The sequence below is a fragment of the Oncorhynchus gorbuscha genome, linkage group LG07 (genome assembly GCF_021184085.1).
Source record: "Oncorhynchus gorbuscha isolate QuinsamMale2020 ecotype Even-year linkage group LG07, OgorEven_v1.0, whole genome shotgun sequence".
Taxonomy (NCBI): Eukaryota; Metazoa; Chordata; class Actinopteri; order Salmoniformes; family Salmonidae; genus Oncorhynchus; species Oncorhynchus gorbuscha.
The window spans coordinates 32,923,762-33,067,940 of NC_060179.1; the positions used below are offsets into that span (position 1 = coordinate 32,923,762).

The following is a 144,179-nucleotide window of genomic DNA, read 5'->3' on the forward strand; positions in this document are numbered from 1 at the left end:
TTGACATAAATAGAAATCCCGATGACAAAGACAGCTCAGCCTTCTAAACTTCTGGAACACGTTTTTTTTATTAAATCTTCTCAAAAAATCTTCACAAGATATCTTAGAAGAATATCAAATTAGACCAGAAATCATAGCCGGATGCTTTTGCAAACAATCATAAATTTAAGCATGTGGTATTTTCGTTGACTAGGCCTAAGGATTGACAGCAGAAAACATTCATCATGAATTAAAGAAAAATGTGTTTGATCTCCGTTGTATCTATTGTAATTAGGTCGTAGCCTATAGAATGGAATTTGATGGTCAAACATTTTGGGAATTGGTTATAGGCCCACCTATACACAATAGGCCAAATCACCACCATGCTCTTTGTTTTTCTTGTGATTAGATACGAGACTTTAATAGTGGGTCTAAACTTCTAGAAATTTAGCTGCAGACAAACATTTAAATGGACGACACTGACTAAGTTTTTCTCCCAATTCTTCTGCATCTTAAACTCAAGCAACACCAAATAAAATATGTAGATGGTTGCAATAAACAACGGACTGGCGTCCAATTTGCTGTATCTGATCAAGGCCTTGATTGCGTTCGCGGGATGCAGCAGTGGTTCTTCAGTGCTGCGGTAAACTCGATTAGGACCTCTATGGCGAAATCCGAAGGGATCCCTAAAGAGCAATCCCAATTCAAAGGAGACTTATCTACGCCAGGGCGATCAAGTGGATTTAAGACTTATTAAACCTACAAATGATCTCCACCCAAAACCTTCAAGTGGCCATTCGCTAGGCAAGACCTCGACGGTGACACGGTCAGATTAGCTTGAAGAAACATTTATCCTGAAACAAAGCATGGGGATTGGACACCATTAAATCGTAATTACATAGGGTGGAGAATCGAAACTAGATTTTTGGGGGGAGCTTCAACACGCTATAACCTCGGGTCCCATCACATACACTCAAACTTTGATGAACTTTAAGTTAAAGGTCCAATGCATACGTTTTTATTTCAATATCAAATCATTTCTGGCTAACAATAAAGTACCTGTGATTGTTTTAAATTAATAATGGTTTTAAAACGAGCTTCTTATAGCAAAGTGGCAATTTCTCAAGCAAGAATGTTGCTAGGACTGTCTGTGAGTGGTCTGAGTGGGGAGAATAAAACCGAAAACTAGCTGTTATTGGTAGAGAGGCAGGCCAAAACTCCATCCAACCAAATCAGGCTGACATTTCAGGCAGTCTTTTCAAACAGCTCTAACACTAACAGCTCTAACACTACTAACAGAATTTTCACAATTTCACAGTATTTTTCCAACCTCATAGTGTGGAAATATAAAACACAGGAATATCACGTTTTTTACTCCACTGGGTCTTTAGGAATAGGGAACAATAAAGACAGGGAAGGTTTTGGGCGAGGTTTGATGATGTGTGGATTTGATCTGTACATTGACTGTGATATGACTGGTCTGTTCGTGAGTGACCCAGGATGACAAAAAGCAGCTCTAACCGAGACAAAACCACAGAAATTATACAACATCGTCAAAATGGGGGAGATGTATTTCACGTTTTGAAAGGGCACAGGCAGGAAGCTGGCGGATTTGGGCCGACCCCTGGAGACAGAGCTGATATCTTAGCGACCCCATTCGACTGGAGGGGCGGTGGCCGGGGAGGGAGGGGGGGGGGGTGCGAATAAGGCACATCTGCAACCGTCTCAGAGCCCTATGATCTGTGAGCTGGCACAGACTGTGCACGGTGTCCATTCACAAATCCTTCCCTTCGCGTCACCTTTTGCAGTGGGGGTTCTCAATCCATGGCAGTGAGTTCTTATGACGTCTCAGAAAAGCCAAAAGAAAAACACAGGACAAATAGGGTTAGGGACTCGAGGACGGTTTGCAGTAGGCCTGTACGCATACGCACACGGCCTAGGCTAACCAATGTCTATTTCAAAGGTATCAGTGGGGAAAACGCTTGCACGCGTATATGCACAATTGGTAGGCATATACCTCATATGAAATTTATCAACACTGAATTTGAATCAAATCAAAGATATTGATCATTTGGAATCATTGATCATTTGGAATCAAAAAGGTTTACGAAAAATCTATCGAACGAACAAAGGGGGCTTATGGTGCAGGGATGAGTACCCTGCCCTGAATTTAGTCAGTGTCACTTGCCGGCTACCACCCGGTCACTCATCCCTGCACCTTAGAGGATGCTGCCCTATGTACATAGACATGGAACACTGGTCACGTTAATAATGGAACACTGGTCACTTTACATATGTATATGTGATGGGATGCATAAACATTATGGACAGTATGTGGATAGTATGTTAACATTCTTAAAGTGACCAGTGTTCCATTATTAAACACCGAACTCCGACATTGCTCGTCCAAATATGTCTATATTCTTTAATTCCATTACTTGACTTGTAGATGTGTGTGTATTGTTAGGTATTACTGCACTGTTGGAGCTAGGAACATATGCATTTCGCTACACCCGCAATAACATTAGCTAAACATGTGTATGCGACCAATACAATTTCATTTATATAGAGGGGTGTGCCATAATTGTATGTGACGTAATTGTATGTCACAGCATCTTCCAAAGTGGACAGTCTTGAACAGTCTTGGACTGAAGTAAACTAACTGTTACTTCCCTGTTCATGTATAGGCTAGTCTACATTAAACATTTGCATAACATTTATTAGTCATTTAGCAGGCACACTGCAGGTTTGTATATCGACTGGTTTCGAGGAACATTTGACAGGTTTGGGTTGTATACATGCATGGCCTTAAGGAGGATCAATATTTCCACCTCCCCTGAAGGTGCACATCATTTATAAACGAAAACATACATTTTACATAACCATAACTGAGTTATTGGTTAAAAACATTAATAGAAGCAGCATTTCTGTCCAATTTTACCTGAATTGGTTAGGATACGAAATGTGAACGTTCATAATAAACTACGGATTGCATTTTATTTATCGTGTTAATAACCTCTTTAATCAGACTCAATTGATTTTTAACGTGGCTATACTTACAATCATAGGGGAAAGTGGCGTAGAATTATCAGGTTACCATACGCATGAGGACCTATACCCATAAACTACATAACTGATATTACCATCGTTCTTTGCCAACTATCGTAAGAGGTGTTTTGAAGAGTAAATCCCTAGGAATTCGTTGAAAATGTAGGCCTACTGGCTTTGGGTAAGTATCTGATTTCCTTCGTCGCGCCAGGGTCCAGGGAAAAGTAGACCTATAGGGTTGCTGTCAGGGCTGTCATGTTTTTTTCTTGGGGATTAGACTGGTGCAGAAGTGCGAATACCCAATACATGTTTAGTAAATCATATAAGGGTATAACGACCGTTGAGGCATTGACCACCAGCTGAATGATACACAATGTGCACAACAACAACAACAACAACACATGATAAACAGAATGATGTCACATTCAGGCAGAATAAAAAGGTCAATGTAGCACAACCCTTTACGCATCTCACTACGTTTTAAAGGGGGCGTTATTGCCTAACTGACGCAATGGTAAAGCATACATCTAATATAGGCATACCATAGGCTACGAGAGATGAGTTACCATATCCATCGTAAAACTAAATGATATGCACAATGCATAAATGCATAACGAGGGCATATTGCAGTCAGAGATATCGGTAAAGACTGTCCTCAGAAGGTTGTGAATAAATGCAAGTTTATTATCTTGTATTAATAGGCCTATAATGTATCTAAATGTATAATTTATTCACGCATTTAACACAGCAATAAGAGAATATAGGCTATGGATCCACACCAAATTAGTCAAATTCGTTACAAGAATAAACTATAGGCTACAATTGCAAGAAAAACAGGCCTACAGCGAAAACAGATTATGGGTCACGAAAAGCTGTTGGAAATTATACAACAATAAGGCATCAAATGTATGTGTATTTGTTCCTTTTAAATTCATCCAAATTTGAGTTCATTTAACCTAACCTTTAGGTAACAAAACCAAATAATAGGATATCGAGACAACGCGGTCTTCTTAAAACATGAAAGTGTGCAGCATAGCCTAGATGGTGCACGCACAGTGGAAGAAAACGTAAGGTATGTTGGCCTCTATGTTAATATTTCAAGAAAAGTCTCTTAACCGGGTGCATGTGACACCACAATAGAAGACGCCTACCAATTAATGGATATACTATGCCATATTGTCCAATATAAATCAATAAAAAACAACGTAGCCCTTCAATAGCATATTGACACGTATATGCCATTGCGGTCTATAGGAGCCGGCAAAACTAGAACTCGATTTCCTCAATCTTCTGCAACAAGTAATCCAACATAGAGGCCCATTGAAGCATCCTGTTCATTATTGGCTGTGGTTTGATCTGTATGACTCTTGACTCGAAATCGTGTGATTTCCTCCACGCCAGCCCTTTTTTGCTGTGTCTGGCAGCGAGAGACTCGGGGGGGGGAGGGGGGGGCATGCCTCGGTGGTAACGGGTCTGTCTGGCCGCCATTGTTTCCTGCTCATTTATTTGTGCTCTGGATAATCTGGACATCCCTCACAAGTGAGAAACAATCACAGCTTGAGAATGGCCTATCTAATTACATCCTTTACTCAGAACTTTCACTGTCAGCAGGAGATATAAGACGGTCACTGCATGGTGCATGATGGTTGTGCATGGTGCAGGGAGCGCCGCCGCTTTCAACCCTGTGGCACTGCTGGAAAATGAATGACGTATGGAGATCGCTCTATGGTGGAAATGTAGGAATTTATTAACCACTTTCAAAACCACCAGAGTTAGGCTATTGGTCAAAATGACATAAAAGTAATGTAGCCTATCATTAATATAGCGGGCTCGGGTGATTTGGCCGTTTTGCACGAGCCAATAGGCCTACACAATGTGGAAGAAAACGTTTGTATGCCTGTTCTTTAAGTTTATTCTCTGTTGAGCTGACAAACATTCATTTTAAACGTACACAACGTGAAAACAAATAGTAATGCAATAGGTCACACACGAAATAGGGCACAGTCCGCCATATGACTTGGAAAAGCTATTTACCGCAGGACAATACCTAAAAAGATGCAGCCTAATTATAGGGTCTTAGTACACCACAGAGGAACTGTCATTCTAAAAACGCACTATTGCAGAGAATAGTCTATGAATGTTCGGATGCACCATTGATAATGACCTACACAAAGTTGATATAGGCAATGCACCCTTTACGTTTTGGGGAGACTGAGTTGAAATTATAGACCAACTTTGTCCTCTTAATTTTGTAATGCCAAACTTTTAACATTTCTATGGCACCTATAGACCTACAAAGAATTCGAAATTAGACACTTCACGATTACCTTGATAATAATTTACATCGTATATTGCCCACTGGCCCAGGAGAGGTTGAAAAAACAATTCCATAATTCACAGTTTTTTTTAAATCCTAAATTTGACAAATGCTATGTCCTCCTTCACTCGCGCGCTCCAGTCCTTCAGTGATGCCCTTTTACGCAGTGCGTAGCCTACATTACATTTCAGATCAAATAGCAATTTAACTTTGGCGACTATTGCAAGGCACGCCCTGAATCCTGATTTAAGAGAAAATAGTAAAGGAGTTGGTCAGTAAAGTTACTCCCAATTTTTGTCTTTGGCGCGACTCTATGTCATGTGCACCGTGAATACAACAGTTTGTTTGCATCACTGATTTATTTTAAAGGGCTATGGACCCATTTTTGCATTCGAACCTCTCGTTTCTAGACATCAGACTATCGAGCGCAACTAACCAAGGACTCAACACTATCTGCACTTTAAATAATTATGGAGGGAACACGAGGAGATGAGAATGAGTTGGAGATTGCATGACTGGCTATGATTGCATGACTAGCTATGAGATTGCATGAATTGTCAATTTACTATGGCGCTTTAGAAACTGGGACGGTCAATGCCCTGTCATTGACACGATGCATGCAAGACGAGTCAGCAATAGCCCCATTAAATATCACTCCTCAAAATTAAGAGCTCTATAAAGTAAAAAAGGTACACAACGTCCCAAATAGAATACGCGCGAGTTAAAAAATAACTTCAAAACCCCAAACATAGTACCCCACTAGTTCGAATTTGCTTCGATGCGAGCTATAAACTACAGACTCCGGTATCCCCCACCCAATTCTGGTTGCAGAGACTATTCTTAGTAGCCTAGTTGGATATGAAACAGCTTCGACAACTACTAGGCTATTCATCTGTCTGAAACAAAATAGTTGTATAATGCAGACTCCGGTATTCCCCGCACAAATCTGGTTGCAGAGACTATTCTTAGTAGCCTAGTTGGTTAGGACACAGCTTCGACAACTACTAGGCTATTCATCTGTCTGAAACAACATAGTTGTATAATGTAGACTCCGGTATTCCCCGCCCAATTCTGGTTGCAGAGACTATTCTTAGTAGCCTAGTTGGTTAGGACACAGCTTCGACAACTACTAGGCTATTCATCTGTCTGAAACAACATAGTTGTATAATGTAGACTCCGGTACCACCCACCCAATTCTGGTTGCAGAGACTATTCTTAGTAGCCTAGTTGGTTAGGACACAGCTTCGACAACTACTAGGCTATTCATCTGTCTGAAACAAAATAGTTGCATAATGCAAACTTCACACCGCAGGCTATTAACCGACTCTCCATATTTTACCCAATCTTACAATAACATTTCGAATGAGTCTATTTCAATATCATTCTTCAAATGGCGCTTGACCGTTTCCAGATTCTGCATGCATTACGCATGCAATACGCGTGAATTGAAAACAGTAACCTTCAACTACAACACAAAGTCACCAATATAATAGTCAAATCAAACATAAGAGATATTTAGGGTAGGTATTTCGTTTTATTTCAGAACGCTTTTCCTTTAAAAAGGCGAGGCTGAACGTTTGTCGATTCGCTCACTAGTCACTGTCATGTGGTAAAATATCTCCCAGTCTATTGGTCCAAGGCACGTGTCTAGGATAACTGCTGCAACGTCACTTAGGGGCTCGTATTGAAAATAAGAGCAAAACTCAAGAGTGAATGTGTTTCAGGATCAGTTAGAAGCCTCTTTATTTACCCTTAGTTTAGTCATTGAAGCACTTTTATTGGATAGACTGAACACGGATAGTACCAAGTTGGATGGCCAAATGACAAATGGTGTCTATCCAGTGCAACAATATAGGATAGCCAAGTTTGGGAATATATGACCAAAACGATGTTTTTGTCTGTGGGCACTATCGCAAAGGGTTGCATGGTGTCCTGCACACTCAACAAGATTTGAGTTTATTTTTTAAACCTTTATTCAAACATTTAAAAAGCTACGCGTGACATAGAAGTGGATTGCGCTCATTTCGGTGCGGGAGAGCAATAAAGGGGTTAAAGAAAGAACATTGGAAAGTGTATCAGTATGGAAGAAAATGATCATAGCAACAGAGATGAGGAACGTCAAGTGTCGGCGGATGAGTCAAACAGAGCGATACTTCCCCTATTACAAGCACCGGGAAACATTCAGCAGATCCCGCATCGAGTCACCAATTTCTTCATCGATAATATCTTACGGCCGGACTTTGGGCGGAAAAAAGAAGGCAACACAGAGCAAGAAGAAAATAGTCACGTTACCAGAGAGAACCATAGCCCGGCTGTTCCAAGAACGGAGCAAGTGGGGAGTACTGTGCCAACGGAAGGAACTTCCACTCCTCATCCAGGCGGCGTGGCCAATAAGGCTGAAATAGTGACCGAAGAGCCCCTGAAACCCCGCGGAGAGAATGGAGATCAGTGCCTAAGCTCGGACTCGGATAGTTCTCAAGCCAGCTCAAATGTACCATCCAAACAGCCTATGCTCTGGCCAGCTTGGGTGTACTGCACCAGATACTCAGACAGACCATCATCAGGTAGGCTACGATTCTTTTCCCTCGTCTTTGTATCCTGAAATGCCCCAACCCGTTGTAACACTGACCTCAAACGCCTCGACCGAGTTCTATAAGGAAAGGAGGGCAAACAGTGTTCGCCTCTTTTACGACATGAAAATGCAAAATATTCTAAATATGTCCGTGCAAACATAAAAATAACAATAAAAACATTACATACGATATCATTATCCACGAAAGCTATATAGGGAACAATTTCAAAACGAATTAAGGCGCTAAAAATAGCATCTTGCACTGGTTTAAAGCTGAAATGTTTAATGTATTGGAAGTCAACACATTAATGTAGCCTAAGTGTGCGGGATAAATAGCCTAGTAACATTAATGGATGAATGAATCGAATTGTAAATAAATATATTTTTTAAAATAGGCTATCAGCCAACAACATTGTTGAAGTCATTTTGAAATAGCCTCCCACGAATTGTATTTTATTTAAGTGTTTAGATTATAACCCATAATAAGAATATTCTAGTTTTGGGCTAGATCATAGCCAATTAACTACTAGGTTACTACTACTAGTTTATAGGTTACTATAAACATCTGCGCGCATATAACCAAAGCAATTAATAGTCCTCCATATAATTCTTGAATGTCCAAAAAAACATGTTTAACGACTTAATAGCATACTTTTCCTCGATAATTCTGTCGTGCAAATCCATTGTTTTTGTTTATGCATGAGTTTTCGCAATGGAGCTGCCTTGGTCTCTAAATATTTAGCCTATTTAGCACAGAAAACATGAACGTTTCCATCACTATTCTATATAGTACTTATTCCAAAAATCGTATTGTACATAATGTTCTCATGCATTACGTAACGTTCGTTGCATGGAGTGCACTAATTATTCGATGGCATCCCCATTGGCTGCCTTATCTTAAAACGTTTTACGTCGTTTTATCATCTCCAGCGAGCTCCAAATGTATTAAATAGTGTTTATTTGATTGTCGACCAGGCCTACTTACCCAAACAGATGTCACCACTTTTTCATCAAATCGTTTGGGCTGACGATCTTGTAGGCCTAGGACTCAAAACAATTAAGCCCAAATAAAACCATCAACGCTGAGGTCAATGTTTATTTTTATTAAACAAATATTCAAATACAACCAATCATGCTTACCCACCAAAAGTGTAAACTTGGAATAGTATTTTGCAACAGCCAAAGACCGAATTCAGAAACCTGCAACGATGTATTCCACTAGACAACATCAACAAGCCTATAGGCTATTGCCTCTACTGTATATGAAAGTAGAAAGGCGGTCTTAGAAATCAATTATTTACGAAAAATATATTTTATATTATTCAGTATTTCAATTTCAGACGGGCATTCCAGTTGTGTTCCTATATTTCAGGCCTTCTCAGCAATTCCTCCAATGACCATAACAAACTCCGACATACCCCACCAGTAGCCTATTAGCTCTCTATATCTCTTCCAATGCATGGTTGTAGTCTAAGTAGCCTATAGAAGTGCGGAACTACGGTTTCATTTCTAACTATTTTGACAATTATTGTGTAATATGGATTAGTGTGCGTTGAAATGACCAAATGACACTCAAATTCATATTTTGCATTACGTAGCAAATGGTTTATTTATTGGCCTACCTACAGTGCAATAATTAATACATAAGTAGGGCCTAAATTAACGAATTCATTACTACAGTCGTAGTAACTGGGACACTTACAGCCTAGGCTACACTAAGCTTTCACATTTCATATTATGATTGGTTTTGGCTAATAATATATATATTTTTAAACACAGGACCGAGATCTCGAAAACCAAAGAAGAAAACCGCCAGCAAAGAGGACAAGCGACCAAGGACGGCCTTCACAGCTGAACAGCTTCAAAGACTAAAAACCGAGTTTCAAACGAACCGGTATTTGACCGAACAGAGGCGACAGGCCTTGGCCCAAGAACTCGGTCTTAACGAATCTCAAATCAAAATCTGGTTCCAGAACAAAAGGGCAAAAATCAAGAAGGCCACGGGCGCAAAAAACACCCTAGCTCTGCACCTGATGGCACAGGGACTGTACAATCATGCTACGACGTCAAAAGATGACAAATCAGACAGCGATTGATTTCGAGATACAGATAACAATGCAATAATTTCACAGAATAAAGGGCCAGTGTATAGAATATACCAGCATAAATTGATCAATATATATAGATATTTCTGCAATATCATGTCTATGAAAATATGTTGTAAAAAAATGTATGTTTTCAATCTCTTGTAACGTGTGTTGTTTTTCTTCCAGGAAAAGTACAAATGCTTATTATACGCTTCATTTTATATTGCTATTCATTTTCGATTTTTACATTATAGCGCTTTAAACTGGCACTTGACGTTGAGATCTGTCAGTGAAGTGAAAAACAACCTGCTTAAGTCCAAAGAATATTTTCTGCTGCATCCAGGCAACTGTGAATCTTAATAAATTTGCTGACAAGATATTTTATTTCCATGGTTGTTATGGTTTTATTGGGGTTGAGTTTCGTGTAAAAAGGACATAGTTTTTGAGTGTCAGTGCTGTGCAGACTTAATTGAAAAGTAGATGGATTTTGATACTATTTTTTCGATAATTCGTATTATCACAGAAGTGATTGGTTAGCAATGTTTTGGTTAGCAGACAGAACACCTAAATTGCTAATACGTAGGATAGCCTAAAAGCAAGTTCATTTCCATAAACAATTAGCGTGTTCTGTGTTATATCAATGCACCCGAGGCCTCTATACATAGTTTTTGAAGAGCAATATAAATCATATTTTGTAGCAAAATGTTTTGAATTATTATAATGCTGCCTATAACGCGAGAGACAACTCTGTAGCATAATGACAATGATGACAAAACGTTTCGTGCACTCTTGGCTGAAAGTATTATAGGTCTATTTTATCAAAAGTAGACACAAGGTATCGGAGCATATAGTCTATATACATCCCATGGAACTCATTCTCTATATACATTTTTATTTCATATACATATCCATGAATATCATTAAACAGGCGAAATCGTTAGTGACTGTATAACAATTGTTGAAAATCTCTTGTATTGTTGTTGAAAGGACTTCATATGTGTATTTATATAGATTATATTGAGAGAAGAAAAAATCTATCAAATGACCGGTGTTGCTTTAGAGTAGACTTCTGAGGTTTTTACACGGCTTCTTTATCTTGCAATAACTTTTTTTCGTGAATGAAATTGGTTTATGGGGCCTTTGCATGAAAGCTGCAATTTGTTATACTTGGGCAAATAACTGTGTTTATAAACTTTTTTTTTGTCGACGAGAGTATGATCGAGCTAAGTTTTAGACTGTATCCATACCAAATTGTGGACTTTTGCCTTTTAATTGTTTTGTTGTGTATCTGGGAAAAGTGTGTGTGAATTAAAATCCACCAAACTGAACACACTTTGCCTTAAAGTTCAAGTGAGAACTGTTTATGAAACAGAACTGTGCCGAATCAGAGAAGCAGTAGCCTATCACTTCAAAATGCAGACTATTGATTCAAGATTATTGCCTTTATGAAAAACTGCTGGTATGACATACAGAATATATTCATCAGCGAATATCTATCTATAGGCCTAGGCTAATATGTTTAAATGAAATTACAACACGGAGTTGTATTATTATACAATGTTATTTTTAATTATTTTATGTTCAAAGTATTCTTTGGTATAATGTACATCATTTGTATCATGTATGTATTCATTATGTAATTAACTTCCTCCTGAAAAACTGGAAAAGAAAAGTAAATAAACCTCGAAGATAATACACTTAAAACCTCTCTGGCATCATCTTTTTTTCTATAATCCAGAGTCCAGGATAATTTAACCATGGAAACAGAATGAATTCATTCTATTTATATGAACGCCTGTGAGACATTGCCATCTCTATGCAAACACAGAAAAATCGGAAAGAAAATGTTGACCCTCCACTGACAAATGGTTAGTGCTATCCGGGATCCTTGTGATGGCCCTACCCTAAACCCTAACCCTAACCCTAGCCACTATCCTTACATCAAACATTGCCCATAACCTGAACCTATTCCTCACCCGAACCTTAACCCTTACCTAACTGTTCTACATTTCAACTTCAATGGGGTGAGGTCAGAGTTGTTCCAAGGAGTCCATTTGGATGGCGTCATTGTTTCGGCAACACCACTGGGAAAATCACCAATATCATTTGTAGTAACCTTTCGACCAAAAAGGTCAATGACAAAATGCACCAAAAAGCTCAAATCTAGAATATTTACATGATTTGGATTTTGCCACCATTTGTTGCAACTATTACTACCCCGGAGAGGTTAGGTCCAGCCCAGAAGGGTGCATTAGTTTAAGCGGCGAGCTGTTATTAGACCTAGTACTCCCCTTCCCCAGACCATTGACATTACAGTTCTTATCAATAAGACTACTAGATAAATAAAAAGGAATAATAACACCCGACATTTTTTTCATTTACAATGGCCAACAATAAAATATCATCATCACAACAAAGCTGGTATAAGGTTGGCTTAAGTTCCAAGTAGGCCTTATAACCGTGATGTTTGCTCATGAAAAATCGTAAAGTGAATTTCCATCCAATAGCTTTACGTTCCCAGGTTTGTGTTGTCATCACACAGGTCAGGTTAGTCCATAAAAAGGTGACAAACATACAACTTTAAAAACACAGACATCACATTTGAGTATGTCTTCATTTTTATTATGAGAAGGACAATCACAACATTACACAAAATGGCAAATAATATTTTTCTCATCGCTTTGACAAAACATTTTTTCACAAAATAAAGATGGATCAAATGTATTGGATATAATTTGAGAAATGTTTCTATGTTTCCATATTCTTCTTCATACTACTCCCAGCCTACGACTGGTTCAACTCGTTCAATCATCACAATAACCAAAACCGCCATTGGACTACTCCTCCATTTGGACTGTTGACGGATACCTGATTAAGACAATAGATATACTGTGGATATATTTTTTTAAATATAAAAAAAACATGTTGTACATACTTACAGAGCTTCTATGACTTACCCAAATAACATATAGCCAGTCTGCAACACGTAATACTAAACAGGCTTGCTTTATACCGTTTTGATTTTTCCCCCGTAAACGATACATGGCAATTGTATGTTTCCATATCTAACAAACTATGTAGAATGTTTATCTGAAGGATTACATTCAGGCATATAATCAGCAAACTGTGATAGGTCATTGTTAACGACAAAAAAATTCAAAGAAACAATCATATGTTAAATTCAAAGAAACAATAATATGTTATTTACATTGAGGGCTCTCATAATCTGCGTGTGTAGATATATACCTCCGCTCTACAGATCCGTCAACAACTGAAAATGTTGGCAAAACTTTCAAAACAAAATGCACCAGGCAGTGGTACAAGTGGTGGACGGTGACCATTTCCAGGCATTTAAACCTTTTTCCCCTCTTTCATTTGTTACAATGATTTATCTGCATTTCCATACTTGTGGCACTAGTTTTTGAACAAAACGCCTAGAGCAGTCAGTGACTGGCATGATGGAAGAAAGGCCAGTGTCTCGCTTGCAGACTGGTCAGTCCTCACTGCTTCTGAAAGGAGTCTGTGGTTCTGTGGCCAGGCGGGAAAGGAAAGGAGAATGAAGAAGAGAGTGAGACAGAAAGAGGAGGGAGAAAGAAAGAGAGACCAATGAAGGTCAAATCCTCTGTCATGGCTGCAGGTGGCTCATTCCCACCCCACAGTAACCCATTCTCAATAGACAGTACTTTCTCCTTCAAACTCTGTTCTCCCTCCCCCATTTCTTTCTCCTTCTCCTCCCTCCCTCCCTCCCTCCCTCCCTCCCTCCCTCCCTCCCTCCCTCCCTCCCTCCGTTATTTCCCTCCCTCCCTCGATTCTTCTCCTCCCTCCCTCCCTCCGTTATTTCCCACCCTCCGTTATTTCCCTCCCTCCCTCTCGTCCACACACACCCACACACTTCTGCAGCTTTTCGATGGGAACCTCCGTCAATTTCCAAAGTTTCAAACCCAACATCAAAACCCCATCACACTTCAAAAAACAAAATATCTGCTAAGCCCCAAAACCATTGCTTGTCGTGTGAAGGTTAAATGTAAGCATAGAAAATGTTTTAGTAACCATAACTTTACTGTGTTTGAGAGCTACCTATCCAAATAAAACATTGGTTCCCATTGAGATGAATGGTTAGCTAACTGAGGGAGCACATTACCTTAAGAAACAACTGTATGAACATGCATGTGTGCATTAAAATGCGTACTTCAAAAATAACTATTTTAAAGGAGAGTAAAAGTTCTCCACCAACAGGTAGTTAGGTGACAGAGAGAGAGAGGCCAAGAAAGAGGAAGCGGGAGATAACAGAAAAGTATTACTGTCCCTTGCCTACCTAGGATCCCATCCTGCTATGCCCTCACCCTCCCCTACTGTGTCATTTTACCATCGTTTCTAAACGCTTCCTATAGCTCAAGTGGAATCTGCTTCGAGGTGCCCAGGCTTTGTAGCGGAAACATAATTAAAGTGGTGAAAGATGTAAAAGGTGGAGAATGGGGATGACATCGGGCCAATTTCACACTTGGCACTCGAATGGCCAGGCCCAAGCCAGGACCCTTGCCATGCAACACAGATCAAAGCCCAGTGTCACTGCACCACAGCAAAAAAAAAAAGGCAAAAGGGCACCTAACTATGCTAATCCCCAGGACAAATATATTTTAATCTGGTTAGAATACAAGTTAATGCTAGAGCTCAGTGACTGGACATTGTGGAGAGAACCCGAGTGGACAGATGCCCCTTGTACCTTTCCAAATGAGGTACTTTTGTCTGGCACTGCTTGACCATAGTCAGGTCCAACTTTCCTTGGGTAACCACCTCAATGCATTATCAAGCTACACATACACACACACTGCACAGAGCTGAGGACCGTTTACAAACAGCAACTCCAGCAGTTGTGTCATTGACCCTGTCTGAATCCCCAACAGGGCGCACCTAACATGCAAAGGAAATTAGTATTTTGTGGTCCAGTTTGTCCCCTTTCACATTGAGCCCTTCTCTCTCTCAATAGCACCTTGGTAACCCTTGATCTCTTATGTATGGGACTCAGGGCACTGGGGCCTGTAGAAGTTGACTGGGCAGACAATGAGAAGCGGACGCCTTCTAAGAAGTCGCACAGAAGGCAACTCTCATTTCACACACTGTGTTTGAGTGACCCCTTGGCAAAAGAGACACGGGATTGTTTTCATCGGAATGCTAGAAGTTTTTAGGGAACTTTCCATTTGGCTGTTTTTCTCATGTAGGATATCGAATGACCCTTCCTGGTGTAGGCCACCCTACCCATTCTCTCACTTAGGAAGCATTTTCATCCAAAAAGTTCTTTTTTTTTTTAATAAAAAAAGAGAAGAAAGATATACCATGGAATTTAAGAATCTAGAAACTTGTTAAAACCACTTCCTGGATTAAACTAACCAATGAAATAAGGTTGCTTATTGATTGATTGATTGATGCATACCAGACAGAATTCATTTAAATTGCTGAACGATTCGATTCATTTGCAAAAGTAAAAAACATGCTACGATATTGTTGAGGGACTGGCAGTAGGGCTCAGAGCCACGAACGGCGCGTGTCCAAAAAAGCGCTGGCGAATAGACCCCTCGAGAATTCCCCAAGGAAGTCATGCCTAAACAGAACGGGATACATCAGGCTTGGTGTTCTTGCTACCCGGACTAAGAAATCACAAACTGAGTCCAAAAAACAACGCCCAGATAAAATATTAAGTCGTTCAATGGATGTACTCAAGGTTCTGCAGTGAAATACAAAAGGAACGGTCGCCCCCCAACCACTGTCGCCAAACAGTCAAAAATGAACGTCAATAAAGCATTCGCTCCAATTCCCCCACAATTCTTTAATTTTCATGCCCAAACAACTTTTTCCTCCAATGCTGAAAGTACATTCTGAGTCCACATTTGACATAACAACCCAGATAAAATATTTCTGTTCAATGTTTATAAATGCTGCAGTGAAATACAATAGCAGTGCAGGTGGTTTTTGATTTATTTCATGCCATGGTTTCTGGTTCCTATTCACATTTCACTTACAGATTATGAAAGGAGGAGTATGGACAGACGAGTATGAAAGGATGTTCATTGCACTGTATGATTTTTCATTACACCTCAGTCAGTTCTACACCTAGTCTACAATTTGGAGTTGACCAATAAACTTTTTTTTTAGCACAGACTCTTGGCACCCCGCATGTCATGGGCTTCGTTTGGACAGGCAGTCCAATTCAGATCTTTTATTTTTTATTAATTGGTCTTTTGACAAATAAGATCAGCTCTGAAAAAGATCTGATGTGATTGGCCAAAAGACCAAATAGTGGGAAAAAGATCAGAATTGGGCTGCCTGTGTAAACGCGGCCATGATGTAGTTTTCATCACAGAAGCAATCTGAGACCCCCTGATGAACTAAATGCTGAACTCGGCAATACTAGAACAGTGGTTCCCAAACTTTGTTGCTGTGATTTTTAGACATTCAATCTTTTTTAAGACCCAACAAACAACGTTCCCGAGTAGAAATTGTCCACAGTATGCAGTTGGGTTTGACCCACCATTTTGGGAGCCCTGACAAACATGCCGCAGATCATGAACATAGGAAATGGAGTCAGCACATAATTTGTTCCATACTGAACTGTCATGATCAATCTTTCATGGTGCCAAACCGTGAGATACACAGCGAGAGAAGGTAGGTTTCTCATAGTCAATATTCCGTACCATATTCAAATCCTTCATTTTAACACCGAACATTGTAATTTTTCTTCTTTATTTATAACCCCAAAACAGATGTATTCTCTTTTGCGTCCCTCAGTGGGTGCAATGTTTGGTGTGGAGTTCTTTTTAAATGCCACTTTAAACGTGTACATGATACGGCAACAAAACAATAAAGTCAGTAATTATAAGTAAGTAGATCTCCAATTTACAATTGTGATGAGGCAAACATCTGGGGAAGGGTATACAACAACTTCTAGAGTGTTGAAAGTTTCCAAGAGCACAGTCGCCTCAGTCATTGGGAAATGGAAAAAAAATATAGAACTACCCAGACTCTGCCTAGAGCTGTCCGTCCGACTAAATTGAGGAAGTAGCACCTTGGTCAGAGAGGTGACCAAGAACCCAATGAAATCTCTGACAGAACTACAGAGTTCCTTGGCTGAGATGGGAGAACCTGCCAGAATGACAACAATCTCTACAATACTTCACCAATCTGGGTTTTATGGGAGAGTGGCCAGACGGAAGCCACTCCTGAGAAAAAGGCACATGACAGCACACCTGGAGTTTGCAAATAGGCACGTGAGACTCTGAATGCATAAGGCAAAAATATTTTGTGTTCTCATGAGACAAAAATGTATACAAAGCACTATGTCTGGAGAAAAACAAAAACACAGCTCATATCACCCATCTAACACCATCCCTACCTTGAAGCATGGTGGTGGCAGCATCATGCTATTGGGATGCTTTTCAGTGGCAGGGTGTGGGAGACTGGTAACAATAGAGGGCACAATGAATTGAGCCAAATACAGGCAATTCCTTGATGAGAACCTGCTTCAGAGTGCAAACGACCTTAGATCAGGACAATGACCCCAAGCATACAGCCAAAGCAATGTTGGAATAGCTTCGGAACAAGAATGTGAAAGTCCTCGAGTGGCCCAGCCAAAGCTTAGACTTGAATCTCATTGAAATTCTGTGGAAAGGCTTGAAGATTGCTGTTCACCGCCGCTCCCCATCTAACTTAACAGAGCTTGAGAAAATCTGCATGGAAGAATGGGAGAAAATCCCCAAACCCAGTTGTGCATACCCAAGACGACACAAAGCTGTAATCGCTGCCAAAGGTCCTTCTACAAAGTATTAACTCAGATAAATGAGCTATTTCTGTATTTCAATGTCAATAAATTTTCAAACAATTGGCATTATGGGGGTATTGTGTGCAGATGGGTGAGAATGTTTTATTTATTGAAGCCATTTTGAATTTCTGAAGGCTCTGTATGTGTCTGTGTTGCTGCGAGAAACAAAGGTAGCCAGACAGGCAGGGCCAAGGGCACATCCTACTCACCTCAGGCCCCCTATGCTGTGTGGGGACCAGGCTGTCACTCACTCTCTATGGTTACGCATCATGGCCAACAGAGACACAGTGAGAGAGCCACCGCTACAGTACATCACACCAACAACATCAGTGCAGAAACCCATCCTCAGCATGACATCTTCTTCGTGGTGCAGAGCACAGCCATCCTCCTCGCACGCTGTGAGGGGGGGGGGGGGCGGACAAAGAAACAAATACATTGTGAACCAATGAGAATGTCATATTTACCAGGGGTGCCTAAAAATAGAACTTTGATTTATATGATCCAACCTAATTTGAACACTATTGCATGATCCAACCTATTTTTTCCTATCTATTGCGTGTAGATTGGATGGCAGTGCGCTGTATACTCCATCACACAATTAATTTCCCAGGCAAAATTCAGGTTTGTCAATATATTGTAAAGAACGATCCCAGAATTAGGCTACATCTAAAGTTGCTGGTGCACATGAGCAACAAAATAACATACATGTCATGCGTATAGTGACTTAGAAGCAAACAGATAAAGAGTATCGCAAATGGTGTTTGTTATTGTATTCCGTAAAACAGTCATTAGGCATCAATACCGTATAATCACCACAATGAACCGAAAGTCAAATATATTCACCCATTTGAAGGTTTACCATATTTCAGACCACTCAATGCCCTCCCTACACCGCAAAAACCCATTCTACTTCTGAGATACAGCACAATTCTGGAATTCAAATGACGCAGTGTTCTACGGTGACGCGAAGGATCATCGCAGACATGATACTGCAGAAAAATGGCGCGGGCCGGGCCATGTTATGTAAGCGGAAAAAGATATGATCATATAACCAAATCTCTGTTTGCACACATCGATTTGGTAGATAACACATAAATCATCAGGAAGACATTTCAATGCTAAACAGAGGAGCTGGTGAAATTGTGCATAAAACATCTTCCCCTCCATCTCTAGTGCTGATAACAAAAACATATCCAATGGAAGAAGATAAGCCTCACCACATGATGTACCGGTTACTGTATCTCAGTGAGCAAAACGTCTAAGACATCCTTTTAACTACACAACTGGTTAAAAAGACGTCATTTCAACCAGTGTCGTCACAGGGATGACTATCCCTAGTTGCTTCCTAGACAAACGCAAAAAAACAGCCGCCTTAAATGTCATTTTTCACAAATAACACTACTCGCTAATCCAGATCAATGTACTCCTGTGCGGTCTGCCACACATTACCATGGCGAGGCGACATCAATTCTATCATTGAGCCTCTGAACGGCCTGCACTGTCAACCATTTCTTGTGGTTACAGTCATTGAGAAAATGGTGGCGGGCTAGGCTACCCATCATCTGTATCAGTAGTATCTTCTACCTGAGCTGTCCTATGCAAACGATTCATTCCCTAAGCACTCACTCACACAATAACTCTCGCCTTCGTACACTACTGTGCTTTAACACAGTTTAAAAGCACCTTAAGACGTATAGAGCGCCCCTAAGCTCGGTTATGGTGAACGGGAAGGGTTATGGTTCAGTGGAGTGTGCCACAGCAGCCACATAGCAGTGGTGGGCGCATCACTCTCTAGTCTCGCTCACTCCATTTTACTGCTAGTCCTGAGTGGCAGGCGAGAGGGCGGGGTGGCAATGGCGGCCATGATGGAAGAATCACTACACCCACCGTTCCACAGGAACAACCACTGCTTCCTGCAGCTGGCTGTATTGCCGGTGAATAGGCGCCAGTCATCACAGACTATGAGAAAATAGTGGTACTATGTGGTAATAACGCTACATGAGTGGGTTCTCCTTAAAAGATGTGCATTGTGAATATGCATGTGTTGCAGAAGATTTTATTTGACGCAAGGCGCAGCAAAAGTCAGCAAACTACGTAGACACGTTTTGTGACCATTTATTAACAGTGACATTACATATTAAATCGAGAAACCATAGTGTAATAACTGAATTATTTTGACAATATTTGATCAATTCTGTTCTCATATAGTCAAGTGGGTGGCTTAGCTGAGTCAAAACTGGCAACAGACCAAATGGATATCTCATGAAATGATACAGCAATTCGTGTCCCTCAACACAAAAACAGTAGTACTGTTTTTTAGTCAACTTGTAAGAAATCAATGCAATGCCTTTGAGTCTAATAAGATTTTTTTTCCCAAAACATTTTTTTTTTAAACATTTACCTTCTTATTGCACTGTATTTGTACATAAAGTTAAGGGGGGAAAAAAATCACAAATTACTGAAATGTAATAATAGAATACAAATACGTTGGGTTACTTTACACATAACCAAAGTAATACATTTATTTATGTATACACACATACACACATATATATATATATATATTTAAAAAAGATAACTTACTGAAAACTTTTTGAAATTAGATGTCAGAGGAAGTCCAACTGTAAAATACTGAACATCCTGAAAAAAAGCTCCCATGTAGATCATCTGCATGTCTTGGTCCCCAAGTGAGCAGGTATAGTCGGCTAACAAACCTATTAAATGTAAATGTTTGTTTGCTTCTCAGAACAGTTAGCTCCACATGTTCACGGAAAACTAAATAAATACAAATCAAAAGAAACTTCAGAAAAACTTTTGCATTCATGCTAGTGATCCTTTCCAGAAGATTGTATATTATGTGGGTCACATCCACGCCCCCGCTCTTTTTCCCAACCCCTCAACCCCTCCAAATAAAAAACATCCTTTTGGATGACCAGAGTGACTCTTAACCAACTGCATTTAAGGTCAGAGTTCATCATTTCCCCTTGGCAACACCACAACAACCTGCGACACTGTCTAGACAGGTCATGGTGGCCACCACCCCAGGCCAACCCCCCCTGGCTCTTTCCGGAAGGAGGCGTCAGCAGCAGCCAAGTACAGGGTAAAGAAGGCAGGTCGGATCGTCGCCATCCTCCCTCCACTGATCAAAGCTGACGCTACTCCGTGCCAGGGCCCTGGTCAAAGGGGGCAGGGCCGGGAGATGAACTCTGTGTTTCTCTAATCTGGACGTGTCCAGACCAAATTGTCTCCTTTCACAGCCCAGAATGGACCCTTCCGGTGCTACTGATTACATTAGGGAGGAGAGGCTCTTTTCACAGGGGCCGTCTGCACAAAAGGGGAGCTTCTGTGCCCCTCCGCCATCTGGTCTCCAAAATAAAAGAAAGGGTCCCAGGAAGAGAATAAGCCCAGCGAGCCACGCCTCCATTTAATTAAAATGGATGCTATTTGAATAGATGGGATGGCTGGACAGATAAGCAAACATACAGTAAAGCCTCACACATTCAGCCCAGAGATTGGGACCCAATCTGCATTTGCAAATAAAGCCAGTGTGTACAGCTCTGTCAGATGGGCTCTAACCATTTTGGAGGATTTATGTAAATATGGATTTTTGCTGCAGAACAGCAGAAAACAACCAAAATCTAAATTCGGCTGTCGAGCACCACTCTCAAGCCATCTGTTAATAACCACACATTTGAATTCCTAATTAATCAAACATTTGAGAATGTCTTTGAATTGACAAATACATTGCTGTAGTGTAGAATGGAATGGGTTAATTATTTTGATGGCAAAATTATACCTGGTTGATCTGAAGGTGATAGTTACCAAAGCTTGTCCTTTCTCAACAATGACAGGCCGATGTCTCTTCTTGGCCAATATTAGGGATTTGAATGGTGTCTCTCTGGACATGGTACAGTGTGAGAACAAGAGGATCCAACCGGCCAGCTGTCCTCAAAGAGAGGAGGCCCCTTAACACTTTATCCATTGTATCCCCATTGGAGGAATGGACGGCCAACTTCGAAAAGTCACTGGACAGAAACGGGTCTCTATGTGTCGTTTCAGAAGCTGAAAATCCTTGCAGATTGCAATTATCTCCAGAGAACTCAAAATCAAGTCTTTGTGGAACATTTTAGAGGACATTGCAATTACATAACTCTCATTATCAGGCATCATAATAAGATTAGGAGAGCCCGGGGTTGGAGGTCTCATGGGTTGGTTGACACAGTGCTAATTACTCCCAATCTAAATGGCACTGTGTAAGAACTCATCCACCTGGTCAATTCATGTCATTGAATTCATGTCATGACAAAACATAGAGGTGAGGGGAATGTATATTTTTCATAGGTGAAAGTAAAAAAATGAATTATTGGTGTTTTCTTTGCAAATCTTTGAATTATGGGAGTATCCATGAACAATGTTGTTGAAAGGAGAAAATGGAGAGCTATATTTCAAACCTATTTCGGAGTTCGGATCGTCACCCTCGGCTCGTCGCCCTCATTAAGATGCTCATTACCATGTGGTAACTAGCATCTTTAATGAGCACATGGAATGTAGGGTTGATTGTCACTATCAACATTGCCCCTGCCAGTACACAATACACCCCAAGCTCTTTTGCTCTTGTGCCATTTTATTTATTATTCATTAGGATCCCCATTAAATACTTACTGTACCTGGCAGACACCTTGATCACGAATGAGGTTTACCTAGGGTGAGTCTCAGCCATTGTACTCCGGCCATGCTGACCCCTGCGAATTCCCCAAATGTGGGAATCTCGACAGTAATTTGTGGTAGTGGGGGACTGCGTCCACGCTCTCCCATGATTGTATTTCTAGGTATTACTGCACTGTTGGAGCCAGAAACAACCATTTCGCAGCACCTGCGATTACATCTGAAAATGTGTGTCCTCGAACAATACACTTTGATTTGATTTGGATTTGAGCTGCTGCCAAGCTACTCTTCCATTTATGAACATTTGAACATCTTGGCCATGTTCTGTTATAATCTCCACCCGGCACAGCCAAAAGAGGACTGACCACCCCACATAGGAGGGGTCAGGAGACAACCAGGCTGTCTCAGCCTCCAGTATTTATGCTGCAGTAGTTTATGTGTCGGGGGCTAGGGTCAGTTTGTTATATCCGGAGAACTTCTCCTGTCCTATCCGGTGTCCTGTGTGAATTTAAGTATGCTCTCTCTAATTCTCTCTTTCTTTCTTTCTCTCTCTCTCTCTCTTGGAGAACCTGAGCCCTAGGACCATGCCTCAGGACTACCTGACATGATGACTCCTTGCTGTCCCCAGTCCACCTGGCCGTGCTGCTGCTCCTGTTTCAACTGTTCTGCCTGTGATTATTATTATTTGACCATGCTGGTCATTTATGAACATTTGAACATCTTGGCCATGTTCTGTTATAATCTCCACCCGGCACAGCCAGAAGAGGACTGGCCACCCCACATAGCCTGGTTCCTCTTTAGGTTTCTTCCTAGGTTTTGGCCTTTCTAGGGAGTTTTTCCTAGCCACCGTGCTTCTACACCTGCATTGCTTGCTGTTTGGGGTTTTAGGCTGGGTTTCTGTACAGCACTTTGAGATATCAGCTGATGTACGAAGGGCTATATAAATACATTTGATTTGATTCCTGGGGTCCAAACAGAAATAAAACAATTACATCACAACAACAGCCTACATCATAAATAAAACAATTACATCACAACACAACAACAGCCTACATCATAAATAAAACAATTATACAATATATTATTACAAATTTACAATATAAAATGTACACTATTACAATGTGTATATGTGTCTCTCTTCACAGTCCGTGTTGTGCCGTGAGGTGCTGTTTTATCCGTTACTTTAATCTGATTTCACTGCTCGCTTGAGATATCTGATGTGGAAGAGAGTTCCATGTAGTCACGGCTCTATAGTACTGTGTGTTTCTTAGCCTCTGTTCTGGACCTGGGGTGCTGTGAAGAGACCCCTGGTGGCTTGTCTTCTGGGGTACGTATGGGTGTTTGAGCCGTATGTTAGCTGTTGGAACAGACAGATCGGTGCTTTCAACACATCAATACCTCTCACAAAGACAAGTAGTGGTGCAGTCAATCTCTCCTCTACTTTGAGCCAGGAGAGATTGAAATGCACGGTAATGATATCAGCCCTTCATGTACAGTTAAGAGCCAGCCGTGCTGGTCTCCTCTGGGCCAACTGTAATTGTCTATCGGTGTGTCCTTCTTCGTGGCACTTGACCATATAACTGGGTAGTAGTCCAGGTGGGATAAAACTGGGGGCCTGTAGAACTTGTTTGGTTGATTGTAATGTAAAAGAGATCCCTTTGTTGCCTTTCTCTCTCTCAAAAATGTCATAAGGTGAATGCACCAATTTGTAAGTCGCTCTGGATAAGAGCGTCTGCTAAATGACTTAAATGTAAATGTAAAAACATTTATTTTGTCACACACCGACAGACGTGCACACAAAAAGTTACTCAAAATGTCAGATGTTATTCGAAAGACATAAAATGCTGCATTTTGCGAGGAATATTGTTCGATCAAAGAAAGTTGGCTATTTCTAAGACTTTGTTTGCTATATCGCTTCACTTCATGTTACAAAATAAATAAGCTACTCACGATCATAGCGACAACCAACTCCATACTGTGTGACAACCAACCCGACGATGGGGCAGGTGTGTGTTTGATGGCTTATAACTCCATGTTGGAATAAGATATGTGAATAAAATGGGGCCCCATTTCAACCCAAGACATTGGCCTTTCTCCTAATATTGAAAACGGTGATATACTGGTGCTGTCAATAAAAAGTACAGATGCGAGCAGAAAGTGTGACGACCAACCATTCTCCCCTACACTCTGGATAAGAGCGTCTGCTAAATGACCAAAATGTAAATGTCATACCGGAGCAATATTCCGAAGATTTCTTTACATTGTTCAATAATAATCCTCCAGGCACCAGTGAAACATTCTTAAGGGTGAACGTTTGCTGAACAATAAGACTTTGAATCCATGATCGTCAGTTCATCCTGGACTGTAATCACTTTTAACGACTTGTTCCTCCGCAAATGACACTTTAAGGCTAAATGGCATTGTGATATTGCTGTTGTGATTTCATCTCGATTGTGTGTGTGTGTGTGTGTGTGTGTGTGTGTGTGTGTGTGTGTGTGTGTGTGTGTGTGTGTGTGTGTGTGTGTGTGTGTGTGTGTGTGTGTCTGGGGGTTAAGGGTAAGGTCTACAGATGGATGTCTGAGACTGACTCAGTTCACTTCGACAGTTTTGGGATGACATGGGTGAGCGTGGCACGAAGAGGGTAGGTGTCTGCAGTCAAGTGGAGTATATGAGCACAGTCCCCGTTGTCATTAGCGTTTCTTCCATAAGAATCTTTTCCGTGCAACAAATGACGTTATCGGGTCTTATGGTTCCCCATTACTTCTGGTAACAAACGAATTGAAAACAACTTCCAATCCTACAGAGACCAGCCAATGGCGTTCGAGGGAGGGACTCGAGTCACTGTGTGAAATGAACAAGAACAGACACGACACCTGGCATTTCCCAGCCAAAATGTGTCGTTGTACACTGCTGAGCACACTGCTGGAACAGCCTGCTTAATTGTGCTAGTTGAAGAGACTGGTGGAAATGGAAGTCTAACCTACTCCACTTTGTTTACTCCAGCATTCTAAAAAAAACCTGGAGCTTTATTGACGAAACGCTTCTGAAAACTGTTTTTCTTCTCGCTATGCACAATTCCTGCTAAAAGTAACCAACAAAAACAGAGACAAAAGCTTTCCAGTAGAAATAAAATGCTTAACGCCATTGCAGCCTGGTGCGATGCGAGCTGCCGATGCATAACGGCTATCCAAAAGACATAGCCTGTGGTTTCCTTGGCACCACTATTTGCCCACAGTCCTGAAGTTAATGAAAGTAAGCAAAGTCTTTAACAATGAGCGCCACGGAAAAACATGCAAAACGCTTAAAAGGGGGGAGAGTAAAGCTACTAGATGGCAAACCAGAGGATCAAATGTGATGTTTTATGAAAATGGGTCAAATACAGGGAAAAAAGACAAACCCCACATTTGACTCATAAACTTGAGCATTCTACTGATATGTGGTTCCTTATTAATAAATTGGACTTCAGACTTGACATGATCATAAACCCATCTTTAATTATGCCCGAGTCACACAAATATACTGCTCGGTCACAAATGCCATGAAACACTGCATTTTCACCACTAGACATTTGCATACAGCAACTGAGAGTTGACACAAAATATAATTCTGCTCGGAAGATCCCTTTAATATTGATCAACCTTGAATTTTTCATGAAAATTATGTTCACTTGGTGCTCGAATTTGAGCTTCTGTTTGCTTGATAAATAAGGGCTTATGTAACGGCCCCACAGGTGACCAATTGTACAGAGAATGAGATAATATTTTACTCCTGCTTCTTCCATTTTCAAGTGATTCCTCCAAGTCCAGCCAACTCATTAAAACTTTTTTGAAGTGAGTAATTAGCCAACAGTTTACAGCCGTGCAACCATCCATAAGATGGTGTTGAAGATGAAAGAGGTCAAGTCAAAACAAACTTTACCATTGAGATCAATGAGGGATCCTAGAGGTCATGGCAGTAAGCCCTGCTAAGAGCATCAGATGACACAAACTGAACACTGAGCACTTTGTAAGTGTCTATTAAAAAAAACTGCCACACAAACATGAAAAATATCAATTTCACATTTGGTTTAGCGCTTTACCACCTTCGTGTCACCGACACTCTGAGAGTTGGCCTGTGGAAGACAAAACACAGCTCCTGGATAAGGATTGTGTTATTGCCTATCAATTAGCATCAAAAGGGGATTAGCCCACATGGCTGATGGGGTGAGGTGGTGCAGGGGCCCGCGCACAGTCACTGAATACCAGGGGTTAAACCTCTCACTTCATTAGGCCTGACCTTTCCACACCATTGTGTGACAGGAGAAAGGACATGGTGCAGTCTGCATTTCCCTTGCTCATTTTGACTTCTGTGGAGTTAAATGTTTAAAACAAGCCAAAGGCATGCTAGCTCGCGCTCAGTGAGATATGAAATCCACCCTAAAGGTCTCCTGACTGATGTGGGTTTCCACGGTTTGCAGCAGGTGGGCATTTACCCTCCGACCCCCACCCTCCCTGTACAATAAAGAATTTCCTCCACCTTTGAGCGAGGTGAGATTGACTAATTAGTCATGGTGAGTCGTAGTCTAGTTATGAGGAACCGGCGGGGTAGACTGGTTCTAACTCTGCTCTGCCTGGCCGTCAATTTACGAAAGGTCACAGTGCTTTAGGAGAGAGAGCAGCTATTCCAGCTGAAGCTAATGAGAGACCCTAATTAAGAAAATATATGAACACACCTGCAGGACAAAAAGTGCCACGCATACGAGGAAGCGCGTAGGAAGGAATACTCCAGGATGGCCGCTAATTTAACTATGCGGGTGATAGGCTATGTACTGTATTTTATTTCCTTTGAGATTTGTTTTATGTAATCTCCAAAAAACTCAGCAGACTCATGGTCAGCCAAAAAGTACAAGTAGTACAACCAAATTTGTATAGAGAGAGAGAGAGAAACAGTCAATTTCATTAATCTGCAAAACCGACACCTAGAGAATAGGAATACAACTCTCTCATCTCCCTGTTTTATTAAAACCTTCCCATTTGTAGTATAAACAAAACAATAATGACGGAATAGCATGAAAGCAACCCATGCCCATCTGTACCATTGGCCAATTTATCCCAAGAACACTAAAGTGGGGGGGTTACCATGGCAGCGACATGGCATAAATGCATTGTACTGTATCTTACTACGAAAGTGATGCACTTCGTGGTAAGACAACAAACGTGTTTGACATAAGACGCCACCCGAGGACAAAAGTTTCCAGCCAAAAGGTCTCTCTATTTCAATCTGGACAAGGCTAGGGGTCGCAGTCACCCACCCCATACCGCTTTTTCTTTACTCTTATGGAGAGTTTTATAGATGAGTACACCCCATTTAAAAGGCAGTGGCTGAAGGATTTGCAGTCAAATGAAAACAGGGGAAATTGCTGGAGCTGTCAGTGTTACACAGCTGAGTGGGAAGGACATGCTGTGTGTGCACATCCTAAAACCAGCAGCTGCATCTAGAACAGTGGAACATGGGAAAGCACTTAGCATTCACACGGAGCAGCGCAGTCAACATCTGAAACAAACCATTCACTTATTTGCCATTCAAACGAAATAGCGCGTTCGCGACTGCACTTTTAAGCTGATGTTCACTCCATGTTTCCCATTGGCAGATATTATTTGTCCCGCTCATCTTTTTCTGTCTAAAGAGACCCTCCCACCCAATTAAAAAGCCGACCCTTCAAATAGAGACCAGTCAAAAGAGGATCTTGGATGACTTCCAAGGCATTCGTGCTATTTCGGATAAATGCACAGCGTCATCATTGTCTTAACCTTGTCCTTTGACTTTTGAGCGATACGTCCATCCTATTGCAGATGACCTCCCAGTAACCAAAGATCTGCCTGTCCCAGACATATAGAGGGGTCATGCAGACAACTTGATCAATTCTCTCATTTATTAGTGAGGCGAAAGCGGATCCTCATCAGGTAGGCTTTAATGTCTGGGAAGTTCGCCCAGGATCCTGGTAGACGCGTACCAGACTTGAACGCACGAGTAACGTGAAATGTGTACTATACTGTACAAACATGACACAGTATTATTTGTTATTATTACAACGTCTCCTTAAATGATGTTACATTTTCGCGAAGGCTCCGGCCTTGCAATATCAGAAGAAACATTGTGTGAGAAATTGTCCTAAATATCAAGACCTTAAAAGTGGGATAGTTCACTCAAATTACAAAAATACATACATTGGTTTCCTTACCATGTAAGCAGTCTATGGACAAGACCACTATACATGCTTTGGTTTTGTTTACTTGACCAATGCTTACTCTTTAGCAATTTTGACAATATCCCTGATGTGCGTATTTTGGGCATTTAATGTCATCTTAAAGCTAGAATCTTTATTTGAAATAATGTTTTGGTTGGGCCAGGAAAAATGTAACCACTCCAATTCATAGACAGAGCTGTGGATGCACGGCTTGACCATTCATGATAGGGCCATTATAGTTTTAACCATGTTTTGAGGCTAAACACAGTTTGTTTACATTTACTTTGTTTACAAACAGAGTATATTTGGGGTTCTGATGGAGTACGACATTTGAACTAAGTTCATGAGGCATTTACAAGTTCTATTCTTTAAGAATCAATGGGTATAAGTCCAGAAATGGATGAAGCAACTATGGATTCTAGCTTTAAAGTAACTGTATTAATAAAGCTATGCAGTCCATTTGAGTGACTTTGTGATGATTTGGACATAAAACGCAGAAAATACTAATACAAGGTCAGAGGTCATGTGTCTTTTCTAAATTCATACCCATAGCCCTATAAATGGATAGCCCTTTAGTCAACGGTAAAAAGGAAGTTAGTTTACTTATACATACTGGATTACATTTTACATGTATAGTCATTTAGCAGATGCTCTTATCCAGTGCATACATTTTCATACCGGTCCCCTGTGGGAATTGAACCGACAACCCTGGCGTTGTGAGCGCCATGCTCTACCAAGTGAGCTACAAGGGAGCAGAGCATAGACTAATTGGTAGATTGTTACATTATGTTACAAAATACATTTCCTTATATCGAAACACACACTTTCAACTATCGCAGCTGCCTAGAAATGAATAAGCACATATTTTTTAACACAGGCAACCCTGTCGTAACTTACTTCAAACCTCTGAGTATTCATACTAATAAACACAGTTTAACACCAAATAAAGTTATAATATTCCTCGGCAGAATTTGCGTTGTTGTACTGTTTGTACAGTACAACATGTTACTAAAGCTCAGTCATGCAGTGCCTTGTTTCAAACTTTAGGACCTCTTTACATTTTTGGTTGTTGAGGAAATACTTCAGCCACAACCCCCAATATCAAATTATCTCTAATGCCTGTTATATCAGCCCTTGTTTTCCAAACCCAAATGTGCCCCAGAAATCTCACTGCACAAAACTCAGTGCACAAAACACAACTGTATTGGGCATTGCCTTGTCTCACCCCAAAGGTCAAGAAGTTTGAACGAACAGTGAAAAATCAAGGACTATAGTGCAGACAACCTGACATTAAGCCGAAGCTTGATTCTACTACACCACCACCAACCCTCAATGCCCACCCCCACCACCACCGCCCTCCACATCCTGACACGCACACAATCCAACAGTCCTCTTTCTACTGTCGTGGCGAGGGAGTAGCATGCCAGCTTAACGTGTCACTGGCAGCCATTCTTGTGTTAGGTGGTATAGAAACACAGGTTGACCTTCGTAAAACTTTTTTTTTTACAGGAAAACCAAGGCCACCATTCAGGGCGTGAAAGTCAGAGGTACCAGAAACCTACACCCCACAATTAGAAAATAGTTTGTAGCTACAGTTTTTACTATATGGGTACGGGAACATGTTAAGTTTACATTATGAAATACTTTCAACCAGACTATTCAATTGACAGAGAGAGAAATTTAAATGTAAGGAGATTTACAGTTTAAGGATTCTCTTTGGTATACCACTTTCTCTCACTTTTTGTTTTTTACTTTTAAAAGACCTGATCATGATTTGCTTGTTCAAAAGCATGTTGCCAAATAATATATAGAAAGGTAATTACAAGTAATTCAAAGAGAATGCGGGCAACTATAAAACTGCAAACTCAAAGTCTTATAGCTTTAAAGGTTTAAAGGGATTGAGTTAATTTGTTAATTCATTCCTCACGCAACATCCAGTCAGTTATAGTGCAACGATTGATTGAAACATTAAAGTTACCCTTATTGCAAAAGTACACTCATAATATCCGTTTGAGTTTTGCAGTAATGATGAGTCGCAGTAAATATTTCACTGTGTGACAACAAATCACTGCCAAAAGATACAATATTAAAGTACAAAAATTGATGGGTAACCTTTGTTTGAAAAGCAGTCAAATACGATGGGAAATTGCAACAAAAAAAAGAAGATATTGAATTATATGCCAAGTAACGTATCAAATAATAATTATATTGTATTTTACAATAATCTAATCAGTTAATATTATATATTGTGGTCTGTATATGTATATGTGTACATCTAATTTGATTGCAATTTTTCAAGTTCACAATAAATAATAATTTGGTTTGAAAATCTACTAAACACATTTTTTCTTAATATGTGTATTATAGAAACAGCATCTGATAATATTTGATACTAAAGATAACACGATTTGGTACGTTCTTTTTAATTAGGGAATATATAGGTCTGCATGTGTCCTCACTATCTGTATTTATTGGGGTTAAATGCTTATTTTAAGACATTGCAAAACAACGGGATAACCTGTTGTAAATAACCTGAAAACTGAAGAAAAAAAAAAATATATATATATATATATAGTGAAATCTTTTAATTTAATAGTTTTACATTTTAAATATGTTTCACTTAATTTGATGTTGGATCGCGATCAAATGTAAAATCATATCATTTAACTGTGGAGAACAGTCAACCACAAAACGAACAAATTCATATGATAACATTTGATGCAGATTTTGACAAGAAACTTTTGGGGATAGCCAATTTAAAAAAGTGAATGGTTACCCGTCTCAATGCAATCATCTAAAATCGAACGACCTTGTACCGGGGGGGGGGGGACACTAAATAAAGATAAAAACATAAATCCATGTTCAGGGACCTCTCAAATTAGTTTCCTCACTGACGATTTAACATTGTTCTGTTGCATATCATTTTTGTTTTTTTGTAGAAATTGTCCTGGTTCCTAATCATACGCCCTGCATTTTCAATTCGCCTGATCCAGTAGCTACATTACAGCGCAAACTCTTTCCCCTTCGGCTGCACCGTAAAATGGAGGATGCTGGCCTTGAATTTTCGTCAGCTAAGACCAGCAAAGAGCACAGCTGTGCAAATAGTCGTGATCTTGTGCAGCCATGGGGGAAGAGGCAAGTGGGCCCATATTCTGGCAGACTGCGAGGAGACCCTTTCAAATATAGCAAAGGCTTTGATTCAAAAAATATGCCACACCAATATCAAAGGAAACGCCCTGTTCCCAGAGTGCAGCGTCATTACGTAGTCAGGATAGGAAAAACAACCAGCCGTTTAGAAAGCAGCATTGGCTGGTGTCGCTGTTGTGCAGCGCACTGATAAAAGACTAAACAACCGAATTTAACCTACCGTAATATATTGTATGAGCACAGAGATCCCCCAAAAAGTGTTAAAATAAAATAGAAAAATGGCTTTAAGATTAACCACATTCTCTCTGGGCATTTCCATGATGCTAGAATGTAAATTGTGACTTCTGCCACTAGAGCGAGGAAAGCAAAAGGGAACCGATAACAGTAGTAAAACGATTCTGAGATATAAGTCAGTATTTTTTCCCAGCTAAAAGCCTCTGGTGAAAAGTTATCTGATTTCAGATCCACATTTTGTAATTATCTTGTGAAGATATCAACAATCTGAGTTTATTAGAAGTGGTTGCTGAAAACGAATGGACTGCAGAGCTGAATGCAAAGTGCCATTTCACAGCAACAGATCTGACGATGAAAGCTGCTACTCATTTTCTGTTAATATTAGCCTGTGCAGCAGAGTCATGCTCCCCCAAGGCAATAACAATTGCTCTCTTTACCCAACACCTTATAGCATTCCTAGCGTTACTATTTTCTCCTTGTAACATGCCCAAATGTGCTTTAGCGAACAGGTCAACAATATTCTTACCATCAGCCATGGAACAGTGTCCTCACCAAAGACATGGGGTTTATGTACAGGGTTCAAGATGTCATAAGGGCCTTCTGTAAACAAAGACAACAAACATCTTAATATGCTGCTAACGTGAAAAACAAAAAAATAACCCATGCTTGACATAGGATTAAAGACATGAAATTAAGGACAGGGTCCATTTTAAGTGTAACTAAAATGTTCCTAATCATTATAATTGCATAACAACCCATTGTACCCGTCTGCTTTCAGTAGTGTTAGTGAAAAATGTACTTTAAATTGTTTTTATTAAAAATGTATTTCAAATATATGTTGATTAGCATAGCAGGTTTCCCACAGGAAGCCAATTTTGTTACAATGTCATCGTGCACAAATTGTGTGGTTTTTGAATTTAAACCAGGTCCATTGGACCGTCATGAACATGCTTACAGACAAACCATCACCATGAGCATGGCTTGCAATGTTTTTCTCCCTCTCTAATTGCAATTGGAATATTGTACATGTCAACCATTTCAGGTCAGGTTGGGGACAAACCCAACCTAGGGTTTGAAAACATAATCTTAAACCACTCAAAAACCATTAAAGTAACTGTCCTGTGAAAATCTCACTTTTAAAAGTTCATATTCTGTTAACTCATACCCAAATAACGTTATTGACTCATCCTATACTTGTATGTGGACAAAGCATACATTGGAGGAGGAAAGAAACACTTCAAAAACCCCACCTCAAACTTGTATCTCAAACAGACAGTTTTAAAAATGCTAGTTATTTCCTCACAGAAGATAGTGAAATGAAATGGGCAATCAGCAGTCTACTCGCATTAATATATTTTATGACCGTATACGCCCACACTATTCTGTCGTTGGGGCACGCCCACGCGATTCAAACATGGAAAACCTGCTTTTCAATAGCCATTTTTTGGAAGGAAAACTTTTTCACACATATTGTAGGTCATATTTCATAGAAATCTGGAAACTCGAGACAGCTACTTTAAGACTCAGTGAGGGTGAGGTTGGACAGCAGATGCACAAATCAAGTATAAACAGGTGATCATTAAGTGATCTGTCCAGGCCGGTCACTGATAAGACTCACAGAATAAACATCACAAAGCCAGCGATAACTTTTACAGTCAGACTGCACCCTGATGGGTGTTTAACAGCACCCAAAGAGGCCTTGCGTCTATTACGATCTCTCTTTAGAGGTCTACTGTACATCATTAACTTGTCATTACAACTCCTTCTGATAATGTGTGGTTTTGTACACTTTTTACTTTATTAAAATGTAGGCTAAGAGATATTGTGTCCATTAACCACATTTGTTACATCAGAATCAGCATCAAAGACATCACTTGCATAAGTTATTATGTCAAACCATAAGGCCATGAGTCACTATGTGCCATGAGCAAAATGCTGATGGCTGTACCTGTAAGATCTCAATGTTCCAGGCTGCCCTGCTCATTTTCTGAACTCTGTCACTCCCCTCTACTGTGACAACGAGGGGCGTAAGACTGAATACTATGGATGTTTTTGCTGAAATATAAACAAAACCAGACAGTGGGATAGTCCATATCATGCGTGCATATGATCAACAGGGTTGATGTGGGAAAAAGAGACTAACAGTGCCCAGAGTTTTTAAATTGTTATCAAAGAAACAAAAAGGGGGTTTTGGTGCAATGAATGCTCACTTTACATTCAGCAGTAACAAATAAATCTATGCTTTCAGTGATCTATCACAGATATCCGCACTGTGTTCTAGTATTCTGTCCAAGGTTTGTCTCATTACATTCATCAAATAGCCAAAGAATCAATAAGCGATAGAAAATAACAATGCTTTGAGATTTCAGCAGCCGCCATCTTGTCCTGTCAAACCAGAGGCGTGTGGGAGGGTAGCTTCCAAGTCATGTGACTACTGTTTGTTTAGACAGCTACAATGACGAAGCAAAGGTGTCGATTTCACAAACAAAGTAGAATCTCTGACAGAGGCAACAAAAACAAATGAGGATATTCCCGCTGAAGAGCACTTTATCTAAAATGTCAAATTCGTAGAAGCTTATTGTGCATGCAATGGAAAAATCTATGAAATATGTAAATGTTTCAGGCTACACAATTTCATTTTTTAAACACAGTCCATTCGAATGGCTTCTTCAATAAAAACTTAACAGTAATTCTAGTGTCCTATACCAAATTCAGTGAATGGCAAGAGATGACAGGAAACCACCTTAGACAGGTACAGAGGACTACAGCTAATACACATAGGCTAATAAACATACTGGCTGACACAAATCACGTTTTGGTTCATCTTCAGGGCTATTTTGCCTTACCTGAAGTAACAATTTGTGGGCTATAGGCTATTACATTGATTGTGTAATAAAGAAAACTGCTACCTGTTACTCGTGTTTTGACACAGTTCCAGCATCCAATTTTCATGACTAAGAGCTCTTTTGGCAATTGGTAGCTTAGAATGTACTTTTTGGGTTATGAGCCATCTCATGTGCTAACCTTGCCTTACCTTAACAGGTAGACGCCAATTTTACATCACCTCAGTAATTTACTTATCATTTACTTGTAATTTACTTTTTCAACCAGAACCAACCTTTCAAATAACTGCTCCATTGAAACGCTCCATTAGGCTTAAACTTCGGGCAAATAGGCTTTTTGTCAGGACGGAAGAAGATGATACCTGTGGGTTAAGAGCACACTAGAAAACTATTTTTTTCACATGCCAACAATGGCGTGGTATTTACCACACGCGCAGTGTGGCTACACTACACCAGTTCAATTTTCTCATGTAGCCTACAATGTTGCTGTAAAAAAAAAATCGTAATCCATCAACAAATTACAAATATTTGGGAGTAACATGTATCCAGCGTTCAAGTGCTTGTCGGAACTTTGACATGTTCGACTTGCTAAATGGTTGTAGTCATACACGTGCCACGTTTAACCAGTTAGCATGTCGGACATTTCCGACTTTCCTAGTTCCAACTACCACATGAACTCGGCATAACACACGGTCACTCGTGTAATGTTTTAAAAAGGGCCATCATCCTCTGGCTCTTAAAATGCTGAACAAGTAAGCGGCACTCTCTTGTGAGGTGCTCAAATGGTTAATAGGTATTCACGTGAGCAAAGATGCGTCACCTGCGCATCTTCACAAAGTAGGCAACAGGGCGAAGAATGAGGGATGCATATTTCCTCAAAAGCAACAATGCTTTTGTCTGTTTGGCAGTGCATAATTCACATCACATAAGGAATGTGTTATATACAGCAATGAAGTCAATTTAACAGCATGTGATGTCTGTTGATTATGTTTTTGTATAAAAACACATTTCCTCTTCTATATCATAACATATTAATTTTAACAGCAATGAACGATATCATTTATTTAGTAAGCTATAAAAAAGTAAGCTATCACGCTCTACAGACGGTTGGTTGTCTTACCTGTAAATAATGAATTGTCTGATGATAAACATTGAAAAAAACTTTCAAAGCGTCAGCCTAAATATTGATTTATATTGCAAGGTAATTCAATCGGTAGCGTTGTTGAGTGATTGTAAATTCCCATATTGAATTCATTATTTCTTATCAATTTAGATGGAGACTTAAAACTCCATCTCCAATTTGTTCAGTTTCAGACAGACTCCAGACAGTCTCAAAACAGTTACGTGCCTGTCTGTGTTGCGCGTGCACGACCCGCGCAAAAAAAAAGCAACACTTCAGACTGACAGCCAAAGAGCCAATGGCATTGTGAATCTGAACCTGGCATCCAATGACAAAGGCCGTAATGATAACCCTCGTGCTCGCATGCTGGGGTTGAAATGAATCATTCCGCTGGGCTACGTTAAACTGTGTCAAGCTTGAACTTGAAAATAGAATTGGGAGAACTCTCAAAACACTTGACTAGCCCATCTATTGTGAAATAAAGTGCATTGTGGATATGTTAGTGTAGCGCACCTATTCTGGATGAATCCTCAACTGAATTAATGTACCATTTAAGTAATTATTTGAATGTATGTAATGCACATTTTACATGCAATAACTGAGCAAAATGCCAGCAGACAGACAGTTATCAATTCTGTAACATCCTTTCACAGAGGCTACAGTTTATCATGAAATGTAACATTTTTTATTCTTGACAATCCCAATAGAGTGCGTCCCAGGACATCTTGACCCTATATGGTAATTGACCATGAAGAAAAATTGGTGGAACTTGCTTTAACTCGTAACACATATTCTTGGGGTAGTGGAAGAAGTTTAAAATGTTGTATTTAAGCCAAGCAGTTAAATATAGCCAAACTTAAATTTAGTAAAATAATTGGTCTTGTTACTTTGATTGTGTAGTTTATCAACATTATTACTTTGGATTGTGGGACAGATATATCACATATTTCATCTCAAATAACTATACTCAGACTAGCCTAGTACACTTTTATACACTCTCCTACTAGAATACCGCAGTATGTGCCAACTGTAATAATAGAGTACAAATGACAAGGAGGCATGGTTGAAGTTTAAAATAAATTAAACTACTTTATTTTATCCCAAGTGTTTATCCCTTACTTCAACCATACATCCATTTCTTAATTAAATAATAAAGCTGTTAAAATAAAGTTATTACTGGATAGATACATAGGATAGATAAATAAATAGATAGATAAAGAGAATAACATGTTTTTGCTGAAAAACCAACACGTGAAAATCGAACTCCCGTGTGGAATTCCTTTTTCAGGTGTGAAAAACTGTTGAAATTTTGCATCCCCACGCTGTCACATTTATTTCAGCATGAGATAATGTTTTCACATGTGCTCAAATGTGTCATTGAACGGTATCACAGAGATCTTGCATTCCCGTGTCACCACATTTATTTCACAATGAGATGATGTTTTCACCTGCGTACTTTCATGCTATCACGTGTTACTTTTACATGTTGCCACACATGTATCACATTCTCTTCACATAAGATCACATGTGATCACATTTCGGCCCGTCATTGGACACTGTGCTATCTAACCTCCAAACGAGCTTCAATGCCATACAGCACTCCTTCCGTGGCCTCCAACTGCTCTTAAACGCGAGTAAAACCAAATGCATGCTTTTCAACCGATCGCTGCCTGCACCCGCATGCCCGACTAGCATCACCACCCTGGATGGTTCCGACCTTGAATATGTGGACATCTATAAGTACCTAGGTGTCTGGCTAGACTGCAAACTCTCCTTCCAGACCCACATCAAACATTACATTTACATTACATTTAAGTCATTTAGCAGACGCTCTTATCCAGAGCGACTTACAAATTGGTCTCCAATCGAAAATCAAATCAAGAGTCAAAGCCTCCTTCACTCACGCTGCCAAGCTTACCCTAGTAAAACTGACTATCCTACCGATCCTCGACTTCGGCGATGTCATCTACAAAATGGCTTCCAACACTCTACTCAGCAAACTGGATGCAGTCTATCACAGTGCCATCCGTTTTGTCACTAAAGCACCTTATACCACCCACCACTGCGACTTGTATGCTCTAGTCGGCTGGCCCTCACTACATATTCGTCGCCAGACCCACTGGCTCCAGGTCATCTACAAGTCCATGCTAGGTAAAGCTCCGCCTTATCTCAGTTCACTGGTCACGATGGCAACACCCATCCGTAGCACGCGCTCCAGCAGGTGTATCTCACTGATCATCCCTAAAGCCAACACATCATTTGGCCGCCTTTCGTTCCAGTACTCTGCTGCCTGTGACTGGAACGAATTGCAAAAATCGCTGAAGTTGGAGACTTTTATCTCCCTCACCAACTTCAAACATCAGCTATCCGAGCAGCTAACCGATCGCTGCAGCTGTACATAGTCTATAGGAAAATAGCCCACCCATTTTCACCTACCTCATTCCCATACTGTTTTTTATACTGTTTTTATTTATTTATTTTTCTGCTCTTTTGCACACCAATATCTCTACCTGTACATGACCATCTGATCATTTATCACTCCAGTGTTAATCTGCAAAACTGTATTATTCGCCTACCTCCTCATGCCTTTTGCACACATTGTATATAGACTGCCCATTTTTTTCTACTGTGTTATTGACTTGTTAATTATTTATTCCATGTGTAACTCTGTGTTGTCTGTTCACACTGCTATGCTTTATCTTGGCCAGGTCGCATTTGCAAATGAGAACTTGTTCTCAACTAGCCTACCTGGTTAAATAAAGGTGAAATAAAAAATAAATAAAATAAATAAAATGTGATCACATGTGAAGTTGGTGTGTTTTTTCTGTAAGGTAAACCACAATGTTTATTTATTAAGTATAAATGCTTAGGTTTGCTTGTTTGAAACAGGTTCATAGCAAAAGACAAAAGACTTCTTAGGTCTCTGTTACTTCCACTGGATGGCTCACTCGCTTCCTACAATACTATGGTGTTTTCACAGACTTTAGAAGCTGTTACCGAGTTCACAATTGACCAAAAACAATGACAAGGGAGGTCAGATTCATTGTGCTTGGACCCCCCCATCTGATACTCCAATCACATGAAACAAACTGAAAACAAAATAGATTATTGCAGTGCCATTATTGCAGTGCCATAACTTTAAGGGGTGCCAGAGACAGAAGGGGGTGACAGAGAAGGAGAGGAAGCTAGACATCCCACTTCATTTTTACTTGAACAATAAAAATGAATTAAGCAGACCAGATCCAGCTGCTATTACATTGGTGCCTATGGGAGAGCCACCCTGTCAGGCAGACCAGCACTTACACCCCCCCACCCCCAATCCCCTCCCAATGGTAAATGACCTGAGTAAGACATCTTCATTTAGCTACCATCTTTTGGGTGCTTTTATACATTTTTACATGTTCACCACTACTCATGGTTCCCTGGGAAACAAGGAGCAAAACTAAGGTTTATATCCTGTCACACGTAGGCCTACATTACAAGTTGATTGTCATTTTCAGGGGATCAGAGTAGACATAGTATAGGCTGGATGATATATCCTTTGAATTTTAAAGGTCTTACGTGTGTGTTATTTCACACTCCGAAGTGTTTCTGATAATATCACAACATGCACAAGTAGAATGCTCTGTTATATAGATCATTTCATGTACAGTACCAGTCAAATGTTTGGACACACCTACTCATTGAAGGGTTTTTCTTTATTTTTAGTATTTCTTACATTGTAGAATAATAGTGAAGATGTCAAAACTATGAAATAACACATGGAATTATGTAGTAACCAAGAAAGTGTTAAACAAATCAAAATATATTTTATATTTGAGATTCTTCATAGAGACTCTTTGCCTTGATGACAGCTTTGCACACTCTTGGCATTCTCTCAACTAGCTTCAGGAGGTAGTCACCTGGAATGCATTTCAATTAACAGGTGTGCCTTGTTGAAAGTTAATTTGTGGAATTTCTTTCCTTCTTAATGGGTTTGAGCCAATCAATTGTGTTGTGACAAGGTAGGGGTAGTATACAGAAGATAGCCATATTTGGTAAAAGACCAAGTCCATATTATGGCAAGAACAGCTCAAATAAGCAAAGAGAAATTTTTATTATATTTATTATATATTAGAAATGACAGTACATCATTCATTTAATGAAAGTCAGTCAATACGGAACATTTCAAGAACTTTGAATGTTTCTTCAAGTGCGGTCGCAAAAACCATCAGGCGCTATGATGAAACTGGCTCTGATGAGGACCGCCACAGGAAAGGAAGACCCAGAGTCACGTCTGCCTTTGAATCTCAAATATAAAATATATTTGGATTTGTTTACACTTTTTTGGTTACGACATGATTCTATATGTATTATTTCATAGTTTTGATGTCTTAACTATTATTCTACAAAGTAGAAAATAGTCCAAATAAAGAAAAACCCTTGAATGAATAGGTGTGTCCAAACTTTTGACTGGTACTCTACATGTTTCGTTGCAATGCTATAGGGCTTTCTCGGGATAGTTTGCATTGTTGTAATACTGATTCATTATTTGCACATACAAATGGCTTAAACACAAAAACAAAGAAGACGAGGTTGAGGCTTTGTCAAGTGAATCTACACAAGGCAAATTGACAGACTTGTTGTGGGAAGAACTTTTCTCCGTTAACTGAAAATGATAAATTATTGTCGCCTTTGGCTTTGCACCCTCGCATTGTTATGGAAAACCGCTGGATTTGGAAAAGGGCACAGAATCATTCAGGGCGCCGTAATAGAATGTGACAGCTCCCTTCGGCACTTGCTATTGGAAATAACCCAAAATTCTTGGGAAAGACAATCAGGATCGAGGGATGAGTGTATACAACCTCTCAGCATTTAGTTAGGGGAGTAAAACATCACGCAGCATCTTAAAAGCAGCTGTGTTCAGTTGTTAATATTTCTTAAGATGGTATCTCCATTATGAATATTAATATGCACAGCAATAACGTTGATCATGATTAAAGTACTTATTAGTTATGATGACATGGTTGTTTTGTGTGTAAAATGTATGTTGTGCAAGATAATTGTCTTATTTTCTTAAACATATCTCATCTATAATCTTTTCAATTCATGTTTTTACAGTTGTGCCTTTACCATAATTGGTTACATGTTAGTACTGATAGCTAATGTTGTTCTGTGTTCATTGTACACTGGACATTGGACACACATTTTGAGTATCCTTGACAAGCCCCAAGGGTTTAATTATTCACTGCTTGAGGATTTCCTTTTGTACTTGCATGCATAAAGGCTTGTCTTTATTTACAGACACTATTGGTGAGATATAGTTTTAAAAAATGTGTGTCAGAAGGTAAGCCTACCTGCCAAACACCAAAATAAATGGCATGCCATGCTAAGGGAGGCCATTGACAGTCATGGAGAAATAGGGAAAAGGCTGTATGCTTTATCAATACACCACTCCACACGAAAGCAGGAAAACATTCACCAGCTCAACATCTTATCCTCCCAATCCCCACAGTCCATTATAATTCACAGACTGTCTTTCACCAGGAAAGTCCCTTTACGCCTTCTCAAATTAAAAATCTCACGGCTGATCCCCTCCATCGCTCTGGCTTTCAGATATTGACCTTGTGGTGCTACAAAATGGCCTCTTCCTCACTGCGGGACCCCATAATAAGCCAATACAATGAGGCTTCACTTCACTGCTCACCTCTCTTTGGTGTCTCTAGGGGTCTTTGTTGACGTTTGTCAGCCCTAGAGGAATTTGGGGGTTAGACTTTAGCAGTAGCTGGGTCATTCCACGAAAATAGTGACTTTTACATCTCTTTGATATTTTAAGTAGAAATTGTGCACCAACATTTTAAAAGCATGATATATTAAATGAAGTGCCCTTCAATAAAGACCACGTGTATAATTCAATAAATATGCTTTTCATATTTATTCATGTTTTTTATTTGAAAAACATTTTGCTAAAGTGCCAAAATGTATTATTTTGACATGTCCCTCTGTGCACCCTCTGTCAATTCAAGGAACATTTTAACCAACTTAACCCAGATTTTCTGTAAGTTTTCACCATCATTGTAAAGCCCTAGTAATTTTGTTAAGGTCAACCCTGTTAGGTGAACTGAACTCTTGATTGAAAATGGTGAAATGATTCCTTTTTAAATATATTTTTCAAAAGAAACATTGAACATTAATAGTCAAATCACAGTCTAATAAAGGCAAGTGATCTGATTTGATTCATTTTGGCAATTTTCTGGTGCTTGTGGTGGAATAGCGAGTGGGACAAGCATAACATGTCAACCTTCTTACCCATAGATAGACGGGCTAGAAATGTTTAACAGTGAAACAAATTGTGAAGCTTGCATTCAATTGCCACTCCCTGTTGCACACAACAAACGTCCATTCCCCCTGTCACAAGGGGATTTATGGCTGATTTAAGAGGAAATCGTGGACCCTGTTGCGGTCAACCTTGAAAAGTCAACCCTGTTGCATTATTTGGCACTTAATAGGCACTTACTATAGTCATGTTTTTACTTAACCTCTTGAGATGGGAAAACTTGTTTTTTATTAAGATGAACATGTGCTCTTTATGACTAACTAGGTGAAATACCCCCCAAAATGGACCAAGTTACACTTCTCAAAAGGCACTAAATTGGTGAAACGACCCAGCTACAAAGTCTGGCTGAAGAGTCAGACAGACAACTACTTGGATTCCTTCTTCAGAGCTTAATAGACCCCAGAATTTAGAATGGAAACCTTTGTAACGTTAACTGAACAAGGCTTTGGTCCAAAATGTTTTTTTTTTAAATCTAAGGATGGACTTGAATCACTACAATAAGATTAACTCCATTTCTGGAATTGCATAATGACTAGACCTCAATGTAAATTGCATGTGTTTAGAGACATCAAGTAAAATACTATCTATTTACATTGGTCATGTTTACACCAGTCAGTTACTGTACTAAATTATTTGGATCTGAGAGTGATTGATAGCCTCAAGTTATTCCCAAGGGACTGAGTCCTTTGTTTCAAGGATACTTCATGTTTTATTCACAATTCCACTCCAGCATCATTGTGACAAAACCCATTATCCTCAAATAATTTCTGTGACATTTCCCCTCTCTTAATTCCTATAGCTGCCAGTGAGACTGATAAACATGGTCTGTTTCCTATCCAAATCACAATCCCAGAGGAAGTCTCTATGCAGTCAGACCACAAATTAAATTGATGCGATGATTCAACGCAGCACAACACTAAGCTTGATACAGAAAATAAGACAAGAGCGATGGTGCTACTACATGATTTTGACGAGAAAGCATATTAATCCGTCACAATAATGCAACCAAGCAATAGTGACACCTTATAGCATTGAAAAATACATATTCAATATGTATGTTGGAAAACTGAAAGGTGCCATATCTTTGCTAGAAAAACAATATTTTTGAAGAATGGGTAATTGGGTTAGTAAAGTAAGTTGGGGAAAACAGCCCCCCATAGTAACTGTCCCTCCCCCCTTCTGAGGTAAATTGATCTAATATTTTATAACTTAGAAAAAGTTATAGACTTAATATAATTAAGTTAGATCTATAAACATTGTATATACAATTGAAGTCAGAAGTTTACATACACCTTAGCCAAATACATTTAAACTCAGTCCTTCACAATTCCTGACATTTAATCCTAGTAAAAATTCCCTGTCTTAGGTCAGTTAGAATCACCATCTTTATTTTAAGAATGTGAAATTTCAGAATAATAGTACAGAGAATGATTTATTTCAGCTTGTATTTCTTTCATCACATTCCCAGTGGGTCATGAACTCAATTAGTATTTGGGAGCATTGCCTTTCAATTGTTAAACTTGGGTCAAACATTTCAGGTAGCCTTCCACAAACTTCCCACAATAAGTTGGGTGAATTTTGTCCCATTCCTCCTGACATAGCTGGTGTAACCGCACATGCTCGCACATGCTTTTTCAGTTCTGCCCACACATTTCATATAGGGTTGAGGTCAGGGTTTTGTGATGGCCATTCCAATACCTTAACTTTGTTGTCCTTAAGTTATTTTGCCACAATTTTGGAAGTATGCTTGGGGTCATTGTCCATTTGGAAGACCCATATGCGACCAAGCTTTAACTTCCTGACTGATGTCTTGCGATGTTGCATCAATATATCCACATAATTGTCCTTCCTCATGATGCCATCAATTTTGTGAAGCTCACCAATCCATCCTGCAGCAAAGCACCCCACAACATGATGCTGCCACCCCCGTGCTTCACAGTTGGGATGGTGTTCTTCGACTTGCAAGCCTCCCCCTGTTTCCTCCTAACATAACAATGGTCATTATGGCCAAACAGTTCTATTTTGTTTCATCAGACCAGAGGACATTTCTCCAAAATGTACAATCTTTGTCCCCATGTGCAGTTGCAAACCATAGTCTGACTTTTTTATGGCAGTTTTGGAGCAATGGCTTCTTCCTTGCTGAGCTGCCTTTCAGGTTATGTCGACATAGGACTCGTTTTACTGTGGATATAGATAATTTTGTACCTGTTTCCTCCAGCATCTTCACAGGGCCCTTTGCTCTTGTTCTGGGAGTGATTTGCACTTTTTGCAGCAAAGTACGTTCATCTCTAGGTGGCAGAACGCATCTCCTTCCTGAGCGGTATGACGGCTGCATGATCCCATGGTGTTTATACTTGCATACTATTGTTTGTACAGATGAACATGGTACCTTCAGGCGTTTGGAGGTCTACAATGTTTTTTCTGAGGTCTTGGATTTCTTTTGATTCTCCCATGATGTCAAGCAAAGAGGCACTGAGTTTGAAGGTAGGCCTTGAAATACATCCACACCTCCAATTGACTCAGAGGATGTCAATTAGCCTATCAGAAGCTTCTAAAACCATGACATAATTTTCTGGAATTTTCCAAGCTGTTTAAAGGCACAGTCAACTTAGTGTATGTAAACTTCCGACCCACTGGAATTGTGATACAGTGAATTATACATTAAATAATCTGTCTGTAAACAGTTGTTGGAAAAATACTTGTGTCATGCATAAAGTAGATGTCCTAACCGACTTGCCATAACTATAGTTTGTTAACAAGAAATTTGTGGAGTGGTTTAAAAACGAGTTTTAATGACTCCAACCTAAGTGTAAACTTCCGATTTCAACTGTATATACCATTAGGGGAGCCTGAAGATATATAATACAGTTGTTTAGAGATAACAATTGTTATAAAGCAGTAACATTTAAGGTGGGTGTGTTGGGGAAAATTGCCCCCCATTGGGAAACTTGTCCCCCCAGCAATCCAATGCAAATCAATGAATCCCAAATTAGCATTTTCCAAATCATGTCCAAATCCTCTACTTAATTGAGTTATACAGTGTTTTTTTTTTTGTTGCTACTTTAGGATGATTTGGACATGATTTGGTGCGGAAATTAGAAGAGGGACTTTACAACAAAATCTCATCATAGTGAGAATATTAATAGTGAGATGTGCTATGACATTTTGTTAGAAAGTTTAAAAAGTGTAAACTGTAGCCACTAATTTCAATTCATAGTTTGTTTGCCTAAGCATTACCATCATCCACATACCATTTTTTTCCCAAACTTTTATTTTTTGTGTCAGTAATTGGTCATTGTTGTTAGGGGGGTTAGTTACCACACGTTACCCAAATTACTGATATTGTATAGCTAGTGTATTGTAGGCTATATTTCATGTTTCAGTATCTCCTACTCTAGTTAAGAAAATATGTATACTTTTACAGTTTCATTCATTATGTATTAATGTAATTAGATATCGTGCATACTTATTGGGTCTCATGAACTGCATAGGTTAACCAAACGATCTAGGATCAGTTTATCCTACACACAAATATTAAATGGATATTTAGTAGGCAAAATAAACTTTATTCGGATCAGGGTTTAGGAAGGACATGATTCTATCCCAGAATGCATCAGAACATATTCACTCTGTAATGGTTATGTTCAGATTTTCTGCCGATTATGGTAAACAACGTTAGCTTGATTTAAACACGAAGGAGTAAACATTTCAATGTATTCTTCAATTAAATAGAATTTCGCCTACACTGAGGAAACCGGCTTGCGTGATGGCGGACAGCCCCGGAGGTATGGTTACTACAGTTATTTTGGTAGAGTTTTGGCTTTCTAGCTAACACGTTTGGTTTGCTAGCCAGACGAGATGGGCCTAAAATGTAGCTAGCTACGATAATTAATCCATAAACACTATAGGCATCATGATACAAGTTCATTCGGTGTTGTATTTAGTTCCAAAGTTTAACTGTGCATGTTACCGTGTTATCTAGTGTGCTGATAATTTTAGCCAACAACCGAGTGGGAAAGGCCACAGTTAGCTACCGTTAGCCAATTCTACGTTAGTTAGCTAACGTTAGATTGTTGCTACATTTTCATTGCTTTGAACTATCTAAAACAGCCTAAATATCATTAAAAGCACTAAACAATTGTTGCTTAGTTTTCACATCTGGTTTCCCACCATCATCATCATTTGCCAGTTAGAAAGCAAATATGTGCAATGTTTATGGCCCTCAAGGACTGGGGTTGTAGACCCTGCCATCAAACAAGTTAACAGAGCCTTGTATTTTTGTTTTCAGATGATGACTTTGAAGATTTTGACAAGCCAGGTGCAGAGAGATCACGCAGGAGGAGAGGCGAAGATGATTTAGACAGGTATCTCAGCTGCTTGTTGTAACATACTGTAGCTCTCAAACTCTAGGCGGCATTCTGCCTCCTCCTTACGGTTCTCAGCCATTCACTTCGCCCATGACTGTCTCATGGGAACTACGATCCCGACACTGTGTTTTAACGTTTAGAAACATCAAATCAAAATTTATTTGTCACATGCTCTGAATACAACAGGTGAAATGCTTACTTTACAAGCCCTTAACCAACAATGCAGTTAAAGAAAGAGTTAAGAAAATATTTACCAAATAATCTAAAGAAACACAAAATAACAAGGCTATATACCGGTACCGAGCCAATATGCGGGGGTGCAGTTTAGTCGAGGTAATTTGTACATGTAGGTAGGGGTAAAGTGACTATGCATAGATAATAAACAGTGAGTAGCAGCAATGTAAAAACAGATGGGGGGGGTCAATGTAAATAGTCCCGGGTGGCCATTTAATTAGTTGCAAAGCAGTCTTATGGCTTGGGAGAAGAAGCTGTCAAGGAGCCTTTTGGCTTGGCGCTCCGGTACCGCCTGCTGTGTGGTAGCAGAGAGAACAGTCTTAAGACTTGGGTGACTGGAGTCTTGCACAATTTTTGGGGCTTTCCTCTGACACCGCCTAGTATATAGGTCCTGGATGGCAGGAAGCTTGGCCCCAGTGATGTACTGGGCCGTAGGCACTACCCTCTGTAGCGTTTTAAGGTCAGTTGCTGAGCAGTTGCCATACCAGGAAATGATGCAACCGATCAGGATGCTCTCGATGGTGCAGTTGTAGAACTTATGGATGATCAGGGGATCCATGCCAAATCTTTTCCATCTCCTGAGGGAGACTGAAAAGCCCTGTTGTTCATGACTGTCTTGATGTGTCTGGACCATGATAGTTCATCGGTGATGTGGACACCAAGGAACTTGAAACTCTCGACCCCCCTCCACTACAGCCCCGTTAATGTCAATGGGATCCTGCTCGGCCCCCCTTTTTCTGTAGTCCACGATCAGCTCCTTTGTCTTGTTCATATTGAGGGACAGGTTGTTGTCCTGGCATCACACTGACCTCCCTATAGGCTGTCTCTTCGTTGTTGGTAATCAGGCCTAACACTGTTGTCAGCAAACTTAATGATGGTGTTTGAGTCGTGTTTGGCCATGCAGTTGTGGGTGAAAAGGGTGTACAGGAGGGGACTAAGCACGCACCCCAGAGGGGCCCCAGTGTTGCGGATCAGTGTTGCAGACGTGTTGTTGCCTACCCTTACCACCTGGTGGTGGCCTGTCTGGAAGTCCAGGATCCAGTTGCGGAGGGAGGTGTTTAGTTCCATGTTCCTTAGCTTAGTGATGAGCTTTGTGGGCACCTATGGTGTTGAGCTGTAATCAATGAGCAGCATTCTCACGTAGGTTTTCCTTTTGTCCAGGTGGGAAAGGGCAGTGTGGAGTGCGATTGAGATTGCGTCATCTGTTGGGGTGGTATGTAATTTGGAGTGGGTCTAGCTTATCTGCGATGATGCCATTGTGAGCCTTGACTAGCCTTTCAAAGCACTTCATGGCTACCAATGTGGGTGCTACGGGGCGGTAATCATTTAGGCAGGTTACCTGAAACCCCACCTCTTTAAGGAATACCTAGGATAGGATAAGTATTCCCTCTCCCCCCCCCCCTTTAAGATTTAGATGCACTATTGTAAAGTGACTGTTCCACTGGATGTCATAAGGTGAATGCACCAATTTGTAAGTCGCTCTGGATAAGAGCGTCTGCTAAATGACTTAAATGTAAATGTAAATGTACCTTTGCTTCCTTGTGCACAGACTATGGTAGTCTGCTTGAAACATGTAGGTGTTATAAACTCGGCCATGGAGTCGTTGAAAATGGCAGTGAAGACACTTGCCAGTTGGTCCACGCATGCTTTGACTACACGTCCTGGTAAACTAAAGCAGGAAGAATCATCTGGCCCTGCTACTTTGTGAATGTTGACCTGTTTGAAGGTCTCGCTCACATCGGCTGCAGAGAGTGTTGTTATACAGCCGTCCGGAACAGCTGGTGCTCTCATGCATGTTTCAGTGTTGCTTGCCTCGAAGCAAGCATAAAGGCATTTAGCTCATCTGGTAGGCTCGCGTCACTGGGCAGCTCGCGACTGGGTTTACCTTTGTAGTCTGTAATAGTTTTCAAGCACTGCCACATCTGACGATCGTCAGAGCCGGTGTAGTAGGATTCAATCTTATTGACGCTTTGCCTGTTTGATGGTTCGTCTGAGGGCATGGCTGGATTTCTCATAGGCGTCCTGATTAGTGTCCCACTCCTTGAAAGTGGCTGCTCTAGCTTTTAACTCGATGCGGATGTTGCCTCTAATCCATGGCTTCTGGTTCGGATATGTACACATGGTCACTGTGGGGACGACGTTGTCAATGCACTTATTGATGAAGCCGATTATTGTGGTGGTATACTCCTCAATGCCATTGGATGAATCCTGGAACCTATTCAATTCTGTGCTAGAGATAGTGCAGCATCCGCGTCACAGGACTCTATCTGACCACTTTCGTATTGAGCGAGTCACTGGCACTTCCTGTTTTAGTTTTTGCTTGTAAGCAGGAATCAGGAGGATATAATTATTGTCAGATTTTCCAAATGGAGGGTAAGGGAGAGCTTTGTATCTGCATCTGTGTGTGGAGTAAAGGTGGTCTAGAGTTTTTCTTTTCTCCCTCTGGTTGCACATATGACAGGTTTGTGGTGGTAAATAGACGGCTAGGAATAATATAGATTTGAACTCTCTTGGTAGATAGTGTGGTCTACAGCTTACATAAGATACTCTACCTCAGACGAGCATTACCTTGAGACTTTAATATTAGACATCACGCACCCGCTGTTATTGACAAATACACAATCTTACAAGACGTAGCTTCTCTGTCCTGCCGATGGTTGGAAAATCCCGCCAGCTCTGTTATCCGTGTTGTCGTTCAGCCACGACTCTGTGAAATTGGTAGGATCGTCTTGATCGTTTATCATCCATTTTGTTTTCCAATGATTGCATGTTGGCCAATATAACGGATGGTAGTGGGGGTTTACTCACTCGCCTACAAATTCTTAGAAATCTCACAAATCTTAGAATTCTCACAAATCACAGAGATTTGTGCCTGTTCCCGAGGAAAGCAGTATTTCCTTCGCTTTGGACTCGTTAAATAAAAAATCTTTGTCCAGTTCGAGGTGAGTAATTACTGTTCTGATGTCCAGAAGTTATTTTCGGTCATACAAGATGGTAGCAGCAACGATATGTACAAAACAAGTTAATAGCACACTTGGTTAGTAGCCCGTAAAACGGCAGCCATCCATTCCTGCGACATTCTCAACGACTAATAATCATTGCTTGCGTTACTGCCCTTTATCTTTCATCAGCGAGAAATAATACTTAAATAAAATGAAATATACACTTACTGTAGCAGTTTTGCACAGATGCATACAGCTATGGGTGCCTCCATCTGACGAAAATACACTTCTACATTTCCCGAGTTACTCTTACCCACAGGTGTTCGGAACATGCTAGATAGCTAATTAGCACAGGTGGTCGCCTCCTGTCTTCCTTCTGTTTTCCGTAAACAAGCTTTGTAAGATGGAGATATGGCCGTGTGGGAACACTAACCTACATAAGGGACGCCGATGGCATTTCCCGTATGATTGATGAGGATCTCCATATTCCAAATATACGGTCCCTTACTAGACGTCCGCAAATGTTTTTAAAATAGGCCGACGGCCTCAGGCCATGCCCCTAGATAGCTAATTAGCACAGGTGGTCGCCTCCTGTCTTCCTTCTGTTTTCCGTAAACAAGCTTTGTAAGATGGAGATATGGCCGTGTGGGAACACTAACCCTATAAAAGTGTGTCAATTTAACTTTAAAAAAAAAAAAGATTTCCAACAGATATGAAAGATAAGGTCCTTATGCTTCCAATACCGAACATCAAGTGATGGGTGTTAATATTCAGAACTAGCGTCGGGGCTCTAGACAACACTTCCCCATGCAGAAGTCGACTTCCTCCAATGACTCTATGTTTAATGGAACTGAGAGTCATGATCAAGGGCTTGGTGTAACATGACCGTTTTTAAACCTTTTTGCAAGATTGCATGCTATTTCACTTTACTGCACTCAGTTTTGGGCTTGTCCTCTGACATTAGGCTATACTAGTACAGTAGTACTCCAACTGTGAAGCCCATAACTCAATAACTCATGCACAAAATATAGGCCTAAAATAGATTTTAGGCAGAGACTTTGTCACAACGTGTGTTCATGAATGGAGCTTGGCGATTATATACAAAATGGATACGGTTGTAATTTAGACTAAACAATATTCACAACACTAAGAAACAATATGACTATAATGAGCTTATGATCTGAATATGATGTAGGTTTTTATGAGAGAACCTGGTAAGAGAGTATTTGAGGTGGTACATTTTGAAGTGCTTTCTCCTGTTTGGGACCAACTGAACATGACCCAGGAAAGATACAGTGACTGCAGCCTATGAGAACAACATTTCTACTATACGGGCCTTGCAGAGTCAGGCCTAGTGTAAATATTGTAGAACATAGGCATCTGCTTATCGTAAACATGCCGTGTAAGAATGTAGCCTATTGCCCGGCCTTGCTCATGAGAATGATAATTTAAGCTTCATTAAATAATCTTGTCTAGACTAGCTGTAGACATCCGTGGAGAGTAGAATAATACCTAGCTTTGTAAACCGAGTCAGCGTAGCTCCTTTTATCTGGCTAACTTGGTTGATCTCTTCTCTTAAAGTGATCTTGAGAGTGATTTGCTGGAGGAGGATTGGCTGACCGCCAAAAAGGTAAGACAAAGAACTCTCCCTGGCTTCTGTTTGTGATTCATAGATGCCTCTGCCATGCTAACCTATTATGCATGCCGTTATTAATGTAGCCTACCAGCTGTAGGATTGGTGATATAGCCTAGATCCCATAGACTTCACAGTGACGTGGGATTTTGCAGTAGTCTTTTGAAAGGGGGCTCCAACACAGGGGTGTTTATTGATGTGAACCAGGAGGAAGTACAGTGGGCAAAATAAAGTACCTTAACCTGCCCAGATTGCCTTCACCACTTGGGAATAAAGCATACTTTTGGACTGGAGGAGGCCCCCCCCATGTTTATTTAAACTCACAATTTTATTGATTCAAATATTTACTTAATCTGTTAGATTAGCAATCCGATTTGAACATGCGTAGGCCTACACATTCAATCATAATGTAACTTTTGGTTGATATTCGGGGAGTTGTGTTATAGTCGACCTTGCCATTTTAAAGCCTGGGCTTGCAGGGAATAAACAACATGAGCTAAAACATACTGATCCGTTTCTGGCTTGTTTTTCTTGTTCTTTTAGGATCCCTCAGAAGCGTCAGATGAGGAATTGAACGATGACCTTCTACAAAGCGATGAAGAAGATCTAAACATGTAAGTAAATTGTATCCACGTTGTCTGATCATGCTATTTGCGTTTCCATACTTAGTCTTTAGACACTTGATGTGCCAATTTTTGAGCGACAGTGTCCTTTGTTTATAATTATGTTTTTTTGCCTTTCAGTGGCCAGGGCGTTAGCCTCAATGCTACTCTATGCGAATTTGACCAGCAGGTGAACCCCATAGACTACCCAGAAAAAGGAGATATAGAGGGGGGCTACCAACAAGAGGGGGGAGAGTACATGGGCGAGTACAGCCTGCCCAATGACATGGAGATACCAGACGGCCAAATGGAAAACTCAGGAGAACAGGCTGGGGGCGACGGAGTGTTAGACATTCAAATCAATGAGCCTCTAGACGATGAATTTCAAGTGAGTCCTTGTCTCCCCTCTTTCTATTTTACTCCATTGCATCTTGAAACGATACCTTAAATTTATTTCCCTGTCTCAGGTTTTAGGGGGCACGTATCAAATATATTCAGGGGACGCTAAAGGGGATGTGCGTTGGATAGGGGTTAAAGGTGTGGGGGGGGATTCATTATCACTCTCCGCCAGTTGATTTCTCCTTTTGTTGACAAAGTTGGTGTTGACATCTTGTTTGGCAGTAGGTAGGTAATGCTCTGGAGTCTGTCGGCTGTGACGCCTGGTGCCATTGAGCCCTGTATATTTGTCTGGCTTAGGCCACTTTGTGCGAGGAAGACGCGCTGCCAATCGGCCGAGGTTAACGCGGGGGTGCTTTTATATCGGGAGCTCGACTCTGATAAAGTCGCACGTTGATGGAAAGATTGACCTTCCTAAGGACAACATACAGTCCTGAAGTGTGATGAAATGATTGATGCGATTTCCTCTAGTTATTTCCCAAGCCCCAAAGACGAGTGAAGAGGGGAAAAGATAAGACTCGTCTGTTATAGTCCTATTTCCTAAGGTGTGATGCCTGACAAAAGAAGCATTCACTTTCCTTTCCTTTTTTTTACACACTGAAGATAAAACCTTTGATATTCTAAGTAGGGTTGCATGGTTCTACTTCATACTTACATTGAAAAACCCCAGTGAGTACGCAGAGCACGTTTGTGTGTAATAACTATGTTTACAAGGTCACTCAACTGCCCGGGCTTAAATACTTCTGTTTGCGGTGGTATTCAGAGGTAACATGTGGAACAGTTTTAAAGGATTAATTCCTTTCTGTTCCCTCGGGACAGTCTGTCCGTCTATCCTTCTGCTGCAACAGGTATTTGTCTGCAATATTATGTTTTGGGTTGGCAGGTTAATGGTGCAGAACACCAAACACTGTCCTGCGACCTACACACTGACCTCATTTGACAGTCATGAATCACCTAGTGGCTTCTCACTGGAAGTATGTTTTGAAATGAGTGTAATTACGTGAGTTGTGACCACATGGTATATCAAGTACACGTTGGAGAGCCAATACTTTCTAAAAATTATTAACAGAATTATCATATAACTGGAATCCTGGGTTTCGGCACCGTGAAACTGTAGTCAGCTTCCTGTGTGGGATGTTCCTCCTGGCATTGAGTCGTGAACTTCTAGAGTGGGCCATTAAAGCAGTAGCTAGCGTGATGATATTTTCACCATCACTGATCCAGAGGTCGTTTCTATTTCCCCCCCCACACATTTCTGTATATCATGTCAAACATTTACATCTCATAGAATTTCAAATGCCGTCAGGAATTGGTAACAAAGCCTTCTCCCACTGTTATGTTAATTCAAGAGGCTCCCCCTTTTTAACCCCCCATAACAGTTCAATGTTTTCTCCTTTTATGCTCGCTGTTAATATTTTCATTAAAAGGAAACGCGGCAGTATTTTTGGTTCAAGCGTTATTCCTTTCACATTTCCATGGGGATAAAGTTAGGCTAAACCCACACAGGCTGTAATCTCAGGCCAGTGTTAATATCCTGCTAGCATTGATAGTAAATATGAGCCATAATAGGATGGTAGAATGTACAATACATCTATGACACTTAGCCTATTTTGAATATTGACTCTGGATCTCTACTTGTTGTTGTAGGCGGATGATTACTCACCAAGCTATGGAGGTGGAGAAAAGCAGGAGGAGCAGGCAGCGCAACAGGAAGCCCCAGAGGAGGAGGAGGTCTCTCAGCTCGCAGACACAGAGGTAGGAACAGAACGGGTCTCCTTCACTCACTGGCTGCGTCCTAAATGGCACCCTCTTCCCTCTATATTCCCTATACAGGACTTTACATTTTAGCCAGTTGTCCTTTGGACAAGTAGGACTTTATAATATTTTTATTTCTAACTTGTCCAAAAGCTGAAGTCGCTTGTCCCCCAAAATAATTTGTGGTCTGTAACACCATTTTTACATCATTGTATGATGCAAGAAACTACTTTACAGAATAAAATGCGTTACTATCTTTTTTACCATAGAGAAACAGAAAAATGTAGGTTACACTATTTGATTCTTATATTCAAACTCGTCTCAAAATAAAACACTGCCCTTTTAAGGCTTTCCTGGATGGGACCCCCAAAAATATGTCTACGGTTCAAAACGGACTCTGGGACGACAGATCTGAAATTCATACAATCACTGCACATAAACTCAGCAAATAAAGAAACATCCTCTCACTGTCAACTGCGTTTTATTTTAAGCAAACTTAACATGTGTAAGTATTTGTATGAACATAACCAAATTCAACAACTAAGACCAAAACTGAACAAGTTCCACAGACATGTGACTAACAGAAATGGAATAATGTGTCCCTGGACAAAGGGGGAGTCAAAATCAAAAGTAACTGTCAGTATCTGATGTGGCCACCAGCTGCTTTAAGTACTGCAGTGCATCTCCTCCTCATGGACTGCACCAGATTTGCCAGTTCTTGCTGTGAGATGTTACCCCACTCTTCCACCAAGGCACCTGCAAGTTCCCGGACATTTCTGGGGGGGGAATGGCCCTAGCCCTCACCCTCTGATCCAACAGGTCCCAGATATGCTCAATGGGATTGAGATCCGGGCTCTTCGATGGCCATGGCAGACCACTGACATTCCTGTCTTGCAGGAAATCACTCACAGAACGACAATGCCATACTGCTCATGCTGGAGGGTCATGTCATGATGACCCTGCGGGTAGGGTACGACATGAGGGAGGAGGAAGTCTTCCCTGAAATGCACAGAGTTGAGTTTGCCTGCAATGACAACAAGCTCAGTCCGATGATGCTGTGACACACCGCCCCAGACCATGACGGACCCTCCACCTCAAACGATTCCGCTCCAGAGTACAGGCCTCGGTGTAACGCTCATTGCTTTGACGATAAATGCGAATCTGACCATCACCCCTGGTGAGACACAACCGCGACTCGTCTGTGAAGAGCACTTTTTGCCAGTCCTGCCTGGTTTGTGCCCATAGGCGACGTTGTTGCCGGCGATGTCTGGTGAGGACCTCACAGTACAGGCATTGCAATTCATTGCCCTGGCCACACTTGCAGCATGCCTAAGGCACGTTCACGCAGGGACCCTGGGCATCTTTCTTTTGGTGTTTTTCAGAGGTAGTAGAAAGGCTTCTTTAGTGTCCTAAATTTTCATAACTGTGACCTTAATTGCCTACCGTCTGTAAGCTGTTAGTGTCTTAACTACAGTTCCACAGGTGCATGTTCAGTAATTGTTTATGGTTCATTGAACAAGCATGGGAAATGGTTTTTAAACCCTTTACAATGAAGATCTATGAAGTTATTTGGATTTTTACAAATTCTTTGAAAGACAGGGTCTTGAAAAAGGGCTGTTTCTTTTTTCTGCTGAGTTTATGTGAAAAAATATCAATGATGCTGATGCAACAGATCAGACCATTGAGCTTCAAATGTTGCTAAAGTTTAATTTATTCATATTATAAGCTCAACAATACACATATGGCTGTAAGCTTGGCGAACGTTCCAACATGCAATTAGCGGAAACGCACTTATCAAAAGTGCTCCGCACGCATGAGTGGTTTCATGTGACAGAGATGAAAATATCTGTTAGAAATTAAGAGGAGAGACCTACAGATGCATCAATTAGTGTTGTTTACTGATATGACAAGGATTATGCCTTTGGCTGCTGGACAATAAAATGTTGATTTGAAAACTAATATGGCATGGGAAAAATGCTAGTTTCAATGGCATATTAAGTGTTTTATAAAATAATTCCCTCAATTTCTATGGTCATATTTTGGCTAGGCTACTTTGAAACAATGTACAGTGCCTTCCAGAAAGTATTCATTCCCCTTGACTTATCCCACATTTTGTTGTTACAGCTTGGATTAAAAAATAAATAAAACATCCATCTACACACACTACCCCATAATGACACTAACATTTTTGTATAATTTACATAAGTATTCACACGTCTTTAAGAGCTTTGCACACCTGGATTGTCTAATATTTGCCCATTTATTATTTTTAAAATTCTTCAATATCTGTCAAATTGTTTGTTCGTTATTAGACAACCATTTTCAATCCTTGCCATAGATTTTCATGTAGATTTAAGTCAAACTGATAATCGACCATATTCACTGTCTTCTGTAAGTGTAGATTTGGTCTTGTGTTTTAGTTATTGTTCCAGTGTCTGGTGGAAAGCAGACTGAACCAATTTGTTTCGCCTGTGCTTAGCTCTATTACATTTCTTTTGTTATCCTGAAATTCCCAAGTCCATAACAATTACAAGCATACCCATATCATGATGCAGCCACCACTATGCTTGAAAATATGGCGTGGTACTCCGTTACGTTTGGGGCAGATCCAACAACACGCATAACACTTTGTATTCAAGACAAAAAGTGAATTGCTTTGCCACATTTTTAGCAGTATTACTTTAGTACCTTGTTTCAAAGAGGATGCGTATTTTGGAAAAATTATATTATGTATAGGCTTCCTAATTTTCACGCTCTAGCTTAGTGTTGTGGAGTAACTACAATGTTGATCCACCCTCAGTTTTCTCCTATCACAGGCATTAAACTGTTTTAAAGTCACCATTGGTCTCGTGATGAAATCGTTCAGTGGTTATCTTCGGAAGGACCCCAGTATCTTTTGTAGTGACTGGGTAATGTTCATTAGGGAAGCGGGACGCCTATCTGCTTGGATTTTCTTCGGATTTTCGACCTGCCATATCAGTCTCAGACATTATTTTAACAGTTTTAGAAACTTCAAAGTGTTTTCTATCCAATGCTACCAATTATAAGCATATCCTGGCTTCTGGGCCTGAGTAACAGGTAGTTTACTTTGGGAACGTCAATCAGGTGGAAATTCAGGCCCTATCTCAGCTATTCTTGCACACAGTGAGTCCATGCAATGTATTATGTAAGTTGTTCAGCAAAGTGTTACTCCTGAAATTATTACGTCTTGCCATAACAAACGGGTTGAATACTTATTGACTCAAGACATTTCAGCTTTTTATTTGTAATAATGTTTAAAAAAAAAATATATTAAAAAATCCACTTTGGGTTAATGTGTGTCGGCAAGTGACAAAAACATTTTATATTCAGGCTGTAACACAACTAAATGTGGAAAAAGTCGAGGGGTGTGAATACTTTCTGAAGAAAGACGTGCTTCATAAACTGTCCAGTTTTAAAACAATGAAGTTTATTGTTGAATCATTTTCTAAATGCGGACCGCCTCCGCTCAGATTCAAGGTGGGTGATGTGTGGTCCGCAACAGGCACTGTCCTTCACTCTCTGGTCTTGTGACCATTTAGATGTTAATTATCCTTCATTATATTTGTTAAACATGATTATTTATGTACATGGGAAAAAAGATTTGAATATTATTTCAATGTTTGCATCTCTGATCCAATTATTGGCTTCTCTGATCTAATAATTGTTAGATTGTTATGTTTTTAAAGATTTTTTAAATATATATTAAATCTATATATATATATATATATATATATATAAAATCTATATTCTTGTCCGACTATTTATTTAAACTTGTACCTGGACAAGAGGACAAGCGTTAATGTTGATCCCTGTTATATAGTGCACAACTAAGAGACTCTGGTCAAAAGTAGTGCACTATATAGGGAATAGGGTGCCATTTGGGTCACAGACACTGACCAATAAGTCAAAGCCCCTCTCTCTCCGATGCCTCTTTGGTGCCTTGCATTGAGTCGAAGGCTGCAATTCTGCTATGGACAATGTATAATTTATGCAAATGTTGTTTGTAGCTTATTCTATACTTTAGACTTTTTGTGAAGCACTGTGAAATCTGATAATGCGCCAGATGTTCAAGTAAGACATGGTTGCAGTTTGTAGGCCTGCAAGAACACTATCCGTATGCTGTACAGGTAACTGCCAAAAAATAAGGGACCACCAACATAGTGTCTTAACTGCGCGTTGGGCCAGAACCACTTCAGTGCACCTTGGCATAGATTGTCTGGAATTCTATTGGAGGGATACGATTAGTGTTGCATGGTGTATTTAAAAAAATAAAAATAAAAAATACATTTTTCCTTTTATGCACAATCAGTTAAGAACACATTCTTATTTCCAATGATGGCCTAGGAACAGTGGGTTAACTGCCTTGTTCAGAGGCAGAACAACATTTTTACCTTGTCAGCTCGGGGATTCGATCTTGCAACCTGTCGGTTACTAGTCCAACTCTCTAACCACTAGGCTACTTACTGCCCCGGTTTCACGGTACCAAAAGGTCATGATACTTTTGACACCAATATATTGTTTTATACTGTAGTACCGTTTCATATGATACTGCCATATTTTTCCATCCCTACTGATCTAAAGATCCTGCTGGTGCATGTTTATAAATTGAGTTGAATTCAAGCAATAGCCACTAGTCTCTTGTATGCGCAGGGCCATTAATATCCACTTCACTCATGTGTATATCACATGTGGCAGCTGTTATCAGTCCTGTAATCATTCCTCACTCACCTGCTTCTCTCTGTCTGCTCTTCATGCGCATCTATTCCTCCATCAGCTTTTAAAAATATACACTGAACAAAAATATAAACGCAGATTTGACTGAGACCCAGTTCATATAAGGAAATCAGTGGATTAGTCCCTAATTTATGGATTTCACATGACTGGGAATACAGATATGCATCTGGTCATAGATACCTTTTAATAATAAGGTAGGGGCGTGGATCAGAACCAGTCAGTATCTGGTGTGACCACCATTTGCATCTTGCAATGCAATGTCTCCTTCACGTAGAGTTGATCAGGCTGTTTTGATTGGCCTGTGAAATGTTGTCCCACTCCTCTTCAATGGCTGTGCGAAGTTGCTGGATATTGGCAGAAGTGGAACACTGTCGTATACGTGTTGTCCTTCTGTAGCTCAGTTGGTAGAGCATGGCGCTTGTAACGCCAGGGTAGTGGGTTCGATCCCCGGGACCACCCATACGTAGAATGTATGCACACATGACTGTAAGTCGCTTTGGATAAAAGCGCCTGCTAAATGGCATATTATTATTATTATTACGTCGATCCAGAGCATCCTAGTCATGCTCATTGGGTAAGTATGCAGGCCGTCGAAGAACTGTGACATTTTCTGCTTCCAGGAATTGTGTACAGATCCTTGTGACATAGGGCCGTGCATTATCATGCTGAGAGGTGATGGCGGCAGATGAATGGCACAATGGTCCTCAGGATCTCCTCATCACGGTATTTCTGTGCATTCAAATTGCCATCGATAAAATGCAATTGTGTTCGTTGTCCATAGCTTATGCCTGCCCATACCATAACTCCATCACCACCATAGGAACTCTGTTCACAACATCCTTGAAGAGCACACTTCTCCAATGGCCATTGAAGTTGAGTGTTTGCCCAATGAAGTACTTTTATGACCCCAAACTGCAGTCGTCGAGCACACAGTTGAGCTTCCCTGAGACCGTTTCTGACCGTTTGCATAAATTCATTGTTTGAAGACCCACAGTTTCATCAGCTGTTCGGGTGGCTAGTCTCAGATGATCCCGCAGGTGAAGAAGCTGGATGTGGAGGTCCTGGGATGGCGTGGTTACTTGTGGTCTGTTGTTGGATGTACTGCCAAATTCTCTAAAAAGATTGTGGTGGCAGTTTATGGTAGAGAAATTAACATTAAATTCTCTGGCACAGCTATGGTGGACATTCCTGCAGTCAGCATGCCAATTGCACGCTCCCTCAACTTGAGACATCTGTGGCATTGTTGTGACAAAACTGCATGTTTTTAGAGAGCTTTTTATTGTCCCCAGCATAAAGTACACCTGTGTAATGATCATGACGTTTAATCAGCTTCTTGATATGCCACATCTGTCAGGTGGATGGATTATCTTTATGCACAAAATTTGAGAGGGATGCTTTGTGTGCTTATGAAATCTTTCTGGGATCTTTTATTTTAGCTCATGAAACATGGAACTGACACCTTTTTTATATTTTTGTTCAGTGTAATTTAACCTTGATGGTGAGCGGGATGCAGACCCAGATGAGTCTACGGTTGTTAGATTTGTACATTTGTTACATTGGAGCTGAGCACACAGCCAGCGATGTTGATGCATTGTATCATTTCATCACCTGTTATAAGCAAGAGCAAAGGTCAGTCTGAGTAGACTTTGCAAGATCACCTTCATGCGGCCTCTGAGTGCCAGAGGGAAAAATGGACAGCCATGCTTGCAGATTAACAGCAAAGAAAACTAGTATAAACAGTATGACCCATATTACTAGAGATGCCTTTTTTTATCGGGATAAAATCATTTAAAATCATTTCACAAACCATGTTGTGTCCCGTTTTTTGAACTAATCCCCGGTCGCTGATTATTGGTTTGATAACAAATGACGTTTTTCTATCATGTTACCTAGCTAGCTAACAACCTGGTAACTTGACAGTAGGTTTGGGCAAATTTCATTGGCACAGGAAGATGCGCTTCAAAGGTAGGATTCATATTGGCCTAATGTAAGCCTAAACTATATCAATAATCTGTTTATTTCTGGTGCTCCTTAAATTTTGTTCGGTGCCTAACCTTTTAAAAGTTGGGAGCAGTGTTTGTGGGAGAGCGAGAGAGTGGTGTGAGTTTGAGAGCATGAGGAGACTGTGTGTGTGTGTGGGGGAGGGAGGGTGTGTCAACTTGAGTAAAGGTTTCATGCCGTTTTTAGTTTTGAACCTTTATTTAACTAGGCAAGTTTCACCCTTACTGCCACAATGACATGCATGTACAGTCGGGCAAAAAAGTATTTAGTCAGCCACCAATTGTGCAAGTTCTCCCACTTAAAAAGATGAGAGGCCTGTAATTTTCATCATAGGTACACTTCAACTATGACAGACAAAATGAGAAAAAAAATCCAGAAAATCACATTGTAGGATTTTTAAATAAATGTATTTGCAAATTATGTTGGAAAATAAGCATTTTGTCACCTACAAACAAGCAAGATTTCTGTCTCTCACAGACCTGTAACTTCTTCTTTAAGAGGATGCTCTGTCCTCCACTCGTTACCTGTATTAATGGCACCTGTTTGAACTTGTTATCAGTATAAAAGACACCTGTCCACAACCTCAAACAGTCACACTCCAAACTCCACTATGGCCAAGACCAAAGAGCTGTCAAAGGACACCAGAAACAAAATGGTAGACCTGCACCAGGCTGAGAAGACTAAAATCTGCAATAGGTAAGTAGCTTGGTTTAAAGAAATCAACTGTGGGAGCAATTATTAGGAAATGGAAGACATACAAGACCACTGATAATCTCCCTCGATCTGGGCCTCCACGCATGATCTCACCCCGTGGGGTCAAAATGATCACAAGAACGGTGAGCAAAAATCTCAGAACCACACGGGGAGACCTAGTGAATGACCTGCAGAGAGCTGGGACCAAAGTAACAAAGCCTACCACCAGTAACACACTACGCCACCAGGAACTCAAATACTGCAGTGCCAGACCTGTCCCCCTGCTTAAGCCAGTACATGTCCAGGCCCGTCTGAAGTTTGCTAGAGAGCATTTGGATGATCCAGAAGAAGATAGGGAGAATGTCATATGGTCAGATTAAACCAAAATGTAACTTTTTGGTAAAAACTCAACTCGATGTGTTTGGAGGACAAAGAATGCTGAGTTGCGTCCAAAGAACACCATACCTACTGTGAAGCATGGGGGTGGAAACATCATGCTTTGGGGCTGTTTTTCTGCAAAGGGACCAGGACGACTGATCCGTGTAAAGGAAAGAATGATTGGGGCCATGTATCGTGAGATTTTGAGTGAAAACCTTCCATCAGCAAGAGCATTGAAGATGAAACAGGGCTGGGTCTTTCAGCCTGACAATGATCCCAAACACACCGCCCGGGCAACGAAGGAGTGGCTTCGTAAGAAGCATTGCAAGGTCCTGGAGTGGCCTAGCCAGTCTCCAGATCTCAACCCCATAGAAAATCTTTGGAGGGAGTTGAAAGTCCATGTTGCCCAGCAACAGCCCCAAAACATCACTGCTCTAGAGGAGATCTGCATGGAGGAATGGACCAAAATATCAGGAACAGTGTGTGAAAACCTTGTGAAGACTTACAGAAAACGTTTGACCTCTGTCATTACCAACAAAGGGTATATAACAAAGTATTGAGAAACTTTTGTTATTGACCAAATACTTACTTATTTTCCATCATAATTTGCAAATAAATTAATTCCAAATCCTACAATGTGATTTTCTGGATTTTTGTCTGTCATAGTTGAAGTGTACCTATGATGAAAATTACAGGCCTCTCTCATATTTTTAAGTGGGAAAGCTTTGACAATTGGTGGCTGACTAAATACTTTTTTGCCCCACTGTATATTATGTTCCTTCCTCCAGCCAAATCCTAGGTACACCTTTGCAAATATGAGCTATCAGCTCTCTGCAGTATTCTATTATCCACTGAACAAGTTCAATTCAATGTGTTGTATTGAGTAGAAGAGTGAATTTCAGTGACAGGATTTTGTGTAGCACATGTATATGATGGGGCGAGCAGGATGCTAGGCCACATGGTACTGTGATACTACTCTGTATCGTGATACTTGGCCTGGTATTGTATCGTGACAACACTAGATGCAACACCATTCTTCCACGAGAAATTCCAGCATTTGATGTTCTGTTGATGGTGGTGGAGAACGCTGAGACGGCCATGGCATATGGTTTACAGTGTTTTCATGCTCATCAACCCATTCAGTAACCACTCCTGTCTTGTGGATAGGGACATCGTCCTCCTTTTGGGGGGGATATGGGTGGGTCCAAAATAATGACCTGCCCAGCATTTGTGTACATAAGCCTAAGCATGATGGGATGTTTAATTGTTTAATTAACTCAGGAACTACACCTGTGTGGAAGCACCTGCTTTCAATATAACATTATCGCTTTTATTTATTTAATATTATAAAAAAAAATTGTGTTCCATTATTTTGGCAGCTACCTGTATCTGATGGCTAAGATGATCCCTATATTTCTAAAGGCTGAGAATGAAGCAGAGCCAAAGGAAGAAGTGAAGGAGGAGGAAGATGAGGATGAAGAGGAAGACGACGATGGAGAGTCTGGCCGGTTGCGTTTCAAAACGGAGCGTAAAGATGTCACGTCTGGTGTTGTGCGGCTGGCGGATGCGGGAACCAAAAGACGGAACATTCCTGAAACATTAGGTACATTTATGTACAACCTTCAACTGTAATATAAACTGTAATATATTTTTGTGCTTTGTTTGGTTATGTTGTTTGGTTGAAGGGCATTTCAAGTTGAACTCCTGTACCTAAACTGTTTGGATCAAAAGAAAATGCTCAAGTGCAGCTAGAGCAAGTCTTACTGAATGGCTTGTATTTGAATGTTCTAATGTTAACCTTGTGGGGATTTGTTTTGCCCTCCAGAGCTGTCTGAAGAGGCCAAAGCAGGCCTGATGGAGTTTGAGGAGAAGGAGCGCCAGAGGAAGCAGGGCCGCTTTGGAGGCCGAGGAGGATTCAGAGGTCGAGGATTAAGAGGGAGGTTCCCCGGATTTGGTATGGGAGACTTTGGTGGAGGAAGAGGACGAATGAATGACCTGAGGCTCCCAATGGTGCCTCTACATATGGGCATGCAGGTAAATCTTATTAAAATAATCTGACACAATATAAAAGGATTATCGATCTCTTGATATTCTGTAATGTTATTTTAAATTATAGAATTGTTTACGATTAGCTTACTTGAGTGTATGTGTGCAAGACGATTTAAAGCTATGCTTACTTAACATTGTCGCAATGTTTACTTGCAAAACTAATAAGGCACAGCTATGTAGACAATTGTTTTCTTGTTCTCACATGCCATTGTGATGGCATATTGGATTTAGTTTCTCACGGCCTTTTTATTATTAGACATCTCTTGAAGCATATAATCCGTCCATTTAAGATGTTCCTCCATATACAGTTGAAGTCGTAAGTTTACTTTCACTTAGGTTGTCATTAAAGGGAGTCATTAAAACTCGTGTTTCAACCACTCCACACATTTCTTGTTAACAAACTATAGCTTTGGCAAGTCTGTTAGGACATCTACTTTGTGCATGACACAAGTCATTTTTCCAACAATGTTTATAGATAGATTATTTCACCTATAATTCACTGTATCACAATTCCAGTTGGTTAGAAGTTCACATATACTAAGTTGACTGTGCCTTTAAACTTCTTGGAAAATTCCAGAAAATGTTGTCATGGCTTTAGGAAGTATACCTGTGGATGTATTTCAAGGCCTACCTTCAAACTCAGTGCCTCTTTGCTTAACATCATGGGAAAATCAAAAGAAATCAGCGAAGAAAAACAATTGTAGACCTCCACAAGTCTGGTTCATCCTTGGGAGCAATTTACAAACACCTGAAGGTACAACGTTGATCTGTACAAACAATAGTACGCAAGTATAAACACCATGGGACCACGCAGCCGTCATACCGCTCAGGAAGGAGACTCGTTCTGCCACCTAGAGATGAACGTACCTTGGTGCGAACAGTGCAAATCAGTCCCAGAACAACAGCAAAGGACCTTGTGAAGATGCTGGAGGAAACCGGTTCAAAAGTATCTATATCCACAGTAAAAACGAGTCCTATGTCGACATAAGCTGAAAGGCAGCTCAGCAAGGAAGAAGCCAGTGCTCCAAAACCGCCATAAAAAAAGCCAGACTACGGTTTGCAACTGCACATGGGGACAAAGATTGTACTTTTTGGAGAAATGTCCTCTGGTCTGATGAAACAAAAATAGAACTGTTTGGCCATAATGACCAAAATTATGTGTGGAGGAAAAAGGGGGATGCTTGCAAGCAGAAGAACACTGTCGCAACCGTGAAGCACGGGGTGGCAGCATCATGTTGTGGGGGGGCTTTGCTGCAGGATGGACTGGTACACTTCACAAAATAGATGGCATCATGGAGGAAGGACAATTATGTGGATATATTGATGCATCATCTCAAGACATCAGTCGGGAAGTTAAAGCTTGGTCTCACAAAAGGACAATGACCCCAAGCATACTTCCAAAGTTGTGGCAAAATAGCTTAAGGACAACAAAATCAAGGTATTGGAGTGGCCATCACAAAGCCCTAACCTCAATCTTGTAGAAAATTTGTCGGCAGAACTGAAAAAGCGTGTGCAAGCAAGGAAGCCTGCTAACCTAACTCTGTTACACCAGCTCTGTCAGGAGGAATTGGCCAAAATTCACCCAACTTTTTGTGGAAGGCTACCCAAAACCGTTGACCCAAGTTAAGCAATTTAAAGGCAATGCTACCAAATACTAATTGAGTGTGTGTAAACGTGTGACCCATTGGGAATGTAATGAAATAAATAAAAGCTGAAATAAATCATTATCTCTAATATTATTCTGACATTTCACATTCTTGAAGTGGTGATCCTAACTGGCCTAAAATTGCATTTTTACTAGGATTAAATGTCAGGAATTGTGAAAAACTGAGTTTAAATGTATTTTGCTATGGTGTATGTAACTTCCGACTTCAACTGTATGCAACGCCTTGGAAGGTTGAAGGTCACTTGTTGAACGTGGAAGGAGGGATAGCTCGGTTTGATGTTTTGAACGTTATGTTTTGAAAATTATTCGAATGAAAAAGTTTGGTTACTTGTTCCCTTTTTTGGGGGGGATCCTGCAACTCAGTTAGCCTCAGTTGCTGTGACCACTATATCTGTCCAGGGATCCTGCCTACCAAAAGTTAGAATGAAGAGCTGCTTGGCGTAGTAGCTAGCCTAGCTGTTAACTTAGCTAGCAAGGTTTATTTTACAGCTTGAACACAGCCCGTGATGTAGTTATTCCTTGTGGCTGGGACTGCTATAGTGGGCATCAATATTTGACATGTTTTTATACAGTATATTATATATACATCACATGCAACTCGTAATTAAACTATGGAATTAGCCTAACATTATCTGACTCAATAAAGATCTACAAGATGCAATAAAATATACAAGCTAGCATTAGGCAATGAGTTGACGTTGATTAGCAAGAATTGGTATGAAAATGGTCTGTCAAAGGCAGATATTTAATTAACATTGTACAATGAATGGATTTATAAACAAGGTATTAAGCATTACAAGGCATTATTCTAAACATATAGATCCTAAGATTACAGAACAGGACAAAGCATGAATAAAGAGATGCTTTCTCGGCCAGGGGCCTGCAAGCCTAGGGATTGAGAATCGATCATACAACTTTCCTCCATGGTTTTGAAACAGGATGAGGGAACAGAGGCATTTAATTCCTTTTTTATTTTTTATATAAGAAATTCACCTTTTTATTCAACCAGGTAGGCCAAGTTCTCATTTACAACTGTGACCTGGCCAAGATAAAGCAAAGCAGTGCAACAAAACAACAAGTTACACAAACATACAGAAAAGAAACATAGAAAAATCTATGTAGAGTGTGTGCAAATGTAGAGAGGTAGGCAAGAAATAGGCCCTAGAGGTGAAAATAATTACAATTTAGCATTAATACTGAGTGATAGATGTGCTGATGATGATGTGCAAGTAGAGATACTGGGGTGCAAAAGGGTAAGTAATAATATGGGGATGACATTGTCGGGTGTGCTATTTACAGATTGGCTGTGTACAGGTACAGTGATCGGTAAGCTGCTCAGACAGCTGATACTTAAAGTTAGTGAGGGAGATGAGACTCCAGCTTCAGAGATTTTTGCAATTTGTTCCAGTCATTGGCAGCAGAGAACTGGAAGGAAAGACAGCCAAAATAAGTGTTGGCTTTGGGGATAACCAGTGCAATGTACCTTTTGAAGTGCCTGCTTAATGTGAGTCTGGATGGAGAGTTTACAGTCTAACCAGACACCTAGGTATTTGTTGTCCACATATTCTAGGTCAGAACCGTCCAGAGTAGTGATGCTAGTCGGGCGGGAGTGTGCGGGCAGCAATCGGTTGAAGAGCATGCACTTAGTTTTACTAGCATGTAAAAGCGGTTGGAGGCCATGGAAGGAGAGTTGTGTGGCGTTGACACTCGTTTGTAGCTTTGTTAGTACAGTGTCAAAGAAGGGCCAGATGTATACAGAATGGTGTCGTCTGTGTAGAGGTTGCTTGGAGAATCATCAGCAACAAGAGTGACATCATTGATATATACAGAGAAAAGAGTCGGCCCGAGAATTGATCCCCGTGGCACTGCCAGAGGTCTGGCACACAGAACTCTGTCTGAGATGTAGTTGGTGAACCAAGGGAGGCAGTCATTTTAGAAGCCAAGGCTATTGAGTCTGCTGAAAAGAATGTGGCAATTGACAGTCGAAAGCCTTGGCCAGGTCGATGAAGACTGCTGCACAATACTGCTCACCTTGTCTTCTCCGGACAAGCTTTTTTCCGGATGCCCCAAAGAATCGGAAAGGGAATTCATCAGAGAAAATTACTTTACCCCAGTCCTCAGCAGTTCAATCCCTGCAGAATATCAGTTTGTCGAGGGGGGTCTATAACAAGCGGTAAAGGTGTGGGACTTGTTTCAGGAAAGGTGTATTTTTAACAGTAGAAGCTCGAATTGTTTGGGCACAGACCTGGATAGTATGACGGAACTCTGCAGTAGATTGCAACTCTGTCCCCTTTGGAAATTCTATGTTGCGAAATGTTATAGTTAGGGATGGAAATTTCAGGAATTTTGGTGGCCTTCCTAAGCCAGGATTCAGACACGGCTAGGACATCTGGGTTGGTGGAGTGTGCTAAAGCAGTGAATAAAACAAACTTGGGGAGGAGGCTTCTAATGTTAACATGCATGAAACCAATGCTTTTACGGTTACAGAAGTCAACAAATGAGAGCGCCTGGGGAATGGGAGTGATGCTGGGGGCTGCAGGACTTGGGTTAACCTCTATATCACCAGAGGAACAAAGGAGGAGTAGGATAAGAGTACAGCTAAAGGCTAAAAGAACTGGTCGTCTAGTGCGCTCGGAACAGGGAGTAACAGTGGCAAGTTTCTGGGCGTGGAAGAATAGATTCAAGGCATAATGTACAGACAAGGGTATGGTAGGATGTGAGTACAGTGGAGGTAAGCCTAGCCATTGAGTGACGATAAGAGGTTTTGTCTCTAGAGGCACCATTTAAGCCAGGTGCTTTTTTTCGCGAATGTGCTTGTTAAAACATCAACCGTTTGGCGAAGTAGGCTGTAATTCAATGATAAATTAACAGGCACCGCATCGATTATATGCAACGCAGGACAAGCTAGATAAACTAGTAATATCATCAACCATGTGTAGTTAACTATTGATTATGTTCAGATCGTTTTTTATAAGATAAGTTTAATGCTAGCTAGCACCTTACCGTGACTCCTTGCTGCACTCACGTAACAGGTAAGCCTGCCACACAGTCTCCTCGTGGAGTGCAAAGTAATCGGCCATAATCGATGTCCAAAAATGCAGATTACCGATTTGTTATGAAAACTTGAAATTGGCCCTAATTAATCGGCCATTCCGATTAATCGGTCGACCTCTAATATGTAGTAATGAAAGACTAAAATTGCTGTTTTGAATTTGGTCAAGTTTAGTGTGGGAGCGGTGGAAAAACTATTATCCATAAATAATGATAAGCCACCAGGTATAGAAAACCTTAATGGGAAACTATTGAGAATGATAGCTGACTTTATTCCCACCCCTATTTACTTTTGCCTTGCAAAACTATTCATCCCCTTTGGCGTTTGTCCTATTTTGTTGCATTACAACCTGTAATATACATTTATTTTTATTTGGATGTCATGTAAAGGACATACACAAAATAGTCCAATTTGGTGAAGTGAAATTTAAAAAATGGTTTCAAAACCAGAAATGTGGTATGTGCATATGTATTCACCCCCTTTGCTATAAAGCCCCTAAATAAGATATGGGCAACAACTTACCTTCAGAAGTCACATAATTAGTTAAATTAAGTCCACCTGTGTGCAATCTAAGTGTCACATGATCTCAGTGTATACAGTGCCTTGCGAAAGTATTCGGCCCCCTTGAACTTTGCGACCTTTTGCCACATTTCAGGCTTCAAACATAAAGGTATAAAACTATTTTTTTGTGAAGAATCAACAACAAGTGGGACACAATCATGAAGTGGACATTTATTGGATATAACTTTTTTAACAAATCAAAAACTGAAAAATTGGGTGTGCAAAATTATTCAGCCCCTTTACTTTCAGTGCAGCAAACTCTCTCCAGAAGTTCAGTGAGGATCTCTAAATGATCCAATGTTGACCTAAATGACTAATGATGATAAATACAATCCACCTGTGTGTAATCAAGTCTCCGTATAAATGCACCTGCACTGTGATAGTCCCAGAGGTCCGTTAAAAGCGCAGAGAGCATCATGAAGAACAAGGAACACACCAGGCAGGTCCGAGATACTGTTGTGAAGAAGTTTAAAGCCGGATTTGGATACAAAAAGATTTCCCAAGCTTTAAACATCCCAAGGAGCACTGTGCAAGCGATAATATTGAAATGGAAGGAGTATCAGACCACTGCAAATCTACCAAGACCTGGCCGTCCCTCTAAACTTTCAGCTCATACAAGGAGAAGACTGATCAGAGATGCAGCCAAGAGGCCCATGATCACTCTGGATGAACTGCAGAGATCTACAGCTGAGGTGGGAGACTCTGTCCATAGGACAACAATCAGTCGTATATTGCACAAATCTGGCCTTTATGGAAGAGTGGCAAGAAGAAAGCCATTTCTTAAAGATATCCATAAAACGTGTTGTTTAAAGTTTGCCACAAGCCACCTGGGAGACACACCAAACATGTGGAAGAAGGTGCTCTGGTCAGATGAAACCAAAATTGAACTTTTTGGCAACAATGCAAAACGTTATGTTTGGCGTAAAAGCAACACAGCTCATCACCCTGAACCCATCATCCCCACTGTCAAACATGGTGGTGGCAGCATCATGGTTTGGGCCTGCTTTTCTTCAGCAGGGACAGGGAAGATGGTTAAAATTGATGGGAAGATGGATGGAGCCAAATACAGGACCATTCTGGAAGAAAACCTGATGGAGTCTGCAAAAGACCTGAGACTGGGACGGAGATTTGTCTTCCAACAAGACAACGATCCAAAACATAAAGCAAAATCTACAATGGAATGGTTCAAAAATAAACATATCCAGGTGTTAGAATGGCCAAGTCAAAGTCCAGACCTGAATCCAATCGAGAATCTGTGGAAAGAACTGAAAACTGCTGTTCACAAATGCTCTCCATCCAACCTCACTGAGCTCGAGCTGTTTTGCAAGGAGGAATGGGAAAAAATTCAGTCTCTCGATGTGCAAAACTGATAGAGACATACCCCAAGCGACTTACAGCTGTAATCGCAGCAAAAGGTGGCCCTACAAAGTATTAACTTAAGGGGGCTGAATAATTTTGCACGCCCAATTTTTCAGTTTTCGATTTGTTAAAAAAGTTTGAAATATCCAATAAATGTCGTTCCACTTCATGATTGTGTCCCACTTGTTGTTGATTCTTCACAAAAGAATACAGTTTTATATCTTTATGTTTGAAGCCTGAAATGTGGCAAAAGGTCGCAAAGTTCAAGGGGGCCGAATACTTTCGCATGGCACTGTATATACACCTGTTCTGAAAGGGCCCAACCCTGGTTTATGGATTAACATTTAAATGTCTTGGAATGGCCTACTCAAAGCCCAGAACTCAATCCAATTGAGAATCTGTGGTATGATTTAAAGATTGCTGTACACCAGTTTTGCCTTGAAGAATTTATAAGCCAAGCTTATAGAGACGTACCCCAAGAGACCTGCAGCTGTAAGTGCTGCAATAGGTGGCTCTACATAGTATTGACTTTGGGGCTGGTGAATAGTTATGCATGTTCAAGTTTTCTGTTCTTTTGTCTTATTTCTTGTTTTTCACACAAAAATATTTAGCATCTTCAAAGTGGTAGGCATGTTGTGGAAATCAAATGATACAATCCCCCCCAAAAAAATCTATTTTAATTCTAGGTTGTAAGGCAACAAAATAAGAAAAATGCCAAGGAGGGTGAATACTTTCGCAGGCCACTGTATATATTTAACCAAAGCCTAAAGGAGTGTGTGTCCACAGGTGTGGAATGAAGCTAAAATAATTCCACTACCTAAAAATAGTAAAGCATCCATTGCTGGTTCTAACAGCTGCACAATTAGTTTGCTATCTGTTCTTAGTAAATTGATGGAGAGAATTGTGTTTGCCCAAATAAGTTAACTACTGACTTTCAGCATGCATATAGGGCACTCAACAGTACTGCACTGATTCAGATGACTGATTTGGTTAAAATAAATAGATAATAACATGATAGTTGGAGCTGTATTGTTAGATTTCAGTGCAGCCTTTGATGTTATTGATCATAAATTGTTAGTGACAACTAAACTCACTTGCTATGGCTATACATTGCCTGCCATCACATGGTTGGAGAGTTATTTATCCAATAGAACCTGGATTTTGTTCTTCAATGGAAGCTTCTCTAATATCAGATATGTACAGTGCGTTGTCCCTCTGGGCACTTCCCTTTAGCTGTTAATTTTCTCTATTTTTACAAATTGTTTTACACAAAGCTTTCCTGAAAAAAAGTATAAATGCCACATGTAATGTGTTGGTTTCATGAGATTAAATAAAATAAATGTTCCATACACTCACAACAAGCTTATTTGTCTCAAATTTTGTGCAGAAATTTGTTTACATCCCTGTTGGTGAGCATTTCTCCTTTGCCAAGATAATCCACTTGACAAGTGTGGCATATCAAAAAGCTAATTAAACAGCATTATCATTACACAGGTGCACCATGTGTTGGGGACAATAAAAGACTATTCTAAAATGTATAGTTTTGTCACAACACAATGCCACAGATGTCTCAAGCCTTTGAGGGAGCTTGCAATTGGCATGCTGACTACAGGATTGTCCACCACACCTGTTTCCAGATAATTTTATGTTAATTTCTCTACTATAAACCCCCTTCAACTGCGTTTTTAGAGAATTTGGCAGTAAGTCCAACCAGCCTCATAACCGCAGACCACTTTTAACCACACCATCCCAGGACTTCCACATCTGGCTTCTTCACTTGCGGGATCGTCTGAGACCAGCCACCCGGACAGCTGATGAAACTGTGGGTTTGCACAACCAAATAATTTCTGCACAAACTTTCACAAACCATACCAGGGGGTCTTGACCTGACAGCAGTTCGGCGTTGTAACGGACTTCAGTGGGCAAATGCTCACCTTCGATGGCCGCTGATGAATCCCGGTTTCAACTGTAAACATCAGTATGGCGTTGTGTGGGTGAGAGGTTTGCTGATGTCAATGTTGTGAACAGAACCTCACCGCCACCATGGGGCAATGGTATGGGCAGGCATAAGCTACGGAAAACAAACCCATTTGTATTTTATCAATGACAATTTGAATGCAAAGATACCGTGATGAGATCCTGACGCCCATTATCGTGCCATTCATCCAACGCCATCACCTCATGTTTGTTTGATAATGTATAGCCCCATGTGGCAAGGATATGTACATTTACATTTAAGTCATTTAGCAGACACTCTTATCCAGCGCGACTTACAAATTGGTGCATTCACCTTATGACATCCAGTGGAACAGCCACTTTACAATAGTGCATCTAAATATTTTAAGGGGGGAAGGGGGGGTGAGAAGGATTACTTTAAGGAATACCTAGGATAGGATAAAGAGGTGGGGTTTCAGGTGTCTCCGGAAGGTGGTGATTGACTCCGCTGTCCTGGCGTCGTGAGGGAGTTTGTTCCACCATTGGGGAGCCAGAGCAGCGAACAGTTTTGACTGGACTGAGCGGGAACTGTACTTCCTCAGTGGTAGGGAGGCGAGCAGGCCAGAGGTGGATGAACGCAGTGCCCTTATTTGGGTGTAGGGCCTGATCAGAGCCTGGAGGTACTGAGGTGCCGTTCCCCTCACAGCTCCGTAGGCAAGCACCAATGGTCTTGTAGCGGATGCGAGCTTCAACTGGAAGCCAGTGGAGAGAGCGGAGGAGCGGGGTGACGTGAGAGAACTTGGGAAGGTTGAACACTAGACGGGCTGCGGCGTTCTGGATGAGTTGTAGGGGTTTAATGGCACAGGCAGGGAGCCCAGCCAACAGCGAGTTGCAGTAATCCAGACGGGAGATGACAAGTGCCTGGATTAGGACCTGCGCCGCTTCCTGTGTGAGGCAGGGTCGTACTCTGCGGATGTTGTAGAGCATGAACCTACAGGAACGGGCCACCGCCTTGATGTTAGTTGAGAACGACAGGGTGTTGTCCAGGATCACGCCAAGGTTCTTAGCGCTCTGGAAGGAGGACACAATGGAGTTGTCAACCGTGATGGCGAGATCATGGAACGGGCAGTCCTTCCCCGGGAGGAAGAGCAGCTCCGTCTTGCCGAAGTTCAGCTTGAGGTGGTGATCCGTCATCCACACTGATATGTCTGCCAGATATGCAGAGATGCGATTCACCACCTGGTCATCAGAAGGGGGAAAGTGTGTACACTTCCTGGAAGCCAAAAATGTCCCAGTTCTTCCATGGCCTGCATACTCACCAGACATGTCACCCGTCGAGCATGTTTGGGATGCTCTGGATCGACGTGTACGACAGAATTCTCTAATTCCGGCCAATATCCAGCAATTTTGCATCGGCATTGAAGAGTGGATTAGGATTAAATCCATAGATTAGGGACTAATTTATTTCAATATAACTATAAATTTAATTTATATGTAACTCAGTAAAATCTTTGAAATTGTTGCATATTGCATTTATTTTTGTTCTGTGTAGGACTGACTACTGAACTCACTGACATTATTAATAAGGAATTAGTCAGTATCACAATGGGTGATTTTAATAATAAATACTTCTAAAACCAAAAGCATTGTATTTGGTTCAAAACATTCTCTAAGACCTAAACCTCAATTGGACTTGTATATAAAGGGAGTGACCATTGAGGAAGTTAAACTTCTTTGTAGAACATTGGATGGTCAGTTATCATGGGCAAGTCATATTGACAAAGGTTTTGTAAAGATGAGGGGTATATCTGTTATAATTTTTGACACATTAACTGTTTATTGTTCAGGCTCTGGTCTTGTTCAATCTTGATTAATGTCTGGTAATATGGTCAAGTGCAGCAAAGAAAGAACTCTCAAAGCTGCAGCTGGCTCAAAACAGAGCCGCATGCCTTGCCCTTAACTGCACATAGAGAACATCAACAGTGTTTCCTGGTTGAGATATTAACTGCTTCTCTTTTAGTTATGAGAAATATTAGTGACACAAATTCCAGATTTTCTGCATAATCAAATAACTTTCAGCTCACACACCCATACATACCCCACAAGACATGCCACCAGTCCAAAACAAAATCATGGCAGTGCTCGGTTTTAGACAGAGCCTTGATCGCATGGAGCTCCCATCTCGAATTACTCAAGCAAAATTACCTTTTAAAAAAAAAATACAAAATAACTTGTGGAACAGGGGGGGCTGTGAGGGGACACACTAACACATTATTTTATTTGTTCTCTTTGGATTATTATTTTTGTTGCATTGTTTGTACAGGGAGTGTACAAAACATTAGGAACAACTTCCTAATATTGAGTTTCACCCAATTTTGCCATCAGAACATTTTTAATTTGTTGGGGCATGGCCTCTACAAGGTGTCAAGCATTCTACAGGGATGCTGGCACATGTTGACTCAATGCGTCCCACAGTTGTCAAGTTGGCTGGATGTCCTGTGGGTGGTGGACATTTCTTGATACATACTCATTTACTGTGCTATATATATATATATATATATATATATGTTACTCGACATCTCTGACTTGTCGGTCTTCCCTCTCTCCATCACTCTCGCCCTCCATCACTCCCGTTACCTCCAATTAGCTGTCTCCCTCGAGAATGACTCCCCCTCACCCACGTCATCATCTTCAGCAGCACCATCGTCAGGGTGGCCCTCGAGGGCCCTCCTTCCAGGAGCACAGCGGCGGCCCGCTGGCCCTACAGCCCCTCCTCCCCCTGCACATGGCCCAACGGGGGGCACCAGTAAGGCCCCAGACGGACCCACCACACCGCATGATGAGTCCCCCTCCCTCACACAACCACCAACAGCAGCAGCAGCCCAAGAACATCCACATCAACCCCCATTTCAGGGGCCCTGCATCCTCCCCTGCACAAGGTAAGTCTGTACTTTGGGCTGCTCCGCATGTTTGCAGGGCTAAATAGCACCCCATTCCCTAGATATTGCACTACTGTTGGCCCTGGACAGTGTAGTGCTTTATATAGGGATTTAAGGTGCTATTTGATACTGACACACCTAGTTCCCTTTCATTGGCTTCTGACTTATTGTAATGATAGTGCCTCTTCTGTTGAATGTTGTGAGGATTTGCAACTTAGGTGAAGGCATAAGATGCAATTCTGTTGGCAGTTATCAGTGCACTGCTTTGAAAAGTGTCATGTTTGGGTTGAATGACATGTGGACACTTCTCAAAGCCAGTAATAGGTTTGTTGTTTTTTTTGGCAGCATCTCCATTCCTCAATCTGTTGGACTGCCATTGAAGTGTGTGTGTGTGTGTTTGTGTGGAGGGGGACAGGATAACGGGAGTGTTTTAAAGAGGTTGGCAAATGTCCCTGAACCCATACAGTGCGTTTAGACCCCTTGACTTTTTATACATTTTGTTACGTTAAAGCCTTATTCTAAAATGGATTACACCGTTTTCCCCTCCTCAATCTACACACAATACCCCATAATGACAAATAAAAATCACATTTACATAAGTATTCAGACACTTTACTCAGTACTTTGTTGAAGCACCTTTTGGCAGTGATTACAGCCTCGTTCTTTAGTTCCTTTTTGCCTCTGTCCAGATGTGTACATTCAGAGATTTTTCCCAAAGCCGCTCCTGTTTTGTCTTGGCTTTGTGCTTAGGGTCATAAACCTGTTGGAAGGTGAACCGTCATCCCAGTCTAAGGTCCTAACCTACTCCAAAGCGCTTTTCATCAAGGATCTCTTTCTACTTTACTCCGTTCATGTTTCCCTTGATCCCGATGACACTCCCAGTCACCTGCCGCTTAAAAACATCCCTACAGCATGATGCTGCCACCACCATGCTTCACCGTAGGGATGGTGCCAAGTTTCCTCCAGACGTGACGCTTGTCATTCAGGCCAAAGAGTTCAATCTTGGTTTCATCAGACCAGATAATCTTGTTTCTCATTGTCTGCGAGTCCTTTAGGCGCCTTTATGGCAGGCTATCATGTGCCTTTTAATGAGGTCTGGCCACTACCAGAGATGGTTGTTCTTCTGGATGGTTCTCCCATCTCCACAGAGGAACTCTGGAGCTCTTTCAGTGACCATCAGGTTCTTGGTCACCTCCCTGATAAAGTCCCTTCTCCCCCAGTTGCTCAATTTCTCTGGGCGGCCAGCTCTGGGAAGTGTCTTGGTGGTTCCAAACCACTTTCATTTATGAATGGTGATGGCCATTGTGTTCTTGGGGACCTTCAATGCTGAATATTTTTTTGGGGTACCCTTACCCAATGCTGTCTCGGGGGCTCATGGCTTGGTTTTTGTTCTGACATGCACTGTCAACTGTGGGACCTTTATATAGACAGGCGTGTGCCTTTTACAAATCATGTCCAATCAATTGAATTTACCACAAGTGGACTTTGTTGTAGATACATCTCAAGGATGATCAATGGGAAGAAGATTCTCAGTTTCGAGACTCATAGCAAAGGGTCTGAATACTTATGTAATTTAGTTATTTCTGTTTTTTTAGGTTTAATGCATACAAACTACAGAAATATCAATATTCAACCGTCACTAAAATATAAGTGTAATACATCCAAATAAAGCTCAACTTCTTGTTAATCTTGGAACTACCGCTCCCGGATCCGGGAGAATTGTCATCAACTGACACTAATTAGCATAACGCAACAGACAAAAAATATTACTAGAAAATATTCATATTCATGAAATCACAAGTGAAATATATTGAAACACAGCTTAGCCTTTTGTTAATCACCCTGTCATCTCAGATTTTGAAATTATGCTTTACAGCCAAAGCAAGACAAGCATTTGTGTAAGTTTATCGATAGCCTAGCATAGCATTATGCCTAGCTAGCAGCAGGCATCTTGGTCACGAATCAGAAAAGCAATCAAATTAAATCGTTTACCTTTGAGCTTCGGATGTTTTCACTCACGAGACTCCCAGTTAGATAGCAAATGTTCCTTTTTTCCATAAAGGTTATTTTTGTAGCCGAAATGGCTCCGAAAATATTCAAAATTATATCCATAATATCGACAGAAACATGGCAAACGTTTTTTATAATCAATCCTCAAGGTGCTTTTCAAATATCTATTCGATAATATATCAACCGGGTCAGTTGGCTTCTTAGTAGGAGCGAGAGAAACGATGGCCGCATTAGTCTATTACTCACATATCACTCTGAGAGACACCAGCTGACCACTGACGCAATGTTGTCGCTCACGCTCATTTTTCAAAATAAAAGCCTGAAACTATGTCTTGTGAAACTAGACTAATTAGGGAAGCCATTGAAAAATGAATCTGGTTGATATCCCTTTCACTGCTCAATATGGATGCATAGGAACGCAGAGGTTTCTAAATAAGAGTCACTTCAGTTCTGTTGTACTCACAGACAATCTTTTTACAGTTTTGGAAACTTTAGAGTGTTTTTTATCCTAAGCTGTCAATTATTATATGCATATTCTATTATCTGGTCCTGAAAAATAGCCCGTTTACTTTCAAAATGTTATTTTTCCAAAAATGAAAATAGTGCCCTAGTTTCAAGAGGTTAATCCAGCTGCTGTGTCAGATTTCAAAAAGGATTTACGGCGAAAGCAAAACATGCGATCATCTGAGGACAGCGCCTCGCATACGAACACATGAAAATCATTTTTCAGCCAGGCAGGTGCGACACAAGTCAGAATTAGCCATATAATAAATGCCTTACCTTTTGAAGATCTTCTTGCCATCTCAAATGTCTGTGACACAGTGAATGGTCATTTTGTTCGATAAATTCCTTCTTTATATCCCCAAAATGTCGATTTATTTGGCACGTTTTATTCAGAAATACACCGGCTCCAACATGACTACAAAGTATCTAATAAATTAAATGTAAACTTAGTCCAAACATTTCAAAGAACGTTCCTAATCCCAACCTCCGATATCCTAAAATGTAAATAAACTATCAAATTTAAGACGGAATAAGTTGTTTTTATCCGGTATTAGAAACAATGTGAAGCGCGCTCCAGTTCACGCACAACAAAAAACTGAAGCCCTTCAGAGTGACACCTACAAAGAACAGCCCTACTTCTTCATTTCTCAAAAGAAAAACATCGAACAATTTCTAAAGACTGTTGACATCTAGTGGAAGCCATAGGAACTGGATGGATTGTGCTCAGGGTTTCGCCTGCCAAATCCGTTCTGTTATACTCACAGACATTATTCTAACAGTTGTAGAAACGTCAGTGTTTTCTACCCAAATCTACTAATTATATGCATATCCTAGCTTCTGGGCCTGAGTAGCAGGCAGTTTACTTTAGGCATGCTTTTCATCCGGACGTGAAAATACATTTTTAAAATAAGGCTGTAATGTAAAGAAAGGGGACAGGGTCTGAATACTTTCCAAATGCGCTGTATATACAACGTACTGTCCTTTACAATTTCTGCAGTTAAATGAATCCCTATTGCCATTTACAACAAACTGATTATGAATTGAAGATGCATGTAATATTTTCTGAAGTCAAAAAGCCTAATACTGTATGATGAAGTGGCCTCAGAGCCAAATCTACCTTAACCTGTGGTCCCCTAAGAGAACTACAACTGCATGCTTTTACTATGTTCATTCTTTAATTCCTTTTTGCCTCTGTCCAGATGGGTAAAAGTGGGAGCCCATTTTGGAGGTGAAATATAAAAACAGTTCAGACGAATGCTAGATCCACATTCGGTGCGATGTGTGAGGCTTAAAACGTGCCTATGTAACAGCTCACAAAGGGGTGTCTAATGGACTGCCTCTCCTTCTCCTCACACTCGTTCTCTCTTCCTATTCCCATTTCTTTCTCGACCCCCAATCTTCTACATCTTTCTCTGTCTGCAGTGCCCTTGCTGCCTCCTGCCCAGAGCCAGCCCAGACCTGCTGTGGGTCCTCAGAGGTTCCCTGTGAGTAGCAGCTGCTCACCCGTCTCCGTTAACAGTGTGGACCTTTTTGTGAGAGAAATGTCATTATGGCAATTAGATGCCCACTCGGGTCCAAATACTGTTAGAGCGAATCTGTAAACTCTGATACCAAGTCTGTCTGCACAACTGGTAATGGTTGATAGGGGCTTTAGGCAGTGGCTATGGTGGCAGGCTTAGTTTAGTTTGCACTCTTCATGGATGCGCTAGGGCTCAGACTCTGAGGTTGGCATCATAATGAAATCCTGAAATCAGGGCTGCCTCCCAAATTGAACCTTATTCCCTACATAGTGCACTCCATCTGACCAGAGCCCAATGGGCATAGAGTACCATTTGGCACGCAGCCCGGGATAAACCCTACCACCGCCAGTGAAAATACCACTTTTTATTCGCCAGTGAAAATACCACTTTTTAGGACAAGTTTGTCCCAAAGCAGAACAGTCCTTTTAGAAGGCAGTTTGAATGGTTAAAACATGCCCAAAACACAGTTTTTGTTTCATACTCAGGCTAAAAAGATAGTGAGGTAGTCAAAGAAAGGAATATGGAGTCATTGAAGAGCCTCAGAGTAAACTAGAACCCATTACAGAGATAACAGGAAAGGAATGCTTTTTTTAAGGTGATTACAAACATTGTGGGGGAAGTGGATTGGCTAGGCAGCCAAATATGACTCAAATTACTCTCATATGCATCCCAAATGGCACCCTATTCCCTACATAGTGCACTACTTTTGGTCAGGGCCCATAGTGCTCTGGTCAGAAGTAGTGCACTATGTAGGGTATAGGGTGCCATTTGGGATGCCGACTCAGTTCTCCCAGCTAATGATGCCCAGGCATCAGGTGGAGCTGGTGCTGACTGACACCTACCCGGGAAGAGTGTTTTATATGGATTTATGCAAATCAGCTTAAACATTTGAAAATGGTTGCGTCCAATTGCATTTGGCAAAAGGTTTACAAATGAGCCAGGGTCTCGCGTTAGTCTGTTATTTGGAAATTGCCTACATTTTATTCAGTCTTTCTCGTCTCCTCTCCATTTCAATTTTCCAGTGGCAGTTTCCATCAGTCTGTGATGGCGGTGGACATTGATAGCAGAGAGAGTGCTTCAGTGTGTGTAGCATCTGTTTTACACTTTTGTCAGAGTTTGAGGGAGAGGCTAAGCTGACGCCAAGCATAGTGTTGGCTTCCCCAGCTGTCAATCACTTTTAGGCTGCTGTTGCCACAGACGTGATTTGAAATGCATGTGACAGAAAGACCTGCAATATCCATTTACGACTGGGCACCAGATTACAGATGATTATCCTATATTATCAAATGTAATTGTTCAAGGAGGTGGCGGAGATCATGAGATTATGCCCCTGTAATAATCTGTACTATCGTCATATGAACAATATTGTTAACCAGGGGTTCCAATTAAGAGCTCATTAGGGTGCTATAATGGTGAAAAAACTGCTAGTCAGATATATATTTTTATGTTTGTAATTTGCATGCAGTTGAAATGGTATCCATTATATCAAGTGCTTGTTGGTTCCGTACCATATATTAATTTAGCAGTGGCAGGCCGCCACTGCTATCGTTGTAGCCACTCCAATAAAAACATTTAAATAAAAAATTGCTAAGGTAAAACTAAAACCAGATATAAAGTATATAGAAAAGATAAAGGAGCTATATATCTTTGAGAACTAATGATCGGCAATAAAAACTATTCAGAGAATATAAAATAAAAATGTCATGACATGGGGGCCCCCGTTGATTTTGTTATGTTTTAGTCACTCAGATAACGTAAAACGCCATAAGCCATGGCCAAATGTGTAGAATTGCAGGACATTTCCTTTAAAGCAGCCAAAGAGGATGGCCTTTAAAATCTTTAGTCGGAGACCACACAATTGGCCATGCCCACTATCACACCCCCTCATGCTAACTTTGCCACCGCTGCTGAAAAAAATCCTAGGGGAAACACTGTGGTGAAAGTATCATTATATTTAGCCATTTTATTTCGAATATGAATACATTGTAATATCATCAGGTTAGATATGGAAAACATGAAAGTGGCCTTGGTTCCACATTGTCCAAGCTACAAAGAACTTTAAACGATGACATAGAAGGCCCATCGGGAATATTTTCTGTCCGACGGTAGAGGCACTTATCTAACATGTCTTTCAGACTCATTGGTCAACAGTACCATTGTCCTTAGAAAGGTGAAATCCCTCCCTCATCAGTGGCAACAATATGCAATTTGTACAAAACACTATGTCCAAAGAGGGAACAACCAAAAGAAATGTCACTTCTAATCCTCTTCGTTTCCATTTCTCATTGAATGGTTTGACATTTGGCCCGGTCCATTGTATGACATTTGTCTTAGCTAGCCCTCTTCTCTTTCCGAGGGGGATATCTGCAGCATCAGTTACACATTGAGCACCTCTCAGCCTGTTTATCGAGGATTAACACTCAGAGGATGAGCCGCGTTATCAAATTCATACAAATTTCCAGAGGTATTATGTATACACCCGAGCCTCCATTGTGTATACCGGACTGACCTTTGCAACAGAGCTTTAACGTCCAAACTAACAATGTGCTCCGCTCCCTCTCCTCCTCTGCTTCGTTAAGCCCCGTTGATTAACTTTCTGTTAAGCAACTTTGGCGACTTTCTCCAGTCCAGCATTCAGAAACACCCCTCGATCCCTCTCTAAATGCTGTCAGTCTACCGGCGAATCAGGATGGATTAAGCTTAGATAGCATCTTAAGTCATTTATAAAGCGGCAAGGAGGGAGGGAGGTCTAAGCACCGCATTTGTGGAAGTGCCACATGTTGAGTTGAAGGTTAATTTTTCAACAGAGACTGATGTTTAAGAGGATAAAGGAGAGATGGGCTGTAAGGGGGGCTTCTTATTCCAAGGAGGGATTAGGGGATCGTTATCTGCTGCTTTTCCTTGAAGGTAGATTAGACGCAGCATGGTGGGGGGGATTGTGTGCTGTGTGGAAAGCTGTTGTACATACAAAATGGGTGGCTGGAACAAAGAAATTAGCACTGATTTAACCCAAGCCCAAAATGCTTTGCCATCCTTGTTCTCGGAACGCGAGCAGGTCACGTCAACAAAGTTTATATGTTGGCGTTAGTGCAGGTTTACAATAGCGATCCTGTAATTCACGTTGTTTCATACGATATTTTACAATATTGGGACCGTTTCTCAAATGGTTTTACTGACCAAACTGGCAGATTCTGTCATGTTGTTATGATCCAATGACTACTCTAGTGAGTTATAGAGGTTTATTCTCAATGGTATTTTCTCTGAATATTTGTGTGCACAAGTATACATTTCACGCAAGTCAACATCGTGCCTAATGAGAATAATCCTAGCCATTACATTTTGAGCACTCACTCCCTTTCTAGTATAATATTATTACCCGAAATGTCAAAAAAAAAAAAAAATTGGGGGGGGGGGGGGGGTTAATTTGTTTGTGGTTACGGTGGTTCCCAATGTGGAATTAAATGCATGAGCGTTTTTGTGTGCTCCTCTCCCCCCATCACAGCGACCAGGGGACTTCCAGCAACAGCACGTGCCGGGTAATTTCGGCCAGCCGCCCCAGAGGCCCCCCCATCACATGGAGCCCTGGAGGAACCAGCCTCCCCCAACCCCCCAGGACAGAGAGCCCTTCTTCATCGGGGGTGAGACCACAGCCCTGCGTCCCAAACGGCACCTTAGTGCGCTAAAAAGGGAATATTTTTTTGTTGTTGTCCCAAATGGCACCCTATTCCCTACATGGTGCACTAATTTGGACCAGGGAGCTCTGGTCAGAAGTAGTGCACCACATAAGGAACAGGGTGCCATTTGGGATGTAGCCCTCCTTACCTAGTCCCACACACCCAACTCACCACCCTCCCATGCCTCCTTCCCTACCTTTAAGGGGTTACGTCTTCTCTCTTAGTATATCTAACCCTTGTGGGCATTAACCCCTAGCAGTACACCTACAGGGTACACTGCAAGGGTAATTGCAGAGTTCCATTAACTCAATTAATGTTATGTATGTGTGCTCATGCATACATTCGAAATGAGTCGGGCTCCTAATGTACATGCGTATCACTTCTCCATTTACTGCTTATGTGGAATGAGAATACCATCAAATATTTGTGTTCTGTTAAAATATATGTAAGCCTATGTATTGGCAGTCGCTGTCTGATGTATTGAAAGTGAGTGGAGATGCGACAAACAACTTGAAGTCTCAGTTGTGGTTCTTTCCCCCCTCCTATTTCCCCTCCTGTTCTATAGAGCCAGGGCGGTTCCCAGGGCAGCAGCTGCTCATGTTCGATCACCAGAACCCCGGCTTGCTCATGAACAGTAATAACCACCAGCTCTCCAGCCAGGGCCACATGGCCTTCAACCAGCCACGCCCAGGGGGGTTCAACCAGCCAGGCCAGGGTCCAGGGGGCCAGCTAGGGATGTTCCAGAGAGAGCCACCCAGACCTAACCTGCCTCCCCAGGGCCACCCCCAAAGCCACCAGGGCATGGCCAGCCTGACTGGGCAAAGTGGACCCACTAACACCAGGCTCTTCATGGGTCACCGTCAGCCCGGCTTCCCCCAGCAGCAGGGGACTCCCGGGCCGTTCCCCTCACAGCAGCTCCAGTTTGGGATGCAGGTACGGATGAGAGTAAGTGAATCTACTACCAATTAACACAGGCAATCTACTACCAATTAACACAGGCACTCTACTACCAATTAACACAGGCACTCTGCCTGTGCAAGAGGCGTGCGGAATGATTTAAGCGTTGGTCCACAAATGGGAATGTTATCTATTTGTTAATTTGTTTGTTTAGTATTTACTCTGCATGGAAGGGAATCTGTTCAGTTTGTATTGTAAACTCTGGCTATCTCCAAGCTTCTTCACTATCCGTAATTATTCCGTACCTGTTGAGATGCATGTCAAATGTGAAATACGGGCCTTTTCTTATTTTATAAACCAATCGTGTATTTCACCCAGTTTTCTCTGGATTATTAAAATGTTGGAAACCCGAGTAATGATCTCATAAATAAGTCAAGCTCGTTGAATATTCCCTGTTAGTGAAGCAGTCATAAAAACTGTTCGTATTTCTGAGACCTCCCTCCCATGTGGTATCTATGGTGAGCCACAGACAAGAGTGCCCTCTAGTGTACGACTCGTAGTTCTACCTCGGTTACCGCGGCTATATGAGGACACCGATTGGAGGTTAATCAAATGCATGTAACAGTTTCTCCTTGAAGAAGCTTGAATCGTGTGCATATGACAATTCAGAACTGTGGCTTTTTCCCATGTTCAAATTATTTGTCAAAACCGTACGTCTTAAGACCATGTCAAAGTTAAACTCACTCATTCTGCCCACTTTGTCTTTCTTTTGTTTGTAAATTAAAACTAGGGCTTGATGCAGCACGGCCTTCTCCACTCGCAGCTCCAGCATCATGACTTGCCTCTATCCCATCAGCAGCAACATCAGCAGCACCATAGACAGGACCTGTCTCAGCCGCCTCTCCAGCACCACTCTCACCCCCATCCCAACGAGCAGCGGCAAGGCCCCATGATGCATCGCGGCGGGCAAGGCCAGCCCCCCTTCCACCAGCAGCAGCACGGCAGCCCCAGACAGATGCACCCTAGCGGGCCCCGCCCCCAGAACTTCCAGCAGCGTAACGCCCCCATCAGGCCGAGGATGGTGAGGAGCCTCGTTTTAGTTTTTCCCTTTTCGTTTCAGAATTGTGAAATGATTGTGCTCACAATCGGTCATAGGACTGTTTGGGTTTATGGCAAGTTCCAAACGATTTTTGAATGAATTGACATGCTTTACTTTCAATCAAAAACCCAAACGGGCACAAAAAGAAAATCACATTGGTTATATAGGCTACGCATATCAAGCAAATGTCAATACAAATCATCCCTTTCCACAGAGCCCCCCTGCCCCCAAACTCATTCCCCAGCGCAACAGCAACCTCCGCGAGCTCCCCGTGGCACCTGGAAACCAAAACGCGAACAACGTCCGCCCGGCCTCTGCGCCAAACGCCTCCAACGTCAGGCCCGTTGCCAGGGCAATGCAAGGAGGGGCGCGACCAGGCCTGAACCCTCGGCCGGTACCCGGCGGTGGCAGAGGAAGAGCCCAGTCTGCTGCTGCCAACAAGGCTGCAGCACAGCTACCTCGGCCACTTGGAAGAACGGTGGTTCGCAGGGATTCCACAAGCACTCTGCCAAACACAGCAGTACAGGTCAGTTCTGCACCACATGTAAATGGCACCCTATTCCCTATATAATGTAATAAAGCTCTGGGCAAAAGTAGTGTACTACGTGCTTCTACACCTGCATTGCTTGCTGTTTGGGCTTTTAGGCTGGGTTTCTGTACAGCACTTTGAGATATCAGCTGATATACGAAGGGCTATATAAATACACTTGATTTGATTTATGTAGGAAATAAGATGCCATTTCAGATGCACCGAAGAGGAGTGTCTAAATTAAACAGTGTTGTGGCTAAAACGGGAAAACAACTTGAAACGGCTGGGATTTCCATGTGCGACTCATTTGCAATATAGAAAGAATTTAGAAAATGGGCATTTGGTTTTATTTGAATCATTCTCTGTTATCACATATTCAAGGCATGGAGGTAATTTGAGAATGCTTTATTATTTTGACAGACGGTGTGCCTGTAAAATTCAGTAACCTGAGATAAGCCGAGCGAAGCCTGTCGTGATCCTAAGTGGGGTCGTTCTATTTATTTAATGGCCCAATCATAAGGTTAGAAATGAGATGAGACTCGTTCACAGAGGAGTCCATTAGAAAAGGAATCAATACCATCGTAGTGTATTTCTCTGGGGTATCGCTTTTCATTGCTACTGTGAATGTCACACCAATTTAGACGGTTCCAATGGTAAACACTGTAACTCTGTGGTGCGTCTCAAATGGCACCCTATTCCCTATAGTGCACTGCTTTAAACGAGCGCTGGTCAGAAGTAGTGCACTATAATGGGAATAGTGTGAGGTAGGGCTGGGAATTGCCAGGGACCTCACAATACGATTATGTATTGCTATTATCACGATTCTACGTATTCACTGAGTGTACAAAACATGACAGAATGATCAGATGAAAGTTATGATCCCTTATTGATGTCACCTGTTAAATCCACTTAAGTCGGTGTTGATGAAGGGGAGGTGATCGGTTAAAGATGCATTTTTTTAAATCCTTGAGACATGGATTGTGTGCCATTCAGAGGGTGAATGGGCAAGACAAAGATCTAAGTGCCTTTTGAACGGGGTATGGTAGTAGGTGCCAGGCGTACCGGTTTGAGTGTGTCAAGAACTGAAACGCTGCTGGGTTTTTCCTCGCTCAACAGTTTCCTGTGTGTGTCAAGAATAGACCACCACCCAAAGGACATCCAGTCAACTTGACACAACTGTGGGAAGCACTGGAGTCAACATGGGCCAGCATCCTTATAGAATGCTTTTGACACCGTGTAGAGTCCATGCCCCAATGAATTGAGGCTGTTCTGAGTGCAAAAGGGTGCTGCAGAGGGATGAGAGAGAACCAGTTTTGATCAATCGTGGAAATAAAAGTGCTGAAAGCAAAATGGGCTCTTTAAAAAGAGAAAGCTATGAAGGAAAAAAACTGGTGTTTTGGTGCAGGTACAGCAAGCTAGCGCAGAAATAATAATGCAAAATTGTCAGAAAGATATACTATATCTGCTCTGGTCAAAAGTAGTGCACTATATAGAGAATAGGGTTCCATTGGGGAAGCAAGCCTGTGTTACTAGCACATTGTGAGTTTGTGTCTTTGATGTTTCTCATATTGTTGGATTTGTTGTAGGATCCGGACGAGGACGAGGAGACGCGGCAGTACCGTCTGAAGATCGAGGAGCAGAAGCGTCTCCGGGAAGAGATCCTGAAGAGGAAGGAGATGAGGAGGCAGATGCAGGCCAGCGTCCGCAAGAAGGAGCTACTGGAACGCATCAACGGCCAGGGTGACTCACAACAACAACAGCTGCAACACCACCAACAACAACTGCAGCGTCCGTTTCCTCCTAAACCGCAACAGCCCCAGCAAGGCACTTCTGCTTTCCCTCCCAGCGGCACCCCACAGACGCCCACCGCACTCCGCCAGAACGTCAAGACCCACCTGACCAAGGGTGAGCAAGCACCGGCTCCAGGCTGGCAGGGCGGCCAGCAGGGGAGCAATACTGGCCCCGGGTGCCCTGGTCCCAACCCTCACCAGCAGGCCCAGTGGCAACAGCAACACGGGCAGCAGAGGAGGAACGTTACCCAGCTGAACCCTATCAGACCAGGTGGGGCCCCTCCCATGGGGAACATGCCCATTCAGGGAGTCCCGATGGCGGGTCTGGGTTCCGGCCAGGCCCAGTCTCTGGGGCCTAAATCAGGAGTGAAGAGAACTGTGATGCAGCGAGCCAACAGTGGAGATGGAGCGGGGCCACAAGTACCACAGAAAGTAAGAGTGGTCAAGCTTCTAGGAGGGGTGAGTTCCTGGTTTGGCGATTTACTTTTGGACTGACAGTCATAGGGTTGCAAAATTCCGGGAGAATTCCAGAATCCGGAGGGAATAAACAGGAAATCCTGGGAATTTGGGGATAATGTACCGGAATTTTGCAATCCTAAATAAACAGCATCTTTGTTTCGTTTTGCCTTTGTCCTGCGGTTCGTTCGGTACCCTCTATTGTTTCCTTGAAAGTGAATTCAACGTAAGAATTTCCAGATACTTTTAAAGGTCACCCACTCACTAGGACCACATGTTTTGTAACCTATTCAGAATGCCATATGGCTCTCATTTTGGCAAGATGTATGCATAAAGTGTCCCATTTCCTTTGTTTTTGTGGTGGTATTGAAGATGAGGCGCTTCCACACCCATCTTAGCTTTAAAATGCTAATAGGAACCAGTCATTAATGTGAACTGTCTGGCATTTCTCTGACATCTATTAAATGTAATTGGTGTTTGAGACACCACTGCTCTTAAAGGTTGGTGTCTGTCCTTTTTGAAGGCATACCCATATTGTTTTTAAAAGATCTAGACGGGGGAACTTTAAGTGCATTACAGGCAAGACTGTTATGAGCCAACTCGGTCCAGATTCAGAAATACCTCCTTTGTCAGCGTTGGATCATTTTATTCTCTTTGGTTCAAATCACTACTGCCGCCTTAATTATGAATTAATCACGGTTGTAAATTGGAAAAAGCTTTGTGTATAAACATTCGTATCTGTCGTTGATGAGGCAGTTGTGAGATGTGATGTATTTTGGAGTAAGCTGCTTTGCTCACATCCCAGAGGATAAGGGTGTAAAGGCTGCATCGCAGGCTCTCTATCTCTCTCTCTCTTTCTCTCTGCTGCCCTAAATGAAGATAACGGAGTGTCAGCCACGTTAATAGAAACCTGTTCCTAGCTATCTGAACTGCCGCATCTCCGAGGGAGAGAGAGGAAGCCCATAGCTGTGCTGAAAAAGCAGATTCTCCAGATGCTCTCTCCTCCGCCACACATTGTTCCGCTGTCATCGGCAGCCTGACAATGTTATCTCGCTCCCTCCCTCCCCTCCCTCTCTCCAGCAGCCGCCTCTCAGGTGTGTGAGCCATAGAAACGTCAACCCACAACTCGCGTCAATTAATCTTCCCCTTAGCAGGGCGGCTCTGTGCCATAATACCTGTGTAAGAAAGAGTCGCCACTTTTGAGGGAATTGGATTTGTATAGCTTAGGCAGTGCAGATAAGGGGGGGGGGTTTAATCAGGCAGAATAGGGCCCTACAATGCATCATGCGCTACAAAAGCCAGGGGGGTGGGGAGGAGACGGGGTGGGTTAAAGGGACGGGGAACATGCGAAGCCGGTGTCACTCGGATGTAATGCAGCTTAGCATCTGATGGGTGCAATCAGCAGCTGTAGATTTCTATAGGAGGATTAATCCATTTACTGTGGGATGACGGCAGGAGACCGGTCAAAGTCAGATAGCACTGCGGTCTTTCTCTCTCCCTCGTATTGATCTGTCACATTAAGAGGAGGAGGAGAGAAGAGACAGCCTTCATCTCTTTCCACGTGTGGGTGTGCATGTGTGTAGCCTGTACGGCCCTAGCTATCTGTAACTATTTAATAACGAGAGCGTAACCATGTTGCATCTATTCTCAGCATGAGGCCCACAGTGCTCCGCCTCAAAGCTAATGTCTTCATGGGTATTGTGGTGTGAGAACAGAAAAGCTAGATTGGCTTCAGATATTGCTGAAGGGCGCATTTCAACAGGACCTTTTTCAACCGTTTTGATGTTCGATTTGATGTCTGGAATCAGTGATCGGTCTTGTGTTCTCTGCGTCGCCAGGCCCTTGGATCCAATCGAAGGACCCCATCCAGACCACACTGTAACAGTTAAAACCGAGAAATAAGTATAAAGTCTGTTGGTCAGGGTTTGCTCTATGGCCTGCGATAGTGCACTACGTTGGCACTCTATTCCATACAAAGTGCCCCCCCATAGGACTCCATTTAGGACACAGCCCTGCAGTCTATTTACTTTCCCTGTACTGTGTGAACTCTAGGGAGGAGATGTGAGTGGTGCCAGCGCCCCAATCCAGCAGCAGGCCGACAGGCCAGCCCCCCAGCTCCGCCAGTGCCCAGTGAGGAAGGTAACCCTGGCCAGCCCCCCCGGAGGACTGCCCATACAGGGCCTGGTCACACAGGGGGGCAGAGGGGGCATGGGCAACAGGGTAGGTTGTTATATCGACTCACACCTATCACCATTACGAGCACTACACACACAAAAACGGTTTGTGTCCCAAATGGCACCTTATTCCCTACATAGCCATTTGAGGTGCCATTTGGGACGGGACCGGTGGACTCTAATCAGGGCCGAGCTAACATGGGTTACTTACCAGGGCCTGAAACTGTGTTTTTGGTCCACCAGCCAGTACTGTCATATTAAGGGCAGGTGTATTTTTGACAGGAGCGCTACCTAGAATTTTCATCTTTTAAATATAGATGTAAGAAAATCGTCTCTTAATACATTGCTATTCGCTATGTTTTTCATGCCTCTGGCGTTCCCCTGCCGTTTGTTAGTAGCTGTACCATTTGGAGCAGGTCTGGTAATAACTTAAGACAGGACAGTATGCCAGGTGTAGTGATGTTGACAAGCTGAGAGTCGGCGTGACACGACTGCTACACGGGGTCCCCTGGCCTCTCTGTACGCTTGTCACCAGCCCGCCGTCTCGGCGGACGGGACGGACGCTCTTTGCTCGGGAAAGGCAGCCACCATGACAGGGAAAGGCAGCCACCATGACGCCTGGTTGGCTGGCTCTCTCCTTCTTTGTACTCTGGGGTCGCTCCCCCTTTCCGCCGCGGTGTCTGGCGAACGAACACACCACTCCCTCCCTCGCTCGTTCTCGTATGATGATACAACAGATGCGAGCAGGCAGCATTCGTGTTTTGACGTTGACACTGTATGTAGAAATATAATAAGTCAATCAAGCAAAGGCACCAGCACAGCAGCCTGGAGATGTTTATGAGAAAATGTAGGTGAAAAAACGGCAGGTTTTTGAATTTTCACTCATGCTGAAAAACAGTAGACCCTGGTAGGTGTAAGTCTCTCTGGATAAGACTGCTAAAGGGCGTAAATGTACAGCGTATTCACTTTTTCCACAATTTGTTACGTTTCAGCCTTATCCTAAAATGTATTAAATTGTTTTCCTCATTAATCTACACACAATACCCCATAATGACATAGTGAAATCATGTTTTAGACATTTTTGCTCCTTTATAAAAAAGAAAAACAGGAATATTCAGACCCTTTGCTATGAGACTTGAAGTTGAGCTCAGGTGCATCTTGTTTCCATTGATCATTCTTGATGTTTCTACAACTTGATTGGAGTCCACCTGTGGTAAATTCAATTGATTGGATATGATTGTCTATATAAGGTCCCATAGTTGACAGTGCATGTTAGAGAAAAAAACAAGCCATGAGGTCGAAGGAATTGTCCGTAGACCTCCGACACAGGATTGTGTCAAGGCACAGATCTGGAGAAGGGTACCAAATCATTTCTGCAGCATTGAATGTCTCCAAGAACACAGTGGCCTCCATCATTCTTAAATGGACGAAGTTTGGAACCACCAAGACTCTTCCTAGAGCTGCCCGCCTGGACTAACTGAGCAATCGGGGAGAAGGGCCTTGGTCAGGGAGGTGACCAAGAACCCGATCGTCACTCTGACAGGGCCCTGACTTGAACCCAATCAAACATCTCTGGAAAAAGTTGAAAGGGTCTGAATACTTATGTAAATGTGATATTTCATTTTTATTCTTTATAAATTTGCTAAGATTTCTAAACTGTTTTTGCTTTGTCGTTATGTTGTATTGTGTGTGTAGATTGTTTTTATTCCTCAATGTAATCCATTTTAGAATAAGTCTAATGTAATTGTGGAAAAAGTCCAGGGGTCTGAATACTTACTGAATGCACTGTAGATATCACTCATCTCGTTGCCACTCGGCTGAATGTGGAATTAAAACAACATACCTGCGTAAGAGGTTCAAGCCGTTTCCTCTCTCTTTCCCCCCCCCCCTTTCTTTCCTCCCTGCCTGGTGCAGGTGGTTGTCCCGGGGTGTGGCAGAGCCAGCGGGGCCGCGGGAGGGACAGGTCAGCTGGGCCGGGGGCGCCTGATTCCTACCAGACAGAGCCAGAGAGGGGCAGAGGACAGCCAGGCCTGCACTGTGTCCATAGACGGCCTCTCCACATCCACCACCGACGCGCAGCTCCGGAACTTGCTCAACTCAATCGGCCCCATCCAGGTAGGCCTTCTTTTCTTGTCTCCATCTATGTTTGCGTCTGAAATGGCAGCCTAGAGTGCTCTACTTTAAATTTTAAATGCTATATATATTTTTGAAGTAGAGCACTCTCGGGTGCCATTTGGGAAGCTTACCCTACTCTCCCTCCATGCTTCTCTGCTCCACCGGTAGAACGTCTTCTATGCTCCCTCTCATATTGGTGTACTCTTAACTAATGTGGATCCGATTGTGGTCTGCTAGCACCCTCTAGCTACAGAATGTAATATAACCACACCTGCCTCCCCCATCCACCCCTGCTCCCTCTTGTGGATGAGAGAAGCTTACGACGGGGGTAGCAGCAACTGCTCTGTTCTAAACACGCCTGCTCTCCCCTTGTTCTGCTTATGCTGCCGCAGATGTTCAAAATGCTGCCCCAGCAGAGGAAAGCCATTGCCAAATTTCACAATCCCCAGCATGCCTTGAGTTTCCAAGTCAGCTTCAACAGGTAAATAAACCACTTTGTTTCACACTCTCTTTTTAAAACCCACAATCCTCTGTCACTACTCTGAAAATGTAGTCATGCCCCACCTCCCAAAATGTATCATTATGAATAAAGGCTTTACACCTAACACCAAATTAGAACGCTTACTCATCGATGCATCTTTCTTTTGGAACCATACAGGCATATGATAGATTTGTCCCATATTGATGTGTCACTGATTGATGTCTGAAGCCGCGCGGTAGAGGGTGGCGGCGAGTGCCCAGTGCAGGACGTCACGCCTGACACTCATGTTGCTTGGAGGTTCCGGTGTACAGATCCTTCAGCTATATGTAACAACAGCTCTATGGAACACACAGAACCTACACAGCACCCTCATCCTCCTCATAACAAGCACCCCCGACCTCCTTGCCTGCTGACGGATCTACTGAGGAAAACTTCAACACAAAGCAGCATGTTTTGCTCATGTTTGAATTTCCGTAAAGGGGGAGCTTCAATGCCGGTTTCATATGACAAATATGTTTATGGTCACTGGTCTGGACACTTGGACAGACGTGACTAGAGGGAAGATGCTGGATAGTCTGTGATTTTTCAAACTTTGACAGAAGGAATTTGAGATGAGTAAAAGGTTTGTGCATCGGGCACTAACGACAACAAGAAGTAGTGGTTGACACTGGATAATGGTTGCTCCCCACCCTCAGCTCAGTTGTGAACACCATCTATATCAACGATTAGGGAAAAGAGTTTAGGAGATTTAACTTGTACCTGGAGATTTTACACATTTTCTGAACAGGTGTTTTTGATTCGAGGCAAGCTGCTGATGTAGGTCTTGACTGAAAGAAACGGGTGTAGAATAGGTACGAAGCTTGCCACTACATATTTTCCTTTCTGGCAGTGCCATTTTCCTTCTACAAATGGCAGCATTTCATAATTATTGTGGATTGGATGCGATGGGTTGACTTTTTGGGTAGAGCCCTTCCTCAAGTAGTGTTTCATTCCTGAGTAAATGGCACAGCCTAGTGGAGAATTTAATCAAATAAAAAATAGAATCTGGTTTGAGGGTATGATTATGGGGATTCAAACTTGACCTTGCATCAGGTAACGATTCCAAGGATTTTTATTCAAATAGAATTTAGATTGATGAGCCATGCAAATATAGGACGTTCTTAACCTATTCCTAACAGAATTTCACAGTTCTGTTAAAGAAAGCCCTTTTGACTGGCCACCATATCTTCACCTTTCACTTCTGGAGGAATACTAGGCTGGATGACATGGATAAATAGTGTGTATTTGTTAGGTTTTCTCTACATTTTAAGGTCATTGACGTTACGCGGAAAGACTGGTTTAATTGTCCTTATGATGCTAGTGTTGTCCATTTTGACCGTTTTAGCGTTACTTGATCATTGGAAAAATGTGTACTTTAATAGGGAGCTGTTAGTTTAGTCTTTTAACTGGGTAAACATGAATAGGGTGTCTACGCTTGTGTGGTCTCGGAATCCGTTTTAGACTTTATTGACATTTTTGGGATGCACCCAACTTTAGTTTTGTGTATCGTTGGCATATTCTGATTTCATTGGTACATGTCAGGTTTAGTGGGTGTGTTCGCTCCATAGTAAATTGTCATTACAGTTACATTTTAAAAGTTTATCAGTGTTTCCCTTAGAATTTGTTTTAGCAGTGGTGGCAACTGTCACAGAAGGTGGGTGGGTGGGTGGGGTCAGGCAAGGATCATAAAGGGGTTTATCTGGTGTTGGGGGGGCGTGGTCAACCCGTTGGCGCAGCTTAATTCGATCCAGAATTGTCGGCGGAGAGACAAATTTGCGGTTTCTCAGAAAAATTTCCTGCAATTCAATTCTATATCACTTTTTGGCATGGCTGTGTTAAGCTCACACATAACAAAAGCAATGGGTACGCCAATCGGGGCCCCTGGGTATGTGCCCGGTCAGTAATCCAGCCAGGCTAAAAATACTCAAAAATTCATAGGACGACTCAAAAATGTACAATATTAACTGTCTAGCTTTTATTTTTTTCGATTTCAAGTTCTCAAAGATTATATTATTAAATAATATATTTAAATGATCATTTCTAAGTACTTTGTCTGGTTTTTGTCATTTAAGTTTACACAAAACATTTACCCATTCCACTTTTTTATATATATATTTGGTGTGGCGGCAACAATTTAGCAGCGCCGCTGTGAAATGAATACAGGGGAAACACTGGGTTTATGATTGTCATGCTACATTGGTATAATGATTCAAATGCTGAGTATGGTTGGTAGTTTTATAGTCTGTCAACAAAATATTTTACAGATTGATTGGGGGGGGGGGCTTTGAGGCGTCCAATTTTTGTAGGGTACAATTTTTACATAGCATCAGATGTCTTTTAGTTGCCATAAATTTAGATTCTGTATTGGATTGCTGATATGATTATTATTGGCCGATACGTTCAGAAGATTTTTGATATGGGTCATTTAGAAACCGTTGGAAGTTTAGTTTTGTTTCTGATCAAATAGAACTCTAACCTGAGCTAGAACTCTTTACGTTCATTTAATAGTAAACTTTAGTTTGACTCAATAGTAAAACAAGGATACTGGTTTGTTGTTTTTGCATTAGGCCACAATGTTGTAGCAGTCTTGCCAATCTATGTTTTTTGTTTAGAATTTTGATTAGAACACCAAACCGCAAAAGGAAATGTCATACTTGTTTTTTTTTTTACTTAAAAAAAACTAATTTACAAACTCATTCTATACTGAGTGCATACATACATACATACATACATACATACATACATACATACATACATACATACATACATACATACATACATACATACATACATACATACATACATCCATACATACATACATACATACATACATACATACATACATACATACATACATACATACATACATACATACATACATACATACATACATACATACATACATACATCTTATTTATTTTATAATTATTTGTTAATGATGGATTGCAGGTTTACTGAAACCTGGTGCAACAAATGCATATTTGTGTCAAAAGTACCTTTCAGTATTGTTGAATCAAGGCTCGGTTAGGTTTTTATTTTATTTTGCTTCCAAAAGTGACCAACCTCCTATAATAAGAGATCAGAATAAAACAGTTGCGGTATAATTTCATTATTTAGTATAATTTAGCGCAGTATCTGTTCCATTTGGGAAGGTGTGGGGGCAACCATTGTCAGTGTATTAGTAGTCATGAACATAACATCAAACAATTAGAACTGTCACTGAATGTTTCACTTTTCCAAACTTTTTGAGTTCTCATTATGTGCTTTGTTGTATCAAGTTAACCTTTTTTATTTTTATAAATGTATATATCTAGATATAGATGTGTGTGTGTGTGTGTGTGTGTCCAGACTTTCGTTATTCTACAAGTGTTTCATTTGTATGGAGAACAAAAACTTGAGAGCCTGGACCATGTTTCTGTTTGTCGATATTTGAAGACGTTTTAAAGGGAAAATAAAATATGGCCTATATATACCATGAAAATATGGTTATGTGAAGCCGATTGAACTATTCTAGCCCACAACTTTGTGTGTCTGATGTCAATTTGTCGTTACAGTGAGGTAGCTCAATTTGGATGCCAGCTGTCCTTCATTGTAATCTAATCTTTTTCTTACGGTATCGGTTAGTTTTTATCCTCCCTGGTTATTGTCTCTTCCAGTATACTGACTCCCCTCCCTGTGCTGTTTTACCAAATCCTTGAACAATTTCCTGTTGCATAATTCAACTTGGGAACTAGGTGTATCAGTAAGATTAGGTAACTTTTGAATGTAGGCTACATAGTTTGAATGTAGGCTACATAGTTTGAATGTAGGCTACGTAGTTTGAATGTGGGCTACGTAGTTTGAATGTGGGCTACGTAGTTTGAATGTGGGCTACGTAGTTTGAATGTAGGCTACGTAGTTTGAATGTAGGCTACGTAGTTTGAATGTAGGCTACGTAGTTTGAATGTAGGCTACGTAGTTTGAATGTAGGCTACATAGTTTGAATGTAGGCTACATAGTTTGAATGTAGGCTACATAGTTTGAATGTAGGCTACATAGTTTGAATGTAGGCTACTTAGCTTGAATGTAGGCTACATCGTTCCATTACATGCTAATTGGGTACAATCTGCCAATATTTCTGGCAATGAATCTTCATTTTATTTTTGAAGTATTTGAGTATCTTTATTCAAAGTATATGAGTGTATATATTCATAGTTTACATTTAATTACCCCCATCCTCCCCAACACACAGCACTGATAATTCATTATTTGAGATGCCATAGTATTAGCTGTCAGCATAAGGAGCAGAGGATGGCGCATGTGTTACCTAGCGGTTTCCTGTACTCCTTGTAAGTCGTAAAGGGCAACATGTTACAATTGAGTACAATTGTAGAGTTTTTTTTTTTTTTTTGGTCACTTCCTGTTTTGGGCTTTCTCTGACTACTGACTGAGGTTTTATTTTGTTAGATGTTTGAACTGGCCGCTTCTTTGCACGTTGTTCAATGTTTTTTTGTGTGCTGAATTTACATTTGAATCCTATGGATTTAAAAAGTATTGGCAATGCCATTTTAAGTAAATTAGTAAAAGAGTAAAAGACATGAATGTTATGTCTTGTAACAGAGAACCAGGTTCATATTGGACCTATTTTTGTACCTTGTTTCTAAGGTGTTTATTGCCGTTGTACTTACGTGTACTGTATGATGAACGTTGTGCTTTTTGTGTCATCAGGTTTGGAGCACTCTACTTTAGCTGTTTTAATGTTGATGATTTTTTGAGGAAGCTGCATTAATTTAGGTGTTAAACAGGATGCTACATCTACTGATTTGACTGATCTGCTCACATCAAATTGTTTGCTATTGCTTATTTTATTTTAAATGTCAATGGTTTTCTAAGATGCAACTACTGGACATGCTGCTTAAAATGTTATCGTGGCCGTTGAGTTGAAGAAGTGCCTGACGTTTTTAAAGATCTCCGAACTTTGAAACTACTAACGTTTCTTATTCTTCACTTAGGTTTATTGGATGGGCTCCAGAAGCGCATTGTTTTTTTTTTGTTTGCAGGACCACGGCTGAATATCCATAGTTGACTCCTTTCCTCTTTTCTTTTTTAGGTGTGATCCCGTGGACTGGCACCTTGCCTCAATGCTAACACGGTTTGGTTGTTTGCAGGTCCTGTGAGAACACGATTGACTACTTTTTCTTCTTGATAATTCAGTTGATTTTGCAGCATGGTTTTGGGCCTCAAACCCCATTGGCCGTACTTACGCTTCTTCCATCAACCCCTTTTCCTGTAACCCTATCCTCCCAAGCTCCAGGGTTGGCATTGCCTCAGTTGAGGTGTGTTGTTATTGTGGTTGTTGCTGCTCTTAACCCTCTGTATCAAGCAGGGGCCCTGTCGGGATTACCTTTGTTTGTTAGCCCAGTGGATGGAGGTTAACATCTCTGTGACGACACCCGGGTTCACAGATCAGACACGCTTAAAGCCACACGCTTCCACTCCACCCAAGTCATGCCAGCTATGCTCGGCATTCAAATGTTTGGTTGGATCATAAAAAAGACACCACTGATTTGTTATACCGTGGACGGTGTGATATTGTCACTGAAAAAACTGACTTTAATTGTTGAAAATATACCAAAATGTATGTTTCACATTTGTGTTAAAAGAAATGTTGATCAATCAAGATTGTACAAACCAACATTGTTCAAGAATGTCAGTGTTTGTCTGTGAAATGTTTGCTTGAGGTGCCTTTGTAAGCGGAGATGCAACATGTTGAAATGTGCTATTATTTTTACAAAATATACAAGATACAATGTGCATTGTTGAATAATTAAGTGATTCCATACCTAAATAAACACCAATGTATTTTGTCTTTTGGTTTTCTTTGAATTAACTTTGAAAATAAAGAAGTGTGATTGATTTAAAATGTTTCACCTTTATTTAACCAGGTGAAATATCGCAGTGCGATTGACGCCTAGTATGATGCGCTAACTATAGGTAGAAACAAATTATGCTCAAGTCATTCTTACGATAATAAAAGTATGCCTATGTACAGTTGAAGTCAGAAGTTTACATACACCTTAGCCAAATACATTTAAACTCAGTTTTTCCCTAGTAAAAATTCCATGTCTTTGGTCTGTTAGGATCACTTTATTTTAAGAATGTGAAATGTCAGAATAATAGAGAATTATTTCGGCTTTTATTTCTTTCATCACATTCTGAGTGTGTCAGAAGTTTACATTCACTCAATTAGTATTTGGTAGAATTGCCTTTTAAATTGTTTAACTTGGGTCAAGTGTTTCGGGTAGCCTTCCACAAGCTTCCCACAAGAATTTTGGCCTGTTCCTCCTGACAGAGCTTGTGTAACTGAGTCAGGATTGCTCGCACACACTTTTTCAGCTCTGCCCACACATTTCCTATAGGATTGAGGTCAGTGCTTTGTGATGGACACTCCAATACCTTGACTCTGTTGTCCTAAATCCATTTGCCACAACTTTGGAAGTATGCTTGGGGTCATTGTCCATATGGAAGACCCATTTGCGACCAAGCTTTAACTCCCTGACTGATGTCTTGAGATGTTGCTTCAATATATCCACATAATTGTCCTTCCGCATGATGCTATCTATTTTGTGAAGTGCACCAGTCCCTCCTGCAGTAAAGCACCCCACATCATGATGTTGCCACCCCCGTGCATCATGGTTGAGTTGTTGTTTTCCGGCTTGCAAGCATCCCCCTTTTTCCTCCAAACATGACTATGGTCATTATGGCCAAACAGTTGTATTTTTGTTTCATCAGACCAGAGGACATTTCTCCAAAATGTATGATCTTTGTCCCCATGTGCAGTTGCAAACCGTAGTCTGGCTTTTTTATGGTGTTTTTGGAGCAGTGTTTTTTCCTTGCTGAGCGGCCTTTCAGGTTATGTTGATATAGGACTCGTTTTTACTGTGGATATAGACACCTTTGTACCAGTTTCCTCCAGCATCTTCACAAGGTCTTTTGCTGTTTTGGGATTGATTTGCACTTTTTGCACCAAAGTACGTTTATCACCTTCCTGAGCGGTATGGCGGCTGCGTGGTCCCGTGGTGTTTATACTTGCATACTATTGTTTGTACAGATGAACGTGGTACCTTCAGGTGTTTGGAAATTGCTGCCAGTGATGAACCAGACTTGTGGAGGTCTACAAAAAAACCATCCTGAGGTCTTGGCCGATTTCTTTTGATTTTTTTCACGATGTCAAGCAAAGAGGCACTGGGTTTGAAGGTCGGCCTTGACATACATCCGCAGGTACTCCTCCAAATGACTCAAATGATGTCATTTAGCCCATCAGAAGCTTCTAAAGCCATGACATTTTCTGGAATTTTCCAAGCTGTTTCAAGGCACAGTCAACTTAGTGTATGTACATTTCTGACCCACTGGAATTGTGATACAGTGAATTATAAGTTAAATAATCTGTTTAAACAATTGTTGGAAAGATTACTTGTCATGTACAAAGTAGTTGTCCTAACCGACTTGCAAAAACTAGTTTGTTAACAAGAAATTTGTGGAGTGGTTGAAAAACGGGTTTTAATGACTCCAACCTAAGTGTATGTAAACTTCTGACTTCAACTGTGAATTCCTTTTATACATTTGGAGTTATGTACTCGCTTTTTCCATCTTACTACCAACCATTTACAGTGTTGCAGACACACCTCAGGGTTGTTGGTGACAGCAGATGCAATAGATCCAACGTTTACACAAAATAAATTATGCAAACTTCCATTTTCAACGTGACCCCCCTAAGAAACCAAGTTGTGTTTTCCAAAAATGCCAGATGACTGCTCATGTTTGCAAATGTCCCCGATTGTTGAAATGGTTGTTCAAACTGCAGCAGTCAAACATGAGGCCCCCACAGGGATTATCGAGAGCTTTATTTACCTGCTCTGCGGAATGCTTTCTCTCAGCCGCTTTTGTAACTGCCAGAGACCCAAGGTCAACGCTCTGGAGGAGACGTGCCGCTTTGTCTCCCGAGTTTCCACCTCACAATATCAACAACAATACACAATGTAGGTGACTCTGTAGAAGGAAGTGGAATTCCTAGTCGTGTTGCAACAGTGTTCAGACTTCAGAAACTTTGCAGTTGTCCTACCTCTTTTTGAGACTTGGGGGGGGGGGCATTTTCTCTGTACTTCTAGTCTTCACTCTGCTCAGTGTAAGATGTAGAGAGCTACTCAGTAGTACAGCATTAAACATTGACCAATACCTTGGCTCTGTAGACCTTTTTATCACAGTTCATTCATGTAATGGGTTAATAATCCTACCACAATTTATTCAAGAGAGTGAAGCCTAAGTCTTAGTATTTGTGATCGGTCGGCCTCTGAAAGTCATTAAGGGCATTACCCTTGTAACAGTTTTGAGGGTTAAATGAATTGCTAAAGGCCACAATGGCTGTAGGGGAGGGCACCAGCACTGGGTGTGTATCTTTTAAATTCACAAAACAATTTTTTTTACATACAAACATGTCAAAGATTTTGGTGACTTACAGTTCATATAAGGAAATCAGTCAATTGAAATAAATGAATTAGGCCCTAATCTATGGATGTCACATGACTGGGAATATAGTCACAGATACCGTAAAAAAAAAAAAATTGTAAAGGAAGGGGCGTGGATCAGAAAACCAGTCAGTATCTGGTGTGACCACCATTTGCCTCACGCAGCGCGACACATTTCCTTCGCATAGAGTTGATCAGGCTGTTGATTGTGGCCTGTGGAGTTTGTCCCACTCCTCTTCAGCAAAGTCGCTGGATATTAACGGGAACTAGAACACGCTGTCGTACACGTAGATACAGAGCATCCCAAACATACTCAATGGTGACAAGCATGGTGAGTATGCGGGCCATGAAAGAACTGGGACATTGTCAGCTTCCAGGAATTGTGAACAGATCCTTGCGTCGTGGGGCCGTTCATTATCAGGGCTGAAACATGAGGTGACGGCGGCGGATGAATGGCACGATAATAGGCGTCAGGATCTCGTCACAATATCTTTGTGCATATCAATTGCCATCAATAAAATACAAGTGTGTTCGTTGTCCGTAGCTTATGCATGCAGATGAGCTTCCCTGACATGGTTTCTGACAGTTTTTGCTGAAGTTCTTCAGTTGTGCAAACCCACAGTTTCATCAGCTGTCCGGGTGGCTGGTCTCAGACGATCCCGTAGGTGAAGAAGCCGGATGTGGCGGTCCTGGGCTGGCGTGGTTACACGTGGTCTGCTGTTGTGAGGCCAGTTGGACATACTCCATACGTTGGAGGTGGCTTATGGTAGAGAAATGTACAATCAATTCTCTGGCAACTTCTTGTGGACATTCCTGCAGTCAGTATGCCAATTACACGCTCCCTCAAAACTTGACATCTGTGGTATTGTGTTGTGTGACAAAACTGCACATTTTAGAGTGGTCTTTTATTGTCTCCAGCACAAGGTACACTTGTGTAATGATCATGCTGTTTAATCAGCCTCTTGATATGCCATACCTGTCAGGTGGATGGATTATCTTGGCAAAGGGGAAATGCTCACTAACAGGGATGTGAACACATTTGTGCACAAAATCTGAGCTAAATAGCTTTTTGTGTGTATGACATTTTTTGAGATTCTTTCATTTCAGCTCATGAAACATTGGACCAACACTTTTTATGTTGTGTTTATATTTTTGTTCAGTGTAAATATTTAAATATATAAGCTAGCTGTGCTTGATTGAGCATGCCTGGCCCAATGGAAGAGTCCCAAAAGTGAAAACCCCACCTGACCGTCTGGCACTTCAGGCAGGCTCATGGGAAAGCTCACAGTATTTGAAAGATTTTAAAGACTATTGAACTGGATGCTTGGATGCCACCTGAGCCATTGTTCGCCATTGAAATGTGGTGACAAGCAATCCTAACTGAGACCTGAAGACTTGTACTAGATCCACAAACTAATGCTTAGCCCTAGACTTTACCTACCATTGTGGTCAGCAGAAGACCCAGGCTTTAACCCACCCAGCCAGTAACACCAATAACCATTTGGCTTACTCCCACCAGATTCTTCTACTAACATAACTTTTTGTATTAGAATAAAAACTGAGTTTTATTTTTAAAGACCACTGATTACATTTAGTGCTGGGGCATTCAAAGACTGAAGCCACTCCTGCGTTGTCTTGTTGGAAGGGGAACTTTTGCCCCAGTCTGAGGTACTGAGAGCTCTGGAGCAGGGTTTCATCAAGGATCTTGCTCTACTTTGCACCGTTCCATCTTTCCCTCCATACTGACCAGTCTCCCAGTCCCTGCCGCTTAAAAATATCACCACAGCATGATGCTGCCACCACCATGCTTCACCATAGGGATGGTGCCAGTTTTTCTTTAGGCGTGACACTTGGTATTCAGGCCAAGGAGTTCAATCTTGGTTTCATCGGATCAAAGAGTCTTGTTTTTAATGGTCTGAGAGTCCTTTAGGTGCCTTTTGGCAAACTCCAAGTGGGCTGTCATGTTCCTTTTACTGAGGAGTTGCTTACATCTGGCTACTCTGCCATAAAGGCCTGATTGGTGGAGTGCTGCAGAGATGGTTGTCCTTCTGGAAGGTTCTCCCATCTCCACAAAGTAACTCTGGAGCTCTGTCAGAGCGACCATCCCTGACCAAGGCCAGTCTCCCCCAATTGCTCAGTTTGGCCAGGCAGCCAGCTCTAGGAAGAGTCTTGGTGGTTACAAACTTCTTCCATTTAAGAATGATGGAGGCCATTGTGTTCTTGGGGACCTTCTATGCTGCAGAAATGTTTTGCTATTCTTCCCAAGAGCTGTGCCTCAACACAATACTGTCTCGGAGCTCTACAGACAATTCCTTCGTCCTCATGGCTTGGTTTTTGCTCTGACATGCATTGTCAATTGTGGGACCTTGCATAGACAGGTGTGTGCCTTTCCAAATCACGTCCAATCATTTGAATTTACCACAGGTGGACTCCAATCAAGTTGTGGAAACATCTCAAGGATAATAAATAGAAACAGGATGCACCTGAGCTCAATGTTTTCGATTCTCATAGCAAAGGATCTGAACACGTATGTAAATAAGGTATTTCTGTTTTTAATTTTTAATACATTTTCTGAAATAAAAATAACCGTTTTTGCTTTGTCATTTTGGGGTATTGTGTGTAGATTGATGAGTGGAAAAAAATATTTAATCAATTTTAGAACAAGGCTGTAATGTAACAAAATGTGGGAAAAGTCAAAAGGTCTGAATACTTCCGAATGCACTGTATGTCAAATAAATGTAATATTTTATGTGTCCAATACCATTGCATCACTTTCCCAGCTAGAGCATTTTACAGAACAAGACCAAACATTTAGTATCAGCAATCTCATCAAAAGTATAGTCTTCTGGGACATCCTACCAATTCACCAAAAGTTGTGTCCCTATTATTGCTGCTGGTCCATTTTGGATAGTCACTTCTTAATTGGAAGATTAAAGAATGTTCAGACAATTGCACCCTAGATAGAACCTAAGTCATGGGTGTTGATGCTTATGTCCTCTTGCTCTGTCGCCTGAGTAAGGAAACATGTTAAGTGCCTCAACCACATGGTGTCGCACTTCTACATGTTAACAGATTGACTTGATGCCGCCGTTTTCACTTTGTTGATTTAAAATCATATAGATTTGATGTGTGTCGATAATCGAATGGGTCATGATGACCAGAACGTTCAATAGATTTAGGCCGACAAGTACCCTAGCGGGTAAGAGCGCTGGGACAATAACCGATAGGTTTATGGTACGAATCCCTGTGTCGATCAGGTGAAAACTGTCGATGTGCCCTTGAGGCACGCAAGGCACATCACTCTGGTAAATGGCATCTGCTGAATTACTCAAATGTAAATATAAGCTTAATCATTTGCCATTTTATCTTTCAGTTGTATGACCATAATGTGTGAAGTAAATACAGACCGTACTCCATGCGTTGGTGGGCATGCATCCACAAGGACTTGGAATACTGCGCCATTGTTTTAGCGCAACAGTCGCTGTTTCTTGAATGGACAGACATTTGTGTATTAGGCATTTGTGTATTATGTGGCAGTGAACTCTTCATTGAGCAAATATTTGATTTAACTACGTTTCCTGTAAATGGAATTGCTCACAGAGTCTCCAAGCAGGTTTAGGGCTAACAAACACGGTTCTGTCTCTAAGTTTTTCAGAAGTTATTTGCGAAAGGCTAACCTCGTTAAATTTGACGTAGGGTCTCTACATTTCACAAGCAGACATTAGGCAGTTCAAAGCAGAGCGGAATTCCTGCAATTTTATCTCGATACGTTAAACTTCACATTTAATTTATTCATAGCTAAACACCAAACTTTTGAGTAAAAAACGCGCTTACCTCGCATTTTAGACACATGCATTGGTGTCAAAAGGAGACTTGCGCCAAAGTTGTGCAATTGAAGCAACAGTTCGAATTTTAATTTTGGTAGTCTATGTTCCCCTATGGACCCAGAATGTCAATTTCCAAGAGATATTAGAAAAAGACATGTAACAACTGCAGGTTTGAATATTTTCTTTATATCATTTTGTAATAAACATATAAATAATAAACTCTAGACATTTTTGACACATCGCCCTGTTATGAAAGTTAACTGGAACGCTATAAACTATCCAAACTGTGCATATGCCGCATGTAATTTCTATAAAACTATTTCCCTATTACAAAATATGAAAGGAAAAATACATTTTAGTAAATTTACAGGAGTTACTTAATTCATTTATTCAACGAAACGTTTTTTTTCTATAGGCTACTACTTATACTGTTACTGAATTGTCAGAATGTGCATTTCACATTTTCTCAAAGAAATACAACAAAAGCATAGGAAATATACCTGAGGCAGAATATCTGTCCCACTCTGACAACTTAAACGAAACGTTTCCAACATAATAGAATTCTTAATAAACAAAACAGTACAAGATTTCCAAGTCGTTTCCCAACTATTTAAATTAAAATATATTCTCGTATCTTACACTATTTCAAATAACGAAATGTGATTCGGTAACGATCTGTCAAAATCTAATTTACAATTCTGCGTATAAAAAAATATAATTTATGGACCCCCACGAAGTTTGTTTATCCCCAAAATATAACAGTCAGTTGCACATGATATGCACAGAACATTGCAACCTGTCAAGAACTTTGCTGCTTTTTACATGGTCTTCTTTTTCTTTGCGGTTTACTTGAGATATACAAAAATAGATTCTGCACAATTTGCTGGTCACACAGTTTTAGAATCCATCCGTGTGATACCAGTTAGTTCACATGAGAATAAATTATTCAAATAAAACTTTTAAGGCTCCATTCATTCTTTGAAAGGGACACATGTAAAAGTCACTGAAATAAATATCCCAACTCCGCTGGGGCCTGTCTTTTTTATTCTACTATTGTTTATTGTTCTACATTAGTCTCATTTTGATTTTCCATATGAGGTTTCAACTTGAGTTTATTGACATCCCCAGTGGGTGAAGCGCGTGGCTATCCAAGAGCCACGTTCCTAATTGATATAGAATCTTGGAGTACCAGTGCACTCCGTCCTCGTGTAAGGTGGCGTTGGGCATGGAGTAGTCTTTCGGGGATAGCAACGAGGACAGCCAGTAGCTCATTCTGACAGGTGCAAACGCCAGGTGCGCTAGATTGTGGTCTTCAATTACCGCGTAACATGACGCAAGCACCTGATCTACCACGATGGTTCCTTGAACCGTCACAGGCGCAAATGACCCCTCGTGCTCCTCCGTGTAAATCCGTCCCACGGTGACCGACTTCAGTTGGTTATGCAAATCATCAAAGACGACCACCTTTTGTCCAGGTTTGACTTTGCTCGCAAATACTGCTGACATGCTGTGGAGATCATCCGTTGAGTTGTTGACCACAAAGAGGAGATGTGCAGCAGTAAGGATGATTTTCTGGGCCGGTTCTTTAGTCTCTAGCACATAAAACACTCTTCTGGTTGCAGAGTCCTGGTCCACGAACATGATGAAGTCGCTATATGCGAGGTTCCCATCACTGTTGGCTGCCAGCACTTTGTCGCCAACTCTGAGGTCTTTCACTGCCTTCCTGCTTCCACCTTTGAGAGTTACCGAAGCGGTGCCTGGGAAACAGCCTCCTGATTTGGCAGCAACTGAGTTTTCTGTTGAAACAGAAGAGATTATATTAGTGATTGTGAATATATATCCATCAATTATTTGATTTACCCACGAGAGCAGGGCGAGCTGAGCTCAGCACTGTGGAACATGTATAACATAAGCCTATTGTCTCTATCCATACTTTATAAAGGATAGAGGAATGAAAATGGTGATTTTAGGCGTATTTATCAATATCCTATATGTTACATTACTACCCCCCCCCCTAGCCTATTGGCTGCTTCTTGTTGCATTAGTTGCATTAGATGAGAAAAGCGAAAGCCCTGGGTCTGCTGACGTTAATTAAAAACCAATAAAGCTCGGACATTGTCATTCTAAATCAGCTTGTGGACCGAGCCATTCTTGGAAAAGAACACTTGCGCCTTTCCCAGCTTCTCTTCCCATATTTGCTCAGGTGCAGAAACCTCCATGTGACAATTCACACACATAGCCTAGTACTCTCAGAAGAAAAAACATGAGCGCCGCAAAGACTATTTACCCAGTGGAGCCACTTTTCCAAGCCTCTCAAGATGCAGATTTGAATTTAAATGAGGGCCAAGACTCTAAATACTTGCAGTCGACCAACATCAATGCCCCTTCTTTTTACCACCTCTCCCCCGCTTTGTTGTCAATCTTGATGGCAATAATTCGGGCCTTTGGAGAACTCTTTACATTCCGATCTCCAGGATCACACTGTCAGTAAGCACACACATCCACAGAATAGAACCGACCCCGCTCTGAATTTCTGGATCTAATCTTATTTTAAGATTCCATGGCATTGAAATAAGGTGACAATTGAAAACTAGATTTGCCCCAAACGAATTCAACATTCGTAAGTCCAAATCCCTTTGGTAAAAGTCACATGACCCCCAATGACACAGAATATATGATGTCACAACGAGTGTGTTGAATTTTAAATAGGTGTTCCATTAAATTCAAAACGCAAAGGTGCTCTTCGGGAAGAATAGGGCTAAGTCGATTTCCATATGTTTTTTTTTAGGAAACTCAAGAGATGACATTAACCCAAAAGATTTGCCTGAAGTACTTTGGTAAAATGTATATACATTTTGGATGGCCAACACAGATCCAAACATAGGCCTAGAATTGATTGATTCGTTCGAAAAAAAAATCATAAAAATCTACACATCTAAAGCTGTAATGTATTTAGTTAACTCGAATAGTCTTCTCTTGACGTGCAATGATTTTGGAGTCAATAGCCTATCGGTTAGCTTACAGGGCACAAAATGAAAGTCTAGGTCATGGCATTTTATGAGTGTGGGAATAGATTTTGTGAAGTATAAGGTCGTGGTTCCATCTAAGAGAAGGTGTGGGGCAATAAAAGATCCTGAAAAAAAGGCCTGGTAGGGTCTGTGCATTAAACATGAACAGGAAATGACCCATACACAAGACAACTACTATGAAGATGGAGTAGGCCTACTTATTTGAAATCTAAATAGGCCTATAAATCTAGAAGAAATATAACCGATAGAAATGAAAGGACAAGAGATCACGGTATAACAACGTGAATAGCAAGAGGACACAGAACTCTGAAGGTTGGAGGAAGCATCAAATAATATCCTAGAAACGTTTATATATATATATATATATATATATATATATATATATATATATATATATATATATATATATATATATGTTTTTTTTAATAGAAACCTTGTTTATTTCTATCCAATAATCTATGTTGATTAATTGTCTAGCTGGTGTGGCATATTGGTTAAAAAACAAAGAGTTTTATAATCAATAACTTTATTCGTTCATCGGTGAGGAATAGGCCTTTATACAACGTCCATGCAACTTCCTTTGTTGGTTTTGATATAGGCTAATGTCAGTAATTGGAATTAAGACAAGTTAAATGTGCGAGTTTAAATCGGACATAATAATGTTTTGATGAGGAGGGCAGGGGGAGGGAGGCTATATTCCCTGTCATTACCACCTTTTCCATTCACATTCGTTTTTAATGTCGGTGATGGTGACGAACGGCTTCTTAACTTGACACCCTACCTGCTTTGACAGAACAGTGGATGTGGGCCTTGGACTCGTAGTAGACCCAGTCGAATCCAGCCTCCACTGCAAGTCTGGACAGCGTGCCGTATTTGCTCTTGTCTCTATCGGAGGTCGTGATATCCACTGCCCTTCCCTCGTAGTGTAGCGACTCTTCGAAATGGTGCCCATCCTCGTCCCAGCCCTCGGTGACGCGGAGCTTGACCCCTGGCCACTGATTCATGACGGAGATAGCCAGGGAATTCAGCTTGTCTTTACATCTCTAGGGAAAGGAAAATGGACCAGTTGTCTATTAAGATATATCAAATTCACGAATCATGCTCACTAGATGCCAAAACCATCGTCCTATAGAGTTGCCATGTTCCTATATTTCAAGATCTTCAATGGTCTTTCCAAAGTACAAATCATTAAATAGTTAACATTTCATTATATCGGGTAAACCTGAATATCTCCAAGATTCCACCACACTAAACGTCAACTGAGATTCAATCAATAACGTCCATCGTGATGTTCGATGGAGTGATATAGCCTATGTGAGGGGATATACGTCTACTCACAATGTGAATGGTTTGTTTGAATTACCTAAGCTCGAATGTTCTGTGTGAAGAGCAGCGTCAGAGGGGCACATCTCAGATAGAGAAGCTTGTGATGAAAAATTGATAAGGCATTGCATTCGCTTCACTGGCCTAAAATATATAGATTTGGTCCTTGGACAGGTGCGACCGCTCAATGGCCTATGTGTACTCTCTCCCACGATGATTTAAGATGTGATAGACTCAAATAAAACGAAATGCTGGAATGAATTACATATCTAAAACGCATTAGAATGGGAAAAATGTATCACTTAATGAAACCAAGAATCTTTAGTAGGCTAAAATGTGTGTTTTCTTGGAATAAATCATTGATATTGAGGATCATCTTCAGAAATAACTGAGTTATAAAATAGTTTCCTGTAATCGGAACGTTGCACTTCCTAACCTAACCTTGTGAGATGTTTGGCCATCTCCAATACAACCCTTCTCAACACTTAACAAATAGGGCCTATGGAAAATATAACATCACAAAAAGCGTATTTTCACCGCAACCAGAGGGAAAGTTGAATTATTCTTGTCGCCACAGTTCTTGGGACGTGACAGGACTACTCATCCGGAGGTTGACAGACAGACACACACAGAGACACACACACACACACAGAGACACACACACACACACACACACACACACAGACACACACACACACACACAGAGACACACACACACACACACAGAGACACACACACACACACACAGAGACACACACACACACACACAGAGACACACACACACACACACAGAGACACACAGAGACACACACACACAGACACACACACACACAGAGACACACACACACACACACACACACACACACACACACACACACACACACACACACACACACACACACACACACACACACACACACACACACACACACACACACACACACACACACACACACACACACACACACACACACACACACACACACACACAATCATTTTCCGTTTGTAGGCAACGATCCCCAAGACATGCTGGTCATAAGGTTAGTCTACCAGTAGTATCTCAATTAGCCTAACCGGTCTTTCTTGCGAGAGGTCAAAAAACAACAACGTTATACTCGCACTTGTAGCATGCAGTAGGTGAAAAAAAAACATTCTGAGTACGATAGCCGGAGTCAAGAGCCGTGAAGACTAAACTATTTATTAATTCATTGGGTCGTGTGCCGCAAATCAAGCCAAATTATGTTCAGCCACCGTGAAGCCCAGCAGGATCCCTCAGCGGCGCTTTGTGCTCAGACTAAAGTTGTTCAACAAGCCTAGCCCGCAGCCTGCCTCTTAATCTTCCCACAAATGAAATGGTTAGAGGAAACACTTATCAGTTACCTGTCAGTGCAAACAACCCACTGCTCCATCTCAATATCGCGTCGTTTGCGTGGCAATATTCCGTTCACATTAAGCTGTGCTTGCTACAGACGACCATGTGATGTTTTTATTTGCGACAGACTCTTCGGGGGCTGCGCTAAAAAAAAATGTCTGTAAAGCGAGGACGTCATTAACTTTCCTCGAAACGAACTTGTCTTTGTAGTTGATGGGACTGCTTGGTTAACCCGCTCACTCAAAATGAGTTGGCGCAGCCCGGGGCATCACGCTTTTATAGTCATCACTTTAACTGGAGTTTTATTTACATTTAGGAAACCACAACAGACACACGTTTAATCTCAGTTGAAATGACAGTTTGATTAAACAACAGTGAGACTATTCCAGCAATCGATCGTCTATAATAGCCTATAACTTTCAGTGCGCCTGTGCACCCACAGAGCGTCCGCGCGGTCCCCACGACAGCCCACTGGATTGACCTTTACGCACAACAACCATCCAACATAGAAGATGGCAAACATATTCTAGATGCTAACCATTAGCTCTTCATATTATTAAGATATTACGTTGGTTTATCTCTAACTCGTGCTGTTGTTGCAGGTGCGTCTATACAAGGCTACGAAGTGCGCCACTAAACAGCAAATAAATACTAGAGCACGATATACTTAATACATGTTTTGTCTAAACTTTGTTTATGCTTCCTCTTCCCATTGACCAAAGGTCATGTGTTCAAATGCTCCCGCCTATGTTAATGAGCCTCCTTTGCCTTGCCTGGTTGATGTAATGCAAACACGTCCTTTCTTTGAATTATAGTCTAGCACAAAACAGAAAGCAATGAGCTTATTTTGTCACTCACAATGAAATAATGTTTTTTTTAATGGTTTTGCGCATTTGTTTATGCGGTCTTAACATAATAAAACCCCAAATACATCATCCACTCTATTCAGATCGATAAAGAAGGCAGGTAAATTGAGATAAAAGCGCATGGTGTGTCCAAAAAGCAGAGTCCTCGGCACAATTCCCTGTTCAACCACAGCTTAAACGGGTAGTGGCCGAGGGCTACAGACAGAATATAAGGTTGAGTCTCACTCTAGCCTCCATTTAAAGTGTGATAACGTATATATTGGAGGAAGGGAAGGGAGCGTTTAAGAGAGATGTTGAGACTGCACGCAGGGTGAATATTTAATCAGAGCTCGTGCCCATGTCGCTGTAGACGGTCCAGGGAGTCCGGCTCGCGCACCTCTATCACACTACTTCAGGCTCAGTCGCATTTGAAGGTGGCCGGACTGAAGTAATTCGGTTATTATTAAAATAGCAGCACAGCAAGTGCTGCATAAGCGTAATAAACACCCAATTTAGCCAAACAGTAGCTGGAAATCAAGTAACCTTATGGGCGCGAGACATGCTATCCAGACTGTGCATTTCTGACCCATATTTGTATGGACAATACATGCAAGCTAGCCACCCAGAATCGTATGAAGACATCACAGACTAGCATTCGGCTAATTGAAATCTGAATCACAGAAACTACAATGCTTATTTGCCACTTAGCTTTTCCAAAGCAAATGCATTACGCAAGGCGCAGTCGGTGCGCCTTTGCTATATCATTGCACTAATTGGCCGCGTCCCACCCATTTATGAAGTGGTAACAGTGATCAGAACATTCTCAAAGAAATGCCAGTCTTCATGCGCCGATAAACACTATACTGCGAAAGGGTGAATACCATTATGCAAGAATATATCTGAATGCGCCAACCATGCATAAACAACACCGCTGCTATAGTCATAGATGTCAGATCAGATGACTGAAATTAAGATTTAAGACAAGATGTAATCTAAATCTTAACGGTGCAATAGGTGAATATTCTATTGATATATAGTAAGCTAATGCATAACACAGCCTGTGCGCGTCTGTACAAGACAAGGCCTTGATACAAATATAGATATGAGGAGAGAGAACCACATAAATATTTCAAATAAACTGCCACAATCATGAAGGCCGGGTGTTTTACCGAAATGCCACTAGGCCTATGTCATGTCTCTGGTTTGATTATGAAAGCCTTACCCATGCAGGACCTAATCAAAAGTGCAACGCTCTGAGATCGAAACGGAACCTTTTCACACATCTGCTTTAAAAAGCACAGACCTGAGACCTACATATGTCCTTACTTGTGCTGCGCAATCTTCATCCTCATGTGAAAGGTTGTGTTAGACAGTGTGCTAGAAGATGCACGGCATTAAACATGTATTCGTTTTTACCTGAGTCATGAGCCTGTCCGCACCGGTGTTCTCTTCATCCTTGAAGATAATGTCAGTATTGTAATTGGGAGTCAGTTCTTTAAATCGCTCGGAGTTCCGTGTGATCTTCCCTTCATATCTGCCACTGGCCCCCAGGGTCTTCTCCGCGACGTTTGGGATGAACTGCTTGTACGCAAGAGGTGTCAGCTTCTTCGGATGTTTTCTCCTCCCGTAGCCCCTTCCCGGTCCACAACCCATCCCAGAGGACACCAAGGACAAGGAGATCAACCCGACCAGAACGATTCTTGTCAACAGCAGCATTTCGTCCATAAAATCTAAATGACTCGGAGCCTCTCAGTATGTGTCAACCGGCGGCGGTTTCTATGTCTCTCCTGCCTCTCGCTCCGCTGCTTCCACAATGTCCTTGTCTCCTCTTCTAGTTCGTCTGTAGGCTACCGGTGCCCCCCGATCACTACCGTGGCAGGTGCGGAAATGAACGCCTCTTTAAAATAATAACGGAACACATCGAAGGAAAGACGTTGCTGCGTGGGTAAAAAGTGAGAAAATTAGCCACGGAATCTCTGCGTAGTCGAGCTACAGCCGCTTGTGCGAGCAGACCGCTTTTACTGCTATGTATTATAGCACCGATCTATGGCAGGGAGGGACCTGATTGGTTCGCCCAGACAAACCCTTCTGATGTTATCCCACAAAGAGTAAAACAATCTTTAAAGATTTTTTTCCACCTGAATGGTGGGTTATAGGGGAGGGGCTGTACTCCATGGGAAAACATCAATTACACTTTTTTCTCTCTCTTCCTCTGTTCCTAAAACTAACCAATTGAGGAAAACCCACCTAGTAGCCTATAGGCCTGTGTTGTTATGCTATTTGACTTAGTGTGGGTGATTCGAATGTTGTGTCTAGAATTATTAGATCAACTTTGGTACACGTTGACTCCCCACTTGCGGGAAATAGCTTGAAAATCCGTGCGCGCGCACGGGTGCGCATGTCTCTGACTGACTGGGTGTTCCTCCCTGTGTAAGTGTGAGTCTATGTTAGAGTGTCTGGGTGGAAAGACTGCCATGAATAAGCCAGAAGTTGCCAAGAAGTTGTACAATTGGTTAACCAACCAATACACCTTTTTAAAACAGCTATTACGAAATATAATGTAGGCTAAACTAATGTATGCACACATGTCCAACTATGCCGTTTGACTCGGGCACGAAACCCCTCATTTCAGTTTAAGCATTTTAGACCTGTTTTCAGTCAGAACAGAAAGTAGCAGGACACATTGCGTTTCAGTCTGCTATTGCATAGAAAGAGAACATCCTATGCTAAGTTAAAAACCTTGCGTTTATTTTCTTGCATAAAAAGAAATAAAGCATATCAATGCGCATGACACTGGCATAGGCCGTGGAGCACACATATGCTATGTGGATGCATGTCACGTTTTAGAGCCACCATCCACATTTTCTTCAGATAAAGCGTTGCATGGAAGCAGGCTTTTTTTAAATGGACAAAATTGGCAAATTAGGTCTAACTCAAATTCAAATTGTATGTTAATGATACATGCGTAATGCGCGCTGTACATGAGCCTTTCCAAAATTCGACAAATGATCATTATTGAAACGACACTGCAATACCATGTGCAAACACAAATGATAAGAGTAGCCAACACTTTTCTGTTACTTTGTGTCACACCTTTTAATACAAATGTTGAATTACATTTTCTTTATTGTTACAATAGGCCTAAAAGTATGTTGTGTGGAAGCATAGGCCTATAAGCCTATATGTTCAGATGTTCAGCCTTGAAACTAAGGGAATACCTTCGCACTAAACATTTAAAAACACATTTTAAACTTCTAAACAACTTTTAATATTCAGTCTCTTTCCAAACTAATAATATCCAGGCCTATTATGGAATATAAGTTATGTTTAGGCCTATCTTAATAAATTCACCCCAAATGCACATCATCCCCAAAATATGGATAAAACCAGATCAGCACAAAAAAAGGTGTCCTGGTTTGAATGGTGTTTTTGGGGCAAGAGACTTGGGGTGTTCTGAGGTTGTTATCCCAGGCCTCTCCTTCCTCCACATCCTGGGCCACTGGTTATTGGAAATGGCTTGTCAAGTGTACACAAACACTCTGCTGTCTGTTTGGGCCAGGGATCAGACCACAAAGCTTGTTCCCCAAAGTCCACTTCATTGACAGATTAAGCCATGGTAACCACTGTTTTCACTGGTCCATAGCAGCAGACGAGGTATGTGCCTTAATTGTCTTACTTTCTCTTGTCTTCACACGTTTGCAGGACCGCTCTCAAAGATGGGGTCTGTTTGTCTTGGGAAGACATATTAATGCTCTGCCTCTGCTCCTCGATGGTCAGGCCTTTGTTAGCAGGCCCCATTGCAGATAACGATTTGTTTTTGCTTCTGGTGATGACCAAAACTCAATGTATGCATAGAATGTTCATCAGTATCGAATTGATGCTGCATGGCAGATCATAGCTGAGCTTCACAAAGAGATTGTGACCTGTTAATATTAAGATTGCTTTCATCAATATTTCCTGGGTTTATCGAAGGAAACTCCTTGTCTAGGACTTGGCAATGAGTGAACCACTCTGGTCTGACACAATATGAAACATTAGCAGAGGCCTTGAAGATATTGCCACAGTGAATGACCATTGTAGAAGCGATAGTGGTCCTGTGTGGCTCAGTTGGTAGAGCATGGCGCTTGTAATGCCAGGGTTGTGGGTTTGATTCCCACAGGGGACGAGTTCGAAAATGTATGCAGTCGCTACTGTAAGTCGCTCTGGAAAAGCGCATATTGTAAATTGTAGTATTTCTCTGCTCTGATACTGTATATGCATATTACTACATAAAGTATCACAGACAAAATCTGTGGCTCGGTTGAATAAAAGTCTAATGGGAGGAGCTTTGTACGTAATCACAAAACCCTTTGTTCAGTAAGGAGGTGCTGATTTGGGTCAAGCAAACAATGGATTACTTAGTATTTTGAGATGATTCTTAAAAATGGCTATAAGTAAAAAATAATTTATCCTGGGTGAATTATTGGTTAACATTAGTATTCCATATCATAGTGATCATGCAGAAATATGAATAGTTATGATTAACCTATCTTTGTATGTGGCACGAGAGCGGGGGAGATCCTGCCTCCACAGGAGAGACGGGTTAGGTCTAACTTAAACCTGCCCTGGCTGATCTCCAGCACTGCCAACCCTGTGTCTGTGGCCCGTGCCAGGCTCATGCCAGCTTAGGGCAGGTGATGTTACGGCAGGTGATGCTATATCTCACTTAATGTGCACAGGAACACGATGAAGCCCTTGCCAAAAGATGACCAGTTAAGCTAAGCAGAGCGTCAGGCCAAACCGAGAGTCCCCCTCTGTTCAGAGTACAAGAGAAATAACTCGATTATCTACGTATAGCTGTGCACACACCCTTGAAATGCCTCTATGTTCTTTGTTTCCAGAGTGACAGGAGAATCTCAGTTGTCTCGGCAGTAGGCACATTTCAGCAGCCGTCAACATGGAAGTCCTGAGTAAACACAGGGAGGACTAGCCTACAGCTGCAGGAGACGTTCCAGAACCAAGGGCAGTGTTTGGGCTGAGGTCACAGGCAGTGAACAGGAGTTCAGGTATCACTACTCTGAGATGTAGACCCAGACAGACATGCCAGTGATGCCACCCAGGTGCCTCGAAATCACAGGGACTGCCGCGCCGCGCCGTGTGGTGGGGACTGGTGAGGCAGGTGGAGCCCTCACCCTCAGACTCCACCAACCCACCACCACATCCGCCCTGGTGGCTGACGCCATAATGTCTTGTACCAACGAACCAACTGGGTACATTACCTCAATCACACGAGGAGAAGAGAAAAAGGCCTCCCTGTAAATTGGTAACTAAATGTGTGAAATGTAAAAATGGTAAGCAATGTAAATAATGCAGACTGGAGGCCATGAATAATGCAACCTGTACAGACGACTAGGAGGCTGTGCGGCTGCCTGGGCTCCGAGGGAACCAACCAGTCCACTGGAAGCACAGCTGACAATAAGAACACAGCCCAGCCAAGCATCTCTTCTCCAGCATTGACACAGCCATAGCCTCCGGGGTGAAGTTTCCCCTAGGTACAGATCTAGGATCAGCTTTCCCTCCCCAATCATTACCTATTAGTGGGGGAAAAGCAAAACTGACCCAAGATCAGCGTTTATGGGCAACTTCACCCTACTCTGAGGACCTGGACAGAGGGTGGGGCGACAGGTAGCCTAGTGGTTAGAGTGTTGGACTAGTAACCGAAAGGTTGCTTGATCAAATCTGTTGTTCTGCCCCTGAACTAGGCATTTAACCCACTGTTCCTAGGCTGTCATTGAAAATAAGAATTTGTTCTTAACTGACTTCCCTAGTTAAATAAAATGGTGGGGAGGGGATGTGCGATATCTGGATGATCTGAACACTGGGAGCAGAATCTCAACAGCATAATGTTTATACAGTGGTAGAGACTAGTCCATTTAGAGAAAGCACTCATAAATAGTAGAACATAGTCACCAGGGACAGCAGAGCAGTAGGAGAGAGCCATGCTAACTGCTACCAGGAGTGACACAGCAACAATAAGAGTTGTTTGATGAAATCATTAAAGGGGGATTGAGGGCATTACGAATTGCGTAGTGCCGCTGAGCCTGTTGCATGTTATGGATAATCCACGGTGAGATGGATGACTCATCATCTCTCTCCATGGCCATCTCCATACATCTACCTTCCAGGTGACTATGGGTATGTCCAATGTAGCAACCTATTCTCTACCTAGTGCATTACTTTTGGCCAGATCCCTGGTCAAAAATATTGCACTATATAGGGAATGGAGTGCCATTTTGGATGCAGGCTACACCATCTTCCCAACCCTTTTTTTCTGCCATTTGATTGGGGCCATATTCCATAGGCCTTGATTGAAAACACCCATCCACACCGAAATAAAGCACTCTTTGGTTGTTTGAGCATGTTCCCCTCACCAGTTTGAGCCGGCATGGAGGATCTCGATTTGCCTCTGATCTGAAAAAGCTAAACAGTTGGCTAATTTTGCACAACACAGTGTTAACCAAGCATGTGGCGAGGTAGAATGAAAGGGGCTGAAAAGAGCTTTTGCTGGTCTAAGTCCTTCCATGACTGTTCTAAGTCCTCCTTCTGTCTGAGGTTTTGATGGATTAACGCTGCAGAGTGATCACGCACACACCCTGTGCCAGCTAGTTCTCTTTTATTTGTTCGGTAAAAGGAGGTTCCTTTATTCGACCCAATAGAAAACCATCACCAAGGACAAGGTTGATCGTTTCAAATGGCAGGTGTCCCGATTCAGGGCTTGAGGGCTTTCATCCTGGCCCGAACCTTTGACAATCTGCAATAGGTGAAACTGGCACACTTACGCCAGTTATCCCACAACCTTTCCCCAGGTGGAACAATCTTCCTATCTTTGAATCACTTAAGACGGTACAATCCCGCTTTTTAGAGGACATTGGTCGTGATTTGTATTGAAAGGATTGATATGTCCTGAAGGCATTTCATTTGGAGTTACAACGGAGATTGCGCAACAACAGTACCTGGGATTGTAGCTCTCGGTGTGTCACAGAGTCTGTAAAGATGTTTTATTTGCTCCCTGCAGCCGCTCCCAATACTTAAACATTAAGCGCCAAGGCTAGACAGGCAAAACCACTTTGAACTACGGAGTAGGGTGAACCCAACGCGCAGGGGAGGGGTGGTGGGGCATGGTTAGAACATCCAGGCCTTAACTGGGATAATGCTTGATTAGGAGAGAGTCTCGTGCCACTTCTGTTGACATATCACATTCCGTGTGTAACATCGGTCCTATTTCCTTCCCTGGTAGTCACACAAATGCCAAATTATAGATTGTTTGAGAGGATGGGCTAAATAGATCCTGTGTTTCTGTGATACGAGTGGTTTGTCACCCATATGGGTTTAAATGTACTGAAATCATACCTAGAAACAAAGGGCAACAACACAGTGACTCATGTGCATGAAATCAAGGCCCTCTTCTGTTGTGAAACTATAATGGCCATTTCAGCAACAGACAACAAACAAATGATAATTGCGTTGGCGTGACAAATCTGGATATGCAAGGTCAATGTTTATGGTGGGAAAACTCTGCTTCGGCATGATCGGATCAATCTGCGTTTTTTTTTTAGAAACCTGAGGACACAGATACTATCTGTGTAATGATCCCGAGTCCTTCAAGTGTGTGCCATTTCACCTCAGGCCTATCAAATAGAGTCTATAAATTAACCCAAGAGCCTTGCAAACGCCAATGTAGCTTAATTATGCCACAGGAACAGGCTACTGTGCGCTTCCTCATGCCAACCACACTAGCCACGCCAGTATCTGCTAGTTATTATGGTATCCGCTCTTTCCCATCTAAGTGAATGATTTCTGTCCTTGGAGCAACAATGCATCAGATTCTCACTTCGTTGGTTCTTTGTCAGAAGTAAGCGTGGAGGAAATGTTATCCTGGATTGATTCCAAAGTACTGCTCATGCTCTCTGAAGATACAGTCGTTCCCATATTTCCTAATTGATTATGATATTAACCAAAGCTAAAGTAACCATTAACTTCATGAGTCAGAGGCTGCATATTTGTAACGTCTGCTTAGAGATCATTAAAAAAACGAATCAAAAGTAGACAACTACCTCATACCATTGCAACGGACAGTTCAGTCGACCTAACCAGCTAGCGACTTTGATGATCATTTCTCTTCATGGACATCACACCAGGAGTGAGAGTCGTCTACAGAGTTCACAATCGACCTCCAAAACGTCAAAACCGTCAAACTGACTTACTTACTCCTGGGAAGAACTGTGAGTTCTCTGAGTGTGCGTGTGGTTTGTGAGCGTGTGCGCTTAGACTAGCTTTCAGAAAAACAGCAAAACAGAAGCTAATGAGGCGAGTGACTGATAGCGGAGTGGGTTATGTCAATAGAGTGTGGCAGGCAAGGCAGACAGGTAGTGGGGCTTAGACTGAGATTGCATTCCAAATGGCACCCTGTACACTATATAGCTCACTACTTTTGACCAGAGCCCTTTTGGTCAAAAGTAGCGTGCTATGTAGGGGATAGGGTGCCATTTGGGAAGCATGCTGAGAGACCAGCCCAGCGTGGAGGAGACTGGAGAACCAAGGTGAGGAGAGCAGAGTTGTGAGCGGCGTCGAAGGGATATGTCAAACGGCGCTCTGGAGGATGAGCTTGGATAGTAGCGAGCTGATTAGACATCGGCCTGGCGCTGCACCTCTGAGTCACACCTTCTTAGTGACCCCCTGCCAGTCATTCCTCACCCCCCCACCTCTCCACCTCACCCCCTCACCTCTCTTCCTCACCCCCCCTCACTATCTCCCAGAATAATATAATCTCCCTCGCAAACAAGACACCTTAACAAAGGCTCAGTCTTATCACTTCTGTTGTTGCCGTGTTGTCGTGTCTCTCCAAATGGCACTCTATTCCCTATGTTGTGCACTACTTTTGACGCGCGCTGGTCAAAAGTAGTGCACTATAATGGGAATAGTGGAGAGGTAAGGCTGGGAATTGCCAGGGACAGGCTCTGGTCAGAAGGAGTGAACCCAAAAGGGAATAGGGTGCAATTTGGGATGTGCACGGTGTGTTAGCGTGGAGATCAAGCTTAGACCTTCAGGCTCACCTTCCCTTTCACAGACTTTCAGCTCTGAAGCCTCGTCGACACTTCAAACAACACATGACTACTTTGACAATAACCAATCAGACCCCTGTTTAAAAGATGTGGGTTTTTTTCAGGTCCACAAACTGATTTCAGGGAAGTGGACATACTCAAATCGACGCTATTGCTGGAATGACAGACAGACGGATAGATAGACAGACAGACGGACTTGCACCAGCTCTTCTAGGTGTGTCCTTCACATTGCAAGTCCACACCTCACATACCACACCGATAATACCACCCCTACGAAAGGAGTCGAGAAAATCTGCCTCTGTCTCTTTCTCCGCCACTCCATCTCTATCTGTTTCTCTCCTCTGGGGGCCTCTCTCTCACTCGCTCTGTCTGTGAATTATAGTGCTGTTAGTAGAGATATAAAATTGGCGTGTTAGATTAGTGCCCGGGATAAACTGCTGTGGAGTAGACAAAGCCCAGCTACAGTGGCTCCAACCTAAAGAGCATGGCTATCGATCGCAGGCTGCCGCCATTGATCGTCCATTCCCTTCTGTGATGTAATCACGTTGTCCTCGTTATCTGTCTCACCAGACAGTGTCTGACTCCAATTCTCTGGTACTCTCCTAAATGGCACCCTATTTCCTATGTAGTGCCCTACTTTTGACCGGCGAGACAGACCTGCCCTATAGGCCCTAGTCGAAAGTAATGCACTATAAAGGGAATAGGGTGCCATTTGTGATGTTGACTCTGAGTCCTCTTCCTCTGCCTCCAAGTGAAACCATACCGATTCTTTGACACTCAAGCCTGCTGGGATCATAGTCCAACGAGCAAGAAGGGGTCCCTCCTTCCTTCCTGACGACTAAAGTCTGGCAGTAAACTCAGTAAGCTGCTACTAATCCTGTGGCGGCTGGAAAACAAGACCACACTGAAAAAAAATGAAATACATTTCAAAGGTTCAAAAAACAAATGTGAACATTGTTTCAGAAGTTTAGGAATATGTGTGTAAATCCCAGCTAACAACAAACGGTAGAGAACGTTCCCTTAAGAGTCTCATTAGGTCATTACATAACGTTTCATATGGATGTTCCTGTGGAGTGCAATGATTGTTTCCAGCTTTTGAATGCAGCTTTTTCCCGTGAATACGTACGGTGAATGCAGTGTTAACCGTGAATGGAGTCTCCGCGACCATGGGAACATTGCCTTTAATTGTCCATCGCGCTACAAAGCGGATCTTCAGCACTACAGATTGAATAGGGCTCTTAATGTCAAACAGAACTGACCCAGAACATGGTTACCGTGTTCTCAGACTATTCAATATGAATGTTCTAGACATGTTTCATGGGAACGTTGCAAGAACATTCCTGTGTCCAAATAACATTTAAAACATTGGATGTTCTGTCATGGTCCGCTGGAGGTTTTTGTCTAGTTCCCAGCTTGTTCCAGGGACGTCCCTTAAAACATTTTTGTGAAACATTTGGTGTAACGTTGATGGAATGTTCTCCTCACCCTCATAAAACTGGACACATTCATGTTCATGCAAGGTCCCATGAAACACGTTTAGAACATTAATATTGGATGTCATGAGAACATAATAACCATGTTCTGGGTAAGTTATGTTTGACATTAAGGGAGCGTGTCCCTAACTCTTAACGCTAAAACATGGTGAAAACAAAGCTTCTCAAGAGGTTTTTGCAAACAGATATAGAATTTTCCCATAACCAACGGAAGACGGGACCCTCAAACATCCGTGGAACATTGCGGGTCACATAACAAAAACGTTCTCTCTTCCTAGAATTGTTAGCTGGGAGACATGTTTTAACACATCATGTAGATCTAGGAGTTCCAAACATCAATATATTTCAGGCAGGTGTCATAAAGACGTACTTCGCGATCAAGCCAATAAAGGACACAACCGCCAGCGCTATAAATCTTAAATGATTCTACAAATCAGATGTACAGTCAATTGGAATAGTGAGATGGTGAAGCATGGTGTGTATACTACTCCGGGAGAAACAGTAGTGTGCTCAGCGACTGACAGGAACAGCGGAAGTTGTGCTTATCTCAGGTCTCTTTGTGCAGGTGGGAAAACACCCCGCCCTTTATCTTTACAGCCTTGCAGCAGGTAGGTGCTTCATCAGGTAAGGAGGAGGAGGAGAGGGGGGGGGGGGGTAGGTTTAAAGCTTTGTGCACCTGCTTCTGTAGGCTACTGTGGGTAGTAAAGTCTATAAAAAGACCCAGATCACAGGGGGACTAGATGCTACCTGTTTGAGGAAAGGGATTGAGGCCTTTCCGATGCAGTGGACCATTAAAACCCATTAAAACACATCACATGAGTTACGCCATCTTTGTGAAGACACGTCATCATTACGATAATCATAGGGTTTCGGTATGAACTGTAATTGCTGGTGTCGACAATGTCGAGTCATTGAAAAGGACTGTATAATGTGAAGGCTTGTTGAGAAGCTAAGCAATTCACACACCAACGGTGCTCTAGCCCCAGAGAGCACAGAACGTTCCCCCTAGTGGTCCCTAAAGGTTTCGGGAACATTGCTATGTTGGTTAAGAGAAGGCTATATTTCTCATACATGTTTTTTGTTACTCATACAAAGTAAGTAAGTGAAATGTAAATGCATTTTTGGATTAAGCTGACATATGCAGTGTTCACCAGGAATGCAGTCTCCGTGAATGCGGGAACACGGCAAATCTCATGCGAGTGCATTCCATCTATTGGCACAATGGACAGTTTTTAACATCTCGTCCCGTGTTTTATGATTCTGACATATGCGGTGTTCACCAGGAATGCAGTCTCCGTGAATGCGGGAACATTGCCTTTACATTTCAGTAACGCTGTAACGCAGATCTTCCGTGAAACTTCTGCGATGTGGATTGAGAGAGTCCAGTTTCCGGCGGTGCTACAGTTGGGACTGACCCGTCAGACTTCCTCTGCTCGTGAAGCGCCCTGAAAACTGACAGGAAAGTGTGTAAAAACTCACCTACTCGCTACATCATAGAGTTACGCTCCTGACCAGACTGGACATCGGCGATCAAAAATGTGTTGAATTTACTGCCTCGAATTCCTTGGAGTCGAGGAGAGGGATTCTTGCAATTTCGAAAAACACACAAAAAAAACGAGTGAACTCTTAGCATTTCACTTGAATGATTGTGATCCTGGGCACTATACTGTACCTCTCATCACATTTAGATCTAGCTGGACCCGGTTTGACCTACATCTCCGCCTTTGTGAACTGGGCTGTGAACAGACATGACACTCACTGTTAAGCGCATGCCACAGTGTCCGGGCAGGAGCGTGAAGTCACAAGCTCTGCTGGTCGGCTACTGCGTAGCAAGCTAGCGGTGTCAGAAGCCCTGGTCTGCCCTGGAAAGTCTATGTAAATTACGATCGCCAGAACGGCCGATTGTTTGAGGGGGGGGGGGGACGGCCGCTTTGGGCTCTAAAATTGGTTTATTACGATTAAGTTAGATCACCACCGTGAATTATTTTAACGTTCGCTTACAAATCAAGATATTTAATGAAATAGTGATCCATTCTGACTACTACATTTGTCGTCACACAGGACCACGTGCTGACACAGACCAATCACGGGCCGACAGGCTACGTGGAGGCTCCACAGACATTAAGGTTGACTCTCTCAGGCAGGATGAAAACAACTATATCGACCGTGATCTTTTGCTAGTTACGGCCACTTTCACCATGATCCTTAGCGATTATTTTGGTGCCATTCAGACCCATTCAGAAAAATGGTGCACTTCAAATTGAAATACTTCTGGGCTTCAAATGCCATCGGGAGTTTTCCATAGGAAGATGTGGAAGACAGTCAGCGCTATCACTAAATACTGGTTTTAATGTCTATGGTTAAGAACAACTAATTTGACAGAGTTTCCCCAGTACTTTATACTTCAACAACTCCTTGTTAGTCAAGAGAGACACATTGAGGAATTGAGTTTGTTTGACTCAATGTAGTCAAGTTAGTGTGACTACTGCTTGTGTTTAAGACACCACTCCGTAGTTCATTTAGTGACTTGGACTTTTTACAGTTTAAGTTAAAAAGTTAATCGAAATGAATACAATTTCTAATTGTTGTAGAGTACTTTAAGAGAGGTATGGGTATTTGATACATTTGAGTGGTCAGAGTGGAGCTGGACAGAACACATCTCTAAATAACGTGCGGCACGACGATGTGCAGGCGGACAGGAAGTGGTGCTATACAGACAGACCAATTATATGTGACCATAGAGACCGTCCAACTGACTAGCATTGAACATGATCCTTGGGAGTCACAGGCAATTTGTATCTCCTCCCAGGGAACTTTGATGTGAGCCTCCAGCCACCTTGACTTCCTTTGACAAATAGGTTTGATGACCTTTATGACCTTAGTTCACGTCACCGGGCAGCAACGGCTCCCCAAAATAGTATTACTTAATTATGTCTAATTTCCATCCATTTTCACACATCATTATTTATTTGTCATTGTATTACTGTCATCACTGCTGTAGGAATGGCCATTATATATACTTCACAGTGAATCTGAGACATATTAACTTCTCCCACTGAATCTCTGCGATTTTTCATTCGTGAACACTGTCTCGGGGATAAGGGAGATCTCAAAACGTTCAGTGGACATGCTTTGAACGGACATGTTGAGAATTGGGCATTACATTGGTAACGTTAGGATTATAATGACGATAAGATTCCTAAGCTAGTTTCTGATCCCCAAACTATGTTAAGAGCCTTACTTGCACTGAAAAACAAACGTACTTGCACAAGAAATAACGTCAAATCAGGCCATAAATATACAGTACGTGTTTTTGTTCTATTAACATGACATTAACCTGAAAAAGTTCCGTTGCATAATGTCCTAGACTGCGTCCGAAATGCCACCCTATTCACTAATATGGTGCACTTCTTTTGACGAAGGCTCATATAGGGCTCTGGTCAAAACGAGTGCACTATATAGGGAATAGTAAATAGGGTGCCGCTTAGGACGCAGTCCTAGCCCGATGTGTCCTCCTGGGCAGGTTGTGGTAGTAATGGCTGCTGTCAAAAGCACTGAGAAATGCATTCTGAGCTCACAGTCGGCAGGCTGACGCAGCGGTTCAAGCCCTTATGGAGCAAAGATTTGCTCACGGGGGGGGGTGTTGCGTAGATAAAAAGGACTGGATAACTCGAATGGGTCTGTGGCCAATGGGTGAGAATTGCAACCGGTGTTATTGTCGAGGGAGGGGGATAGTGAGGGAGCGAGCAGGTGGAGACAGGGGTAGGATTGGACCTTCGCCCTCGCTGTTTCTCATGATGATCACTCTCCTCAGAACACCTCAGCTCACTCCTGAATCAACCTGCATCCCTCAGAGAGAGAAAGAGAGGAGAGAGGAGAGAGTCTCCTCCTGCTTTTATGTTTGTTCTTGCGAAAACCACAATCTGTAAAAATGTGCAATTGCAATGTTTTCTTTAATTCTCTAATCAAAGTGGATTTCATCATTTAGAGTAAGTTAAACTAGGTCCATGGGGGCAACAGATGAGTGGGGGGCCAACAGGGGGCACTGGGGGGCCAAGCCAAGAGATTGGGGAAATGTGCTGAATTAGATGGACACACTCCTTTGACTTCATTATCATCTTAAACTGTGCAATAGAGAATAGAGTGAAATATGTTGCCTCTTTTTATACGTATAGAAATGTATATATGGTGTAAAAGAGGCTGTTGATGTCACTTTGTTCTTGTGTTCTACGCAGCACAGTGCTGACTGTGCCCAGGGTCTATTGAAATTCCTGCAGGTCTTTGACATCCAATCAGCAACTGATTGGCACCTTAGGCGGTGAAGCCAGTGAAATAATCACGAGGTGAAGAAGTGGAGTGGGCTGTTTCCAGGGCCCCTGCCATCAAAGAGTATGCATAGCTTGCGTGCCAAATGGCTCCCAGTTCCCTATATAGTGTACTACCTTTGACAAGAGGCCTATGGGTCCTGGTCAAAGATAGTGCACTAAATAGGGAATAGGATGCCATTTGGGACACGGTCCATGTGAATTCTTCCCATTACCACAGCCCCACAAGACAAAGATTAATTTTGAAGGTGTAGCTGTAAATGGGAAATTTCAATACACTGCTATGGATAGTCATGACACTATGAGGGGAACTGTAACGACAGCATATGGATACTGTCTGTGAAATTAGAAACGGTGCATCTCAAATGGCACCCTGTTCCCTATTACTATATAGGGAATAGGGTGCCATTTGGGACGCAAATAGGTGAACGGAGTGAACTAAGGCCTGGCAGGTTGACCTCTCTGTTTCCTCCAGGCCCGTCTGTTACTAATGGAAACAGCAAGCCTAACATTTACCTTCCCCGCAAAGACTCTGCCTGCCAGACACAATGAACCCTGCACAGTAACATGCATAAACCATGAAGGGAATAACATACTCGTCTCTGAGGAGAGTCATGACAAAGCACGAAAAGAGAGAGCCAGAGAGAGAGGGAGAGAGGGGAGAGAAAGAGAGAGGGTAAGAGAAGAGAGAAAAAAACCTGTTCCTAACTCCTTCTCCTTCTCCTCAGTGGTGACAAAGATTAATTAGGCAATGAAAGACTGGGGACGCTTCAACAGCATCCGACCCTCCGACACCAATTAGCAGATTGATTACGTGGCTGAGAGGAGCGGACGCTTGTCAATCAGCGCCATACAAGGGGAGCGACAGGAAGGATGGACCTGGAATGCCGCACGAACAAGAGGGACGTCTCAGGAGCACCATAGAGATGCGTTGATCCATAGGGAAGCTGTGCGCTCAACACTACCACAACACAAAAAACACCACTCTACCACCAACAAACCCACAAATTGCACTAAAACAATTTGAAACACACTGGCTCCTCAGTACGTTGATAGCGTATATACCTGGATGGGATTGTGACCATAGAGGTTGCGAAGGACGGTGTGTGTTTGTGTGCGTGCGTGCATGCATTTGTGTGCATGATTGTGCATGCATGCATGCATGTGTGTGTATGTGAGTGTGCAATGTGCTGCTATGGATAGTTCACCTTCATTTAGGACATTCCAGGCAAGGGCATCAAGTAAATAAACGACCAGCGCTAAATCTACTACTTCCTGTATCTAATCAAATCAATAGTATTTATAAAGCTCTTTTTACATCAGCAGATGTCACAAAGTGCTTATACAGAAACCAAGCCTAAAACGCCAAACAGCAAGCAATGGAGAAGCACAATGGCTAGGAAAAACTCCCTAAAAAGACAGGAACCTAGGAAGAAACCTAGAGAGGAACCAGGCTCTGAGGGGTGGCCTCTTCTGGCTGTGCCATTAAGGCCAGATCGTTCTTCAAGATGCTCAAACATTCATAGATGACCAGCAGGGTTAAATAATAATCACAGTGGTTGTTGAGGGTGCCACCAGTCAGCACCTTGGCTTTTCATAGCCAAGCATTCAGAGGTTGAGACAGCAGGTGCGGTAGAGATGGAGAGAGGGAGGGAGAGGGATAGGGAGAGGGAGAGGGAGAGAGGGAGAGGGAGAGGGAGGGTCTCAAACAGCTCGTCTGCGGGACAAGGTAGCATGTCCAGTGAACAGGTCAGGGTTCAATAGCTGCAGGTAGAACAGTTGAAACTGGATCAGCAGCACGACCAGGTGGACTGGGGATGGGACAGCCAGGAGTCATGAGGCCAGGTAGTCCTGAGGCATGGTCCTAGGGCTCAGGTCCTCCGGGAGGGGAGAGAGAAAGATGGGAGAGGTAGAGGGAGCATGCTTAAGATCACACAGGACACCAGATAGGACAGACTGACCCTAGTCCCCCGGCACATAGACTATTGCAGCATAGATACTGGAAGCTGAGACAGGTGGGGTTGGGGGAAACTACCACCAGGCAGGGCCAACCAGGCAAGATATAACCCCACCCACTTTGCCAAAGCACAGGCCCCACACCACTAGAGGGATATCAACAGACCACCTACTTATTACCCTGAGGCAAGGCTGAGTATAGCCCACAAAGATCTCCTCCACTGCACAAACCCGAGGGGGCGCAAAACCAACAATGCAGTTAAAAAAATAAAAAGTGTTAAGTAAAAAATTGCTAAGTAAAATGTTTTAAATAACTAATAGTTAAGAGCAGCAGTACAATAATAGTAGCGAGGCTATATACAGGGGGTACCGGTACAGAGTCATTGTGTGGCGGCACAGTTGAGGTAATATGTACATGCAGGTAGAGGTAGTTGAGGTAATATGTAGGTAGAGTTAAAGTGACAATGCATAGATAATAACCAGAGTTTAGCAGCAGAGTAAAAGAGGAGGTGGGGGATGGACACACACACACATGGGTAGCCATTTGATTAGCAGTTCAGAAGTCTTATGGCTTGGGGGTAGAAGCTGTTTAGAAGCCTCTTGGACCTAGACTTGGCGCTCCGGTACCTCTTACCATGCGATAGCAGAGAGAACAGTCTATGACTAGGGTGGCTGGAGTCTTTGACACTTTTTAGGGCCTTCCTCTGACACCCCCTGATATAGAGGTCCTGGATGGCAGGAACCTTGGCCCCAGTGATGTACCGGGACGCACGCACTACCCTATGTAGTGCCTTGCAGTTGGAGGCCGAGCAGTTGCCATACCAGGCATTGATGCTCTCGATCAGGAAGATTAGGAAGATCATGTCAGTGACTCAACCCACTCAAGTTAAGTATAGCGAAAAAAAGCCTGGCACGATGTGACGCACCCCTCCTAGGGACGGCATGGAAGAGCACTAGTCTAGCCAGTGATTCAGCACCGGTAGTAGGGTCAGAGGCAAAGAATCCCAGTGGAGAGAGGCGAGCCGGATAGGCTGAGACCGCAAGGGCGATTTGTCACTCCAGTGCTTTGCTATTCACCTTCGCACCCCTTGGCCAGACTACACTCAATCATAGGACCTACTGATGAAATGAGTCTTCAGTAAAGACTTAAAGGTTGAGACATAATCTGTGTCTCTCACATGGATAGTCAATCATCAATATTTATTGACAGATCAAACAGCAGATCTCTTTGTTTCTTGGGACCTAGAACTAGCATCTCTGTTTTTTCCGAGTTTAAAAGTAAAACATTTGCCGCCATCCACTTCCTTATGTCTGAAACACAGGCTTCCAGGGTAAGCAATTTCGGGGTTTCACCATGTTTCATCAAAATGTACAGCTGTGTGTCATCGCAGTGAAAGTTGACATTGACATCACCAAGAGGTAGAATTTATAGTGAAAACAATTGTGGTCCTAAAACAAAACCTTGATGAACACCGAAACATACCACTGACTTGTCAGAGGACAAACCGTCCACAGAGACAAACAACGTTCTGTGGAAAACAATGAATGACGTGGAGCTGACCTTCCATGGAGTTGCATTATTTTCCAGAGAACGCATAAATGTGTTCATCAGGTCTCTAGAGTGGTGTAGCGGTCTAAAGCACTGCATCGCAGTGTTGCGGTGTCCCTACAGCCTGGGGTTCGATCCCAGCCTATGTCATTACCTCTCGTTACCGGGAGACCCATAAGGCTGTGCACAAGTGGCCCAGTGTCGTCCATGTTAGGGGAGGGTTTGGCCGGGGGGGCTTTACTTGGCTCATTGCGCTCTAGCGACTCCTTGTGGCGTGCCGGGTGCCTGCAGGCTGACTTCGGTCATCAGTTGAATGGTGTTTCCTCTGACACATTGGTGCAGCTTCCTGGTTAAGTGAGCAGGTGTTAAGAAGCGTGGTTTGGTGGGTCATGTTTCGAAGAACGCATGACATTTGCCTCTCCCAAGCCTGTTGGAGAGTCACAGGGATGAGACAAGATCGTAATCACAAAGTTGAGAAGAAAATGTTCATCCACTGCAGTAGCTTGCAAGTTTACTAGATAGCTACAGTAGTTGCGTGGTATCCAAACACACAGACCATCAGTCCTAGCTATCTGTTATGAAAATTGAATTTGACAATGCCAATAATGTTTTCAATTCAACTTTTGGTTTCTAAACTAGCTCAATGTCACACCCTGATCTGTTTCACCTTTCTTTGTGCTTGTCTCCACCCCCCAGGTGTCACCCATCTTCCCCATTATCCCCTCTGCATTTATACTTGTGTCCTCTGTTTGTCTGTTGCCAGTTCTTTTTTTTCAGTCAAGCCTACCAGTGTTTTTCCCGTGCTCCTATCTGTCTCTAGATCCTGTTTTCTAGCTTTCCCTGTTTTGACCATTCTGCCTGCCCTGGCCCCGAACCTGCCTGTCATTCTGTACCTTGCCATACCACCCTGGATTACTGACCCCTGCCTGCCCTGACCCTGAGCCTGTCTGCCGTTCTGTACCTTTCAGACTCTGCTCTGGACTACTGACCTCTGCTTGCCCTTGACCTGTCGTTTGCCTGCATCCCTGTTTGAGTAATACACTTTTGTTACTTCGAAACTGTCTGCATTTGGGTCTTCTCCTGAGCCTTGACACTCAAACATAGACCATGTAAGAATGAACTATAGCCATTGAATTCTACCGTGCAAATATACTGTGTGTTATAGGGGAAATAATGCACAGTCTAAAATGCCCTTCAAGCCAATCAGAGACAAGTATCCAACAATTCCGTTGTATAAATTATATCGAAGTCCAAACACACAGAGATACGTACCTAAAACCATCTCCATCATGTCTTCTGTGGGGACACTTGAATTTGAGAGGAAAGAGGCACAGTGTGATTTGGCTGGAGCAGAGGAGGAAGAGATCATTACGTTACCTTCTCCCTGCTCTCGCTCTCCTCTCAAAATATATGGTCCACAGTCACTCTTAAAAGGACAAGACGATGACATCACCTTCCAGTCCCGAATACGGATTGGTGAAATGAAAGAGTGATAAAAAAAATATAGAAAAAAAGCAGGAACCAATTTGTTAGATGAAACATTTCTCATGCAGGCGCATGGTGATTTAGAAGGGTCAAGCGACCGACGGTGGGACAAGGCTTTACCTCCCTAAGACACGGCATTCTGTCAATCTAACTCACCGCCAGACTTTCCAATTATAGACTGCAGACGCAAGAAGGTCAGGAGTGTATTAAAAGTAAAGATTACCATTCCCTAAGCATATTAAAAGCTACCTCCTCCTGAAAATGTGCCTTATTTGCTAACTTATGCCACTGTAGTGTAGGAGTGCAGGGGAAATATCAGATATGTGTGAGATGTGTATATGTGACAGTTGTATTGGAGGGTTGTCGCAGAATGATACATTTTCATTCATGCAAATGTTCACAACACACATGAACACAAGCAGCCAGCCAGCCATACAGACGCACACACACACACACACACACACACACACACACACACACACACACACACACACACACACACACACACACACACACACACACACACACACACACACACACACACACACACACACACACACGCACACACGCACACACGCACACACGCACAAACGCACACACACACGCACAAGCACACACAAGCACACACACACACACACACACACACACACACACACACACACACACACACACACACACACGCACACGCACACGCACACACACGCACACGCACACGCACACGCACACACAAGCACACACACACACACACACACACACACACACACACATACGCACGCACGCACACAGCACACACACACACACACACGCACACGCACATACGCACGCACGCACAAGCACACACACACACGCACACGCACATACGCACGCACAAGCACACACACGCACACACACAAGCACACACACAAACACACACACACACACGCACATAGCACACACACACTACCCTACGTATTTATTTGGACAAGAACGTTTAAACTTTTGATCTGGCTCTGTACTCCATCATTTTGGATTTGAGGCCACAGTGCAGAATGTAACCTTTTATTTGAGGGTATTTTCATGCATATCTGTTTTACCATTTAGAAATTAAAGCAGTTTAAAAAAATATCTAGTCCCTCCATTTGAAGGTGTCAAAGGAATTTGGACAAATTCACTATTGTATTACATTTGGTAAAAAGTTGAGTATTTGGTCCTATATTCCCAGCACACAATGACTACATCTCACTTGTGACTCTACAAACCTGTTGGATGCAGTTGCAGTTTTTGTTGTATTTTTGGATTATTTTGTGGAGTCTCTTTTATTCTAAATAAGAATATAATATGTTTCTGAACCCTTCTACATTAATGTGGATTCTACCATGATTACGGACATTCATGAATGAATCATGAATAATGATGAGTGAGAAAGTTACAGATGCACAAAGGTCATACATACCCCCAAGACATGCCAAGCTCTCCCCATTACCAATAACAGGCTGTATGATATTTATGTAAAATCATGGTAGAATCAACACACACACACACACACACACACACACACACACACACACACACACACACACACACACACACACACACACACACACACACACACACACACACACACACACACACACACACACACACACACACACACACACACACACACACACACACACACACACACACACACACACTGATCTGACCACCGCAAACTGATCCCATTCTCCAAAGCCCCGCATTTCCTATTACTAAACAAAGGCAGGGTCGGGAGGAATTCCAGATTATCTATAAACCCCGTAAGTAGTCAGGAAAAATGTGAAGCCATTTTGGTGTTTCTTTCTTTCCTCTTTTCAGTTCTCATAATCATGCTCTCTGCCATACAGAGGTGTTACTTTTTCACCAAGTAAACACACGCACATTCTCTCTTTCACCTCTTCCCACCTCCTCGTACCTGTGGGTGTGTGTTGTCATCTAAAAAATGTGATATTTCACATTGAACATGACACTCACATGTATGCCAACAGTATGAAGCAGAGGTGCTCAGCTTGCTTACAGAGCCCGAGGACTTACGCAGGTGAACACATTCTCTGAAATACCACACTTCTACACAACGAGTGCATTCCAAATGGCACCCTATTCCCTATAGAGTCAAATCAAGAAATCAAATCACATTTTATTTGTCACATGCGCCGAATACAACAGGTGTTGTATTATAGTGAAATGCTTACCTACAAGCCCTTTAACCAATGATACAGTTTTAAAAAAATAAGAAAAAAGTAAGAGATAAGAAAAACAAATAATTAAAGAGCTGCAGTGAACAACAATAGCTATATACAGGGGTTACTGGTACAGAGTCAATGTGTCAATGTGCAGGGGGCACTGGGATAGATGTTATTGAGATAATTATGTACATGCAGATAGGGTTGTTAAAGTGGCTGTGCATAGATCATAACAGAGAGTAGTAGCAGCGTGGGGGTGGGGGTGGGGGTGGGGTGGGAGTGCAAATAATCTGGGTAGCCATTTGATTAGCTGTTCAGGAGTCTTATGGCTTGGGGGTAGAAGCTGTTAAGGAGCCTTTTGGTCCTAGACTTGGTGCTCCAGTACCTCTTGCTGTGCGGTAGCAGAGAGAACAGTCTATGACTAGGGTGGCTGGAGTCTTTGACAATTTTTAGGGCCTTCCTCTGACCCCACCTGATATAGAGGTCCTGGATGACAGGAAGCTTGACCTCGGTGATGTACTGGGCCGTACGCACTACCCTCTGTAGTGCCTTGCGGTCCGAGGCTGAACAGTTGCCGTACCAGGTAGTGATGAAAACCGTCTGGATGCTCTCGATAATGCAGCTGTAAACCCTTTTGAGGATCTGAGGACCAATGCCAAATCTTTTCAGTCTCCTGGGGGGGGAATAGGTTTTTTCGTGTCCTCTTCACAACTGTCTTTGTGTGCATGGACCATGTTCGTTTGTTGGTGATGTGGACGCTAAGGAACTTGATGCTCTCAATCTACACCACTACAGCCCGATGAGAATGGGGGCGTGCTCGGTCCTCTAATTCCTGAGGTCCACGTCTCCTTTGTCTTGATCACGTTGAGGGAGAGGTTGTTTTTCTTGCACCACATGGTCAGGTCTCTGACCTCCTCCCTATAGGCTGCCTCATCGTTGCCTACCACTGTTGTGTCATCAGCTAACTTAATGATGGTGTTGGAGTTGTGCCTGGCTGTGCAGTCATGAGTGAACAGAGAGTACAGGAGCGGACTGAGCACTCACCCTTGAGGGGCCCACGTGTTGAGGATCAGCATGGCGGATCCACTTTCTGCTTTAATTGTTGCTTGTAAGCAGTAATCAGGAGGATAGAGTTATGGTCAGATTTGCCAAATGGAGGGCGAGGGAGAGCTTTGTATTTGTCTCTGTGTGTGGTACAGAGGTGGTCTAGAATCTTTTGACCTTTGGTTGCACATTTAACATGCTGATAGAAATTAGGTAAAACAGATTTCAGTTTCCCTGCATTAAAGTCACCGGCCACGTGGAAATCCACCTCTGGATGAGCGTTTCCTGTTTGCTTATGGCGGAATACAACTCATTTAGTGCGGTTTTAGTTCCAACCTCGCTCTGTGGTGGTATATAGACAGCAACGAAAAAGCAGATGAAAACTCTCTGGGTAAATAGTGAGGTCTGCAGCTTATCATAAGATACTCCACCTCAGGCGAGCAAAACTTTGAGAATTCCTTAGATATCGTGCACCAACTGTTGTTTACATAAATGCATAGGCCCCCGCCACGTGTCTTACCAGAGGCTTCTGTTCTGTCTTGCCGATATGGTGTATAACCCTCTATGATCTTAATGTAGTCATTCATCCACGACTCGGTGAAGCATAAAATATTACAGTTTTTTTATGTCCCGTTGGTAGGATATACATGCTTTCATTTCGTCCCATTTACTTAATAGTGATTGAACGTTAGCTAGCAGAACGGAGGGCAAGTGCAGATTAGCCACTCGTCGCCTGGTCCTCACAAGGCAACCTGATCCTTTGCCTCGGAATTGCCGTTTACTTTTCCAGTGAATCATGGGGATCGGGGCCTGGTCGGATGTCAATAGTATATCCCTCGCGTCCAGTTTGAGGTGAGCAATCCCAGTTCTGATGTTTAGAAGCTCTTTCGGTCATAGGAGACGGTAGCAGCAACATTATGTACAAAACAAATTACAAACAATGCAAAAAACAAACAAAATAGCATGATTGTAGCAGGGCTAGTAGGTAATAGGGCTGTGACCAGTGGAGGCTCCTCATAGGAGGAAGGGGAGGAGCATCCTCCTCAGTGAATTTTATTTAAAGAAAATAGTGAAACATTAAAAAAGTTATCCTTTTTAGATAAAACTATACTAAATATATTCACGTCACCAAATAATTCATTAAAACACACTGTTTTAAATTAAGGTCGACACTAGCCTCAACAGCACTCTGTAGGGTAGCATCATGATTTAGCCGGAGGACAGCTTGTTCCTGTCATCCTCTTGGTACATTGACTTCAATACAAAACCTTAGAGATTTGTGCTTCTCATCCCCTTCCATAGACTTGCACAGTAGTTATGACAACTTCCAGAGGACGTCCTCTAACCTATCAGAGCTCTTGCAGCATGAACTGACATGTTGTCCACTCAATCAAAGAATCAGAGAATGAATCTAGTACTGAATTTTTTTTAGTATCATGTAGTAGCATAAACCTATTGATGTTACATTGAGCTGGTTGTATGGAATTTGAATGAGAGTCATTCAATGTGCTGTAATAGAAGTAAGGCCATGCTCATTAAAAAACATCGTCCTCCCTCAGCTTAAACGGCACCAACCACGGTCATGGAATTTTGGATGATGATAATTGGCCCGCCAAATGACTGCTGTCTCCGTAATAATCGTTAGATTAGCAAAAAAAAATGATTATAATAATAATTAGACACACATTCTTTCCTCTCCTCCGTTCCTGACTGCAAGTGCTGCCATATCGTATATTTCGGTGTGCTGCGGCTGCACCTTGCCACGCCTTTCAACGTGTGCTCGTTTGCTACAACACCTTGCTTGTTTCAGCAATGAGTAACAAACTTTTATCCGGTTTTTAAGAGTCCATGTTACCACGAAGCGAACCCAACCACACTAATGCCCGACTGTCCCGTTTTCAGCCAGCTGTTCATTAACCCCCCCCCCCACACACACACACACACACAAAACCCCCCGGTTATTTTATTTTCATGAAGTTCTTCATCCATAAACATCAGTTAAACAGTTGTACGGTTATTATGACAACCCTACTATACAGCATAGGGCACATAAGGTGCCATTTGGGATGCAGTCAGACATTTCCTCAAGTAAACCCTGTCAACCAAGTGTCACTCCTATAGCACACGGTCAGACTGTACAAGAAATTTAAAAGAAGACATTTAAACACACAAAAAAAGATAGATTGTTACATTTTGAAATGTCATCCATGTGGATAATGGAGGCTCTCACATATCTCTCTTTGCCTGGATGTCTGAAAGTCAACCCTTGGAGTAGCGTGTTTTTGTAAGTCGAAGGCAGCGCCACAGTGTCAAGCGGGGTCATCAAAATAAACATATTTTTTTCTGCTCTTCGGGAGAGACTGCTTTAGTCATCTCCTTTAAAGAAACCCCCATAAGACGCGTGGACAGACCCCTCAGTGGACCAGCTAAGCTGTTGCTAGCAGACATGCTCTGTTACGAACCACGGCCCTTTCAGTCAACAGGATATATCTGTCTCGAAAAACAAAAAAATAGACGCTTCAAGACGTTCTCTTCTTCCCCCCCCCTCCCCTTAGCCCTTTCTATCCTCTAAGACTGATACACAGCTCTTGCTTCCTACCATCTGATTATCTCTCTTCCACCCCTCGCCCCCTCCTCCCCTCCTCCCCTCACCCCTCCCTCTGGCATGTCTGGGCATAATTAAAGCTAAAAGGTGAAAGGGACTTTATCAAATGAATGGCTGAAAACACAGCCGACCGTTATTATTATTATCAGTCCAAGTTGACTCGGTGGGTTCCTGTGAAGAAGACAGAGGTGCAACAGAGCAGCACACGTAATCCCTAACTGGATATAATTGCTAGTTGATGGGGGGGGGGGGGAGGACGGGGGATTACCAGATATGTTATAAGGTAAACACGATACTCTGTTTCGATGCTCTTCCCTTCACATGTGGTTTCTCAATCTCAGGTCATCTAGCCTGCGTCTGCTCTTAAAAAAAAGGCAACTGCTTGGAAATAGTGTATTAAGTATACGCCGTGCGGGTAAAACGTTGTCTGGGTTATCGGCGTGGCAGCACGTTACGTTGTTTGTCCTTCATCATTTCTAGGGATTTTTTTTGCTGTTTGAGGTCTAACACGGGACCAGGCTTGTTTACTTGTCTGTCTACAGACAAGTAGACCCAGGAAGATTGAGTCCCAAGTGACACCCTAATACCTGTATTGGGCACAATTGCCCTGGTCAAAAGTAATGCACTACATAGGGAATAGGGTGCCATTTGGGATCCAGGCTGTTACGTCTTCTTTATTCATGTATTCAGAATCAAAACAATGATTCTTTCTGTGAGTCCACAAAACAGCCGCTATCCCATAACGAAGAGACGGTCCATTTTTGTCTAAGTGAGTGACGAACGCTAGCCGAACAAACCTTTTGTGTCGAGATTGTCAACATCCTAAAGCAAAGCCTTGCAGGATGTGTCATTTACATTGTGGTAATAACCTGATATCAGTTTACTGTATGACTCAATAATAATCCAGTGTGTCATTGCCTCCTTTGTAGTTTGGTATTATGCTAATCAATTTATTGTAATTCAATGGGTGCGATTGCAACAACTAGTAGAGAATATCCTATTTTCTAATGTGTCCTGAGTTTCTGGGAGAAATCACCAGCCTAGTCTTAAACACGGGCTTGACCTATGGAGATACCGTAGATTTCTGTCAAAGTTTTGAATGATCTCATTCATTTTGACAAGAAATCTACCTACATACTCATATGACTTTTCATGAGTTGGATTTTTCTGGGGGCGGGGGAATCTCCATTTGATTTCTCCCTGTGAGTAGAAGCAGCCCTAATGCACAGGTATCAAGAGGAATTACAGGACTGCTCCTGCCTGCACACTGTCAGACACACTGTCTTGTGATTTCCTAAATACAGTTGGCTGACACAGAAGACGAAGGGGACCGCTGTGAAGTTGTACATAGAAGACCGCGCCTCGTTTTCTATGTTCTCTAGCTCGGAACCTTTGAACACAGGATGTGTTTTGCCGGGTTGATTTTTAAAACTCAATTAGCTGAGAGCTTAGCCGTATTCATCCTAGAACCTGAGAAACTTTCAATACTTTATTGCACTATTCTTAATTGAAAATGGCTTGTTGTGTGACTCAGTAAGTGATTACTCAAATGGTGACATGAGGTCACTGGTTGCAAACTTTTTTTGATCCAGGCACTCTAAAAAAAAAAACTCCCCGATTGAGTTACAATTCCAATGCCTCATCTGAACCCATTGCCATGCATTCTCAGAGGGGGAGAGTACTGTATATGAAGGAATATAAAAATACAGTGGTATAAAATCACGAAGGATTTCTTTGTGTGTCCTTAAATACAAATTAAAAACCATCTAGGCGCCTGGTGCCTGGAGGTTAACTCACATACATGACTCTCATTATGTGCTGGAAAGTGCACTTCACAAGAACCATTCAAAGAATGGTGAAACACAATTCCGATTCTCTAATATTGTTTACGTTATGAACTGTTATGTCTACCATTCAGTAATGTGCGAGGATGTATACTTCTGAGCCTTTTTACACACAGCTAGGGGCTCTTTGCACTACGATGAATTTACGAGAGTTATCGCAAGAATACCCGCCTATACCTAACAGTAATGTAAAGATGCAAATCTCAATTATTTCTGACTTCTCTACACCATTGCTACACCACCTTAGTGGATAGTGTACTAAAACCAGTTTCAAAGAGACATTTTCCACATAACTCATGCTTTTACAGTGTAAAGAGGCGGATCTGGCGTCTCAATTTGGCTCTGGCCACAACAAACCCAATGCTAATGTAAGGATATTGTAAACAGAAAGTTGCAAATCTGATCCTACGTCATATAGTTTGTTAGTTTAAAAACGTTCTATGTCTGTGTTCCATTCCTTCGGTGATCTGATCTGGAGTCAGTGTGAAGGCAGGTGTGAAGCAGGAGTCTTACTCTGGAGCACTGATCTGCATTCCTCCTCCCCACCCAACCAGGAGAGTGAGCGCTTCTTGTAGCCCTGCCAGGATGTCACTCGATACAAGAGCTGAAGATACCGTTTCAAGCTCCTTGACTTAACAGCATCCTATGTCAAATGTGTTACAAGAGTTATGTCCCTGTCCCTATAACTCTCTCTCTCTCTCTCTCTCTCTCTCTCTCTCTCTCTCTCTCTCTCTCTCTCTCTCTCTCTCTTTCTCTCTCTGTTTCTCTCTCTGTTTCTCTCTCTGTTTCTCTCTCTGTTTCTCTCTCTCTTTCTCTCTCTCTTTCTCTCTCTCTCTCTCTCTCTCTCTCTCTCTCTCTCTCTCTCTCTCTCTCTCTCTCTCTCTCTCTCTCTCTCTCTCTCTCTCTCTCTCTCTCTCTCTCTCTCTCTCTCTCTCTGTTTCTCTCTCTGTCTTTGATGATGGTGGAGAGGATTCAACTCAGGGGGAGGGGGGGGGGGTCAGTCTTCAGAAGCAGGCAGCTGCTGCAGTAGGGATCTGGCCTGGTGTTGGTGCTGCTGACAGATGTCCTCACTGGGGCTACGGCAGCACTTCGGCCCAGCCTAGAAGCACCCGACCCGGGTCATGGCTCCAGTCGCACTGCCTGCATACCTACCCACTCCCAGGTCGGCTGGCTGGCTGGCTGGTTGACTGACTGGCTGGTGCAAGACAATACAGGATCAACTTGATCGCAGTGGGAGTTGTTGAGTCATAACTATCTGCCTCGGTGTCACCTTGAGCTGAGCTGGAAGTTCCAATGATGTAATCCTCACTTCACTCAAAGATAGTGTTATAGTAAGATAAGATAAGATAAGAATCTGCTACTTCATCTACTATAATGAACATGGAAGGGGGAAAAAGACACAACCTTCACTTTGGCATCTTTTTAGAGTTGACAACAGGGAAAACAAAAACACACACAGGATGATTGAGCCGTTGATGCTCTTGAAGGCGCCATTGTAAACGCTCAGCGGCTTTTCAGATCTTTTTGAATATGGCGCTAATTTGGCGACGATGGTGTCTTTTATCGTGCAGCAGATGCTTTTCAATTACGTGAAGTAGTGTGGGGAAAAAGAGCGACTCGGGATGCTCCTGAAGAGTTGGGAGAGGGGGAGGACGCTTTTAATGGCTACGTCCCAAATGTCATCCTATTCCTTACATAGTGCACTACTTTTGACCAGGGCCCATAGGTTAGTAGTGCACTATGTAGGGAATAGACTGCCATTTGGCACACATACAACGACTGTACTCCCAGTAGGAACGACTGGGGTGCAGGAAGAGGCAATTACATCCCTGAATAGTTGTTTGACACTTTTACCATTGCATCATCTATTTTCACTATCTGCCGTTTGCACATCCGTCTGGGGAAAAGGGCCATTAGATGCCTTTAAAGCTTGTATCAATAATTTATGTTATGCCTGGGCAAATCACTGAATATTGTCAATGAAAATGATGTAGCTAACTTTTTTTTCTAAATCTTAGCAACCCAGAACCACATTGAATTGCATGCATTGATCATTAAAAAAAAACATCCTTCAATGAAGAAATACATTTATGTGTGGTTGGTGGACAAACTATTTGAGGAGAATATGTTCATATTCATTTGATTTCTCCGTGTTTCACAGTGCCCTTACCCTGCTGCAGACAGAATACCCTGCAACACAAACTCACATTATTTATCTCCTGACTAATTACATTATAATAATTGATGACAGTAAAGGAGGGCCAACATTTAATTAATTTGGCTCAAGGAAACTGCATCTCTGTGTATTTACCTTTGATCCAACTTCCTGGCAATAAATTCAAATGGTAAATCAAGTAAAGTTATGATTTTAGCCGGAACGCTCCTGGGCATTTCACATTATGTTAGTACTTTTATGCCTAAACCTCTGGCATTAAATTGTCTTCATGCTTTTATCAGATAAAAATTGGGCCCTGTTGATAGGCCGATAGCATTCTCTTCTAAAACAGCCCTGCAAGACCAGCCAGAGGCCACACCCTCTCTCGATCAAGATGGAACTCACTCACATTTTATTGGAAAGGAAAAATGTGTATATACATCTCTATATAAATCAGCCTCTCTTATCTGAGTTGTAATTGGCACATCCAATATTTGGGATCAATCAGACATTCCTGCGAGCTTTGCCAGAGCCTGCAGTGTATTTCCATCCAGGGTCACAGCCAGCTTACCTAGGAGAAGGAGGATTGTCTTTCTGCTGGCAACTATCCGACTCTGGATCCAGTTCAGGTGATTCCTGAATTCCACAGCGTTCTGAATGGGGGAGGGGGGGGGAGTAGTTTTAACTATTGTAAATACTGTCTCAAATACTATACTTACTGTCATCCTGCTGGCACTTCTGCTGCAACTCTCTGATGCAATCAGTTAATCATGGGGATTAATGACTTGGATAATATAACATTCAATAGCTACTGTATTCAATGGAACTGTAACATAGGGGTGAGAATGACTACTGTGTCTGCATCTCTCTCTGTCCCTCTGGGGGCAAGAGAAGGAAATGCAACTCCAAACTGAAATTGGGCAAATAATTACGAAGCACAGATCACGACATCTCACTCAACATCTACATGCTTAACTCATGAGTAAACAATTGTATGTCACGGGACATTTATCTATTTGCTTGTATATATATATATATGCCAAAATGTTATATTAAATAGAAACAGAAAGTTATTTTAAGTTCTATTTAGAAGAAAGTTATATTATGTACTATTAAAAAAAAGATATATTAAGTTCTGGTACATAGAAAGTTTGCTCTGAAAGTTCTTTCCTCATTCTGAGGGCGCTGGACTGTTAAATGGCTTGTAAAACTGCTCATAGGTTAGTGTGTAATTTCCCATGAAAATGATAGATTGAGGCTGATCTAGCAGTGGCAATGCTAGTCATCTCTGGCAATTATGTGTAAGTATCATCATTGTTTAGTTGAATAACCTCATCTATTATTTCCTTTTACCATGAATTGGGGCCTATGAAAATTACAGGTTGGAGGCCTGTCTCACCATATTATGGGCTGTAAGTGCTGATATTGATGGGAAGGTAATGGTAGCCCTCGGCCCTAAATGTAAATAGTATCTAAGGTGATATTTATTCTGCTCTCACGTGGAGTACTGGGGAGTAGAGAGCTAGGGTGAAGGCATGGGTGAGGCCTGTTGTGGAGCCGTGTTGGGAAGGCCCTAGCCTACATATTACACCTACCTCAGGAGTGGCACAGGTTTGGCTAATCAAGTTTCTAATATCAGTATTATTACTGGGCGTTAAGATGTAAAGGCTGACACTAAAACCAACATTGTCTGTTACAATTGAATTTGCGAGCTCTGCAGAGCTCTGCCTGTTGCGCAACATTTTCAATAGAGAGAAAAAAGGCTACAACTACTTAGCCAGGTAAGTATTTTTCTCCTGTGAACTCTGTATGTCGTTGTGAACCAGGTATGAATGTGTGATCAAGAGATCTGGCAGTCGTCCACAATCTGTTCAGCTCCACTCCCCAGCTGAAGTCTCAGTGCCACTGAAACGCATGCACTACCTCGAGTGTTACTTACTTTGCTACATCTCCAATCAATCTGACTGCCAGCTCCTCTGTTCATGTTTAAGGAGCTGTTAAATTGTTTTGGTTAATTTAAAATCGGGAAGCTTTTGTTACGCAACACCTCCTGAAACAGCTCTCTTGACACACATGCCGTAGGGTTAAGATAATACGTTTTCATCTGTTAGTGGATCGTCTTCTCTGAGAATGCAAACTGCCTTCTCTGGGGTAGAATGTGGAATAGAATACAGCTGATATCTTTCAATCAGAGCTTCTCTGTATGCAATCACACTGTCATTGTTCGTCTCATGTTGTGGAAAGCGCCTTTTGACAGAGATCAGTGATGAATCACCTGGCCAAGAGCTTCAGATCCCATCGGCAGCCTTTTTCATAGAGTTAGAGAAGGAGGAAAAAAACGACATTCAATTCATTTCTCCTGCTCTTTCATGTCTGCTGCTTTTCATTGGAACACAGTGCTTTAAAAGTTATTCACTGCAGCAACCTCTCTCTTTTCTTCTCGCAGAGATTCGCAAAGCAAATATTTGGCGGGGCAGTTCATAAAGGAAGTGCTTTTACTTGCTCAAGGTGCTGACGGCAGGGCACACTCTGTTATGTTGGAGGCTTAGAAA

At 42.0% G+C, this 144,179-nt stretch overlaps 3 protein-coding genes, 1 long non-coding RNA gene and 2 other non-coding genes across 8 annotated transcripts; 4 read left to right on the forward strand and 2 right to left on the reverse strand.

The window, feature by feature from the left end:
• The first annotated feature begins 7,061 nt into the window (after positions 1–7,061).
• Positions 7,062–11,701, forward strand: LOC124039190 (homeobox protein engrailed-2a-like). The gene is made up of 2 exons (XM_046355102.1): positions 7,062–7,908; positions 9,696–11,701. The coding sequence occupies exons 1-2, from the start codon at positions 7,425–7,427 to the stop codon at positions 10,010–10,012; spliced, it is 801 nt and encodes a 266-aa protein (XP_046211058.1). The 5' UTR covers positions 7,062–7,424; the 3' UTR covers positions 10,013–11,701.
• A 908-nt stretch (positions 11,702–12,609) lies between these two features.
• On the reverse strand, positions 12,610–36,265 carry LOC124039191. Its single transcript, XR_006839516.1, has 5 exons — positions 36,052–36,265; positions 35,207–35,293; positions 32,615–32,688; positions 18,026–18,212; positions 12,610–13,531 (listed from the first exon to the last, which is right to left on the reverse strand). It is a non-coding gene; the product is annotated as an uncharacterized LOC124039191 (long non-coding RNA).
• Positions 22,471–22,632, forward strand: LOC124040504. The gene has a single exon (XR_006839741.1). It is a non-coding gene; the product is annotated as a U1 spliceosomal RNA (small nuclear RNA).
• A 9,696-nt stretch (positions 36,266–45,961) lies between the features above and the next one.
• LOC124039816 (RNA-binding protein 33-like) lies at positions 45,962–98,871 on the forward strand. 3 transcript variants are annotated; one of them, XM_046356229.1, is made up of 19 exons: positions 45,962–46,152; positions 46,656–46,731; positions 51,492–51,540; positions 52,087–52,157; positions 52,287–52,533; positions 54,189–54,296; positions 63,546–63,726; positions 63,949–64,157; positions 75,393–75,684; positions 79,621–79,682; positions 83,221–83,356; positions 83,958–84,337; positions 85,080–85,370; positions 85,603–85,914; positions 87,504–88,166; positions 90,216–90,383; positions 92,252–92,452; positions 92,845–92,933; positions 93,111–98,871. In XM_046356229.1, the coding sequence occupies exons 1-19, from the start codon at positions 46,134–46,136 to the stop codon at positions 93,157–93,159; spliced, it is 3,603 nt and encodes a 1,200-aa protein (XP_046212185.1). In that variant the 5' UTR covers positions 45,962–46,133; the 3' UTR covers positions 93,160–98,871. The 3 variants fall into 3 exon arrangements, with proteins under 3 accessions (XP_046212185.1, XP_046212188.1, XP_046212187.1); XM_046356232.1 differs by having other exon boundaries at positions 85,146–85,370; XM_046356231.1 differs by having other exon boundaries at positions 83,958–84,325.
• A 6,598-nt stretch (positions 98,872–105,469) lies between these two features.
• On the reverse strand, positions 105,470–113,942 carry shha (sonic hedgehog signaling molecule a). The gene is made up of 3 exons (XM_046356233.1): positions 113,289–113,942; positions 109,114–109,375; positions 105,470–107,099 (listed from the first exon to the last, which is right to left on the reverse strand). The coding sequence occupies exons 1-3, from the start codon at positions 113,595–113,597 to the stop codon at positions 106,405–106,407; spliced, it is 1,266 nt and encodes a 421-aa protein (XP_046212189.1). The 5' UTR covers positions 113,598–113,942; the 3' UTR covers positions 105,470–106,404.
• A 2,021-nt stretch (positions 113,943–115,963) lies between these two features.
• On the forward strand, positions 115,964–116,037 carry trnat-ugu. The gene has a single exon. It is a non-coding gene; the product is annotated as a tRNA-Thr (tRNA).
• Positions 116,038–144,179: the final 28,142 nt, after the last annotated feature.

Bases quoted from the DNA above. Each gene is read 5' to 3' on its own strand.
- shha (XM_046356233.1), bottom strand. From the start codon at position 113,597: ATGGACGAAATGCTGCTGTTGACAAGAATCGTTCTGGTCGGGTTGATC. The intron at 109,376-113,288 runs GTAAAAACGAAT...TCCTTTCCCTAG, and splicing joins CGGACAGGCTCATGACTCAG to AGATGTAAAGACAAGCTGAA. The intron at 107,100-109,113 runs GTAGGGTGTCAA...CTGTTTCAACAG, and splicing joins CCACTGTTCTGTCAAAGCAG to AAAACTCAGTTGCTGCCAAA.
- LOC124039190 (XM_046355102.1), top strand. From the start codon at position 7,425: ATGGAAGAAAATGATCATAGCAACAGAGATGAGGAACGTCAAGTGTCG. The intron at 7,909-9,695 runs GTAGGCTACGAT...TTTTAAACACAG, and splicing joins CTCAGACAGACCATCATCAG to GACCGAGATCTCGAAAACCA.
- LOC124039816 (XM_046356229.1), top strand. The intron at 51,541-52,086 runs GTAAGACAAAGA...TTGTTCTTTTAG, and splicing joins ATTGGCTGACCGCCAAAAAG to GATCCCTCAGAAGCGTCAGA. The intron at 85,371-85,602 runs GTGAGGAGCCTC...CCCTTTCCACAG, and splicing joins CCCCCATCAGGCCGAGGATG to AGCCCCCCTGCCCCCAAACT.